The 144,179-nt window shown below is 42.1% G+C and overlaps 5 protein-coding genes and 1 pseudogene across 9 annotated transcripts in view; 4 read left to right on the forward strand and 2 right to left on the reverse strand.

Annotated features, from left to right (window-relative positions):
- Positions 1–478: 478 nt before the first annotated feature.
- Positions 479–1,803, forward strand: LOC106596561 (myosin-7-like). Its single transcript, XM_045687535.1, has 4 exons — positions 479–639; positions 728–823; positions 1,248–1,379; positions 1,686–1,803. The coding sequence occupies exons 1-4, from the start codon at positions 508–510 to the stop codon at positions 1,704–1,706; spliced, it is 381 nt and encodes a 126-aa protein (XP_045543491.1). The 5' UTR covers positions 479–507; the 3' UTR covers positions 1,707–1,803.
- A 21,945-nt stretch (positions 1,804–23,748) lies between these two features.
- LOC106595688 (myosin heavy chain, fast skeletal muscle-like) lies at positions 23,749–42,934 on the reverse strand. 2 transcript variants are annotated; one of them, XR_006756921.1, is made up of 41 exons: positions 42,884–42,934; positions 42,350–42,392; positions 41,996–42,223; positions 41,504–41,650; positions 41,136–41,292; positions 40,786–40,813; positions 40,416–40,524; positions 40,209–40,301; positions 39,974–40,034; positions 39,737–39,835; positions 39,105–39,208; positions 38,493–38,631; positions 36,609–36,727; positions 36,292–36,441; positions 36,024–36,194; positions 35,495–35,798; positions 34,884–34,948; positions 34,703–34,790; positions 34,470–34,587; positions 34,161–34,284; positions 33,637–33,773; positions 32,762–33,017; positions 31,866–32,108; positions 31,354–31,530; positions 31,110–31,255; positions 30,830–30,920; positions 30,073–30,462; positions 29,849–29,975; positions 29,564–29,682; positions 29,222–29,418; positions 28,888–29,071; positions 28,586–28,751; positions 28,124–28,248; positions 27,639–27,947; positions 26,504–26,707; positions 26,234–26,359; positions 25,924–26,094; positions 25,364–25,468; positions 25,181–25,276; positions 24,090–24,305; positions 23,749–23,867 (listed from the first exon to the last, which is right to left on the reverse strand). XR_006756921.1 is itself a non-coding variant. In XM_045687541.1 (41 exons), the coding sequence occupies exons 3-41, from the start codon at positions 42,209–42,211 to the stop codon at positions 23,847–23,849; spliced, it is 5,814 nt and encodes a 1,937-aa protein (XP_045543497.1). In that variant the 5' UTR covers positions 42,212–42,223; positions 42,350–42,392; positions 42,884–42,934; the 3' UTR covers positions 23,749–23,846. The 2 variants fall into 2 exon arrangements, 1 of the variants encoding a protein (XP_045543497.1); XM_045687541.1 differs by having other exon boundaries at positions 24,174–24,305.
- A 20,890-nt stretch (positions 42,935–63,824) lies between these two features.
- On the forward strand, positions 63,825–82,314 carry LOC106560886 (myosin heavy chain, fast skeletal muscle-like; annotated as a pseudogene).
- Positions 82,315–89,309: 6,995 nt separating this feature from the next.
- On the forward strand, positions 89,310–107,609 carry LOC106592262 (cytochrome P450 4F3). 2 transcript variants are annotated; one of them, XM_045687545.1, is made up of 14 exons: positions 89,310–89,463; positions 90,076–90,313; positions 91,289–91,433; positions 93,493–93,546; positions 93,886–94,013; positions 98,218–98,339; positions 102,151–102,297; positions 102,458–102,663; positions 104,281–104,410; positions 105,172–105,284; positions 105,718–105,738; positions 106,809–106,873; positions 106,990–107,072; positions 107,252–107,609. In XM_045687545.1, the coding sequence occupies exons 2-14, from the start codon at positions 90,077–90,079 to the stop codon at positions 107,427–107,429; spliced, it is 1,629 nt and encodes a 542-aa protein (XP_045543501.1). In that variant the 5' UTR covers positions 89,310–89,463; position 90,076; the 3' UTR covers positions 107,430–107,609. The 2 variants fall into 2 exon arrangements, with proteins under 2 accessions (XP_045543501.1, XP_045543500.1); XM_045687544.1 differs by lacking the exon at positions 105,718–105,738 and having other exon boundaries at positions 105,172–105,305.
- Positions 107,610–118,035: 10,426 nt separating this feature from the next.
- LOC106592071 (E3 ubiquitin-protein ligase TRIM39) lies at positions 118,036–122,983 on the forward strand. The gene is made up of 7 exons (XM_045687550.1): positions 118,036–118,575; positions 119,504–119,599; positions 120,179–120,412; positions 120,513–120,535; positions 121,021–121,139; positions 121,333–121,593; positions 121,905–122,983. The coding sequence occupies exons 1-7, from the start codon at positions 118,162–118,164 to the stop codon at positions 122,177–122,179; spliced, it is 1,422 nt and encodes a 473-aa protein (XP_045543506.1). The 5' UTR covers positions 118,036–118,161; the 3' UTR covers positions 122,180–122,983.
- A 6,459-nt stretch (positions 122,984–129,442) lies between these two features.
- Positions 129,443–144,179, reverse strand: part of LOC106592070 (dihydropyrimidinase-related protein 2) — a 53,403-nt gene continuing 38,666 nt past the window's right edge. For 2 of the 3 annotated variants that reach the window (XM_045687561.1, XM_045687560.1), the window contains exons 8-14: positions 140,064–140,184; positions 138,294–138,450; positions 136,522–136,663; positions 135,986–136,156; positions 135,422–135,601; positions 133,061–133,232; positions 129,443–132,458 (exon numbers count right to left, since the gene is read on the reverse strand). In XM_045687561.1, coding sequence (XP_045543517.1) covers positions 132,367–132,458; positions 133,061–133,232; positions 135,422–135,601; positions 135,986–136,156; positions 136,522–136,663; positions 138,294–138,450; positions 140,064–140,184 — 1,035 coding nt within the window. In that variant the 3' untranslated portion in view covers positions 129,443–132,366. Of the gene's footprint in view, positions 132,459–133,054; positions 133,233–135,421; positions 135,602–135,985; positions 136,157–136,521; positions 136,664–138,293; positions 138,451–140,063; positions 140,185–144,179 lie in introns of all 3 variants that reach the window. The other variant, XM_045687556.1, reaches the window with a different exon arrangement.

The raw sequence follows: 144,179 nt of genomic DNA on the forward strand, positions 1-144,179 counted from the left end.
GGTGGGACGCTTGCGTCCCACCTAGCCCATAGATCCAAATCCAGCTTTACGGTTGACATCAGAATGGTGAGAAAACAGCAAACAGTGACTGCATGCCAAATGGAACCCTGCAGAGCACTACTTTAGACCAGAGGCCTGTGGGCTATTGATTTCACTAGTCCTACTAATTACTATCTTAAAAGCCTACCTGCTGTTGAAGCCATTAGGTTCTCTGTGTGAGGGTACTACCATCCCAGTGGTTTAAAAATGCTCTTATCTGCAAGAGGCACTGTCAGTTCTCCCATTTCCATATTGGTTTGGTGGAACATAAAAATACACAGGGGCATTGTGTAATGGATTTTTCTCTTAATAACCCACCTACATCATGAAAAGTTGTTGTTTTCATTATAGACCCCTTTAATTAAAATCGTAAAAGTTCATAGGAGCAGACAACACTTCTTGACCAGTAGAAGAACATTCCTCTGTTTTTCAAAGATTTGTTACGCCTGACTTCACCACCTCACATAAATGCCTACGTTTATTTCTTCCACAAAGGTGCGTGAGCTCGAGACTGAGGTGGAGGCCGAGCAGAGAAGAGGTGTAGACGCGGTCAAGGGAGTCCGCAAGTATGAGCGCAGAGTCAAGGAGCTCACTTACCAGGTAAGAAAAAGTGCATTCTTCACACACTAAAGCACACTGCTTTGTGTGTTAAACTACGGACTGTTGATTCTTCTAACTTCTCCCACAGACTGAGGAGGATAAGAAGAACGTTGGCAGACTTCAGGACCTGGTAGATAAGCTGCAGATGAAAGTGAAGGCCTACAAGAGGCAGGCTGAGGAAGCGGTGAGTCACAGACTTAGTCAAAACCTCTGAAAGCTTACATTACCTAGTAGACATTACAAAACTTATACTCAGTTTACTTAAGTGTTGCTACTGCATGTCAGTCAACATTGACTCAGTTGATAGTGCAAGTAATTTCTGAAGAAATGTATGCACAGTGACTACTCTTTCTATATGTAACAATTTAAAGTAGAGAGTGTTGAATGTTATTTAGCCTTGTGCCGTGGGCTCGTCTGGTGGTAGTGCTGACTCTCCTTGATCACATGGTCCTGGAAGCAGCAGTTTATCCCCTGTTCCACCACTCACTTTCTCTAATGGAGCATCCTTCTCTCTCATAATTCCTTAAAAAAATATATGTTAGATTGCTACCTGAAGCTTCAAACTTTCAATACTGATGTTAGGCTCTCCCTCTCTTTTCCTCACCCAGGAGGAAGCATCCAACCAGCACATGTCTAAGTTCAGGAAGGTTCAGAATGAGCTGGAGGAGGCCGAGGAGCGTGCTGACATCGCTGAGACTCAGGTCAACAAGCTCAGAGCCAAGAGCCGCGACAGCGGAAAGGTACAGAACTGCTGCTAAACCTACACCTGACTCATGTTCAAACATGACCACATCAACACCACCTATGATTCATTCTTCACAGAGGTCAATACTGACCTTTTACAATCACTCAAATGTTGAGGATCTCTGAGAAACACATTTCAGGACAGGTTAAATAATCCAAATGTAGTTGGTACTTCAAAATCGAAAATCAAGCTGAGCACTGAGTCTTAAATACTTGATCCATTCTGTTATTTCCAAGTGTTGATATATTTATCATGTTCATTATTAATACTGATCCATTCTGTTATGTCTTTCTTCTTACAGGGAAAAGAAGCTGCTGAGTAAACAAGACCAAAGTCTTATCAATTTCCTGTGTGTCATAAAATATGATTTTCACTGTGAAATGTTGATCATTGATTAAAAACATGTAGGCCTACATACACTTCCTTTGTGACTGTGGACTTATTACTCAGAAAACAGCTTTTCAAACCATAAAAATACTGTACTTTAATTAAATGAGCAATCTGGGATTCAAGCAACATCAAAGCGGACACCCCAACAAAGCGGTCACTTTTTTTGGTAACCAGCTGAGGGATGATGATAGAGAAATTTAACTATAGAATTCATAGACTAAGCTATTATAGTCATGCATAACATCAACATGATAGTTTTAACCCTTTACACTCAGGGGAAGTGGCCTATATGAACACGCCCAAATTGAAATGTTTCCATAAGAAACAAATAGGAGAAGCAAGATGGTAGCATAACCATGGTTGCAATTGAGAGAGAACATTTTGGTGATTGGGCGTAAATTCTCAGAACAAAGTTCTCAGGATACAACAAACCAGATTTTTTGCATTTGAATTTTGTCCCAGATAATGTGCACAATAATCTAATGTGGGCAGATGATGTAAAAATAAATGGTAATCGATCATATGACCAAATTACACAAGATTTTAGTTCTGGGTTATCTGAGATTATGCGCATATATACATATACAAATGAAATGCAGATATACACTTTCATAATGATTAGCGTTCCCTCGTCCCCTCTAGTGGTGAAATTACGATAATTCACATGACAAACACGATAATAGACATTATAAACACGGTAACAGACATTATAAGCACGGTAATTCACATTATAAACACGGTAATTGACATTATAAACAGGGTCTCAGACATTATAAACACGGTAATTCACATTATAAACACGGTACCAGACATTATAAACACAGTAACAGACATTATAAACACGGTAATTCACATTATAAACACGATACCAGACATTATAAACATGGTAACAGACATTATAAACACAGTACCAGACATTATAAACATGGTAACAGACATTATAAACACGGTAATTGATATTATAAACACAGTACCAGACATTATAAACACGGTAATTGACATTATAAACACAGTACCAGACATTATAAGCACGGTAATTCACATTATAAACACGGTAATTGACATTATAAACAGGGTAATTGATATTATAAACACAGTACCAGACATTATAAGCACGGTAATTCACATTATAAACACGGTAATTGACATTATAAACAGGGTCTCAGACATTATAAACACGGTAATTCACATTATAAACACGGTACCAGACATTATAAACACAGTAACAGACATTATAAACACGGTAATTCACATTATAAACACGGTACCAGACATTATAAACACAGTAACAGACATTATAAACACGGTAATTCACATTATAAACACGATACCAGACATTATAAACATGGTAACAGACATTATAAACACAGTACCAGACATTATAAACATGGTAACAGACATTATAAACACGGTAATTGATATTATAAACAAAGTACCAGACATTATAAACACGGTAATTGACATTATAAACACAGTACCAGACATTATAAACATGGTAATTCACATTATAAACACAGTACCAGACATTATAAAAATATTCCAGTCACCCAAGTAGACTGTTTTCTCTGCTACCACCCAGCAAGCGGTACCGGAGTACCAAGTCTAGGTCTAAAGAGGCTCCTTAACAGCTTCTACCCCCAAGTCATAAGACTGCTGAAAAATCCTATCTTTGTTTTTACACTGCTGCTACTCTCTGTTTATTATCTATGCATAGTCACTTTACAAATGACCTCGACTAACTTTTACCCCCACACATTGACTCGGTACCGGTACCCCCTGTATACAGCCTCATTATTGTTATTTTATTGTGTTACTTTTATTGTTTTTATTTGTAATTAATTAATTTAGTAAGTATTTTCTTAACTATTTCTTGAACTGCATTGTTGGTTAGGAGCTTGTAAGTAAGCATTTCACGGTAAGGTCTAGGACCTGTTGTGTTCGGTGCATGTGACAAATACAATTTGATTTGATTTTGATTACTAACAGGCAACAGTCTTTTGGAAGATTCAGATGAATAAATGTACCTTTCATGAAGAAAATAGAATAGTTGGATTAGTGCTCACAAAATTACGATAACAAAACAATTAGCTGGCTCATTAATCCCAATTTATTAGATTTTTGAAGAACACTGTACAGTCTGAAAGACACTTGATGATAACTGAACTATTCATCGCAAGGACAATAATTTCACCAAAAAGTTTGTTCAATATATGGATTGAATACGTGCTGCATATAGTAGACCTTCTCTCAGCAGCTCTGAGGAGTAGCAGTAAATTGTCTTTAACCTGTTGGGGCTAGGGGGCAGTATTTGCACGGCCGGATAAAAAATGTACCTGATTTAAACTGGTTACTACTCTTGCCCAGAAATGAGAATATGCATATAATTAGTATATTTGGATAGAAAACACTCTAATGTTCCTAAAACTGTTTGAATGGTGTCTGTGAGTATAACAGAACACATATGGCAGGCCAAAACCTGAGAAGATTCCATACAGGAAGTGCCCTGTCTGACAATTTGTTATCCTTCTGTTGCATCTCTATCGAAAATACAGCATCTCTGCTGTAACATGACATTTTGTAAGGCTTCCATTGGCTCTCAGAAGGCGCCAGAAAGTGGAATGAGATGTCTGCAGTCTCTGGGCGAAGTACAGCAGCTCTGTTTGTTACTGGTCAGGCTGGGGACAGTGACACTGGAGATGCGCTGTCACGAGAAGTCGCCATGTTTTTCTTTCAGCCTTTGAATGAATACAACGTCGCCCGATTGGAATATTATTGCTATTTTACGAGAACAATCGCATAAAAATGGATTTTAAACAGCGTTTGACATGCTTCGAAGTACGGTAATGGAATAATTTTAGTTTTTTTGTCACCAAATGCGCTCGCGCGTCACCGTTTGGGTAGTTACCTGAATGCATGAACAAAACGGCGGTATTTGGATATAACTATGGATTATTTGGAACCAAAACAACATTTGTTGTTGAAGTAGAAGTCCTGGGAGTGCATTCTGATGAAGAACAGCAAAGGTAATCCAATTTTTCTTATAGTAAATCTGAGTTTGGTGAGGGCCAAAGTTGGTGAGTGTCAAGTTAGCTAGCCGTGATGGCCGAGCTATGTACTCAGAATATTGCAAAATGTGCTTTCGCCAAAAAGCTATTTTAAAATTTGACACCGCGATTGCATAAAGGAGTTCTGCATCTATAATTCTTAAAATAATTGTTATGTTTTTTGTGAACGTTAATCGTGAGTAATTTAGTAAATTCACCGGAGGTTTGCGGTGGGTATGCTAGTTCTGAACATCACATGCTAATGTAAAAAGCTGGTTTTTGATATAAATATGAACTTGATTGAACAAAACATGCATGTATTGTAGAACATAATGTCCTAGGAGTGTCATCTGATGATGATCATCAAAGGTTAGTGCTGCATTTAGCTGTGGTTTTGGTATTTGTGACATATGTGCTTGCTTTGAAAATGGCTGTGTGATTATTTTTGGCAGGGTACTCTCCTGACATAATCTAATGTTTTGCTTTCGCTGTAAAGCCTTTTTGAAATTGGACAATGTGGTTAGATTAATAGGGTAGGTGGGACAAAATCGTCCCACCTATGCAACAGCCAGTGTAATCCCGTGGCGCGTTATTCAAATACCTTAGAAATGCTATTACTTCAATTTCTCAAACATATGACTATTTTACACCATTTTAAAGACAAGACTCTCGTTAATCTAACCACACTGTCCGATTTCAAAAAGGCTTTACAACGAAAGCAAAACATTAGATTATGTCAGCAGAGTACCTAGCCAGAAATAATCAGACACCCATTTTTCAAGCTAGCATATAATGTCACATAAACCCAAACCACAGCTAAATGCAGCACTAACCTTTGATGATCTTCATCAGATGACAATCCTAGGACATTATGTTATACAATACATGCATGTTTTGTTCAATCAAGTTCATATTTATATCCCATTGAAAATTTACTAAATTACTCACGATAAACGTTCACAAAAACATAACAATTATTTTAAGAATTATAGATACAGAACTCCTGTATGCACTCGCTATGTCCGATTTTAAAATAGCTTTTCAGTGAAAGCACATTTTGCAATATTCTGAGTAGATAGCCCGGCATCACAGGGCTAGCTATTTAGACACCCAACAAGTTTAGCCCTCACCAAAGTCAGATTTACTATAAGAAAAATGTTATTACCTTTGCTGTTCTTTGTCACAATGCACTCGCAGGACTTCTACTTCAATAACAAATGTTGGTTTGGTTCAAAATAATCCATAGTTATGTTCAAATATCCTCTGTTTTGTTCGTGTGTTCAAGACACTATCCGAAGTGCAAAGAAGGGTGACGCGCCCGACACGTTTCGTGACAAAAAATGTCTAAATATTCCATTACCGTACTTCGAAGCATGTCAACCGCTGTTTAAAATCCATTTTTATGCAATTTTTCCGTAAAAAAGCGTTAATATTCCGACCGGGAAACCGTGTTTTGCGTTCAAAGAGAGAGAAAATAAAAACATGGGGTCACCCGTGCACGCGCCTCAGTCTCATTGTCCTCTGATAGACCACTTACCAAAGGCGCTAATGTTTTTCAGCCAGGGGCTGCCTCGACATCATTCAGCTTTTTCCCGGGTTCTGAGAGCCTATGGGAGCCGTAGGAAGTGTCACGTTACAGCAAAGATCCTAAGTTTTCAATAAAAAGAGTCAAGAAGCCCAAGGAATGGTCAGAGAGGGCACTTCCTGTACAGAATCTTCTCAGGTTTTTGCCTGCCATATGAGTTCTGTTATACTCACAGACACCATTCAAACAGTTTTAGAAACTTTAGGGTGTTTTCTATCCAAAGCCAATAATTATATGCATATTCTAGTTTCTGGGCAGTAGTAATAACCAGATTAAATCGGGTACGTTTTTTATCCGGCCGTGCAAATACTGCCCCCTACCCGCAACAGGTTAAGGAGAGTCTTTTCTTTAAAATGGTGTAAAATAGTCACATGTTTGAGAAATTGAAGTTATACCATTTATGAGGTATTTGTATTTCGCGCCACGCGATTCCACTGGCTGTTGACTAGGTGGGACGCAAGCGTCCCGCCTTACCCAGGGAGGTTAAAATGGCTGACAAAATGAAGCCAATCTTTAGCTGTGTAGTGAAGTCAGCCTGTATCCAGGGTTGGGGTAGTTTCTGTCTCTCCTTGACCTCGAAGAAGTTGTATGAGGGGGGTGATGGTGTCGACGCGGGTCCTACTCAAGTCCTCATCAAACTCGAGGTCGATGTAGAAGAGTTCTACCTGCAACTTAGAGGTTATTGAAAGGGTTCTCCTATGGGGGCAGACAAAGAACCCTTTAAGGTTCTAGATAGCACGCTTTTTTTCCTAATGTACAGTTGTGGCCAAAAGTTTTGAGAATGCCACAAATATACATTTTCACAAAGTCTGCTGCCTCAGTTTGTGTGATGGCAATTTGCATATACTCCAGAATGTTATGAAGAGTGATCAGATGAATTGCAATTAATTGCAAAGTCCCTCTTTGCCATGCAAATTAACTGAATCCCCCAAAAACATTTCCACTGCATTTCAGCCCCGCCACAAAAGGACCAGCTGACATCATGTCAGTGATTCTCTCGTTAACACAGGTGTGAGTGTTGACGAGGACAAGGCTGGAGATCACTCTGTAATGCTGATTGAGTTTGAATAACAGATTGGAAGCTTCAAAAGGAGGGTGGTGCTTGGAATCATTGTTCTTCCTCTCTCGACCATGGTTACCTGCAAGGAAACACGTGCCGTCATCATTGCTTTGCACAAAAAGGGCTTCACAGGCAAGGATATTGCTGCCAGTAAGATTGCACCTAAATGAACCATTGATCGGATCATCAAGAACTTCAAGGAGAGCGGTTCAATTGTTGTGAAGAAGGCTTCAGGGCGCCATGAAAGTCCAGCAAGGGCCAGGACCGTCTCCTAAAGTTGATTCAGCTGTGGGATCGGGGCACCACCAGTACAAAGCTTGCTCAGGAATGGCAGCAGGCAGGTGTGAGTGCATCTGCACGCACAGTGAGGCAAAGACTTTTGGAGGATGGCCTGGTGTCAAGAAGGGCAGCAAATAAGCCACATCAGGGACAGACTGATATTCTGCAAAAGGTACAGGGATTGGACTGCTGAGGACTGGGGTAAAGTCAATTTCTCTGATGAATCCCCTTTCCGATTGTTTGGGGCATCCGGAAAAAATCTTGTCCGGAGAAGACAAGGTGAGCGCTACCATCAGTCCTGTGTCATGCCAACAGTAAAGCATCCTGAGACCATTCATGTGTGGGTTTTTTATTTTATTTATTTTTTATTTTATTTATTCTTTTAACTTTTATTTAACCAGGAAAGGCTCATTGAGATTTAAAATCTCTTTTTTCAAGAGCGTCCTGGCCAAGATAGGCAGCACCAAGTCATTACAAAAATTACAGACAAACAACATGAAAAACTACAAATAATCTGGTAAAAACCATAGAATTCACAAGAGTATAACAAAATCAAAACAGCAAATTAAAAACACTGACATGTCAGGGAATCAGTCTCAAGATAATTCATCAGTGATTTAAAAATACCAATCGGGACAAGTTCTTCCAGTTTAAAAGTATTTTGTAAGGCGTTCCAAGACGATGGTGCAGAGTACATAAAAGCCCTTTTACCAAATTCAGTTCGGACATTTGGAACAGTTAGCAGGATAAAGTCCAGCGAACGAAGAGAGTACCCACCACATTTCTGAACAATAAAAATGCCCAAATAAAAGGTAGTAAACCCAAAATGGCTTTGTAAATAAAAGTATACCAGTGACTGAGCCTACGAGTGACTAGAGAAGGCCAGCCAACCCTGGTATACAAAGTGCAGTGGTACGTAAAGGTTTTGCAGTTTAAAATAAATGTCAAAGTGCCAGGGTAAAGGGTGTCAATTGATCTCAAACACTGACCGGAAGCATTCATATATAAAATATCCCCATAGTATAGTAAAGGCATAAATGTAGCTGATACTAGCCTCCTTCTGGCTTCAAAAGAAAAACAGGCCTTATTCCTAAAATAAAATCCCAATTTCAGCTTCAATTTTTTTTGTAAGTTGTTGAATATGCATTTTAAAAGAGAGGCCATCATCAATCAAAATTCCAAGATATTTATATGAGGTTACAACCTCAATCTCCTTGCCCTGACAGGTAGTAATAGGTGAAAGGTTCACAGGTCTATTTCTTGCTTTAGAAAACACCATTCATTTAGTTTGGGTTGCTTCTCAGCCAAGGGAGTGGGCTCACTCACAATTTTGCCTAAGAACACAGATGGTACCAACACATCCTCTGAGAGCAACTTCTCCCAACCATCCAGGAACAGTTTGGTGACGAACTAAGCCTTTTCCAGCATGATGGAGCACCTTTCCATAAGGCAAAAGTCATAACAAAAGTCATAACTAAGTTGCTCGGGGAACAAAACATTGATATTTTGGGTCCATGGCCAGGAAACTCCCCAGACCTTAATCCCATTGAGAACTTGTGGTCAATCCTCAAGTGGCGCGTGGACAAACAAAACCCACAAATTCTGACAAACTCCAAGCATTGATTATGCAAGAATGGGCTGCCATCAGTCAGGATATGGCCCAGAAGTTAATTGACAGCATGTCAGGGCGGATTGCAGAGGTCTTGAAAAAGAAGGGTCAACACTGCAAATATTGACTCTTTGCATCAACTTCATGTAATTGTCAATAAAGGCCTTTGACACTTATGAAATGCTTGTAATTACACTTCAGTATTCCATAGTAACATCTGCCAAAAATATATAAAGATACTGAAGCAGCAAACTGTTGTGGAACTCAACGTTCTTGACCGCAGATCTGCAGTTCCAAAAGCTGCCAGAGACTAGGAATTCCACGTAGGTTGTGCATGATGGGTACAAAAAACGCCATCCATTTACCTTTTATGGTGGCAATAATGCCCTTTATTTAATGTATAATTTGGCACTATAGGAGTGTACATCACTCCTCAGTGTATTATATAGTTTATTTTTTCATTCTTCACCCAAGTGACCCTCTCAGTTTTCTAATGGCAAAGGCAGTGGTTTAACAGAACCTGGTATGGGCCTTCCCAACGGGGCTGCTTCCCGTCTTTCCTCCTCAGGGACTGAATCCACACCCAGTCTCCTGGTTGTACTGAGTGAATCACCTTCTACTGTAATTCACCTGTTGGACACAAAATCTTGAAAATACGGGTTTGGTTAACAAACAGTCTTCTCATGTGACTCTGGCATTCTATTTGTTCAACCCGATTAGCTAAAATGTCATCCATCATTTAAAGAGATAGATCCTAGTAAACCAACTCTAGGGATAATATCTTGACCTCATATTTTAGCTACCATAATCAGGTCCACCAAGTAAGTTGGTAACGCTTCTACCCATTTGCTATACTTATCTATTATTGTTAAACACCCCTTCTTCCCCTCAATTCGGAATAGTTCAATAAGTCAATTTCCAAATGTTGGAATGGATATTCTACAAAAACATGTTTTTTTGTTTAACCTGTTAGGGCTAGGGGGCAGTATTTGCACGGCTGGATAAAAAAATGTACCCGATTTAATCTGGTTACTAATCCTACCCAGTAACTAGAATATGCATATACTTATTATATATGGATAGAAAACACCCTAAAGTTTCTAAAACTGTTTGAATGGTGTCTGTGAGTATAACAGAACTCATTTGGCAGGCAAAACCCTGAGACATTTTCTGACAGGAAGTGGATACCTGATGTGTTGTATTACCTTTAAACCTATGCCATTGAAAAACACAGGGGCTGAGGAATATTTTGGCACTTCCTATTGCTTCCACTAGATGTCACCAGCCTTTACAAAGTGTTTTGAGTCTTCTGGAGGGAGATCTGACCGAACAAGAGCCATGGAACGATGATGGCCCATTAAATCTGGCAAGTTGATTGCGTTCAAGAGATGTAAATCTATAATTCTTTAAATGACAATATAATATTTTACCAATGTTTTCTAATTTTAATTATTTAATTTGTGGTGCTGACTTGACTGCCGGTTATTGGAGGGAAACGATTTCCTCAACATCAATGCCATAGTAAAACGCTGTTTTTGGATATAAATATGAACTTGATAGAACTAAAAATGCATGCATTGTCTAACATAATGTCCTAGGAGTGTCATCTGATGGAGATTGTAAAAGGTTAGTGCATCATTTTAGCTGGTTTTATGGTTTTGGTGACCCTGTCTTTGAATTGACAAAACATTACACACAACTCTTGTAAATGTACTGTCCTAACATACTCTAAATTTATGCTTTCGCCGAAAACCTTTTTGAAATCGTAAAACGTGGTTAGATTAAGGAGATGTTTATCTTTCAAAGGGTGTAAAATAGTTGTATGTTTGAAAAATTAGAATTTTGACATTTATTTGGATTCAAATTTGCCGCTCTTGAAATGCACCTGCTGTTGATGGAGTGCACCACGGGTGGGACGCTTGCGTCCCACCTAGCCCATAGATCCAAATCCAGCTTTACGGTTGACATCAGAATGGTGAGAAAACAGCAAACAGTGACTGCATGCCAAATGGAACCCTGCAGAGCACTACTTTAGACCAGAGGCCTGTGGGCTATTGATTTCACTAGTCCTACTAATTACTATCTTAAAAGCCTACCTGCTGTTGAAGCCATTAGGTTCTCTGTGTGAGGGTACTACCATCCCAGTGGTTTAAAAATGCTCTTATCTGCAAGAGGCACTGTCAGTTCTCCCATTTCCATATTGGTTTGGTGGAACTCCAAGCCTCAAGTCACTGTGACATTTCGGCAGTCATGTCATATTTGAAACAGATTTCTTCATATCATCTCTGTTAAAGAGATTGAACAGGATCTTAAGCATTTCCAAATTCTTCACATATACGAATTGCAGGATTTATTAACCTGTTAGGGCTAGGGGGCAGCATTGACACGGCTGGATAAAAAACATACCCGATTTAATCTGGTTACCACTCCTACTCAGTAACTAGAATATGCATATACTTATTACATATGGATAGAAAACACCCTAAATTTTCTAAAACTGTTTGAATGGTGTCTGTGAGTATAACAGAACTCAAATGGCAGGTCAAAACCTGAGAGATTCCTTTACAGGAAGTGGCCTGTCTGACCATTTCTGGAACTTCTTTGCCATCTCTATCATTTACTAAGGATCTCTGCTCTAACGTGACACTTCCCACGTCGTCCATAGGCTCTCATAGCCCGGGAAAAAAGAGAATGTCGTCATTCCAGCCCCAGGCTGAAACACATTATCGCCTTTCTCAAGTGGCCCATCAAGAGACACTAGCTTATGCGCGTGACCCCGACCGCCCCCGCCTTTGGGATTTTTTTCCTCTGTTTGCCGAAAAGGAGATTCCCTGTCGGAATTTTATCGCTTTTCTACGAGAAAAATGACGTAAAAATTGATTTTAAACAGCGGTTGACATGCTTCGACGTACGGCAATGGAATACTTTGAATTTTATTGTCAGGAATTGCGCCAAGCGCGCGACACTTCTTTACTATTTCGGATAGTGTCTGGAACGCATCGAACAAAACGCCGCTATTCGGATATAACGATGGATTATTTTGGACCAAACCAACATTTGTTATTGAAGTAGACGTCCTGGGTGTGCATTCTGACGAAGACAACAAAAGGTAATGACATTTTTATAATAGTAAATCTGATTATGGTGAGTGCTAAACTTGCCGGGTGTCTAAATAGCGAGCCCGTGATGCCTGGGCTATGTACTTAGAATATTGCAAAATGTGCTTTCACCAAAAAGCTATTTTAAAATCGGACATATCGAGTGCATAGAGGAGGTCTGTATCTATAATTCTTAAAATAATTGTTATGCTTTTTGTGAACGTTTATCGTGAGTAATTTAGTAAAATGTTAGCGAATTCCCCGTAAGTTTGCGGGGGTATGCTAGTTCTGAACGTCACATGCTAATGTAAAAAGCTGGTTTTTGATATAAATATGAACTTGATTGAACAAAACATGCATGTATTGTATAACATAATGTCCTAGGGTTGTCATCTGATGAAGATCATCAAAGGTGAGTGCTGCATTTAGCTGTCTTCTGGGTTTTGGTGACATTATATGCTGGCTTGAAAAATGGGTGTCTGATTATTTCTGGCTTGGTACTCTGCTGACATAATCTAATGTTTTGCTTTCGTTGTAAAGCCTTTTTGAAATCGGACAGTGTGGTTAGATTAACGAGAGTCTTATCTTTAAATGGCTGTAAAATAGTCATATGTTTGAGAATTTGAAGTAATAGGATTTTGAAGATTTTGAAAATCGCGCCACAGGCTGGCAGTGGCTGTTACGTAGGTGGGACGAATTCGTCCCGCCGGTCCCATAGAGGTTAATAGATGTAAAGTCCCGTTTAGGGGACTTGCGTGGCTCTGGTACCGGTTCTGACCGACATTTTAGTGTCTAAATCGGTCTGTGAACATCGTAGATGGAAATGGCTTGCATTGAGCGGTAGCCCTGATTCTCACGGACACAGGAGTATGTCTCCTCTGAAATCTGACACCACTTGATGCTGGGATGTCCCTCAGAGATCGATTTATAGCCAGTAATCTAAAATAATTGGAAACAAAAACACATATGTTGTAAAATGACAATATTAATATGACGCTTGCGTCCCACCTAGCCGATAGAGGTTAAGTAATTATTCTAACCTTTTCCATCATACTTCCCCCCTATTGATACATTGCTTAGCCCATGTATCAATATTGCTGCATATCTAAACAATGTCTTTGGTAAGATTAGTAAATTCTCCGTATGTCAGACCTCCCTTGTCCAATTCTCCCTGGGGCCTTCATCCTTGGCTATCCTGTAACAATTCACTGTCAAGTGTCTTATCGTCTTTAACCTGTTAGGGCTAGGGGGCAGTATTTACACGGCCGGATAAAAAACGTACCCGATTTAATCTGGTTATTACTACTGCCCAGAAACTAGAATATGCATATAATTATTGGCTTTGGATATAAAATACCCTAAAGTTTCTAAAACTGTTTGAATGGTGTCTGTGAGTATAACAGAACTCATATGGCAGGCAAAAACCGGAGAAGATTCTGTACAGGAAGTAACCTCTCTGACCATTCCTTGGGCTTCTTGGCTCTGTTTATTGAACATTTAGGATCTTTGCTGTAACTTGACACTTCCTACGGCTCCCATAGGCTCTCAGAACCCGGGAAAAAGCTGAATGATGTAATTCCAGCCCCTGGCTGAAAAACTTTAGCGCCTTTGGTTAAGTGGTCTATCAGAGGACAATGAGCTGAGGCGCGTGCACGGGGCGACACCATGTTTTTAGTTTCTCTCTCTTTGTACTAAAACACAGATTCCCGGTCGGAATATTATCGCTTTTTTTACGGGAAAAATGTCATAAAAATTGATTTTAAACAGCGGTTGACATGCTTCGAAGTACGGTAATGGAATATTTCAAATTTTTTGTCACGAAACGCGTAGGGCCCTTATTTACCCTTTCGGATAGTGTCTTGAACGCATGAACAAAATGCCGCTATTTGGATATAACTATGGATTATTTGGGACCAAACCAACATTTGTTATTGAAGTAGAAGTCCTGGGAGTGCATTCTGACAAAGAACAGCAAAGGTAATAACATTTTTCTTATAGTAAATCTGACTTTGGTGAGGGCTAAACTTGGTGGGTGTGTAAATAGCTAGCCCTGTGATGTCGGGCTATCTACTTAGAATATTGCAAAATGTGCTTTCACCGAAAAGCTATTTTAAAATTGGACATAGCGAGTGCATAGAGGAGTTCTGTATCTATAATTCTTAAAATAATTGTTATGTTTTATGTGAACGTTTATCGTGAGTAATTTAGTAAATTCACCGGAAGTTTGCTATTTCTGAACGTCACATGCTAATGTAAAAAGCTGGTTTTTTATATAAATATGAACTTGATTGAACAAAACATGCATGTATTGTATAACATAATGTCCTAATATTGTCATCTGATGAAGATCATCAAAGGTTAGTGCTGCATTTAGCTGTGATTTGGGTTTATGTGACATTATATGCTAGCTTGAAAAATGGGTGTCTGATTATTTCTGGCTGGGTACTCTGCTGACATAATCTAATGTTTTGATTTCGTTGTAAAGCCTTTTTGAAATCGGACAGTGTGGTTAGATTAACGAGAGTCTTGTCTTAAAAATGGTATAAAATAGTCATATGTTTGAGAAATTGAAGTAATAGCATTTCTAAGGTATTTGAATAACGCGCCATGGGATTCCACTGGCTGTTACGTAGGTGGGACGAAATCGTCCCACTGGCCCTAGAGAAGTTAAGATTTAACAACTACTTTCAACAAAATTACCAAACATAACTTAAAATCAAAACTAAAATACATGCCATTGGAGCCAATAGTCTCTCCATGAATTAATATCCTAAAGTTAAGCAACCCAAACTAATTTCTGTTACTATCTTCTCCTGCTGTCCCCCCCCCCCCTTTCTTCCTGCTACTTCCCAACCCTCAAGGTTTCAGCAGTGCGGGGGAGGACCTCTCTGTCTGCCCTTCCTCCTATCTGTCTGTCGCTCTTTCTCATAACAGTCAGTATCAAATATGGGTTGTTTCCAAATATTGACTAAATGTCTCACTGTCTCCCTTGTTGCACTCCTGGATTTTAGAAAAATCAACATGTCTATAGTCTTGATATCAACATTATTCCATAGCTACTTAAAATTATCTCGATACCCTCAATGATCCTGGATCACCTACAGATGTCATATATTCCTGTCCTGTTGGCTTAGAATATATCCTAAATACTTGACATAAGTCTACCATTATTAAACTTATTCAACAACAAAATATAATACTATTATTATATCAATTCCACAGCCTTGTTGTGTTAAATCTTTTCCACTGAATACAACAACAGCTGACTACCTAAAGGAAAATAGTTATCTAAATAATGTATAAAAAAATACTACTACTGGTCAAAAGATATTCACATAAAATAATCAGATCAAAATGACTAATCTGAACTACTCCACAAAGAATAATTATTGTACCCTTATCGTCATTCTGTCTTCTCATTGGTTCAAATTATCAATTGTGTCTAAGAACTTTAATTAACCTCTTACATCTAGACGTTCCGCTAGCGGAACACCACTCCAATATCCAATGATTGGGCGTGGCGCGAAATACACACTCCTCGAAAATCCGAAAATTTCAATTTTTCAAACATATGACTATTTTACACCATTTTAAAGACAAGACTCTCCTTTATCTAACCACACTGTCCAATTTCAAAAAGGCTTTACAATGAAAGCAAAATATTAGATTATGTCAGCAGAGTACCCAGCCAGAAATAATCAGACACCCATTTTTCAAGCTAGCATATAATGTCACAAAAACCAAAACCACAGCATTTTTCTCGTAAAATAGCGATAATATTCCGACCGGGAAACCCTGTTTTCGTTCAAAGACTCAAAGTTGAAAATGGAGTCATCTCGTACACGCGCACGCCCATCTCATTGTTCTCAGATCGACCACTTACCAAATGCGCTACTGTTTTTCAGCCAGAGACTGCAAAGTCATCATTCAACGTTCTGGCGCCTTCTAAGAGCCTATGGGAGCCTTAGAAAATGTCACGTTACAGCAGAGATCCTTTGTTTTGGATAGAGATGACAAAGAAGGCCAAGAAATGGTCAGACAGGGTACTTCCTGTACAGAATCTTCTCAGGTTTTGGCCTGCCATTTGAGTTCTGTTATACTCACAGACACCGTTAAAACAGTTTTAGAAACTTTGGAGTGTTTTCTATCCAAAGCTACTAATTATATGCATATTCTAGTTTCTGGGCAGGAGTAATAACCAGATTAAATCGGGTATGTTTTTTATCCGGCCGTGAAAATACTGTCCCCTATCCATAACAAGTTAACTCCATAATAATTATCAGTTCTACAAATTTCCTTAAAATCAATATTACCAATGGCCTTAAATTCACCATCCAAATTGCTTTTCAATGCGGCTGATCAGACCACAAAGGAAAAGTCACCAGAGGGGTCATAAGTCATACCACCCTTTCAGAACCGTGTTTCTTACTACATTAGACAAATGAAAGCTAAGAACTTTATCTACATTTTGTATCCCGGTTCCCAGAACATTCCCTATCAAAAGAATTTCACATGTTTAATTAAAACTCAGAAAACAAAACTTCAACGATTCCCTGTGTGTATAACTTCTAAGATCCCATATGTGTGTATACCCCTTTAAGATATCATGGCTTGTAGGTGTACAGAAGGAACACTATTAGCACTCCAATTTAGCTTCTTGCGATACCTATCGGTTGAGGGACTGTGTTGATCTCCACTAATCATGTCTACCCAGTCTGTGATTTTCCTCCCCTGTGACACCCACTGGCCCATGTCCTCCCACCTTTCTGAGGGCTCCCTGGCGAGAGATACATGGGGGCTCCAGCTTTCTCTGAACAATGTCTGGTCTTGTGGAAGTAGCTTCACTTCCATAGCAACATGAGTGCTGTCATAGTGTAACCACTTTAAGCCTATAGTTCTCTCTGGGGTTCTAAGTAATGCTTCCTCATAGACAGGATCTGGACCTGGGTGTTTGTTATACCAGAGAGTACAGTCTAAGTCATCGGGAGACATTTTAATGAGTCCTGGTACCAGTTGTTCTGAGAGTTCCATCAAGGTTTTAGGAATATTTGTTATCCCCCCCTCAGCAAATCCTGACTGTACCAATAACATGGTTCCCCATCCCCACAGATGACCATATTGTCTCTAACAATGTATGCCTTCATTCCCCTCTCAGTGGGAGTGGCTGCCACATTTAGTTTCGTCATCACATCTCTGCCCAACAAGTTTACTGGGCATAGTTTAGATATTAGAACAGGGACAGTGGCTTCTCCCCTAGATGACTCATGTTTCAGGGTTATAGGAGCAGATAAACGTTCCATGAATTGATGTCCTGATGCTGACTGTACTATTATCTGTTCCCCATTACTTTTTATCGCTTTGGGAGCCTCGTCTACACAGATTGCTGTGCGACACACCCCAGTATCACACAGAACTTGAATTCTCTCTCCCATTACTGTTAGTGTCAAATAGGGTTTCTGTTCCTGTTGTAATGCCAAATCAATCGTAGCTAATTCAAAAACTTCACAATCACTGTTTATAACCAAATCCTGAAAATCCTGTTTCCCCTCACTAGTGTCTGCTCCCCCGCTCTCCATAGTTAGTCATGCCTCCTCTTCCTCCTCCTCCTCTGAGTCTGGCTGTGGGCGCCTGACCTTTTTCTCTCTGTATTTGTCTCGACCCCCTCTCTTGCCTCTCCTGTCTTTGTTATTTTTGCAATCTCGGTGATTATGGCCTACTTTATTGCAGTGTTTACACGGCTCCTGATTCTCTAGCAAAATATCCTGTCTTGCCACAATTGTAACATCTATTTCCCCCTTTCTCTCATGCCTTGCTATTTTTTTCCTCTAGTCTATGCCTATCTGGACTTTGGTTATGGGAAACGAGTCTACTGACGGCTCTGGGTCGTGTAGCACCACGAACACGCTCTCTTCTCCTAGTTCCCATCCTTCTCCCTTCCTCTCTACCTCCCTCGTCTCCCTGAGAACCAGCATATGGGGGAGGGGGTAACGGTACGGACGGCACTTGATGTGGTTGTCTCCGTCTCACTACCACCACCTCGTTATCTGGGTTTTCCCACCACCCCTGGTCTGCCAGGGAGGGGTACAATTTGGGCTTAGGTAGTATCTCTGTGGGAGCCGTGGGAGTCCTCTCTGTCTGCTCCTGGCTACCCAAATCTTCATTCTTAGTAACTCCTTTACTCTTGGCCCCCTCCGCTCTTTTTCTAGCTTCTGCCAGCCAAACACGAGCGGTGTCAAGGCCTTCTGTACGCTGCTTCTCTGTCTTATCCCCACAGACCCTATGTATTTGTTTAACCAATGATTCCAATCTTTCAATATTTAAACAGCCATCAAAACCATACTTCTTCCTCCATTTCGGCCCAAAAGAGATGTTCCTCTTATCTTTTCCCAGCATAAAACATTCATCTCCCGTTAATACTGGGATTCCCTTAGAGGATTTACTACCCATGTTTGTTAAATTACTATCGTAGTTATTCTGCTTCTTCTCACAATCTAGAATTTTAGAAGGAGTATTCATATGAATCCTGAATTATCTTTTATTCTATGTGCTTTTTTAAACCTCTGATTCAATTACAATCTGTGTCTACTTGCTATTGATCTCTATGTGTGTGCTGTATTTTCCTTTGTCCATGTCCTACTGGTAATTTCCTCTAGGATCCCAGAATAATTTCTTTCATGACTTTTGATAGATCCATTAGGTCTCACATGTATATGGCTTTTGACCCTCTTATCTATCTCACACGCAATTATCCTCTTACCCCTGTGGAAATTTCCCAATGTGTCTATGTGTTGTATGAGTGTGTGCTGTATTTTATGTCTCTTATTCTATGTGTCCCAACCCGTCTTTTCTCGCGACTGTTGACTGCACAATATATTCATCTCACAATCTCTATGTGTTGCTATGTGTATCTCTTTCTTGAAACTTTATCTATAGAGGTGACTTTTGATCAGACATTAGGTCGCATACGTATGCAACTATAAGCTATTTTCCAGGGGTCGTAAAGCCCTAGTTAATGGCCTATTTATCTGTTGCTCCTTGTAACTTTTGACAATAATATCTGTATCTCACTCCGCCATATTAGGTTTCTCTTCTTCAATGGATCATCAGACCTAGATTTGCGCCTCCGGAAGATCTGACCATCCCCTCCTAGGCGTATTTAGACAGGTGACCTATATTAATGTAATCATGTCTCTGTCCTCCTCCCTCATAATTATCTTACTATATTTTGCCTTCCAATTTACAAATCTCTCCTTATGTCTTTTTCCGGTCTCACCATAAGCTAGTTTTGTTTTCTGCAGTGGCCACAGTTGCACAGGGTCATTTCGGACCCTGCTTCCTCCTCCTGTTTGGATTTATACCCAATTCCTATCTTCCGTTTGCACAGAACACGTGGTTCCCTTTAAAACATTTTTCTCTACACAAAATCATAAAGACAGGTCACCAGATATAAACCCCCTTCTGGATATTTCCAACGTCTAACACCCAGAGTACATTAAAATCCTCTAATCGCTCCCGCCTTTCACCCTCACATCAATCGCTTTTGACAGGTGCTATCATTCATTCATCATTTAATGTAATCTTACAGGTGCTATCCCCCCAAAAACTGAATAAAGCGCACTGACCTTGTTCTGCAGCTGAGATTTCAATGTTGGTAGAATCTCGTCACCGCCTCTGTCGCATACCAGTTTGCCACCGGCCTGTAAAGAACCCTCAGCAAGGGGCCAGGTCTTTAATCTACGGATATTTCATCCGCCCGTGCACGAATCCAGCCTCTACTAGACCTTTATGAGACTAACGTTCAGTACATTAATTATCCATGCTACATAACTACTAATTAATGATGGATTATTGATTCATTTACCCTTATTAGATAATTCTCTTATCACATCCTTACCTCCAAGCGTACTTTTCTGGACTCTCTGGACTAAAAACCTAATTATGATAAGTGTACAATATTACATATTGGAGCTTTACAAAATACAACTTTCACATTACCCTTGTCACGTCCTGGCCAGTATAAGGTTAATTGTTTTTGTAGTTTGGTCAGGACGTGGCAGAGGGTATTTGTTTTATGTGGTTCGGGGTGGTGTGTTTGTGTAAAGGGTGTTTGATTTAGTATTTCCGGGTTTTTGGTTGATGGTCTATGTGTTTGTATTCTATGGTTAGTCTGGTGTGTGTGTTTCTATGTTTGGTTAATTGGGGTTGGGACTCTCAGTTGAAGGCAGGTGTTGTCTATCTGCCTTTGATTGAGAGTCCCATATATTAGGGTGTGTTTGTGTGTGTGATTTGTGGGTGATTGTTCTGTGTGGAGCTTTGCTTTGCCAGACTGTTTGTTAGTTGTTCGTTTTTCGGTTTTGTTATTTTGTATGTTCATTTTTGAAGATAATTAAAAATCAAGATGAGCATTCACGTACCTGCTGCGTTTTGGTCCTCCATTTCTACCAACAACAACTGTGACAACCCTGCAGTTTACTTATAAAATGGGCTGACGGTGAAGTACAAAATATATAAATGAGACTCTTCACATTGAATTTCAATAGAAAACTTGTAAAATAAACAAGGTCCTGCTACCATGGAGAGGTCAATACTTGTCTATTTATGTTAAATTTGCCCTGATTAACTCCTTAGTCATGTCTCAGTTTACTGACTTACTTATGGAGTTGGCTACTCCTGATGATTCATTTTTCAAATCATATGAGCAAAAAATATTTAGATTTATCTGGGATGCTAAACCAGACAAAATAAAGCGTGCCTATCTATATAATGAATATGAACTGGGTGGGTTGAGATGATTAAATATAAAAGCACTAAACCTCTCTCTAAAAGCTTCACTTATACAAATGGTCTGCCTGCCCAAAACAAAAGATCAACACTGGAGGAATAAAAATAGCATAAATAGGAAAGTATACCAGTTTCATTTGAGGACCAGGATGATTTATAGCTGTGCCATACCGATTGCAAAATAGTTAGGAAGAGATTTTTGATGTACTGATTCCGTGGTACAGGGTGTATGAGTTGATATATAAAACAACGCAAGATTCAAGACTTTGTGCTTTTCAGCTAAACTTATTGTACAGAATTCTTGCTGCCACCAAAATGTTGAATGTTTGTGGCATACAATTATCGCAGCTCTGCAAATTTTGTTGTGAGGATAAAGAATCAATAGACCATTTGTTTTGGTATTGCCCTCAGGTAGCCTGCTTCTGGTCTCAGGTTCAGGAATGGCTAGAAAAGCAGAGCATTAGTATAAAGTTAGAAATAGCGTTGTTGGGAGATCTGGAGAGACCTGGTCAGTCAATTACTAATATGCTAATACTCTTAGTAAAAGTATTTATCTTCAACTCGCAATCTGTGGAATCTATTTGATTAGATTGATTCAAGCTGTATGTTAAACATCACAACATAGTTGAAAGATACATGGTGCGTATAAATCCGAACAAGGTGGCCAGCAGAGATAGGTGGGATGGGCTGAGCGATGCTAAGGGTTGGGATGTGGAATTGGATACAAGTGGGAGTGGAGTTGCTGGGCGGGGGATAGAATGACAGTCAAAGCTAAAAGTAAAAAAAATACAAAATAAAACAAAGCATAAGTAAGTTTGAATGACACTGATGGGCAGAGTTATTACAGATAATGCCTGGTTGCCTGGTTGCCTGAGGCTGATGCCTGAGGGCTGGTGGCCTGGCAGTTGGGAGCTTGGGCCAGTGGCTGATAGGTTGCTGGTTCAGGTACTGTTTTTTTTACCTTGTGGGAGATCTGTTGACGTGTCCTTGAGCAGGCCGTTGACCCTGGTTGCTGCTGTGGGTCGCTCTGAATGGGAGTCTGTTAAAACCTCTTACATCTAGACGTTCCGCTAGCGGAACACCTGCTCCAATATCCAATGATAGGCGTGGCGCGAATTACAAATTCCTCAAAAATACAAAAACTTCAATTTTTCAAACATATGACTATTTCACAGCATTTTAAAGACAAGACTCTCCTTTATCTAACCACACTGTCCGATTTCAAAAAGGCTTTACATCGAAAGCAAAACATTAGATTATGTCAGCAGAGTACCAAGCCAGAAATAATCAGACACCCATTTTTCAAGCTAGCATATAATGTCACAAAAAACAAAACCACAGCTAAATGCAGCACTAACCTTTGATGATCTTCATCAGATGACAACCCTAGGACATTATGTTATACAATGCATGCATGTTTTGTTCAATCAAGTTCATATTTATATCAAAAACCAGCTTTTTACATTAGCATGTGACGTTCAGAACTAGCATACCCCCCGCAAACATCCGGTGAATTTACTAAATTACTCACGATAAACGTTCACAAAAAACATAACAATTATTTTAAGAATTATAGATACAGAACTCCTCTATGCACTCGATATGTCCGATTTTAAAATAGCTTTTCGGTGAAAGCACATTTTGCAATATTCTAAGAACATAGCCCAGCCATCACGGCTAGCCATTTAGACACTGACCAAGTTTAGCCCTGATCAAACTCCGATTTACTATTACAAAAGTTTCATTACCTTTGTTGTCTTCGTCAGAATGCACTCCCAGGACTGCTACTTCAATAACAAATGTTGGTTTGGTCCAAAATAATCCATCGTTATATCCGAATAGCGGCGTTTTGTTCGTGCGTTCCAGACACTATCCGAAATGGTAAAGAAGGGTCGCGCGCATGGCGCAATTCGTGACAAAAAAATTCTAAATATTCCATTACCGTACTTCGAAGCATGTCAACCACTGTTTAAAATCAATTTTTATGCCATTTTTCTCGTAGAAAAGCGATAATATTCCGACCGGGAATCTCCTTTTCGGCAAACAGAGGAAAAAATCACAAAGACGGGGGTGGCCAGGTCACGCGCCTAAGCCCAGAGTCCCTTGATCGGCCACTTGAGAAAGGCGATAATGTGTTTCAGCCTGGGGCTGGGATGACAACATTCAGGTTTTTCCCGGGCTCTGAGCGCCTATGGACGACGTAGGAACTGTCACGTTAGAGCAGAGATCCTTAGTAAAAGATAGAGATGGCAAAGAAGTTCCAGAAATGGTCAGACAGGCCACTTCCTGTAAAGGAATCTCTCAGGTTTTGACCTGCCATTTGAGTTCTGTTATACACAGACACCATTCAAACAGTTTTAATACGTGAAAATACTGCCCCCTAGCCATAAGAGGTTAAATGACTGAATGTGATGTAGATTTTGAGCAGTTTCACTGCAAGTAGATTGTATGTTTCAACATTCAATAAAAAAATGCAAAGTCCTGTTTTCTGAGTAAAAAGTCCACAGTCACAAAGGAATTGTATGTAGGCTTATATATTTTTAATCAATGATCAACATTTCACCATGAAAATCATATTTTATGAAACACAGGAAATCGATAAGACTTTGGTCTTGTTTATTCAGCAGCTTCTTTTCCCTGTAAGAAGAAATAAATAACAGAATGGATCAGTATTAATAATGAACATGATAAATATATCAACACTTGGAAATAACAGAATGGATCAAGCATTTAAGACTCAGTGCTCAGCTTGATTTTTGATTATATCCTTTTATTAAAAACATGTATTTACCCTGTCCTGAGAATTTGATCTCAGAGATCCTAAATACATTTGAGTGATTGTAAAAGGTCAGTATTTACCTCTGTGAAAAATGAATCATAGGTGGTGTTGATGTGGTCCTGTTTGAACATCAGTCAGGTGTAGGTTTAGCAGCAGTTCTGTACCTTTCCGCTGTCGCGGCTCTTGGCTCTGAGCTTGTTGACCTGAGTCTCAGCAATGTCAGCACGCTCCTCAGCCTCCTCCAGCTCATTCTGAACCTTCCGGAACTTAGACATGTGCTGGTTGGATGCCTCCTCCTGGGTGAGGAAAAGAGAGGGAGAGCCTAACATCAGTATTGAAAGTTTGAAGCTTCAGGTAGCAAATTAATATATATTTTTTAAAGGTATTTTAATAACTGGGTTTTTTTTATTGACAGATTTAGAATAGCATTGTACAGTATATATAGGGAGATAGGTGATATAGCAGAGAAAGTGAGTGGTGAAACAGAGGATCATACTGCTGCTTCCAGGGCCATGTGATCCAGGAGAGTCAGCACTACCACCAGACGAGCCCACGGCACAAAGCTAAATAATATTCAACCCCCTCTCCTTTAAATTGATAACACATAGGCATAAACAGGAAATTGGCCAGTGTTGATTTTTCAGTGTAACATTTAAAGTGTTGATTCAGGAGTAAAATTCACTCTGTAAGAGTGAAATTAACACTCAGTGGTATAAACAAACACCCAGTGTTGCTGTTAAAAACCCCAGTTATTGTTTTACACTAAACCACGCCCATTATTATCATATTTCCCATTATGCTCTAGTGAATGTTTTGGGTTGTTTATAATACCTGTGTTTTTGTACATTGACTGATTCATCTTATTTTACACAAAGATGAATAACAGTTCTTTCTAAACCAATTCAATCATTTATAAGATGTATTGGTCTAGGTGGTCATGTTATTAACTTTCCTAACCCTGATAGTCATTCTGAATGCAGTTTAAAAAAATCGAACTTTCCTAACTCTGTCTCGATTCCAATAGGAATTACATATCACTTTACTTGCAATATCAATTGAGTCAATGTTGACTGATTGCAGTAGCAACACTTAAACTGTCTAGACATTAAGTTTTGTAATGTCTACTAGGGAATGTAAGCTTTCAGAGGTTTTGACTAAGTCTGTGACTCACCGCTTCCTCAGCCTGCCTCTTGTAGGCCTTCACTTTCATCTGCAGCTTATCTACCAGGTCCTGAAGTCTGCCAACGTTCTTCTTATCCTCCTCAGTCTGTGGGAGAAGTTAGAAGAATCAATAGTCCATAGTTCAACACACAAACCAGTGTGCTTTAGTGTGTGAAGAATGCAATTCTCTTACCTGGTAAGTGAGCTCCTTGACTCTGCGCTCATACTTGCGGACTCCCTTGACCGCGTCTACACCTCTTCTCTGCTCGGCCTCCACCTCAGTCTCAAGCTCACGCACCTTTGTGAAAAAAATAAACGTAGGCATTTATGTGTGGTGGTGAAGTCAGATGTAACAAATCTTTATAAAACAGAGTAATGTTCTTCTACTGGTCAAGAAGTGTTGTCTGCTCCTACATTTGCATTTTAGTCATTTAGCAGACACTCTTATCCAGAGCGACTTAAAGTAGTGAATGCATACATTTCATACATTTTTTCTCCATACTGGTCCCGCCTTGGGAATCGAAACCACAACCCTGGCGTTGTAAACACCATGCTCTACCAAATGAGCCACATGGGAAGTCCTATGTACTTTTACGATTTTAATTAAAGGGGTCTATAATGAAAACAACTACTTTACATGATGTAGGTGGGTTATTAAGAGAAAAAGCCATTACACAATGACCCTGTGTATTTTTATATGATCAAATACATTTCCAGCAATCTGTTTTTCAATCCACCCTGCTGTTAACTCACCCTGGACTCCAGTTTCTGGAGCTGCTTCTTGCCTCCCTTCATGGCCAGATTCTCAGCCTCATCCAGGCGGTGCTGCAGGTCCTTGACTGTGACCTCCAGGTTCTTCTTCATCCTCTCCAGGTGAGAGCTGGTGTCCTGCTCCTTCTTCAGCTCCTCAGCCATCATGGCCGCCTGGAATGGTAGTTAGGTTAATTTATGCACCAACTGGCACCAATCATAAAGCTCCTTTGAGATCTTTGGTGTGGTTAAACCAGCCCAGCTACCACTGGGCCTTGGGGACAAATATAGTTCACGGAATTCAAGGACTCACGTCAGTGATGGCTTTCTTGGCCTTCTCCTCTGCGTTCCTAGCCTCCTGGACAATGTCGTCCACCTCTCCCTGCACCTGAACCAGGTCAGTCTCCAGCTTCTTCTTGGTGTTTGCAAGGCTGGTGTTCTGAAGGAGGAAACAAGGCGATTAGTTTGACTCTCAAGAGAAGGTTGAAATTATGAAAATCTAAAAGCAAGCACTGTTGAATTCTATATGTGTGTAAACAGTATGCTTGGTTGAGTTTCATTAGAAATGGCTTTTGATCCGTACCTGGGAGTGCAGCAGTCCGACACGCTCGCTGGCGTCCACAAGCTCAGTCTCAGCAACTTTGCGGCCTCTCTCTGTCTGCTCCAGAGCAACTCTCAGCTCCTCGATTTCAGCCATCATCAGACCGTTTCTGCGCTCCACCATGGCTGCCTGCTCCTTCATATCCTCTGCGGCACGGACGGCATCATCAAGGTGCAATTGGGCATCCTGGGGTTCACAATGAATTAGGAATTGTGGAAGTAGAGCGATACGATCGGTGAGATAAATGTTAATGGGTATAAATGTTCCTAATATCCCTACCTTTCTATACTCTTAGAATTAGTGTTGACTCAAGGAACCCTGGAGATCCTCAAGGAACCCCTAGAGTTCCTCAAGGAACCATTGCTAGTCAATGGTTCATATTTTCACATTTGGTTAGTTGAGGGGTTCTTGGATAAACCTTTAATGGTTCAATGTAGCAACGGGTTCATGGAGGATCCCTGGAGTGGAGGCAAGGCTTAGTAGGGGCATGGCTTTAAGATAGATTGTTTTGAGGCCACCTGTTAGAGTAAATTGTATTCATGTTAATCTGTTATTTTGTATTGTCATCACATGTTAAGGTTGAACACTGACAGTTTTGTTGTTTCAATGAGGCCAGTGGAGGTGTACGAATTCCTCAAGAGCAAATCCCAAAGTTGGACTATTTACAACCTTCCTATTGTATGTCATCAGCAATTAAATAATGATTATATTAGAATATTTCAATATGCATAAATATTCAATAAACATTTTAATTTGCAATATACAGGAATTACATTTTTGCTAACGGATGACAAAAAAATAACCCTCCAATAAGCCACGTCTCCAATCTGATAGGCTGCCACCTCTATAATATATTATTAAATATGTTCAAAATGTAACCGCTCCAATCACAAAAAGGTTCCGGTCCCAGAGGGGTTCCTCTAAGAACCTTTTTCAACTGGAAAGGTTCTGCCGATGCAGCAACCCAAAAGGTTCTTCCAGGCACCTTTACTTCTAAGAGTGTACAGTATATTAGTCCACTCTATTACATTCTTCTGTTCTATTCTTTTCTACTGATTCACAAAACAAATCCCTCCCCATGTTCAGGTTTTTGAGCCTGATGTCCAAGTTCCTTTACCTTGAGCTGTCCCTGGACGTTCCTCAGCTGTTTCTGGGCCTCAGCGGCCTGCCTGTTGGCATGGCTCAGCTGGATCTCCATCTCATTCAGGTCTCCCTCCATCTTCTTCTTAACCCTCAGGGCGTCATTCCTGCTCCTGACCTCAGAGTCCAGGGTGCTCTGCATGGAGTCAACCACCCTCTGGCTGTTCCTCTTGATCTGCTCCATCTCCTCGTCTTTCTCAGCCAGCTTCCGGTCCACCTCACCCTTGATCTGGTTCAGCTCCAGCTGCACACGCAGAATCTTGGATTCCTCGTGCTCCAGTGTGCCCTGGACAAAGAGAAGCAGTCAAGCGAATTGTGCTCAATATGTTTGGATGTGTAAATCAAAAGGATTTAAATATTGTGTATATGACGACAATAAACACCAATACAGGAAGCATTGGATTGTAGTTGGTATTGGCAAGTGTAACACTGCTTTTCCTATCAAACAGCTGTAGTTTGTACCTCAGCCTCCTCCAGAGCGGTCTGGATCTCAGACTTCTCTGTCTCCACGGTCTTCTTGGCCTTCTCCAGCTCATGGATGCTCTTGCCAGTCTCTCCGATCTGCTCAGTCAGGTCAGAGATCTCCTCTGCACACACAAACACAGGAGCTGTTTAGTCTTGGGAGATTTTCAGTGGATATCACCAATGCACTAAAGTTTATAATGAATCATAATAACAGTTCATTAATGAACAGCACTTCATACTGTCTTGCAAATCTAATTGTCCCCTCCCCCCCCCACACACATCATTGGTTTGTTCAAAGGAATACCAATTACAAGTTCCAAAACAATATATTTTAAACTTTACATGAACATTCTGAGATTGTGTAATAGTAATTTTGATATAATGTTGATGATTTCAGTTGATTCCATTTTCAAACACTGGTCAAACATCAGGCAAAAATAACTGCTGGCAAATGCTCACGTTGCAGGTTCTTGTTCTCTCTCTTCAGAGTCTCCAGATGATCCAGAGCCTCCTCGTAGGAGTTCTTCATCTTGAATAGTTCAGTGCTCATTGAGCGAGCCTCCTTCTGAGCTCCTTCCAGCTCAGCCTGGCCCTCCTCATACTTCTGCTTCCACTCTGCCAGAACCTGGGGAAATCCATGGGACTTTCATTACAACTCATTGATAGAGAGTTTTGAATCAGAAATATGCTACAATTGTACTACAACTGATCAAATAGCAGACAGGAAATATCACCCTAGAGTGAGGTTCATAAATGTTCACCTTGTCAAAGTTCCTCTGCTTCTTGTCAAGGTTGGCGGCCATGGCGTTGGCTCTCTCAACGTCAATCATGAGGTCCTCCACCTCTCCCTGCAGTCTCTGCTTGGTCTTCTCCAGGGAGGCACACTTTGAGTTGGTCGCCTCAATGGTCTCCTCAGCCTCCTGCAGACGCTGGGCCAGCTTCTTCCTGTTGAAAATCAGAGGGTGGTGTTATGGTGAGTCATTTGTTGTGAAACAAATGTTGCACTACATATTGAAGTAACATTTTCTCAGATCCCACTACCACCCTCACCATCCACACCGTTTATTTGAGTTTTTGCTATTGCGTGCAACTCACTTGGCCTCCTCCAGCTCCTCTGTGCGTTGGATGGCATCAGTTTCATACTTAGTCCTCCACTGAGCCACCTCACTGTTGGCCTTGGACATGCCGCGTTGCAGCTCTGCCTTGGCCTCCTGCTCCTCTTCAAACTGCTCTCTCAGGAGGTCACAGTCATGGCGGGCAGACTGGACACCATGGGCCAGTGCATTTTTAGCCTGTGAGAGAAAAACAAAGACAAAGAGAGATTAGAGAGGGAGAGTAAAACAAATGACAGTAGAAGTCTCTGAGGGTGGCGTAGAAAGTCTATATGTAGAGAAAGCTCTAAACTGTGGCAGGTGGTATCCATTTTGGGTCCCTTACCTTGACCTCCTCCTCAATCTGTCTCTTCAGCTCCTCCACCTGCTGGGTGAAGGCTTGTTTGCCTCTGGTCAGTTGAGACACCAGGGCTTCCTTCTCCTCCAGCTGGCGGCCAAACTCACCTGCAGGAAGAGAGGGACATCTTGTTATGGGGACTCTCCAAGATTGAAATTGTATTTTGAGGTATCATAGGGCAGAAACTATGTAGACTGAATTTACAGCCCTCAACATGTTATTGTGTACTACTGAGGTGAACTATATTGGTTTGTTGTTCATTGTTGATGGTACCATTTTCTGTCAGGAGTCTGGCCCTCTGTCCGCTGATGTCGTTGACCTGGCGAGCATTCTCATCATTCTTAGTCTTGATCTCACTCAGCTGGTCCTCAAGAGTACGGCACATCTTCTCCAGATTGCCCTGTTAGTGAAACATATGGGACTGTCAACTTCAGTTTATTGAATGGTAATGTAGTTGACCCTCCTCAACACTGCTTGACCAAAACTTCACTACTCACCTTAGCCTTGGCGACAGCCTCCATGTTGCTGGAGAGGTCATCAATCTCCATCTTGTATTCACTCTTCTCCTTCTCCAGCTTCTGTTTGACGCGCTGCAGGTTGTCGATCTGCTCCCCGAGCTCAGCCACACTGTCGGCCTGCTTCTTGCGCAGAGCAGCGGCTGTGGCCTCATGCTGCAGGGTGGACTCTTCAAGATCACGACGCAGCTTCTGGAACTCAGCCTCGCGCTTCTTGTTCATCTCAATCTGAGCAGCAGTGGCGCCTCCGGCCTCCTCCAGTCTCTCGCTGATCTCCTCAAGTTCCCTGGAGAGATCGGCCCTCTGCTTCTCAACCTTAGCCCTGGCAGCACGCTCAGCCTCAATTTCCTCCTCCAGCTCCTCAATACGGGCCTAGAACAGGGGGTAGGAGCAGGGGGAATGAACACTACAATACAGTTGAAACATTTGAACCTCACTACATAATAATAGTATGTACTGTATATTTAGTATAAATGTGTTATTACATAGCCAGTTACACTAACATATTTACTATATTCATTTGACAGTGTCCCATTAGACAGTGTCCCATTAGACAGTGTCCCATGCAGGAACCAAACTAACAACGGTAAGAAGCAACATCTTTACATAGAAAGAAGCACCAGCAAGAAGCACCATCTTCCATCTTACTGAGCCATCGGAATCCACCAGAAAGAATATGTGCTACCAGAAGAATGTGTCAGTTATTTTCCTGTACTGGACTTTAGATCCTGTACTGTACCTGCAGTTCCTTGATCTTCTTCTGCAGCTGAGCTCCCAGAGACTGCTCATCCTCTATCTTGCTGAGGAGCTGGGTGGTCTCAAACTCCTTCCTAACAAATACAAACACGTTGATTACAAAGTTTGTTTAGGTTAGACAGTGTAAAGGGAGCCTATATTACCATTCACTTTGCTTGTAAGAATCACATACAGTCTAATTCATAATTACAAGAATGAGCCAAGAAGAACCATTATGTTGATCAAGATGGCAGGGAACACTGTAGTAATTTATTTGTGTTTACTTCTTGATTTTCTCATCAGACTGCTGCTTGTCATTCTCCAGGTCCATTATGGACTCCTGGGCCAGTTTCAGATCTCCTTCCAGCTTTCTCTTGGCTCTCTCAAGGTCCATACGGAGCTTCTTCTCTTGCTCCAGAGAACCCTCAAGCTACAAGATAAAAACACACATATATTGGTCAAATCTAAACAACTGTAGATAATATCATCTTACATTCTATCATGTCCAAAATGTCAAACTCCACTCACGTCGTCCACTTGCTGTTCCAGCTTGGTCTTGGCCTTGGTCAGAGTGTTGACTTTGTCCTCCTCTGCCTGCAGGTCATCCAGTGTCTGCTGGTGGGCCTCTTGGAGGGCTTTCTTCTCCTTGGTCAGCTTGGCAACACTCTCATCCATAGACGCCATCTCCTCTGTCAGGTTTTTAACCTGAAAACGGCCACAACAAATGTAGTCTTTGGTCACTTCAACATAAATGGGAGAATTAGTTAAATGTATAATAGAAATGTGTCAACAAGTTCTGTACTATAGATTCAACACTAGATGGCACTGTACTCCATGCCAGTGTACTGAATGGAAATCATAAACGAGGGGGGAGCAGAACATGAAATGATTGTGGGGAGTACACCACAACTGAAAATCCACTATTTTTTTTCTTTCTTTTTTTCCTGCACCCACAAAAAGCCTTTAATTCCAATTCTGTTGAGCCATGTTTTGAGTTGATTGTTCTTTGGATTATTGTTTGGTTAGACTGTCTACCAGACCTTGTTTTCAGTGGCGTGCTTCTCCTTCTCCACTTTGGCCAAGGTGAGCTCCAGGTCATCAATGTCCTTCTTCAGCTCAGAGCACTCATCCTCCAGCTTCCTCTTCTTGGCAGTCAACTCAGCATTCATCTCCTCCTCATCCTCCAGCCTCTCAGTCGTCTCTTTGAGTTTGGCCTCCAGCTGGATCTTGCTCTTGATGAGCCCCTCACACCTTTCCTCAGCATCGTTCAGATTCTCTGAATCCTGGTTTCAGAACAGGAGAAAGAATCTGTAGCCTCACTTTGTGTATCAAAATATAGACTTCATTTAGTCAAATAAGTCAGAGCAAATCAATTTAAATGCATGACATATCTAAATATATATCACAGGCCAAAAAGATCATCAAGGACTTCAACCGCCTGTTCACCCCGCTATCATCCAGAAGGCGAGGTCAGTACAGGTGTGTCAAATCTGGGACCGAGAGACTGAAAAACAGCTTCTATCTCACGGCCATCAGACTGTTAAATAGTCATCACTAGCCGACTACCACCCGGTTACTCAACCCTGCACCTTAGAGGCTGCTGCCCTATATATACAGAAACTTGGACCAGTGTTTGATTATTAAAGTGGCCACTGATTCCATCCTTGAAGAGGAGTGCATGTTCCCCAAGTCTTGGGGGAACATATAGTTTTACCTACTTCATATGTACAGTATATACTGTATTCTAGTCACCTTAGAGGCTGCTGCCCTATGTACATAGACATGGAACACTGTTTTGCCCACTTCAAATGTATATACTGTATTCTAGTCAAGGCCATCCTATTCAATTATTGTTGATACGTGCAGATGTGTGTGCGATTGTGTCTGTGTACTTGTGTGTCTAAATGTGCTCTGATGAGGGCTCTTGCTCACTCACAGATGCGACTTGAAGCGCCAGGTCATTCTTCTCCTGCACCATGGCCACCATCTTCTCCTCCAACTCCTTCTTCTTGGCCAGAGCCTTGGCCAGGTCCGACGTCATCTTCTCATAGTTCTCCTTCATGTTGGCCAGCTCCTTCTCAGTCTCAGCGCTCTGCAGCAGAGGCTTGATCTTGAAGTACAACTTCATCCATGGCCAGGTTTTCACATTCATGAATGAACGGATGTTGTACTGGATGGAGAAGATGGAATCTCTGGTCCACAGAAAGGATAGAGTGACATGGTGAGTGACATGCTTAAAGATCTTCTCCAGTGTTTTAAAAAAAAACGTATCCAGTGTGAAAGTGATATCCCAAGTATAAATACAGTAAAGTACACACACTAAAGGGTAAAAATATATGTTTTGAGGAAAATAGTGTTTTTAGACACAAACTTCAAGGAGTAGGGCATTCCCAGTATTCCTTAACTGGAAAAGTGTTTTTTTTTAATCACTGGATGACTTCTTTAAAGCTACATTCTGCGATTCGAAGAATAACAAAACGGAGACCCCACCACTTTTTGAATACAGCTGAGGAATGGGGCTAGGGAAATATAATCCCTCTTAAACTTATATACAGCGCTCTAGATGAAAGGACTGACAGGTAATGTTAAGATCATGAGGCATTTCATATTATTCCAGAATGAATGGGTAAATATTACTTATTTAAATAACAATTGAACAGCTTGCTAAATCCCAAACTGCTGCTTTAATAGAATATTATAACATGTACTTTCTCATCCTGAACAACTCACAGCATATTCACTATGTAATCATTATACATTAAATACAGGTGGTTGACAGAATTGTTTCCCAAGATGTCTACTCTTCCTCACCTCCTCTCCATCATCTTGGTGAACTCTCTCCTCATGAGGAATCCACGGCTGAGAGCCTGGACCATGCCGACCAGAGAGGCCAGCTTCTCATCTCTCATCTCCTCCAGGACACCCAGCAGACCGGCTTTGAAGAACACCTGACACAGGTTGACATGGTCAATTATGGAACCAGTCAGGTGGTAACAGATAGAAAGGGTGAATCAAAAGAGAGGAACCAAACCACTAGATTGATTTGAACAACATAAACATTGTAATCCTTACAAACAAACCATGGGATAGGTTGTTTATGAGTTGTAGGTTATTGTATAGTTGTAGATTAATAATGTACACTGACATAGATAACTGCAGACATACCATTCTGACATAAAGCACAAGATAATTAATTGAGTACAATGTTTCTTCACGTTTTTAAGAAATAATAAAAAGATGGATAGATCAACTGGAGAGACGTTGAATGGTTAGAGTTTACATTATCATTGAAGTTGTGTTTTATTGTTAGCTTTTGCTGGGGGTATTTGACTAACCTTGGTGTGTCCAAACTTGTAGTCCTCGTGATTCACATCAATGGACCCAAGCAGCTTCTCAGAAGCCTTCTTGTTGTCCATGAACTGGCCCTCAGGGATGACACTGGCATTCAGTACTTTGTACCTGAATCAGGAGAAATGTCAAGTTGTAATAGGTTGGTTATATTACGTAAAATAAGAAGGCTATTCTGATGTTGGGATAACCCTTAGAGAAGATATTTCTCTGTGTGTGTGTGTGTGTGTGTGTGTGTGTGTGTGTGTGTGTGTGTGTGTGTGTGTGTGTGTGTGTGTGTGTGTGTGTGTTTTTACCTCTGCTTGAAGTCAGCATAGATTATTCTGCTGGGGAAGCCCTTTCTGCAGATCCTGATACCCTCCAGAACACCATTACACCTGAGCTGGTGGATAACCAGGAAGTTCTCCATCAGACCTGGTAACACAAACCAAGTTTCTTTAAATACTCATAAACAGGTTCAAGATTGGTTTGTTAATGTTACTGATACGGTACTGACAAGATGTCATATTTAACTCAACATCTATTGTACCTGGAGTCTTTGACTCGTTGGGGATCAGGCAGCGTACAAAGTGAGGATGAGTGCTCCTCAAGTTGGTCATCAGCTTGCCCAAGTTCTCCTGTAAGAGGGTTACAAACCATGTTCTCAGAAATCATTTCTGATTATCAGTACACCTTTTGAAGGACTGAATATCCACATTTTAAAAGCTCACCCTGAACTGGGAGGACACAGTCTGCATGGAACCACCCTTCTTCTTGCCTCCTTTCTTGGTTGTATCTGTTGTAATGGAGAAAAGTTCAATATAAATGAGAGAATCTCAGGTTAACTTCACACGTATCTTAATGCAAATGCTGCCAATGAGATTGTGTAAAATAACACCTATTGTATGAGTAAATTATCCAGTAAATCACCCAGAGAAATCATGATACATTTAAAGACTCTAAAGCAGCCATCAGCAGTTGAAACAGTAAAAAAGCATTCTCCCTGCCCCTGTTTCAATAAAAACTGGGAGATGGTCTGGAGAAATGTAACCACTCAAATTCATTGACAGAGCTATGAATTAAAGAACTGAACATCTTGTTTCCCTTTACTTTGTTTACAAACATTGGAGTAAAACAAGCTCATATTTTGGGTTCTAATGGGGTACAACGGCTGAACTAAGCTGATGTTCTTCAAGAAAGTTTTTTCCTTCAAGAATGAATGGGTACATATCTTACTAAGTCCACAAATGGATGTAGCAACTGCAGACTGACCCTTTAAATAAAATGGGACTGAGTTGTAACTAGTTCTTCATGAAATCTTTTGATGTGCTGCTAGTCTTACCCTCAGGTGGGGCAGCGACATACAGGGTAGCCATCAGTTTGACTGAGGACTTCCCGTACAGCTGAAGAACTGAGTCGTTCAGAGGATCCTTGTTCTTCTCCAGCCAGCCAGTGATGTTGTAGTCCACAGTGCCGGCGTAGTGAACCAGGGAGAAGTGGGCCTCTGCCTTGCCTTTGGCAGGCTTGGGCTTCTCAAACGCCTTGTTTTTGCCAAGATGCTGGTCATACAGCTTGTTCTTGAAGGAAGTGTCTGAAGCCTTGGGGAACATGCACTCCTCTTCAAGGATGGAGAAGATGCCCAATGGCTTTACGAAAAGAGATGCACATCAAATTAGTGATATTTACATTTAGGATCACATTTATTCTTTTAGCAAACAAGCTATTATCAGAGTATCTTCATTTAGGGGCCCATAATAGGAAACATTTTGAGTTCTCAACAGTCAGATACGTTGTACCATGTGATAATATCTCACACCACTCCATTTGAGCTTTGCTGTTGAGGTCCATTATAATCCTGACAGACACTTTACCTTCTCAATAAGCTCAATGCAGGCAGCCAAGTCCATGCCGAAGTCAATGAAGGCCCAGACAATTCCCTCCTTCTTGTACTCCTCTTGTTCCAGGACGAACATGGTGTGGTTGAAAAACTGTTGCAGTTTCTCATTGGTGAAGTTGATGCACAGCTGCTCCATGCTGTTGTACTGTTGATGGAATTTCAGAAGGGATCATTTTATCATCATACAAGGCTGTAATCCCTCTCAATCACAACTAATTGTCTTGTTCTGGTCTCAGACTCACATCAAAGATCTCAAACCCGGCAATGTCGAGCACACCGATATAGAACTGCCTTGGATTCTTGGTGTCCAACATCTCGTTGATACGGATGACCATCCACAAGAACATCCTCTCATAGATGGACTTGGCCAGAGCCGAGACTGAGTTATTAACCTGCAATGATAATACCTCAAATGAATACATGAGATATTGACCATGTCTAGTGATAAGGTGAAAAGAGCTTGGGGAAAACAACATCACTATTCAAAACAAGCAATGCACTCGCCCCAAAATATTTCTGGTGCTCAGAAAATGGTAGATGCCGTGTTTGGCCATCGTACCTGAGGTACAGTTTGTCCCTTGGTCACATACTCGTTGCCGACCTTCACTCTGGGGTAGCACAGAGCCTTCAGCATCTCAGCTGAGTTCAGGCCCAGCAGGTAGCCGATTTTATCAGCCACTGGAGAGAGAACCAACATCAACAGACTCAGAAACACAAGATCACTTGATTCTGATGTCACACTGACCAAAGGGTTTGGCCAAGTTTTTGTGGGTTAGGTTTTGATTTTAACTCACTTCCATCATTTTAAATCAAGTAGAGATACTGGGGTGCAAAGGAGCAAGAAGATAAATAACAATATGGGGATGAGGTAGTTGGGTGTGCTATTTACAGATTGGCTGTGTACAGGTACAGTGATCGTTAAGCTGCTCTGACAGCTGATGCTTAAAGTTAGAGATGGAGATAAGAGTCTCCAGCTTCAGTGATTTTTGCAATTCGTTCCAGTCATTGGCAGCAGAGAACTGGAATGAAAGGTGGCAAAAGGAGGAATTGGCTTTGGGGGTGACCAGTGAAATATACCTGTTGGAGCGTGTGCTACGGGTGGGTGTTGCTATGGTGACCAGTGAGCTGAGATAAGGCGGGGCTTTACCTAGCAAAGACTTATAGATGACCTGGAGCCAGTGGGTTTGGCGACGAATATGTAGCGAGGGCCAGCCAACGAGAGCATACAGGTCGCGGTGCTGGGTAGTATAAGGGGCTTTGGTGACAAAACGGATAACACTGTGATAGACTACATCCAGTTTGCTGAGTAGAGTGTTGGAGGCTATTTTGTAAATGACATCTCCGAAGTCAAGGATCGGTAGGATAGTCAGTTTTACGAGGGTATGTTTGGCAGCATGAGTGAAGAAGGCTTTGTTGCGAAATAGGAAGCCGATTCTAGATTTAATTTTGGATTGGAGATGCTTAATGTGAGTCTGGAAGGAGAATTTACAGTCTAGCCAGACACCTAGGTTTTTGTAGTTGTCCACACAGAACCGTCCAGAGTAGTGATGCTAGTCGGGCAGGCGGGTGCGGGCAGCAATCGGTTGAAGAGCATGCATTTAGTTTTAGGGCTCGGGGTAGGGGTAGCCAGGTGGAAAGCATGGCCAGCCGTAGAAAAATGCTTATTGAAATGATCGTTTATCGTAGATTTATCGGTGGTGACAGTGGGCAGCTGGGAGGAGGTGCTCTTATTCTCCAAGGCCTTTACAGTGTCCTATAACTTTTTGGAATTAGTGATGCAAATTAGGATGCAAATAATTAGGATGCAAATTTTTGTTTGAAATAGCTAGCCTTAGCTTTCCTAACTGACTGTGTCTATTGGTTCCTGACTTCCCTGAAAAGTTTCATATCGCAGGGGCTATTTGATGCTAATGCAGAACGCCACAGGATGTTTTTGTGCTGGTCAAGGGCAGTCAAGTCTGGGGTGAACCATGGGCTAAATCTGTTCTTAGTTCTACATTTTGTGAATGGGGCATGCTTATTTTAGATGGGGAGGAAAGCACTTTTAAAGAGCAACCAGGCATCCTCTACTGATGGAATGAGGTCAATATCCTTCCAGGATTCCCGGGCCAGGTCTATTAGAAAGGCCTGCTCACTGAAATGATCTCCTGCCGTACTTTGATGAGGCTCTGGCCGTCTAAATTTTGTTTTTCTATGTTTGGGACTGTGAATGGGACTAATGCTTTACATATTCTATATCTATAAGCGGGACTGGGAATGGTTATAATACTCTACATATTGTATATCTATGAGCGGGACTGGGAATGGTTATAATGCTCTACATATTGTATATCTATGAGTGGGACTGGGAATGGTTATAATGCTCTACATATTGTATATCTATGAGCGGGACTGGGAATGGTTATAATGCTCTACATATTGTATATCTATGTTTGGGACTCACCCTCTGTGCCGTCTGGCTCAGCCTGCTCCTCACGCTGCTTCTGCTTGAATTTCAGGTTGCCATGGTGCAGTACAGCTCCTGTCAGCTTGTAGATGCTAACCTTCTCATCATTAGTGAAGCCCAGGATAGTAATGGCATCCTGGCAGTAGACAGGAAGTTCAACGGTGATGAACTGAACGGTAGTTTGCTCACATACATTATACTACAGTTCTGTTCTCTCACCAGAACACATGGGATGGATACATTTGACTGGCTTCTCAGATCCACATGATTACACTTGGCCAACACTAGTTGACGACAGCACAAAATACATTTTACACAGTTCCACAGGGACTTAGTGGCACTCTCTTGTGGATGTCTTACATGCTCAGTATGTGCCTCAAGGTGAAGTGTGAAGGTATGAAGACTTCGCTGAGGCACATGCCTAACTAACACAAGGCATTTAGAATCAAACAAAACAAAATACATGAAAATTCCCTGCTGCCACCAAGTTGGGATTGAACAGTGCATTCAGTGTGTATGGTGGTCATATTACATATATATGCATTCAGTGTGTATGGTGGTCCTACCCATTCCATATATAAAATATGATGAACCCTTTGTTTGACTCACGTCTGTGGCATCCAGCTCTTCCTTGTCGTTGATGCTGGCCACTGTGATCTGACCCTGGCTGCACATGGGGAAGTCGTAGGGGTTGGTGGTGATGAGTGACATTTCTATGGACAACAGAGAATGTCTTGTAAGATAAATCTCTTAGATTTCTTTTGTCCTAACTTTACAGTATCTTTCTCTCCTTTACCCAATAGATAAATGATATTTCATGCTGAAACCCTCATATTAAACACCAATGGTATTCATTAAGTTGATGGTTTATATCTAGGATAATGTTTTACAGCTTCGTCATTCTATTTTCTATTTTAAATTATAGTATTACATTATTTAATATATTTGACATGTGATAATGCCACACAGAGGGTTAAAGATAATTACAGACCCCTGGGATCATCTGAAATACCCCAAAGGGCCACTGGATGTCGTATGATAGATTACATCAAATCCTTGAAAGATACATTCACAACACTTATCACAGTGCATTACTTGATACATCTTTCCCAAAGACCTGACCCATGTCTAGATGCCTTGTTACGTTGGATGTACTCATTGTAATAGTATTAATAGTGTGGACAAAGAATTCCACAGATGGGGGTGGGAATAATTGATCCTGTAACTCTACTTTCCCTTACCAACAATCTCAGGTTTGTGATTGGTCATCATCTGGAAGAAGATGTGGTAGCCTCTCTCATCGGGAAGCTGGAAGGACACTCTGGACTTCTCTAGCAGGTCTGAGAGAGAAAGAGAGAGAGATTGACAGAGAGAGAGAGAGAGAGAGAGAGACAGAAAGAACATGAGATAAATATTATCTCCCCAGAAAATCTGTGTGAATTTAGTAAAGAATTGAGAAACAATGAAAATCAACTCACAGGTCTCAATGTCAGCTTTAGCCAGTTTGCTACCTTGGAAGTGAATCCTGATGAATTTACCCTAAAATAGAGCATGGGGGTTAGAAAGAGGTTCACTAAATACATCTAACATTTGACTTTGATATACCCCTTTAAATGTTAGTTTGTTGTACATCTATTGATACAACAAAAGGGAAATACTGAAGTACATTTGTCCAATATAAGGTCACTTTCCCAGTATGCCCTTCATACTTACAAAGCGAGACGAGTTGTCGTTCCTCACTGTCTTGGCATTACCGTAAGCCTCCAGCAGAGGGTTAGCAGCAATGATCTGATCCTCAAGAGACCCCTGATTGAGACAAATATAAGTTGCTCAGAAACTGGTAAAGTAGTAAAGTTAGTTATTCTCGATTGCTTGATCACAGCCCACCAAACTGAAATGTGTTAGAAAGGTACAGCCTACCTGCATTTTGCCTGGCTCTGCTTCCTTCTTGGCACCAGACACTGCAATGGTGGCAAAGTACTGGATGACACGCTTGGTGTTGACAGTCTTTCCTGCACCGGATTCTCCACTGGTTAATATGACAGAGATACAGGGGTTTTAGTAACATGTTTGAATGTTAGATTGACTTTCACTTAGAAATAACATTGAAAAATACACTGTTGACCTGTTTTCTTTCATAAGTAAATCATTAACAAATATCCCACTCATTGACTCATTCCTATGCATAGCCTAATCCATTCATAATGTGATGTATTTTCATCACTCCCAAGTGACACAACATATTACAGTAGAAACCCTTTCTCAAGTGAGATTTTAGTAAACAACTTACGTAATCAGGACGGACTGGTTCTCCTGGTCTGTAACAAAACAACATATTGATTATCATACTCAAGCAACATTATGGGGACATTATTGAATTCATAGCATCATCATGGATTTAATTTGGAACATTTTCCATTCAAGGCCAGTGAAATCAGATTTTACCAGCAAACTGTTCTAACATAGACTAGAAAACAGTAGATACCTCTCTAAAGCATATTATAACTTCCATCCATCCATCCATCCATCCATCCATCCATCCATCCATCCATCCATCCATCCACCCATCCACCCATCCACCCATCCACCCACCCATCCACCCATCCATCCATCCACCCATCCATCCATTAGAGCTCATACCAATCTGCATGAACTGAAAGGCATTGTCAGAGACGGAGAAGATATGGGGTGGAGCCTCCATCCTCTTCTTCCCTCTGTAGGCGTTAACAACCTCCATGTCGTACACAGGAAGCCACTTGTAGGGGTTCACCGTGGCACAGAACAGCCCAGAGTAGGTCTGGATGAAAGAGAATAAATTCAATTAGGGGATTAGAAAAATCAGATTGACATTTACCTGGATTTATGTGAGGATGTGGGTGTACTATGGTATAGTAATGTAGGTCTACTGTATTGGTATGTTTTGGTTTCTACCATTACTTTATGTGTAGTACTGTATGTGTGTATCTCATGTTCATGTACGTGTGTGTATGTTTATACAATTATCTTACATAGATCATCCATGCTGCATAACGCTCTTTGAGGTTATACAACACAGAGGCTTCATTCAGGTAGGTCATCATGGCCATGTCCTCAATCTTATCGTACTTAGGGGGGTTCATCTGGTAGACGTCTGCTTCTTTGAACTCTTTTCCTTCCTGAAACAGTCAGAAATATAGATTATACACAGATCAAACTGGACAGGACTGAATTCTATTTGCTCATTAAATACAAGTTCAATCTTCAAAAAATAACTGTTTTAACTGCATACCCCCATCTAATCCAAGTACTTTGTTATCAACCACCGACACACATGGTGATTCTTAACTAGTCACTATAGAAAATGCCATGCTATTTTTAAACGGCAGTGATAAAATGTATGTGTTTGAAGGTTATATTCTGCTGTTGTTACTGATTTCATTTTGTCTATTGACATGTTTTGATCATTCTGATGTTCATTTCAAGACATAGAGGAATTTGAATACATTTCAAATCAGGCTTACCTCCTTAGTGCCGTCCGGATGCGTGACTGTCACAGTACACTTTCCTTCAGCCCTGGCAGTGACCAAACCCTTAAGGTAAAGCTCCTTGGTGTCTGCGACATAGCAGGCGTTCTTTGAATCAAAGGGTGCAGTTTGTGCCTCCATCCTCTCCTTCTCAGGCTTACGGAGGTATATGGCAGCCTTGCCGTAGATTTGCATCTCCGCGTCCGTACTCATGGTGACGGATCACTAGGAAAGAGACGAAACAAGAAACATGATTGACTCTGTGGTGCTTCCTCCACAGTCAGAGTTGTGAGGGGTTTCTCTCACAGAACATTTGTCACTTTTCTTATGAAGACTCAAACTATGTCTCACCTTTTTCCCCTCCTACAGATGAATTTGTACTTCTTGGAGGACCCTGGGAAACATTAGGGTGTTGTGAATATGCACAAGTCTAAAGCCATATAATTTAACCCCCGAAGGGGTAGAAAACATTTAGAATGGTATAATTCAACACAATCATTACAGCCTTGAACAATTCAACTACAGGTGCAACTGGTCACTTTCATTTTCCTGGTGACAACTCACTTAACTACACATTCTGTCAAGAATTCAAATAAATACCCCTGAAAACACAGTTACATTATAGACCAACCGCTCAATTTACAAACAACAGGAGCACCACTTTCGCCTGTAAATAAAAGCTACATATTTCAAGTAAAACACATTTAAAGTAAAAACATTTTAAATGAAAGTCAGTTGATTGCATGTTGTAAAATCGGACAATGCAGAAATAATGTAAATAACTAACTGCAGAAGTCAACTGAAACAGCGCAGTTAGCTACTGCCTCACATGCTGAGTGCTAAGATGACACAAATGTAAACATCTGAGGAGGTGGAGAGTCTTACCACAGAGAAGGAAGGTATCTGACTTATGGATGCTGGGGTCTCAGCCTGCTTATATCTGGTTGAAACTGTCAACCAAGCAAAAGTTAATTATGGACCGCTCTGGTAAAGGAAATAGATTGGATGAGAGACCTCTGTATTTCTGTGTCTCACTAGCGCCACCAACTTGCAGGAGAACCACACTCTCATTACATTACTTTTATATGTAATATTTGTCTCTAAATTGAATTGAGTTAACATCAATAAGAGATGTCATTACTAATAATTATGATAGTATCAAAAGTTTGAGTTATCAGATTGACTCCAATGTTTCTACCATTGCCCCTCAAATACTGTAATGTAGTTCCTGTTAACCCATTACCACTAAAAACATTTCAGAATAATCTCACCTTATTTAAATCAATTTTAGTTACATTCATCTTTATCAACAACTTAATGTGTATTTTTACCTATTTTTTATATATTTTGCTTGTAAACAAATCTGAACTGTCTCCTCAATCACCTCATACTTGTGATCTATCATATAAAAACATATTTAAAAGTTGTGGTGGCAGGTAGCCTAGTGGTTAGAACCTTGGACTAGTAACTCAACGGTTGCTAGATTGAATCCCTGAGCTGACAAGGTAAAAATCTGTCATTCTGCCCCTGAACAAGGCAGTTAACCCACTGTTCCTAAGCTGTCATTGGAAATAAGAATTTGTTCTTAACTGACTTGCCTAGTTAAATAAAAATATTTAAAAGCTACAACAGAAACATTTTGGCTTTCAATTACAGCTCATAAAAGTGTTAAATCAACTGTGTAGTTATTATCTCTACAGTTTGATTTATTGAAGATGCTGCAGGAGCTTTTAATCATCTCACATTTCAGTTGTCTAAAACGGTCCAGGAGGATTCTTAAGGTTTACATAACATCAGTACAGTATTTCAATCATCTTATCCACTCATATTTCTGACAGCCATGTAGCAGGCTCAAACTTTTATTACACTCTGAGGTAAACCGTTTAGCAGCTGGCTTCTATAAAACTGCTTTAAAATGAATAGGGGATAGTTACAATGAAGTAACAAATTCCTTTCCATTTCCATTCCATTTGAATTAATCCTTTACAATACAGTTTTCATATCTTTCTAAAAGATAGCTTGAACAAATCAAATCAAATTGCATTGGTCACATACTGTTCACGTGTTTAGCAGATGTTGTTGCTGGTGTAGCGAAATGCTTGTGCTTCTAGTTCCGACAGTGTAGCAAGTAATATCTAACAATTTCACAACATACTGTATACCCATTACAACTTGTGAAGGAGACACCATCAGCAGAGGCATTGCTTTAAATTATTTTTAATACATGTATTTGACCAAGGTCTTCTTTATGGACAGGCATTTCACATTCTTCGATCTCTATCAAATCGTTTGTGTTTCAAAACCTCTGCATTTAATAGTCGTTTAAATGTTCTTTGTGTCTAATATGGTTCCAGCTAAATTAATGTTCAATAGGGTGAATCCGTACATAACGTTCAGACAGAAATGTATTGTGGAGAACATACTTGACTGTCTGTCAGGTAGAATAGAGAATCATGTCAGCTCTATTCAATACATTTCTATCAGCAATGTTCAGAACATTTCACCTGAATACCTCCTGTTTGTTCTGTGAGCAGTGTCCACCCAGCACATCAGTACAAGAAGCCCCATAGGGGGGAGCTGACCATCTGGATTGACCATCAAGGCCTTTAATTCCTTGGACTGTGCTCTCGTCTTCACTTCACTCTGCCAACATTTCCTAAATCTGGCACCGATGCCACTGTTATTAGACAGAATATATTTACTTGGCGTGTTTGTGGGTGGAGAGAACATCAACACCATGCAGACTAAGAGTTTATGACATTCAAGTTATTTTAATGTGCAAAGATGTGGCATGACATATGACCGGTGTTTTTGTATCGAGGGACATAGTGCTGGTGTGGAATAAGAGCCTGCACACCATGTGGATGGGCTTACCAGAACAGGAGTTTCTGGCTTCTGACACACTGTTAACCACCAGATGACATTAAACCGTTGAGTAAACTGTCTTTATAAAACTGTCATTGTACATATTTAACATATTTTGGCAGGACCTTGGGAGTATCGGACAGTAACTCTTGATCCAAGACATTTTAATGGTGCTTTCAACGACTTAGGCTATGCTCGCAAAGTAGTTTAATCACCACAGGCAGGAGCCTGAGACAACAGAGACACCCAAGAGGCTTGGCACTTTTAACATGGTTCAATCCATTAAAATGTCACAGCCAGTCAAAATCTATATCTGGATATGACATGTCACATGCTGTGGCATGGATCCACAAAACAACCAAGCTGGATTCAATTCCTTCAGCTCTTATTCAGATCTCAATTATCTCACTGTCGATCTATTATGGTGGCCAATGTCAGCAATGTGAGGACCTCGTGGTCGACCAATAAGGTGTAAATAATGTGCTGTTCTGTACCGGATCTCTCTGTGGTCCACATTACAGGTTATGAGGCCTTTTCAGCATGCAGTGTGAAGTCAATGGAGGGCTGAATGTAATATTCATCTCAGACATTTACAAGGAAAAACACATGGATCAAATATCTGTTGTGTTTTTCTAGCAAGTTTTACAGACCTGTAGGCAAACATACAACACGTTACAAGAAGTAGTCCAAATGATTACCCCCCTGTCAGTGAACTTCTCCAGCCAATGGCCATGTTCCAAAACTGGGTGTCAGAATTACATGCAGCCTAAAGTCGTTTTGGAATGTGACCCTCTGACATAGAAATGTCAAAGTATCAAACCCCAACTGCTGAGCTGTGGTTGACACTCCAATTTCATCCCATACAGTCGATGGCAGAGTTACAGGAAGTATACCAAAGCAACAGATGAGTTAGGAGCCCAATATGGCCATGTTCAGCGTCAGAAATACATTCAGCTTCCACAGCAATCTCTAAGGTAAATTAACTTTGCTTCATTGCTTTGTTGGCAGATCTGCTGCCATTTGAGCCGTGTTCCAGAGGATACGGCCTGCTTCTTTATGGACCGCTTTATTTTTAGACTCACCAACTTTTTCATGGAATTAGGATCAGGCCACACCGTCCCCACTCTCATCCTCCCAGAGCATGCCAACCTGTACACAGACACAGGGAAAATACTGGGCATTTAATGGTAAAACCCTGTTCTACTCTAACATCTAGCAGCTGGAAATAATCCCAGTAGGTGACACATGTCACACAGAGAACATACATAAAAGTGGGAATCCCACACACATAAGAGTCTGGGGGAGCAGGGGACTCGTCCTAGCCAAGCGTTTAGTCAGGACAAGTCACAGCCCAATCCACTAGATGGCCCGAGGCCAATGATCAACGTTTACAAGTGAAACACTTCACATCCAGTCACACTATTGGAAGACTGATTTAAATAATGGGGGAAATGGAAAGTGTTCCTGTCTGCTTGTGAATGAGTTGAATAGAAGGAATGGAAGGAGTTGAATAGAAGGAGTTGAATGGAAGGTGTTGAATAGAAGGTGTTGAATAGAAGGTGATGAATGGAAGGTGTAGAATAGAAGGAGTTGAATAGAAGGTGTTGAATAGAAGGTGTTGAATAGAAGGAGTTGAATAGAAGGAGTTGAATAGAAGGAGTTGAATAGAAGGTTGTCCAGTTTATCTGCCTGTTGTGGTAATATCCTTGACCTCTATGACCTCTATGGCAGCTGTTATATCTAGGATGACTGATGATAGGAGCCTCTGCTTTATAGTCCTGCAACGTTTCCAACAGAAAGGGACATATTCTGAGGGATTTATGTCAAACTGTCATAATAACAGTCAACTTTAATATCACAATCATCTCAATAATGATCGGAATCAGCGTTCTTGAGTAGGCATATTTTTTTGTAAGATTGTATATATGTATGTACAGTACCAGTCAAAGGTTTGGACACAACTACTCATTCAAGGGTTTTTCTTTATTTGTAATATTTTCTACATTGTAGAATAATAGTGAAGACATCAAAACTATGAAATAACACATATGGAATCATGTAGTAACCAAAAAAGTGTTAAACAAATCAAAATATATTTTAGATTTTAGATTCTTTAAAGTAAACACCCTTTGCCTTGATGACAGCTTTACACACTCTTGGCATTTTCTCAGCAGTCTTGAAGAAGTTCCCACATATGCTGAGCCCTTGTTGGCTGCTTTTCCTTCCTTCTGCAGTCCAACTCATCCCAAACCATCTCAATTGGGTTGAGGTTGGTGATTGTGGAAGTCAGGTCATCTGATGTAGCACTCCATCACTCTCCTTCTTGGTCAAATAGAGCTTACACAGCCTGGATGTGTGTTTGGGGTCATTGTCCTGTTGAAAAACAAATGATAGTCCCAATAAGCACAAACCAGATGGGATGGCGTATCGCTGCAGAATGCTGTGGTAGCCATGCTGGTTAAGTGTGCCTTGAATTCTAAATAAATCACAGACAGTGTCACCAGCAAAACACCCCTACACCATCACACCTCCTCCTCCATGCTTCACAGTGGGAACCACACATGCGGAGATCATTCATTCACCTACTCTGCATCTAACAAAGTCATGGCGGTTGGAATAAAAAATAAAAAATTTGGACCAAAGTCTCTTCTCCTTCTTTTTGGTGTCCTTAAGTTGTGGTTTCTTTGCAGCAATTCGACCATGAAGGCCTGATTCACACAGTATCCTCTGAACAGTCGATGTTGAGATGTGTCTGTTACTTGAACTCTGTGAAGCATTTATTTGGGCTGCAATTTCTGAGGATGGCAACTCTATTGAAGTTATCCTCTGCAGCAGAGGTAACTCTGGGTCTTCCTTTCCTGTGGAGGTCCTCATGAGGGCCAGTTTCATCATAGCACTTGATGGTTTTTGCACCTGCACTTGAAGAAACTTTCAAAGTTCTTGACATTTTCCGGATTGACTGACCTTCATGTCTTAAAGTAATAATGGACTGTCGTTTTTCTTTGCTTATTTGAGCTGTTCTTGCCATAATATGGACTTGGTCATTTACCAAATAGGGCTATCTTCTGTATACCACTCCTACCTTGTCACAACACAACTGATTGCCTCAAATGCATTAAGAAGGAAAGAAATTCCACAAATGAACTTTTAACAAGGCACACCTGTTAATAATTGAAATGCATTCCAGTTGACTACCTCATGAATCTGGTTGAGAGAAATGCCAAGAGTGTGCAAAGCTGTCATCAAGGCAAAGGGTGTCTTTCATAGTTTTGATGTCTTCACTATTATTCTACAATGTTGAAAATAGTAAAAATAAAGAAAAACACCTTGAATGAGTGGGTGTGTCCAAACTTTTGACTGGTACTGTATATCTTAAATGAGCGCATTTTCCTGAATTTGTCGATGTAATCATCAAGCCCATTCATAGGATTAGGGGACAGGACCCGGAAGTATGACTTTGGACGACACAACTTGCACATCGTATTAAGAGCAGCTGCAATGAGGCTTGGGGGTGGCATGACGGTGCTGAAGGGACGACATGAATACGTCTAGCATCACCATCAGCATCTCCAAGAAATAATGTGTTTTTCACGCATGAACTCCATATACTGCAAACACCCCTACGCAACGACCAAGCCCTCAGTTACCCTGCTGCCGCCACTTCCTCACACACTCTCTGATCCTTTTAATACACCGATGGTAATGTCTCAAAAATATCATCTTACCAAATGTAAATATGCACCGCCTTGCAACCATCATCACATGTTCACAGAAGGCGTTGTTTTCATATATTGCTGGTCTACTGGTGTGAAAACCTGACTGCAGGGTGTTAGCAATGACATTCACAAGGTTTCTCCTATTCATCTGTGGCAAATGGTCTAGTCAAGAATCAATATCATGCAAATTAATTTAACACTGATTAATTAATTTAAACACTGAGTAATGTTATGCATTTCATGAAATGTAGAGTTTCTCATGCTGGTACAAATATGCACTGCTCAGGCTATTTAAGATACAAACATTTTGAAATATTTTTAATTGTGTTTCCTTCTACACACACCTGGGTCCACTGTGGAGATCCCCTGCCTGTTTCCTATAGAGCGCGCACACACACACACACACACACACACACACACAAACCATAGTAGTCCAGCCAGCCCATGGAGAAGCCCTTGCTGAGTCCTGCATTGATCCCTGTATCCTAAAACACTAACACACGTTGTCTATAAATAAACTAGCCAACCATCTGTAAGGGGAAGCCTTCCCTACATGTTGACTCACAGAGGTCAGGGTGGAGAGGTTAACTGTGGTTATTTAACTGTTTGTTTTGGACATTCTTCAGGCTCCTCCCATTTCCCTCCAGAATCTCTTTCAGGGATTCTACTAAGCTGACATATGGAATTGTTTTAAGATGGTCATACCATGTATAATTTAGCTATTTGATTTTGAATTTTAGGAACTCTTTAGGTATACAAAATATATTTAAAATTTGGCCTCTACTACAGCACTATAGCCCGTAGATGCAGAAGTGCGACCTAGTCGGATGCGGTGGATTGAGACACGTCCAATACAAAAAAAAACAGATATTTCTAGAATAAATTGACAGATTTTTATGGGTAGTTTTTTATTATGCTAATTATATTGAATTGGGGGGCAGGGACATCGACCTCAGGGTGTAAACAATCTAGTTTGCTAGCACATTTTCTTGGCAAACTGTCAACTGAGTAGCTAGCGCCCAACACATTGAGAGCAAATTGAACAAATTTAACCGTTCATGACCATGAATTTGATTTGTTTCGGATTTCAAACCACCTATGAATGTGATTCAAATCTGATTTGAAAATGGCCTGTGATATCCAGCATCCTTGGGACGTCCCTAATCCCATTGAAGTTTAAATTAAAAATGGTTTAAGTTAAGAGTTAGGGTTAGGGTTAGGTTTAGGGTAAGGATAAGGATAAGGGTAGGGGTTAGGGTTAGAGTTTAGGGTAGGGACATCCCAAGGACCCCAGGTAGCACTGACCAATGAACATGTCAGATTCTATGTGCTTTTGGGCTTTTCAGACTACAAGAAAAAGATCAGATTTGTGTCAGATATGCAAACAAATTGGATTATGGAGTGTGAGGGCACTCCATGAGCAGACACATTGGACCCACATTGATGCCATTTCAATGTTGTGATTTTTTTGATAGTTTCAGATTTAGTGTGGATTATGGATTAGGTGGATTAAGTGGATTATGAAAAGGTTCTGAAAGAGGAAACCACTACCTGAGAAAGGAAGGTTAGCTAGAAAGCCACAGTCTGTATGCCACATTATTGTAGCTATTACAAAGCTATACATACACACACACACACACACACACACACACACACACGCGCATACATACATAAACACACACACACACATACAAACCCCCAGTTTGCAATACACCAGCAGCCTCCCCTTGTGAGGAAAACGACACTAAGCATTTTTCAAAAATATTTTATGAGGTTGAAGAACACATTGGAAGAGATCTTAGACTAGGTATTCCAAAACTGGGGTACGCGCAATGCCGTCGGGGGTATGCCAAATAAAAATGTGATTCACATTTTTTTTACAAAATGGACTGTTTGAAAATTCTTCACATTTTCAAACAATCCATTTATATTTTCCAACGGGGCTATGCATTTGGGTGAGGTTTTTTTCTCGCCTGAGTAGCCTCGTTTCACTGCCAAAAATACAATTACAATCTAGTGTTCAGCGAAATAGCAACACAATGTCAAATACAGGTAGACTAGTCAAATAATTAACATCCAATCACATTAACCGTTACTCTCTCGTAGGAATTCCACTACCGGTCCATATGTAGCCAAACGTAGCTGTTGCTCATTCCGTTATCTTGAAAATTGATTAATGGTTAAAAAAAGTAAGGCCCGCGTCCATAGAGACACATACCAGCTCTACTGGTAGTACTGCTACTACCAGCAGTGCCCTGGTCCTATAAGAGCTCTTTGTCACTTCCCACAACCCAGGTTGTGACAAAAACTCACTCATTCTTATGTTTAATAAATGTATCGTATAGTGTGTTTGTGGCAGGCTTACAATGATGGCAATAAACAGTATTTGAGAGTGCGCTGACCCTGATGATAGAGGGTGTACGCAGCTAAAGGTTGAATGTTTGAAGGGGTACGGGACTATAAAAAGTTTGGGAACCACTGTCTTAGACCATTCCTCCATTCAGAATCTTTCCAGATCCTTGATATCCTTCGTCTGCTCTCATGGACTGCCATCTTCAATTCAAACCACAGGTTTGGCCATTGCAAAATTTTGATTTTGTTGTCAATTGACCATTTATTTGTTGATTTTGAAGCATGGTTGGGATTATTGTCTTGCTGGAAGATCCACTTGCAGCAAAGTGTCAGCCTCCTGGCAGAGGCAACCTGGTTTTTGCTAAAATGTCCTAGTACTTGGCAAAGTTAATGATGCTGTTGGCCTTATCAAGGGCCTCAGGACCAGTGGAAACAAAATAGCCACATAACATCAAAGATCCAGCACCACGTTTTACAGTAGGGATGAGGTATTTTCTACATTGTTCTTTCGAAGGCCCAACCCATCTCTGGTGTGAATATCCAAAGAGCTTTATTTTCATGTTATCTGGCCATAGCAAAGCCTGGAGTTTGGTAAACCGTATTGGCACTTGGATTGTAACCGGTGCTATGGTCATATGACACAAAAATAGAGGTCTTTTGCCACACAACCCAGGTGGTTTTGGCATTCGAAAGAACAATGCATATACAGAAAGTACCTTATCCCTACTGTAAAATATGGTGCTGAGTCTTTGATGTTATCGGGCTATTTTGGTTCCACACAGTGTTTGGAGATATTATTTCATGTTATGGAACCAACTTAATATTTTCATTAACAAGAAATTGATTGAATTTCTTGTAACCTAGTTGAATACATTTGTATAGGTAATTACAAAGTAAAAAATCTACTTAAAAAAATGGGTTGTATATATACACTGAGTATACCAGACATTAGGAACACCTTCCTAATATTGAGTTTCCATCTGGGCATGGACTCTACAAGGTGTTGAAAATGTTCCACAGGGATTACTCCAAAGCTTCCCACAGTTGTGTCAAGTTGGCTGGATGTCCTTTGGGTGGTGGACCATTCTTGATAAACCCAGCAGCCATGCAGTTCTTGACACAAAATGGTGTTCCTGGCACCTACTACCATATCCTGTTCAAAGGCACTTAAATGTTTTGTCTTGCCCATTCACCCTCTGAATGGCACAAATACACAATCCATGTCTCAATTGTCTCAAGGCTTAAAAATCCTTCCTTAACCTTTCTCCTCCCCTTCATCTACACTGATTGAAGTGGATTTAACAAGTGACATCAATAAGGGATCATAGCTTTCACCTTGATTCACCTGGTCAGTCTATGTCATGGAAAGAGCAGGTGTTCTTAATGTTTTTTATACTCATCCTTGTATATATTTAAGTTATTTATTAGGTTTAACCAAAGGGGAAAAGTTATTTATTAGGTTTAACCAAAGGGGAAAAGTTATTTATTAGGTTTAACCAAAGGAGAAAAGTTATTTATTAGGTTTAACCAAAGGAGAAAAGTTATTTACTAGGTTTAACCAAAGGAGAAAAGTTATTTACTAGGTTTAACCAAAGGGGATACGTTATTATAGTTGTTTTTGCACTGCGTTTGTTAGCCTGCAAAACCTTTCTTGTCGTGAGTATCATTTATTGTTTTTTCACTGTGGATGCTTTGCGTGTTTTTTTCATTAACCTCTATGGGCTAGGTGGGACGCTAGCGTGCCACCCGTGGTGCACTCCATCAACAGCAGGTGCATTTCAAGAGCGGCAAATTTGAATCCAAATAAATGTCAAAATTCAAATTTTTCAAACATACAACTATTTTACACCCTTTGAAAGATAAACATCTCCTTAATCTAACCACGTTTTACGATTTCAAAAAGGTTTTACGGCGAAAGCATAAATTTAGAGTATGTTAGGACAGTACATTTACAAGAGTTGTGTGTAATGTTTTGTCAAGTCAAAGACAGGGTCACCAAAACCATAAAACCAGCTAAAATGATGCACTAACCTTTTACAATCTCCATCAGATGACACTCCTAGGACATTATGTTAGACAATGCATGCATTTTTAGTTCTATCAAGTTCATATTTATATCCAAAAACAGCGTTTTACTATGGCATTGATGTTGAGGAAATCGTTTCCCTCCAATAACCGGCAGTCAAGTCAGCGTCACAAATTAAATAATTAAAATTAGAAAACATTGGTAAAATATTATATTGTCATTTAAAGAATTATAGATTTACATCTCTTGAACGCAATCAACTTGCCAGATTTAAAAATAACCTTACTGGGAAATCACACTTTGCAATAACCTGAGCACTGCGCCCAGAAAAATACGCGTTGCGATACAGACTAGACGTCATGTTGGGGAGATCTAAAATCGAAAATACTATGTAAATAATCCATTACCTTTGATTCTCTTCATCAGATGTCACTTCCAGGTATCACAGGTCCATAACGAATGTAGTTTTGTTCAAAAAAGCTCATCATTTATGTCCAAAAATCTCCGTCTCGTTAGCACATGATCTAAGCCAGCCGGACTTCTCGTCATGAACGAGGGGAAAAAATATATTTACGTTCGTTCAAACATGTCAAACGTTGTATAGCATAAATCATTAGGGCCTTTTTTAACCAGAACATGAATAATATTCAACATGAACTCGCGCGCCAGGTGTCTAATGGGACATCATCGTTCCATGGCTCTTGTTCGGTCAGATCTCCCTCCAGAAGACTCAAAACACTTTGTAAAGGCTGGTGACATCTAGTGGAAGCAATAGGAAGTGCCAAAATATTCCTCAGCCCCTGTGTTTTTCAATGGGATAGGTTTAAAGGTAATACAACACATCAGGTATCCACTTCCTGTCAGAAAATGTCTCAGGGTTTTGCCTGCCAAATGAGTTCTGTTATACTCACAGACACCATTCAAACAGTTTTAGAAACTTTAGAGTGTTTTCTATCCATATATAATAAGTATATGCATATTCTAGTTACTGGGTAGGATTAGTAACCAGATTAAATCGGGTACATTTTTTTTATCCAGACGTGCAAATGCTGCCCCCTAGCCCTAACGATGAGTATCCACACTCCCGCTGCGCCTTGGTCTTCTCTCCACTATGACAAATGTGACAAGGAGAAAAGTTATTTATTAGGTTTAACCAAAGGAGAAAAGTTATTTATTAGGTTTAACCAAAGGGGATACGTTATTTATTAGGTTTAACCAAAGGAGAAAAGTTATTTACTAGGTTTAACCAAAGGGGATACGTTATTTATTAGGTTTAACCAAAGGAGAAAAGTTATTTACTAGGTTTAACCAAAGGAGAAAAGTTATTTACTAGGTTTAACCAAAGGGGATACTTTATTTATTAGGTTTAACCAAAGGGGAAACTTGATTTATTAGGTTGAACCAAAGGGGAAACTTGATTTATTAGGTTGAACCAAAGGGGATACTTGATTTATTAGATTGAACCAAAGGGGAAACTTGATTTATTAGGTTGAACCAAAGGGGAAAAGTAAGTTGAGTGTTGAAATAAATAGGTTGCAACTTGAAATATAGCGTAGGTTGGTGTTTTACAGGTACAGCACCCCTGAAGCAAATGAATGCCTTGCTCAAGGTCACTTTGACAGTTTTCAACCTTGTCAGCTAGGGTATTAGAACCAGCGACCTTTCAGTTACTGGCCCAACACCCTAACTGCTAGGCTACCTGCTGCCCCAGATGGCATTGAATCATATATTTGGATTCAACAAACATCGTTTTTTCAACTGAAAAAAAACAAATTAATTTACTTCTAACCAGTTGACAGGTTGATTGAAAGAGTCATTTATTACATATCCTACTATCCTATCATCAGGTCTTCAGTCTTCCCAAATACAACAGCTGCCATAGAGGTCCAGGATATTACCACAACAGCAGATGAACTGGACAACCATCTATTCAACTCCTTCTAGTCAACACCTTCTAGTCAACACCTTCTATTCAACTCCTTCTATTCAACTCCTTCTATTCAACTCCTTCTATTCAACTCCTTCTATTCAACACCTTCTATTCAACACCTTCTATTCAACACCTTCTATTCAACTCCTTCTATTCAACTCCTTCTATTCAACTCCTTCTATTCAACACCTTCTATTCAACACCTTCTATTCAACACCTTCTATTCAACACCTTCTATTCAACTCCTTCTATTCTACACCTTCCATTCATCACCTTCTATTCAACACCTTCTATTCAACACCTTCCATTCAACTCCTTCTATTCAACTCCTTCCATTCCTTCTATTCAACTCATTCACAAGCAGACAGGAACACTTTCCATTTCCCCCATTATTTAAATCAGTCTTCCAATAGTGTGACTGGATGTGAAGTGTTTCACTTGTAAACGTTGATCATTGGCCTCGGGCCATCTAGTGGATTGGGCTGTGACTTGTCCTGACTAAACGCTTGGCTAGGACGAGTCCCCTGCTCCCCCAGACTCTTATGTGTGTGGGATTCCCACTTTTATGTATGTTCTCTGTGTGACATGTGTCACCTACTGGGATTATTTCCAGCTGCTAGATGTTAGAGTAGAACAGGGTTTTACCATTTAATGCCCAGTATTTTCCCTGTGTCTGTGTACAGGTTGGCATGCTCTGGGAGGATGAGAGTGGGGACGGTGTGGCCTGATCCTAATTCCATGAAAAAGTTGGTGAGTCTAAAAATAAAGCGGTCCATAAAGAAGCAGGCCGTATCCCCTGGAACACGGCTCAAATGGCAGCAGATCTGCCAACAAAGCAATGAAGCAAAGTTAATTTACCTTAGAGATTGCTGTGGAAGCTGAATGTATTTCTGACGCTGAACATGGCCGTATTGGGCTCCTAACTCATCTGTTGCTTTGGTATACTTCCTGTAACTCTGCCATCGACTGTATGGGATGAAATTGGAGTGTCAACCACAGCTCAGCAGTTGGGGTTTGATACTTTGACATTTCTATGTCAGAGGGTCACATTCCAAAACGACTTTAGGCTGCATGTAATTCTGACACCCAGTTTTGGAACATGGCCATTGGCTGGAGAAGTTCACTGACAGGGGGGTAATCATTTGGACTACTTCTTGTAACATGTTGTATGTTTGCCTACAGGTCTGTAAAACTTGCTAGAAAAACACAACAGATATTTGATCCATGTGTTTTTCCTTGTAAATGTCTGAGATGAATATTACATTCAGCCCTCCATTGACTTCACACTGCATGCTGAAAAGACCTCATAACCTGTAATGTGGACCACAGAGAGATCCAGTACAGAACAGCACATTATTTACACCTTATTGGTCGACCACGAGGTCCTCACTTTGCTGACATTTGTCACGTTCGTTATAATAATGATCGGACTAAGGCGCAGCGTGAGTAGCGTTCCACATAATTTATTAGAAAATGAAACTTTAGAAAAAATACAAAACAAATAAAGAATAAACGAACCGTGACTACAAAGCAACTACACATACTAAACAATATCCCATAACCCCCCAAGTGAAAAACAAGCTACTTAAGTATGATCCCCAATTAGAGACAACAATTACCAGCTGCCTCTAATTGGGAATCATTCCCAATCACCAACATAGAAAAACAAACCTAGAACCCCACATAGAAATAATAAACTAGACTAAAACCCCCAGTCACGCCCTAACCTACTCTATCATAGAAAATATGAGCTTTCTATGGTCAGCACATGACAGTATCCCCCCGCAAAGGTGCGGACTCAGACCGGAAAAAAAGGGAGGGTTATGGGGGGGGTGTCTAGTGTCGGTGGCGGCTCTGGTGCAGGACGAAGAACCCTCTCATCCTGTGGATCCGCCAGCATTGGAGGCGGCTCTGGTGCAGGACAAAGAACCCTCTCATCCTGCGAATCCGCCACCGTCGCTGGACGCTCTGGACCACCAACCGTCGCTGGAGGCTCTGGACCGCCGAAGGTCGCTGTAGGCTCTGGAACGCCGACCGTCGCTGGACAGAAGACCATTGCTGGACCGCAGACCATCGCTGGAGACTCTGGACCGCAGACCAGAGTGGATCATCCCTGGAGGCCCCGGGCCGTGGACCATCACTGGAGGCTCCGGACCGTGGGCCGTCTCAGGAGGCTCCGGACCGTGGGCCGTCTCAGGAGGCTCCGGACCGTGGGCCGTCTCAGGAGGTTCCGGACCGTGGGCAGTATCAGGAGGTTCCGGACCGTGGGCCGTCTCAGAAGGTTCCGGACTGTGGGCCGTCTCAGGAGGTTCCGGACTGTGGACCGTCATTGGCGGTTCCGGACTGTGAAACGTCGCCAGAAGCTCCGGATTGGAAACTGTCACTGGAAGCTCTGGACTGGAAACTGTCGCCGGAAGCTCTGGACTGGAAACTGTCGCCGGAAGCTCTGGACTGGGAACTGTCGCCAGAAGCTCTGGACTGGGAACTGTCGCCGGAAGCTCTGGACTGGGTACTGTCGCCGGAAGCTCTGGACTGGGTACTGTCGCCGGAAGCTCTGGACTAGGTACTGTCGTCGGAAGCTCTGGACTAGGTACTGTTGCCGGAAGCTCTGGAAAGGGAAGGCGCACTAGAGGCCTGATCCGTGGGGCCGGCACAGGTGGCGCCAGACTGGTAACACGCACCTCTGGGCGAGTGCGGGGAGCAGGCCCAGGATGTACCTGACTGAGGACACGCACTTCAGGAAGAGTGTGAGGAGGAGGCACAGGTCGTACTGGACTGGGAATGCGCACTGGAGACCTAGTGCGTGGAGCCGGCACAGGTGGTGCCAAACTAGTGACACGCACTTCAGGGCGAGTGCGGGGAGCAAGCACTGGACGCACTGGGCTGTGGAGGCACACTGGAGACCTGGTGCGCAGAACCGGTGCAGGATATACTGGACCATGGAGGCGCACTGGAGGTCTGGAGCATAGAGCTGGCACAACCCGTCCTGGCTGGATGCTCACTTTAGCCCGGATGCTCACTTTAGCCCAAGTGCAGGACGCTGGCACAGGATGCACTGGGCTGTGAAGGCGCACTGGCGACACAGTGCGTAGAGCTGGCGCAGGATATCCTGGACTGTGAAGGCGCACTGGAGGCCTGATGTGTGAGGCCGATACAGATAGCACTGGACTGGTGACACGCACTTCAGGGCGAGTGCAAGGAACAGGCACAGGACGCACCGGACTGGGAAGGCGCACTTGAGGGAGAGTGTGAGGAGTAGGCACATGACATACCGGACTGGGGACACGAACTTCAGGGAGAGTACGAGGAGGTGACACAGGACGTACTGGGCTGTGCAGGCGCACTGGAGACCTGGTGCGTATAGCCGGCCTCAATTGTACCGGAACTTTAACACACTTCTCAGGACGCGTACGCGGAGCTGACACAGGTGGCATTGGACGACTAACACGCTCCTCAGGGCGAATGCCGTACATACTACACCAAACCAACAGCTCTCTCTCTTCACTCTCCTCCAATTTATCCAACAATTCCTCGAAAGTCTAAATCTCCCCTCCGTTCGCTCTCCTCCAATTTATCCAATAACTCCTCAATGGACTCTGACTCACCCCAATATTCCTCTTCGCTCCCCGACTCGCCCCTCAGCCTCGCCGACCAACCCATTGTCATGACGTTGGCCTGTGGGTAAGGTTTATGACTCCCCCATAAATACCTTTCTCCCTTCCCCTCTCTTTCTGACCCTACTGAAGGACTGCTGTCCTGAAGGACTGCTGTCCTGTTAAATATAGAGAGTCTGGGAACATCAAACAAATGGGGAAAAGGAACCATATTTTGGTAATAAAACCAAACCATAACCCCCCAAGTGAAAAACAAGCTACTTAAGTATGATCCCCAATTAGAGACAATGATTACCAGCTGCCTCTAATTGGGAATCATACCCAATCACCAACATAGAAAAACAAACCTAGAACCACACATAGAAATAATAAACTAGACTAAAACCCCCAGTCACACCCTGACCTACTCTATCATAGAAAATAAGAGCTTTCTATATCAGGACGTGACAACATTGGCCCTCATAATAGACTTACCATGATATATTAGAGGCACATATCTCCCTGAGATTACACAGACCCACAACGAATTTTAAAACAAATCCAATTTTGACAAACTCCCATATCTATTGGGTGAAATACCACATTGTGCCATCACAGCAGTAATATTTGTGACCTGTTACCACAAGAAAAGGTTAACCAGTGAAGAACAAACACCATTGTAAATTCAACCCATATTTATGTTTATTTCTTTTCCCTTTTGGACTTGAACTATTTGCACATAAATACAACACTGTATATAGACATAATATAACATTTGAAATGTCTTTATTCTTTTGGAACTTTTGTGTGTGTAATGTTCACTGCTAATTTTTTATTGTTTATTTCACTTTTGTTTATTATCTATTTCACTTGCTTTGGCAATGTAAATATATGTTTCCCCATGCCATTAAAGCCCTTTGAATTGAACTGAACTGAATTGAATTGATTTGATATGTGACCTGAAAAATAAGATCTGACTGAAGTCCAGCTTGGTTGTTTTAGGGATACATGCCACGGCATGTGACATGTCATATATTTTGACTGGCTGTGACATTTTAATGGATTGAATCATGTAAAAAGTGCTGCCGTGTGCCAAGGCTCTTGTGTGTCTCAGGCAAACTCCTGTCTGTGGTGATAAAACTACTTTGCGAGAACAACGTAAGTGTTGAAAGCACCATTAAAATGTCTTGGATCAAGAGTTACTGTCCGATACTCCCAAGGTCCTGCCAAAATATGTTAAATATGTACAATGACAGTTTTATAAAGACAGTTTACTCAATGGTTTGATGTCATCTGGTAGTTAACAGTGTGTCAGAAGCCAGAAACTCCTGTTCTGGTAAGCCCATCCGCATGGTGTGCAGGCTCTTATTCCACACCAGCACTATGTCCCTCGATACAAAAACACAGGTCCAATATCATGCCACATCTTTGCACATTAAAATAACTTGAATGTCATAAACTCTTAGTCTGCATGGTGTTGATGTTCTCTCCACCCACAAACACGCCAAGTAAATATATTCTGTCTAATAACAGTGGCATCGGTGCCAGATTTAGGAAATGTTGGCAGAGTGAAGTGAAGACGAGAGCACAGTCCAAGGAATTAAAGGCCTTGATGGTCAATCCAGATGGTCAGCTCCCCCCTATGGGGCTTCTTGAACTGATGTGCTGGGTGGACACTGCTCACAGAACAAACAGGAGGTATTCAGGTGAAATGTTCTGAACATTGCTGATAGAAATGTATTGACTAGAGCTGACATGATTCTCTATTCTACCTGACAGACAGTCATACCTGTTCTTCACAATACATTTCTGTCTGAACGTTAATTTAGCTGCACCATATTAGACACAAAGAACATTTAAACGACTATTAAATGCAGAGGTTTGAAAACAGCAAAGATGAGATAGATATTGAAGAATGTGAAATGCCTGACTTGAAAGAAGAACTTCCTGATTTGATTTATTAGGATCCCTATTGGCCGACGCCAATGGTGACAGCTAGTCTTACTGGAGTCCGACACATAACCAAAAAAGACATTACAGACAAAAGACTTTACAATTTACATACATTAAAATACACTGCTCAAAAAAATAAAGGGAACACTTAAACAACATTTACATTTACATTTACATTAACATAAACAACACAATGTAACTCCAAGTCAATCACACTTCTGTGAAATCAAACTGTCCACTTAGGAAGCAACACTGATTGACAATACATTTCACATGCTGTTGTGCAAATGGAATAGACAACAGGTGGAAATTATAGGCAATTAGCAAGACACCCCCAATAAAGGAGTGGTTCTGCAGGTGGGGACCACAGACCACTTCTCAGTTCCTATGCTTCCTGGCTGATGTTTTGGTCACTTTTGAATGCTGGCGGTGCTTTCACTCTAGTGGTAGCATGAGACGGAGTCTACAACCCACACAAGTGGCTCAGGTAGTGCAGCTCATCCAGGATGGCACATCAATGCGAGCTGTGGCAAGAAGATTTGCTGTGTCTGTCAGCATAGTGTCCAGAGCATGGAGGCGCTACCAGGAGACAGGCCAGTACATCAGGAGACGTGGAGGAGGCCGTAGGAGGGCAACAACCCAGCAGCAGGACCGCTACCTCCGCCTTTGTGCAAGGAGGAGCAGGAGGAGCACTGCCAGAGCCCTGCAAAATGACCTCCAGCAGGCCACAAACGTGCATGTGTCTGCTCAAACGGTCAGAAACAGACTCCATGAGGGTGGTATGAGGGCCCGACGTCCACAGGTGGGGGTTGTGCTTACAGCCCAACACCGTGCAGGACGTTTGACATTTGCCAGAGAACACCAAGATTGGCAAATTCGCCACTGGCGCCCTATGCTCTTCACAGAGGAAAGCAGGTTCACACTGAGCATGTGACAGACGTGACAGAGTCTGGAGACGCCGTGGAGAACGTTCTGCTGCCTGCAACATCCTCCAGCATGACCGGTTTGGCGGTGGGTCAGTCATGGTGTGGGGTGGCATTTCTTTGGGGGGCCGCACAGCCCTCCATGTGCTTGCCAGAGGTAGCCTGACTGCCATTAGGTACCGAAATGAGATCCTCAGACCCCTTGTGAGACCATATGCTGGTGCGGTTGGCCCTGGGTTCCTCCTAATGCAAGACAATGCTAGACCTCATGTGGCTGGAGTGTGTCAGCAGTTCCTGCAAGAGGAAGGCATTGATGCTATGGACTGGCCCGCCCGTTCCCCAGACCTGAATCCAATTGAGCACATCTGGGATATCATGTCTCGCTCCATCCACCAACGCCACATTGCACCACAGACTGTCCAGGAGTTGGCGGATGCTTTAGTCCAGGTCTGGGAGGAGATCCCTCAGGAGACCATCCGCCACCTCATCAGGAGCATGCCCCGGCATTGTAGGGAGGTCATACAGGCACGTGGAGGCCACACACACTACTGAGCCTCATTTTGACTTGTTTTAAGGACATTACAAAGTTGGATCAGCCTGTAGTGTGGTTTTCCACTTTAATTTTGAGTGTGACTCCAAATCCAGACCTCCATGGGTTGATAAATTGGATTTCCATTGATTATTTTTGTGTGATTTTGTTGTCAGCACATTCAACTATGTAAAGAAAAAAGTATTTAATAAGACTATTTCATTCATTCAGATCTAGGATGTGTTATTTTAGTGTTCCCTTTATTTTTTTGAGCAGTATACATTAACATCTAGTGTGTGCATTATATTGCTGAATTACATTTATTAAAAATAGTTTAAAGAAATGTCTCTGCTGATGGTGGTTCCCTCACAAGTTCCTAGAGCTGTCTGTTAGAAATATATTAAAACTGTATTGTAAAGGATTAATTGAAATGTAATGGAAATGGAAAGGAATCTGTTACTTTATTGTAACTATCCCTTATTCATTTTAAAGCAGTTTTATAGAAGCCAGCTGCTAAACGGTTCACCTCAGAGTGTAATAAAAGTTTGAGCCAGCTACATGGCTGTCAGAAATATGAGTGGATAAGATAATTGAAATACTGTACTGATGTTATGTAAACCTTAAGAATCCTCCTGGACCGTTTTAGACAACTGAAATGTGAGTTGATTAAAAGATCCTGCAGCATCTTCAATAGATCATTCTGTATATAAATAACTACACAGTTGATTTAACACTTTTATGAGCTGTAAATGAAAGCCTAAATGTTTCTGTTGAAGCTTTTAAATATGTTTTTAATATGATAGATCACAAGTATGAGGTGACTGAGGAGACAGTTCAGATTTGTTTACAAGGTCAAAATACAAATATTAAGTTGATGGCAAAAATGAAAGTAACTAAAATGTAATTAAATAAGGTCAGATTATTCTGAAATGTTTTTAGTGATAATGGGTTAACATGAACTCAATTACAGTATTTCAGGGTAGAAACATTGGAGTCAATCTAATACCTCAAACTTTTGATACTGTCATAATTATTAATAATGCCATCTTTTATTGATGTTAACTCAATTCAATTTAGAGACAAATATTACATTAAAAAGTCATTTAATGGGAGGGTGGTGCTCCTGCAAGTTGGTGGCATTAGTGAGACACAGAAATACAGAGGTCTCTCATCCAATCCATTTCCTTTACCAGAGCGGTCCATAATTAACTTTTGCTTGGTTGACAGTTTCAACCAGATATAAGCAGGCTGAGACCCCAGCATCCATAAGTCAGATACCTTCCTTCTCTGTGGTAAGACTCTCCACCTCCTCAGATGTTTACATTTGTGTCATCTTAGCACTCAGCATGTGAGGCAGTAGCTAACTGCGCTGTTTCAGTTGACTTCTGCAGTTAGTTATTTACATTATTTCTGCATTGTCCGTTTTTACAATATGCAATCAACTGGCATTCATTTAAAATGTTTTTACTTTAAATATGTTTTACTTGAAACATGTAGCTTTTATTTACAGGCCAAAGTGGTGCTCCTGCTGTTTGTAAATTGAGGGGTTGGTCTATAATGTAACTGTGTTTTCAGGGGTATTTATTTGAATTCTTGACAGAATGTGTAGTTAAGTGAGTTGTCACCAGGAAAATGAAAGTGACCAGTTGCACCTGTAGTTGAATTGTTCAAGGCTGTAATGATTGTGTTGAATTATACCATTCTAAATGTTTTCTACCTCTTCGGGGGTTAAATTATATGGCTTTAGACTTGTGCATATTCACAACACCCTAATGTTTCCCAGGGTCCTCCAAGAAGTACAAATTCATCTGTAGGAGGGGAAAAAGAAGGTGAGACATAGTTTGAGTCTTCATAAGAAAAGTGACAAATGTTCTGTGAGAGAAACCCCTCACAACTCTGTTGACTGTGGAGGAAGCACCACAGAGTCAATCATGTTTCTTGTTTCGTCACTACCATGAGTACGGACGCGGAGATGCAAATCTACGGCAAGGCTGCCATATACCTCCGTAAGCCTGAGAAGGAGAGGATGGAGGCACAAACTGCACCCTTTGATTCAAAGAATGCCTGCTATGTCGCAGACACCAAGGAGCTTTACCTTAAGGGTTTGGTCACTGCCAGGGCTGAAGGAAACTGTACTGTGACAGTCACGCATCCGGACGGCACTAAGGAGGTAAGCATGATTTGAAATGTATTCAAATTACTCTATGTCTTGAAATGAACATCAAAATAATCAAAACATGCCAATAGACAAAATGAAATCAGTAACAACAGCAGAATATAACCTTCAAACAGAGATTTTTTTCGCTGCTGTTTAAAAATAGCAAGGCATTTTTTATATTGACTAGTTAAGATAACAAAGTAGTTGGGTAAGATGGGGGGTATGCAGTTAAAACAGTTATTTTGTTAAAGATTGAACTTGTATTTAATGAGCAAACAGAATTCAGTCCTGTCCAGTTTGATCTGGTTATAATCTATATTTCTGACTGTTTCAGGAAGGAAAAGAGTTCAAAGAAGCAGACGTCTACCAGATGAACCCCCCTAAGTACGATAAGATTGAGGACATGGCCATGATGACCTACCTGAATGAAGCCTCTGTGTTGTATAACCTCAAAGAGCGTTATGCAGCATGGATGATCTATGTAAGATACCTGTATAAACATTCACACACGTACATGAACATGAGATACACACATACAGTACTACACATAAAGTAATGGTAGAAACCAAAACATACCAATACAGTAGACCTACATCACTATACCATAGTACACCCACATCCTCACATAAATCCAGGTAAACGTCAATCAGATTTTTCTAATCCTCTAATTTAATTTATTCTCTTTCATCCAGACCTACTCTGGGCTGTTCTGTGCCACGGTGAACCCCTACAAGTGGCTTCCTGTGTACGACATGGAGGTTGTTAACGCCTACAGAGGGAAGAAGAGGATGGAGGCTCCACCCCATATCTTCTCCGTCTCTGACAATGTCTTTCAGTTCATGCAGATTGGTATGAGCTCTAATGGATGGATGGATGGATGGATGGATGTTAAAATATGCTTTAGAGAGGTATCTACTGTTTTCTAGTCTATGTTAGAACAGTTTGCTGGTAAAACTGATTACACTGGCCTTGAATGGAAAATGTTCCAAATTAAATCCATGATGATGCTATGAATTCAATAATGTCCCCATAATGTTGCTTGAGTATGATAATCAATATGTTGTTTTGTTACAGACCAGGAGAACCAGTCCGTCCTGATTACGTAAGTTGTTTACTAAAATCTCACTTGAGAAAGGGTTTCTACTGTAATATGTTGTGTCACTTGGGAGTGATGAAAATACATGACATTATGAATGGATTAGGCTATGCATAGGAATGAGTCAATGAGTGGGATTTTTGTTAACGATTTACTTATGAAAGAAAACAGGTCAACAGTGTATTTTTCAATGTTATTTCTTAGTGAAAGTCAATCTAACATTCAAACATGTTACTAAAACCCCTGTATCTCTGTCATATTAACCAGTGGAGAATCCGGTGCAGGAAAGACTGTCAACACCAAGCGTGTCATCCAGTACTTTGCCACCATTGCAGTGTCTGGTGCCAAGAAGGAAGCAGAGCCAGGCAAAATGCAGGTAGGCTGTACCTTTCTAACACATTTCAGTTCGGTGGGCTGTGATCAAGCAATCGAGAATAACTAACTTTACTACTTTACCAGTTTCTGAGCAACTTGTGTTTGTCTCAATCAGGGGTCTCTTGAGGATCAGATCATTGCTGCTAACCCTCTGCTGGAGGCTTACGGTAATGCCAAGACAGTGAGGAACGACAACTCGTCTCGCTTTGTAAGTATGAAGGGCACACTGGGAAAGTGACCTTATATTGGACAAATGTACTTCAGTATTTCCCTTTTGTTATATCAATAGATGTCCAACAAACGGTAACATTTAAAGGGGTATATTAAAGTAAAATGTTAGATGTATTTAGTGAACCTCTTTCTAACCCCCATGCTCTATTTTAGGGTAAATTCATCAGGATTCACTTCCAAGGTAGCAAACTGGCTAAAGCTGACATTGAGACCTGTGAGTTGATTTTCATTGTTTCTCAATTCTTTACTAAATTCACACAGATTTTCTGGGGAGATAATATTTATCTCATGTTCTTTCTGTCTCTCTCTCTCTCTGTCAATATCTCTCTCTTTCTCTCTCAGACCTGCTAGAGAAGTCCAGAGTGTCCTTCCAGCTTCCCGATGAGAGAGGCTACCACATCTTCTTCCAGATGATGACCAATCACAAACCTGAGATTGTTGGTAAGGGAAAGTAGAGTTACAGGATCAATTATTCCCACCCCCATCTGTGGAATTCATTGTCCACACTATTAATACTATTACAATGAGTACATCCAACGTAACAAGGCATCTAGACATGGGTCAGGTCTTTGGGAAAGATGTATCAAGTAATGCACTGTGATAAGTGTTGTGAATGTATCTTTCAAGGATTTGATGTAATCTATCATACGACATCCAGTGGCCCTTTGGGGTATTTCAGATGATCCCAGGGGTCTGTACTTATCTCTGACCCTCTGTGTGGCATTATCACATGTCAAATATATTAAATAACGTAATACTATGATTTAAAATAGAAAATAGAATGACGAAGCTCTAAAACATCCTAGATATAGACCATCAACTTAATGAATACCATTGGTGTTTAATATGAGGGTTTAAGCATGAAATATCATTTATTTTATTATTTTACACATTAAGTTTGTTGTCAATGTTTAGGCATCAAACTGGGGGCAGTTTTTAAACAAAAGTAAATATTTTGAAGAATTGTATATATGAATAAATTTTTTTAAAGTCATTAAAATATGAAAAACCGAAGTTACGATATGTTGCCATAGATTTTCTGTTAATTGCCAAAATTACTGAAGATTACGGGAACTTTGGTAAATTACCGCTGATAACCTTGAAACCTGAACAGTGATATAAAATACTTGAATCCATCTATTGAGTAAAGGAGAGAAAGATACTGTAAAGGTAGGACAGAAGAAATCTAAGAGATTTAACTGATAAAGACATTCTCTGTTGTCCATAGAAATGTCACTCATCACCACCAACCCCTACGACTTCCCCATGTGCAGCCAGGGTCAGATCACAGTGGCCAGCATCAACGACAAGGAAGAGCTGGATGCCACAGATGTGAGTCAAACAAAGGGTTAATCATATTTTATATATGGAATGGGTAGGACCACCATACACACTGAATGCACTGTTCAATCCCAACTTGGTGGCAGCAGGGAATTATCATGTATTTTGTTTTGTTTGATTCTCAATGCCTTGAGTTAGTTAGACATGTGCCTCAAGGAACTCTTCATGCCTTCACACTTCACCTTGAGGGACGTACTGTACATGTAAGACATCCACTAAGTCCCTGTGAAACTGTGTAAAATGTATTTTGTGCTGTCGTCAACTAGTGTTGGCCAAGTGTAATCACGTGGATCTGAGAAGCTAGTCAAATATATTCATCCCATGTGTTCTGGTGAGAGAACAGAACTGTAGTATAATGTATGTGAGCAAACTACCGTTCAGTTCATCACCGTTGTACTTCCTGTCTAATGCCAGGATGCCATTACAATCCTGGGCTTCACTAATGATGAGAAGGTTAGCATCTACAAGCTGACACGAGCTGTACTGCACCATGGCAACCTGAAATTCAAGCAGAAGCAGTGTGAGGAACAGGCTGAGCCAGAGCATTATAACCATTCCCAGTCCACTCATAGATATACAATATGCAGAGCATTATAACCATTCCCAGTCCCGCTCATAGATATACAATATGTAGAGAATTAGTCCCATTCCCAGTCCCACACATAGATATACAATATATAGAGCATTATAACCATTCCCAGTCCCACTCATAGATATACAATATGCAGAGCATTATAACCATTCCCAGTCCCACACATAGATATACAATATGTAGAGCATTATAACCATTCCCAGTCCCGCTCATAGATATACAATATGTAGAGAATTAGTCCCATTCCCAGTCCCACACATAGATATACAATATGTAGAGCATTATAACCATTCCCAGTCCCACTCATAGATATACAATATGTAGAGTGTTATAACCATTCCCAGTCCCACTCATAGATATACAATATGTAAACATTAGTCCCATTCCCAGTCCCACTCATAGATATACAATATGTAAACATTAGTCCCATTCCCAGTCCCACTCATAGATATACAATATGAAAACATTAGTCCCATTCCCAGTCCCACTCATAGATATACAATATGTAAACATTAGTCCCATTCCCAGTCCCACTCATAGATATACGACACGTAAGACAGACAGAGCCTCATCAAAGTCCGGCAGGAGATCATTTATGGAGACCAAATTCCAACCTCCAGAAATTATTTAAAATTATGGATGTGGGTTCAAATCAAAACCTAGCCCCCCAAAAACTTGGCCGAACCCTTTTGTCAGTGTGAAATCAGAATCAAGTGATATTGTGTTTCTGAGTCTGTTGTTGTTGGTTCTCTCTCCAGTGGCTGATAAAATCGGCTACCTGCTGGGCCTGAACTCAGCTGAGATGCTGAAGGCTCTGTGCTACCCCAGAGTGAAGGTCGGCAACGAGTATGTGACCAAGGGACAGACTGTGCCTTAGGTAAGGCAGTCAAACACAGCATTTACCTTTTTCTGAGCACCAGAAATCTCTTGGTGATTGACGAGTGCATTGCTTGTTTTGAATAGTGATGTTGTTTTCCCCAAGCTCTTTTCACCTTATCACTAGACATGGTCAATATCTCATGTATTCATTTGAGGTATTATCATTGCAGGTTAATAACTCAGTCTCGGCTCTGGCCAAGTCCATCTATGAGAGGATGTTCTTGTGGATGGTCATCCGTATCAACGAGATGTTGGACACCAAGAATCCAAGGCAGTTCTATATCGGTGTGCTCGACATTGCCGGGTTTGAGATCTTTGATGTGAGTGTGAGACCAGAACAAGACAATTAGTTGTGATTGAGAGGGATTACAGCCTTGTATGATGATAAAATGATCCCTTCTGAAATTCCATCAACAGTACAACAGCATGGAGCAGCTGTGCATCAACTTCACCAATGAGAAACTGCAACAGTTTTTCAACCACACCATGTTCGTCCTGGAACAAGAGGAGTACAAGAAGGAGGGAATTGTCTGGGCCTTCATTGACTTCGGCATGGACTTGGCTGCCTGCATTGAGCTTATTGAGAAGGTAAAGTGTCTGTCAGGATTATAATGGACCTCAACAGCAAAGCTCAAATGGAGTGGTGTGAGATATTATCACATGGTACAACGTATCTGACTGTTGAGAACTCAAAATGTTTCCTATTATGAGCCCCTAAATGAAGATACTCTGATAATAGCTTGTTTGCTAAAAGAATAAATGTGATCCTAAATGTAAATATCACTAATTTGATGTGCATCTCTTTTCGTAAAGCCATTGGGCATCTTCTCCATCCTTGAAGAGGAGTGCATGTTCCCCAAGGCTTCAGACACTTCCTTCAAGAACAAGCTGTATGACCAGCATCTTGGCAAAAACAAGGCGTTTGAGAAGCCCAAGCCTGCCAAAGGCAAGGCAGAGGCCCACTTCTCCCTGGTTCACTACGCCGGCACTGTGGACTACAACATCACTGGCTGGCTGGAGAAGAACAAGGATCCTCTGAACGACTCAGTTCTTCAGCTGTACGGGAAGTCCTCAGTCAAACTGATGGCTACCCTGTATGTCGCTGCCCCACCTGAGGGTAAGACTAGCAGCACATCAAAAGATTTCATGAAGAACTAGTTACAACTAAGTCCCATTTTATTTAAAGGGTCAGTCTGCAGTTGCTACATCCATTTGTAAGATATGTACCCATTCATTCTTGAAGGAAAAAACTTTCTTGAAGAACATCAGCTTAGTTCAGCCGTTGTACCCCATTAGAACCCAAAATATGAGCTTGTTTTACTCCAATGTTTGTAAACAAAGTAAAGGGAAACAAGATGTTCAGTTCTTTAATTCATAGCTCTGTCAATGAATTTGAGTGGTTACATTTCTCCAGACCATCTCCCAGTTTTTATTGAAACAGGGGCAGGGAGAATGCTTTGTTATTGTTTCAACTGCTGATTGCTGCTTTAGAGTCTTTAAATGTATCATGATTTCTCTGGGTGATTTACTGGATAATTTACTCATACAATAGGTGTTATTTTACACAATTGGCAGCATTTGCATTAAGATACGTGTGAAGTTAACCTGAGATTCTCTCATTTATATTGAACTTTTCTCCATTACAACAGATACAACCAAGAAAGGAGGCAAGAAGAAGGGTGGTTCCATGCAGACTGTGTCCTCCCAGTTCAGGGTGAGCTTTTAAAATGTGGATATTCAGTCCTTCAAAAGGTGTACTGATAATCAGAAATTATTTCTGAGAACATGGTTTGTAACCCTCTTACAGGAGAACTTGGGCAAGCTGATGACCAACTTGAGGAGCACTCATCCTCACTTTGTACGCTGCCTGATCCCCAACGAGTCAAAGACTCCAGGTACAATAGATGTTGAGTTAAATATGACATCTTGTCAGTACCGTATCAGTAACATTAACAAACCAATCTTGAACCTGTTTATGAGTATTTAAAGAAACTTGGTTTGTGTTACCAGGTCTGATGGAGAACTTCCTGGTTATCCACCAGCTCAGGTGTAATGGTGTTCTGGAGGGTATCAGGATCTGCAGAAAGGGCTTCCCCAGCAGAATAATCTATGCTGACTTCAAGCAGAGGTACACACACACACACACACACACACACACACACACACACACACACACACACACACACACACACACACACACAGAGAAATATCTTCTCTAAGGGTTATCCCAACATCAGAATAGCCTTTTTATTTTACGTAATATAACCAACCTATTACAACTTGACATTTCTCCTGATTCAGGTACAAAGTACTGAATGCCAGTGTCATCCCTGAGGGCCAGTTCATGGACAACAAGAAGGCTTCTGAGAAGCTGCTTGGGTCCATTGATGTGAATCACGAGGACTACAAGTTTGGACACACCAAGGTTAGTCAAATACCCCCCAGCAAAAGCTAACAATAAAACACAACTTCAATGATAATGTAAACTCTAACCATTCAACGTCTCTCCAGTTGATCTATCCATCTTTTTATTATTTCTTAAAAACGTGAAGAAACATTGTACTCAATTAATTATCTTGTGCTTTATGTCAGAATGGTATGTCTGCAGTTATCTATGTCAGTGTACATTATTAATCTACAACTATACAATAACCTACAACTCATAAACAACCTATCCCATGGTTTGTTTGTAAGGATTACAATGTTTATGTTGTTCAAATCAATCTAGTGGTTTGGTTCCTCTCTTTTGATTCACCCTTTCTATCTGTTACCACCTGACTGGTTCCATAATTGACCATGTCAACCTGTGTCAGGTGTTCTTCAAAGCCGGTCTGCTGGGTGTCCTGGAGGAGATGAGAGATGAGAAGCTGGCCTCTCTGGTCGGCATGGTCCAGGCTCTCAGCCGTGGATTCCTCATGAGGAGAGAGTTCACCAAGATGATGGAGAGGAGGTGAGGAAGAGTAGACATCTTGGGAAACAATTCTGTCAACCACCTGTATTTAATGTATAATGATTACATAGTGAATATGCTGTGAGTTGTTCAGGATGAGAAAGTACATGTTATAATATTCTATTAAAGCAGCAGTTTGGGATTTAGCAAGCTGTTCAATTGTTATTTAAATAAGTAATATTTACCCATTCATTCTGGAATAATATGAAATGCCTCATGATCTTAACATTACCTGTCAGTCCTTTCATCTAGAGCGCTGTATATAAGTTTAAGAGGGATTATATTTCCCTAGCCCCATTCCTCAGCTGTATTCAAAAAGTGGTGGGGTCTCCGTTTTGTTATTCTTCGAATCGCAGAATGTAGCTTTAAAGAAGTCATCCAGTGATTAAAAAAAAACACTTTTCCAGTTAAGGAATACTGGGAATGCCCTACTCCTTGAAGTTTGTGTCTAAAAAACACTATTTTCCTCAAAACATATATTTTTACCCTTTAGTGTGTGTACTTTACTGTATTTATACTTGGGATATCACTTTCACACTGGATACGTTTTTTTTTAAAACACTGGAGAAGATCTTTAAGCATGTCACTCACCATGTCACTCTATCCTTTCTGTGGACCAGAGATTCCATCTTCTCCATCCAGTACAACATCCGTTCATTCATGAATGTGAAAACCTGGCCATGGATGAAGTTGTACTTCAAGATCAAGCCTCTGCTGCAGAGCGCTGAGACTGAGAAGGAGCTGGCCAACATGAAGGAGAACTATGAGAAGATGACGTCGGACCTGGCCAAGGCTCTGGCCAAGAAGAAGGAGTTGGAGGAGAAGATGGTGGCCATGGTGCAGGAGAAGAATGACCTGGCGCTTCAAGTCGCATCTGTGAGTGAGCAAGAGCCCTCATCAGAGCACATTTAGACACACAAGTACACAGACACAATCGCACACACATCTGCACGTATCAACAATAATTGAATAGGATGGCCTTGACTAGAATACAGTATATACATTTGAAGTGGGCAAAACAGTGTTCCATGTCTATGTACATAGGGCAGCAGCCTCTAAGGTGACTAGAATACAGTATATACTGTACATATGAAGTAGGTAAAACTATATGTTCCCCCCAAGACTTGGGGAACATGCACTCCTCTTCAAGGATGGAATCAGTGGCCACTTTAATAATCAAACACTGGTCCAAGTTTCTGTATATATAGGGCAGCAGCCTCTAAGGTGCAGGGTTGAGTAACCGGGTGGTAGTCGGCTAGTGATGACTATTTAACAGTCTGATGGCCGTGAGATAGAAGCTGTTTTTCAGTCTCTCGGTCCCAGATTTGACACACCTGTACTGACCTCGCCTTCTGGATGATAGCGGGGTGAACAGGCGGTTGAAGTCCTTGATGATCTTTTTGGCCTGTGATATATATTTAGATATGTCATGCATTTAAATTGATTTGCTCTGACTTATTTGACTAAATGAAGTCTATATTTTGATACACAAAGTGAGGCTACAGATTCTTTCTCCTGTTCTGAAACCAGGATTCAGAGAATCTGAACGATGCTGAGGAAAGGTGTGAGGGGCTCATCAAGAGCAAGATCCAGCTGGAGGCCAAACTCAAAGAGACGACTGAGAGGCTGGAGGATGAGGAGGAGATGAATGCTGAGTTGACTGCCAAGAAGAGGAAGCTGGAGGATGAGTGCTCTGAGCTGAAGAAGGACATTGATGACCTGGAGCTCACCTTGGCCAAAGTGGAGAAGGAGAAGCACGCCACTGAAAACAAGGTCTGGTAGACAGTCTAACCAAACAATAATCCAAAGAACAATCAACTCAAAACATGGCTCAACAGAAATGTAATTCAAGTCTTTTTGTGGGTGCAGGAAAAAAATTAAGACATAAAATAGTGGAATTTCAGTTGTGGTGTACTCCCCACAATCATTTCATGTTCTGCTACCAACTCGTTTATGATTTCCATTCAGTACACTGGCATGGAGTACAGTGCCATCTAGTGTTGAATCTATAGTACAGAACTTGTTGACACATTTCTATTATAAATTAAACTAATTCTCCCATTTATGGTGAAGTGACCAGAAACAAATTTTGTTGTGGCCGTTTTCAGGTTAAAAACCTGACAGAGGAGATGGCGTCTATGGATGAGAGTGTTGCCAAGCTGACCAAGGAGAAGAAAGCCCTCCAAGAGGCCCACCAGCAGACACTGGATGACCTGCAGGCAGAGGAGGACAAAGTCAACACTCTGACCAAGGCCAAGACCAAGCTAGAACAGCAAGTGGACGACGTGAGTGGAGTTTGACATTTTGGACATGATAGAATGTAAGATGATATTACCTACAGTTGTTTAGATTTGACCAATATATGTGTGTTTTTTTCTTGTAGCTTGAGGGTTCTCTGGAGCAAGAGAAGAAGCTCCGTATGGACCTTGAGAGAGCCAAGAGAAAGCTGGAAGGAGATCTGAAACTGGCCCAGGAGTCCATAATGGACCTGGAGAATGACAAGCAGCAGTCTGATGAGAAAATCAAGAAGTAAACACAAATAAATTACTACAGTATTCCCTGCCATCTTGATCAACATAATGGCTCTTCTTGGCTCATTCTTGTAATTATGAATTAGACTTTGTATGTGATTCTTACAAGCAAAGTGAATGGTAATATAGGCTCCCTTTACACTGTCTAACCAAAACAAACTTTGCAATCAACGTGTTTGTGTTTGTTAGGAAGGAGTTTGAGACCACCCAGCTCCTCAGCAAGATAGAGGATGAGCAGTCTCTGGGAGCTCAGCTGCAGAAGAAGATCAAGGAACTGCAGGTACAGTACAGGATCTAAGCTCCATTACAGGAAAATAACTGACACATCTTTCTGGTAGCACATATTCTTCCTGGTGGATTCCGATGGCTCAGTAAGATGGAAGATGGTGCTTCTTGCTGGTGCTTCTTTCTATGTAAAGATGTTGCTTCTTACCGTTGTTAGTTTGGTTCCTGCATGGGACACTGTCTAATGGGACACTGTCTAATGGGACACTGTCTAATGAATATAGTAAATATGTTAGTGTAACTGGCTATGTATTAACACGTTTATGCTGAACATACAATACATACTATTATTATGTAGTGAGGTTCAAATGTTTCAACTGTATTGTAGTGTTCATTCCCCCTGCTCCTACCCCCTGTTCTAGGCCCGTATTGAGGAGCTGGAGGAGGAAATTGAGGCTGAGCGTGCTGCCAGGGCTAAGGTTGAGAAGCAGAGGGCCGATCTCTCCAGGGAACTTGAGGAGATCAGCGAGAGACTGGGGGAGGCCGGAGCCGCCACTGCTGCTCAGATTGAGATGAACAAGAAGCGCGAGGCTGAGTTCCAGAAGCTGCGTCGCGATCTTGAAGAGTCCACCCTGCAGCATGAGGCCACAGCCGCTGCTCTGCGCAAGAAGCAGGCCGACAGTGTGGCTGAGCTCGGGGAGCAGATCGACAACTTGCAGCGCGTCAAACAGAAGCTGGAGAAGGAGAAGAGTGAATACAAGATGGAGATTGATGACCTCTCCAGCAACATGGAGGCTGTCGCCAAGGCTAAGGTGAGTAGTGAAGTTTTGGTCACTCAGCTGGTACTCTTGAGGACCAGCTGAGTGAGATCAAGACTAAGAATGATGAGAATGCTCGCCAGGTCAACGACATCAGCGGACAGAGGGCCAGACTCCTGACAGAAAATGGTACCATCAACAATGAACAACAAACCAATATAGTTCACCTCAGTAGTACACAATAACATGTTGAGGGCTGTAAATTCAGTCTACATAGTTTCTGCCCTATGATACCTCAAAATACAATTTCAATCTTGGAGAGTCCCCATAACAAGATGTCCCTCTCTTCCTGCAGGTGAGTTTGGCCGCCAGCTGGAGGAGAAGGAAGCCCTGGTGTCTCAACTGACCAGAGGCAAACAAGCCTTCACCCAGCAGGTGGAGGAGCTGAAGAGACAGATTGAGGAGGAGGTCAAGGTAAGGGACCCAAAATGGATACCACCTGCCACAGTTTAGAGCTTTCTCTACATATAGACTTTCTACGCCACCCTCAGAGACTTCTACTGTCATTTGTTTTACTCTCCCTCTCTAATCTCTCTTTGTCTTTGTTTTTCTCTCACAGGCTAAAAATGCACTGGCCCATGGTGTCCAGTCTGCCCGCCATGACTGTGACCTCCTGAGAGAGCAGTTTGAAGAGGAGCAGGAGGCCAAGGCAGAGCTGCAACGCGGCATGTCCAAGGCCAACAGTGAGGTGGCTCAGTGGAGGACTAAGTATGAAACTGATGCCATCCAACGCACAGAGGAGCTGGAGGAGGCCAAGTGAGTTGCACGCAATAGCAAAAACTCAAATAAACGGTGTGGATGGTGAGGGTGGTAGTGGGATCTGAGAAAATGTTACTTCAATATGTAGTGCAACATTTGTTTCACAACAAATGACTCACCATAACACCACCCTCTGATTTTCAACAGGAAGAAGCTGGCCCAGCGTCTGCAGGAGGCTGAGGAGACCATTGAGGCGACCAACTCAAAGTGTGCCTCCCTGGAGAAGACCAAGCAGAGACTGCAGGGAGAGGTGGAGGACCTCATGATTGACGTTGAGAGAGCCAACGCCATGGCCGCCAACCTTGACAAGAAGCAGAGGAACTTTGACAAGGTGAACATTTATGAACCTCACTCTAGGGTGATATTTCCTGTCTGCTATTTGATCAGTTGTAGTACAATTGTAGCATATTTCTGATTCAAAACTCTCTATCAATGAGTTGTAATGAAAGTCCCATGGATTTCCCCAGGTTCTGGCAGAGTGGAAGCAGAAGTATGAGGAGGGCCAGGCTGAGCTGGAAGGAGCTCAGAAGGAGGCTCGCTCAATGAGCACTGATCTATTCAAGATGAAGAACTCCTACGAGGAGGCTCTGGATCATCTGGAGACTCTGAAGAGAGAGAACAAGAACCTGCAACGTGAGCATTTGCCAGCAGTTATTTTTGCCTGATGTTTGACCAGTGTTTGAAAATGGAATCAACTGAAATCATCAACATTATATCAAAATTACTATTACACAATCTCAGAATGTTCATGTAAAGTTTAAAACATATTGTTTTGGAACTTGTAATTGGTATTCCTTTGAACAAACCAATGATGTGTGTGGGGGGGGGGGGGGAGGGGACAATTAGATTTGCAAGACAGTATGAAGTGCTGTTCATTAATGAACTGTTATTACGATTCATTATAAACTTTAGTGCATTGGTGATATCCACTGAAAATCTCCCAAGTCTAAACAGCTCCTGTGTTTGTGTGTGCAGAGGAGATCTCTGACCTGACTGAGGAGATTGGAGAGACTGGCAAGAGCATCCATGAGCTGGAGAAGGCCAAGAAGACCGTGGAGACAGAGAAGTCTGAGATCCAGACCGCTCTGGAGGAGGCTGAGGTACAAACTACAGCTGTTTGATAGGAAAAGCAGTGTTACACTTGCCAATGCCAACTACAATCCAATGCTTCCTGTATTGGTGTATATTGTCGTCATTTACACAGTATATTATTCCTTGTGGAAGACACATCCAAACATATTGAGCACAATTCGCTTGACTGCTTCTCTTTGTCCAGGGCACACTGGAGCACGAGGAATCCAAGATTCTGCATGTGCAGCTGGAGCTGAACCAGATCAAGGGTGAGGTGGACAGGAAGCTGGCTGAGAAAGACGAGGAGATGGAGCAGATCAAGAGGAACAGCCAGAGGGTGGTTGACTCCATGCAGAGCACCCTGGACTCTGAGGTCAGGAGCAGGAATGATGCCCTGAGGGTGAAGAAGAAGATGGAGGGAGACCTGAATGAGATGGAGATCCAGCTGAGCCACGCCAACAGGCAGGCCGCTGAGGCCCAGAAACAGCTGAGGAACGTCCAGGGACAGCTCAAGGTAAAGGGACTTCGACATCAGGGTCAAAAACCTGAACATGGGGAGGGATTTGTTTGTGAATCAGTAGAAAAGAATAGAACAGTGGAATGTAATAGAGTGGACTAATATACTGTACACTCTTAGAGGTAAAGGTGCCTGGAAGAACCTTTCCAGTTGAAAAAGGTTCTAAGAGGAACCCCTCTGAAACGGATCTTTGAGAAACCTCTGTGTAAAGCTTCAAACTGTTATCTTTTTTTGTGATGGGGGGTTAAATGTTGAACCTATTCAATAATATATTGTAGAGGTGTCATTCTATCCGATTGGAGACGTGGCTTATTGGCAGAGGTGGGACCAAGTCATTGTTTTACAAGTCACATGTAAGTCTCAAATCTTAGCACTCAAGTCCCAATTCAAGTCCCAAGTCAAGACAGGCAAGTCTCAAGTCAAGTCTCAAGTCCTAAACTTTGAGTTTCGAGTCCTAAACAAGTTATAATGTGCTCTTCACCAAATGTAATAACATTTCATATTTTTAACAAGAGTTAATAGTTAGTATTTTACATTTACGGAAATCATGAATGCTTTTAAAAATATATATATTTATTACTTTCCAAATAAACTTTATATTTTTATGGAAATACATGGGTAGCCATGAGAACTTTTTCCTCAGCTGGCACAATTTGATTGGCTGCTGTCCGATTCAAACTGTAATCCGTTAAATGAAGAATTGATGCGCTGCACACTTTTTCCTAATAGCATCATTTTTCATATTTGGGCTTGGGGAGGGTATCAAGTCAGGTCGAGTCATAAGGCTGAAGTCCAAGTTAAGTCATGAGTCATTGGTGTTAAAGTCAAAGTCGAGTCTGCTTATTGAGGGATATTTTTTGTCATGCATTAGCATAAATGACATTCCTGTTCATCATGTTAAGTTTGTATACTGCAAATTCAAATATTTCTTCAATATTTATGCATATTAAGTTTTCTAATATAATACTTTTTTAATTGCTGATTACATACAATAAGAACGTATATTCCAACTTTGGGATTTGCTTTTATAGGAATTTATACACCTCCACTGGCCTCATTGACGCAACAGAACTATTAGTGCTCAACCTTAACATGTGATGACAATACAACAGACCAGATGAACAGGAATTAAATTTACTCTAACGTCGGCCCCAAAAAATCTATCTTAAAGCCATGCCCCTACTAAGCCATGCCTCCACTCCAGGGATCCTCCATGAACCCTTGCTACATTTAGCAATTAAAGGTTTTTCCAAGAACCCCTCAACTAACCAAATGTGAAAATATGAACCATTGACTAGCAATGGTTCCTTGAGGAACTCTAGGGGTTCCTTGAGTCACCACTAATTCTAAGAGTGTATAAAGGTAGGGATATTAGGAACATTTTTACCCATTAACATTTCTCTCACCGATCGCATCGCCCTACTTCCACAATTCCTAATTCATTGTGAACCCCAGGATGCCCAATTGCACCTTGATGATGCCGTCCATGCCTCAGAGAATGGCAGCCATGGTGGAGCGCAGAAACGGTCTGATGGTGGCTGAAATCGAGGAGCTGAGAGTTGCTCTGGAGCAGACAGAGAGAGGCCGCAAAGTTGCTGAGACTGAGCTGGTGGACGCCAGCGAGCGCGTCGGACTGCTGCACTCCCAGGTATGGGTCAAAATACATTTCTAATGAAACTCAACCAAGCAAACCGTTTATACACATATAGAATTCAACAGTGCTTGCTTTTAGATTTTCATAATTTTAGCCTTGTGACTTGTAAGTTCTCTTGAGAGTAAAACAAATCGCCTCGTTTCCTCCTTCAGAACACCAGCCTTGTGAACACCAAGAAGAAGCTGGAGACTGACCTGGTTCAGGTGCAGGGAGAGGTGGACGACATTGTCCAGGAGGCCAGGAACGCAGAGGAGAAGGCCAAGAAAGCCATCACTGACGGGAGTCCTTGAATTACATAAACTAGATTTGTCCCCAAGGACCAGTGGAAGCTGGGCTGTTTTAACCACACCAAAGATCTCAACGGAGCTTTATGATTGGTGCCAGTTGGTGCATAAATTAAACTAACTACCATTCCAGGCGGCCATGATGGCCGAGGAGCTGAAGAAGGAGCAGGACACCAGCTCTCACCTGGAGAGGATGAAGAAGAACCTGGAGGTCACAGTCAAGGACCTGCAGCACCGCCTGGATGAGGCTGAGAATCTGGCCATGAAGGGAGGCAAGAAGCAGCTCCAGAAACTGGAGTCCAGGGTGAGTTAACAGTAGGGTGGATTGAAAAACAGATTGCTGGAAATGTATATGATCATATAAAAATAAGGTATGTTGGGGGAAAATACCTCACTTGAGGAAAATTTATATTTTCTCACACAAAAAAGCTACTTTTGGTAAGATTTGAAATTGGCATACTGGGTATTTTGTAGGGAAATACATGTTTAATAAGTGCCCCCTGAAGATTACTGTGTTTAAATACATTTTACAAGTTTTATTATTACATTTTTGAGTAATTAACTTTTAAAAGCTAAAGTCTAGGTATTTCAGCAGAAAGGTATGAGAATGTCAGAGGTTCACCTAGGGGTCATGATAGGGGCTGTCCCAAATGTTTGATGTTTTATAATAATTGATTATGCTTATGTTGTCCTAATAGAAGTGGAGGGGTTATAGGACCCCTCCCTCCTTACATTTATAGGGTCCTAGACTACAGATTAACAATATATATACATTGAGGTTTAAAATTGTTCCACAGTACTTTTCTAGTCTTTGCCTCTTATAAAGAAACTGTCTGAGAAATGTCTGAGTTCAGGGTGTCTGTGAGAAGTGCCTAAAAGATAAAAGAGATGCAGAGACACATAACTCCCCAGGGAGTGTAAGAGATAAGAGACTTGTCAAACATTCCACTATAAATCAAAATGGGGTGTGGACATTTACTGCTAAGCTTTTAGATAACACTGAAACTCTATGTTTGTGTAGCTGTGAATGCATGGGCTTGGTCTCATGAGTAGAAGGTAATGACATAGGCACTGACATCACTAAGGCTGGACTTCGGGTTTTATAAAATAACTTGGACCCTTGACTATTTTGCAGAACTTACTCGGAAACATGCATGCTATGTTCCTGTTGTCAACTTCTGTCTGCAATTGTGTTAATAAAGGTTTTAGAATGATTTAATTAAAGATATTGTCTTAATGCTAATTTCACCAATGAGCCAATGATTGACAAGGAACAAAGAAATGAACCCCAACAAGAACCAGGGGATTATCGTATGATAACTCCTGACTAAGAGATGTTCTTAGGCCCGAGGTGAAGTCAAGGTAGTGGCAGCCAGGGAAAGTGCTGAAAAGCAAAATGGTGACATAAAGTGGTTTCTGTTATTGGCAGAGGCCTTTTTACCCAGGGGGAGTTATATACCCTACACAGGGCTATTGTGTAATGATGAGTTCTCTCAATAACCCACCTACATAATGAAAAGTAGTTGTTTTCATTATAGAACCCTTTAATTAAAATCGTAAAAGTACATAGGAGCAGACAAAACTTCTTGACTAGTAGAATAATATATTTCTGTTTTACAAAGATTTGTTACGTCTGATTTCATCACCACACATAAATGCCTACGTTTATTTCTTCCACAAAGGTGCGTGAGCTTGAGACTGAGGTGGAGGCCGAGCAGAGAAGAGGTGTAGACGCGGTCAAGGGAGTCCGCAAGTATGAGCGCAGAGTCAAGGAGCTCACTTACCAGGTAAGAAAAAGTGCATTCTTTACACACTAAAGCACACTGGTTTGTGTGTTAAACTATGGACTATTGATTCTTCTAACTTCTCCCACAGACTGAGGAGGATAAGAAGAACGTTGGCAGGCTTCAGGACCTGGTAGATAAGCTGCAGATGAAAGTGAAGGCCTACAAGAGGCAGGCTGAGGAAGCGGTGAGTCACAGACTTAGTCAAAACCTCTGAAAGCTTACATTACCTAGTAGACATTACAAAACTTCTAGACAGTTTATTTAAGTGTTGCTACTGCACAACAATCAACATTAACTCAGTTGATAGTGCAAGTAATTTCTGAAGAAACAGTGACTCCTCTTCCTATGTGTAACAATTTAAAGTACAGTAGAGAGTGTTGAATATTATTTAGCTTTGTGCCGGGGGCTCGTCTGGTGGTAGTGCTGACTCTCCTGGATCACAGGGCCCTCGAAGCAGCAGGTCGATCCTCTGTTCCACTACTCAAGTTCTCTGATATATCATCTATCTCCCTATATATACACTGTACAATGCTATCCTAAATCTTTTTAAAATACCTTTATAAAAATAATATGGATTTAAAAAAAAAAATGATATGAAGCTTAAAACTTTGAATACTGATGTTATGCTCTCCTCTCTTTTCCTCACCCAGGAGGAAGCATCCAACCAGCACATGTCTAAGTTCCGGAAGGTTCAGAATGAGCTGGAGGAGGCTGAGGAGCGTGCTGACATCACTGAGACTCAGGTCAACAAGCTCAGAGCCAAGAGCCGTGACTCTGGAAAGGTACAGAACTGCTGCTAAACCTACACCTGAATTCACAGTAGACAATACTGACATTTTACACTCACTCAAATGTATTTAAGATTTCTGAGAAACACATTTCAGGACAGGGTAAATAAAATAAATAACTTATACAAATTTAGTTGGTACAAGCTGAGCACTGAGTCTTAAATGCTTGATCCATTCTGTTATTTCCAAGTGTTGATATATTTATAATGTTCATTATTAATACTGATCCATTCTGTTATGTCTTTCTTCTTACAGGGAAAAGAATCTGCTGAATAAACAAGACCAAAGTCTTATCAATTTCCTGTGTTTCATAAAATATGATTTTCATGGTGAAATGTTGATCATTGATTAAAAACATGTTGGCCAACATACACTTCCTTTGTGACTGTGGGCTTTTTACTCAGAAAACAGCTTTTCTTACCATAAAAATATTGTACTTTAACTAAAGGAGCAATCTGGGATTCAAACCACAACAAAATGGTCAATCTAACAAAGCGGTCACTTGTTTTGGTTAAGAGCTGAGGGTTGAGGCTAGAGAAATGTAACCACTTTCAAATTCCTGAACAGAGCTATGGATGCAAGGACTGATAATAGATTACATCAAAAATGATAGTTATAACCTTTTACACTCGGGGGAATTGACCTATATGGACACACCCAAATTGGAATGTTTTGAAAAGAAACAAATAGGTATATGCGTAACCATGGTAACTATTGAGCAAAAACATTGAGCGGAAATTCTTAGAACAAGTTCTCCAGAGACAACTGCATTCGAATTTTGTCACAGATTATGCATACAATAACCTGGTGTGGACAGACAACGTAAACATATATAAATGGTAATCGAGCATCTGACCCAATTACACAAGATTTGAATTCTGGGTTAATAAAGCACTCGTCCTGCAGGCGGGATCAACATCCAGCGAAAAATCATATCGCCATATTCATAACCGAACCATAACAAAATATATATTTTTTTTTCAAACATAGGACTATTTTATACCGTTTTATAGATACACCTCTCCTGAATCGAACCACGTCGTCCGATTTCAAAAAGGCTTTACAGCAAAAGCAAAACATTAGATTATGTTAGAGGAGTGTATCGTCAAAGTAGCCACATAGCCATTTTCCGACCAACCACATGCGTCACAAATAACCAAAACACAGCTAAATGCAGCACTAACCTTTGACAATCTTCATCAGATGACACTCCTAGGACATCATGTTACACAATACATGCATTCTTTTGTTCGATAAAGTTCATATTTATAAATAAAAACAGCATTTTACATCGGCGCGTGACGTTGAGAAACTATTTTCCCTCAAATGCATCCGGTGAACCAGCGCTACAATTTACTAAATTACTATTCGAAAACATTTTTAAAATGTAATATTGTCATTCAAAGAATTATAGATTAGCATCTCGTGAATGCGCCCGCATTGCCAGATTTAAAAATAACTTTACTGGGAAATCACACTTTGCAATAGATGCTAATGCTCATAAAAATAGGCTAGGCGACAGGTTGGCGCCATCTTGGAACAATCTAATATCAAATCTACTCTTGTATACTATTGTAAATATTCCCTTACCTTTGATTATCTTCATCAGAAGGCACTTCCAGAAATCCCAGGTCCACAACAAATGTAGTTTTGTTCGAAAAAGTTAATAATTTATGTCCCAATAGCTTCTTCTTGTTAGCACGTTCCGAAGGCTACTCATAATGTACGAGGCGCGCTGGACTTGTTGTCACGAATGTGCAAAAAACATGTCAAATGTTGTATAACAAACATGTCAAACGTTGTATAACATAAATCTTTAGGGCCTTTTTCAACCAGAGCTTCAATAATATTCAAGGGGGACGGTTGCATTGTCTTTCTAAACGTTTCAAAAGGGGAGGGTAGCCAGGGGCACCCGCGTCATAATGGTAATGGCCCTCCCCCTGTGACCAAGATCCACAGCCTCTCTTTCGGTCAGTTTGTACTGGAGAAGACTCAAACCACTTTGTAAAGACTGGGGACATCCAGTGGAAGCCTTATGACGTGCTCAATGAATCCTAACTCACGGTTTGTTTTATAGGCAAAGTGCTGAAGGTGAGTCCGCAAATCAGATTTCCACTTCCTGTTAGGATCTGTCTTGGGGTTTTGACTGCCATATAAGTTCTGTTATACTCACAGACACCATTCAAACAGTTTTAGAAACTTTAGGGTGTTTTCTATCCACATCTACTAATTATATGCATATCCTAGCTTCTGAGTTTGAGTAGGAGGCCGTTTAAAATGGGCACGTATTTTTTTCAAAATTCGCTGTAGCGCCCCCTATCCTTGGCGTGCGTTAAGAGGTAAAACCCAGATGCACATAAATGGATAAACACTGACAATTGTGATACTAATTTATCATTAGCAAATTTGAATTCCCGATTTTTGGCAGAAATACAAAAGTTCCATAATGATTAGTGTTTCCTTCCAGCCCTCTAGTGGTGAAATTATGGTAATACACATTATAAACACAGTGATACACATAAATACACAACAGGCTTTTGCAAATTCAGATGGATGAATTGACCTTTCACGAGGAAAATAAAACTGTCTTATTAGTGCCCACGAAGTCATGAAAAACTTAAATATTAGCTAGATTAATATTTATAATCTTAATTGAAGATTAGAATTATTCAAAATGTATTTGATTGACGAACACAATACACTGTAAAAACGAAATAATTAGCTAGATTAATATTTATAAACCTTAATTGAAGATTATAATTATTCAAAATGTATTTGATTGAAGAACACTGTACATTAGCGGCGGTCGTTAACATGAGGAAGAATGATATATTTTTTTAGAGTGGCCTTATTTCTCTTACAGCGTATTGGATGACTGTCATTCATATTCCATTCACCCAGCTCTATGTAACATTTATAGGTTTAGGCTACTACATGATACTCTAATTTTCCCCTGGAGCCATCATGAGGTTGCTACAACCTAGCCTATGAATGAAAGTTTACAAAGTAGGTGCACAGGTCAAGAGGCCTCCATGAGTGGCGCAGCAGTGGTCTAAGGCACTGCATCTCAGTGCAAGAAGCATCACTACAGTCCCTGGTTCGAATCCAGGCTGTATCACATAAGGCTGTGATTGGTTGTCCCATAGGGTGGCGCACAATTGGTCCAGTGTCGTCTGGGTTTGCCGGGGTAGGCTGTCATTGTAAATAAGAATTTGTTATTAACTGACATGAGTAATCAAAGTGACAGTCAGTGACACATTCAATACAGCCTTGCATACTCTTGCGTGCATTTAGCTGATCTAGGGTCACATTAAATTTGATTTGTCACATGCACCGAAAACAACGAGTGTAGACCTTACAGTGAAATGCTTACTTACAAGCCCTTAAGAGGCCTTTTGGACCTAGAGTTGGCACTCCAGTACCGCTTGCCGTGCGGTAGAAGAGAGAACGGTCTATGACTAGGGCGGCTGGAGTCTTTGACAACCCTCTGTAGTGCCTTGCGGTCGGAGGCTGAGCAGTTGCCATACCAGGCAGTGATGCAACCAGTCAGGATGCTCTCAATGGTGCAGCTGTAGAACTTTGAGGATCCACACCAAATCTTTTCAGTCTCCTGGGGGGAATAGGCTTTGTTGTGCCCTCTTCATGGCTGTGTTTAGACCATGATCGTTTGTTGGTGATGTGGACACCAAGGAACACCAAGGAACAGCTCTCAACCTGCTCTACTATAGCCCCGTCGATGTGAATAGTGGCCTGATCGGCCCTGCTTTTCCTGTAGTCCACAATCATCTCCTTTGTCTTGATCACGTTGAGGGAGAGGTTATTGTCCTGGCATCACACGGCCAGGTCTCTGACCTCCTCCCTATAGGCTGTCTCGTCGTTGTTGGTAATCAGACACTGTTGTGTCATCGGCAAATTTAATGATGGTGTTGGAGTCGTGCCTGGCCGTGCAGTCATGAGTGAACAGGGAGTACAGGAGGGGGCTGAGCATGCACCCCTGAGGGGCCCCTGTGTTGAGGATCAGTGTGGCGGATGTGTTGTTACCTACCCTTTCCACCTGGGGCGGCCCGTCAGGAAGTCCAGGATCCAGTTGCAGAGGGATGTGTTTAGTCCCAGGGTCCTTAGCTTAGTGATGAGCTTTGAGGGCACTATGGTGTTGAACACTGAGCTGTAGTCAATGAATAGCATTCTCACATAGGTGTTCCTTTTGTCCAGGTGGGAAAGGGCAGTGTGGAGTGCAATAGAGATTGCATCATCTGTGGATCTGTTGGGGCAGTATGCAAATTGGAGTGGGTCTAGGGTTTCTGGGATGATGGTGTTGATGTGAGCCATGACCAGCCTTTCAAAGCACTTCATGGCTACAGACGTGAGTGCTACGGGTTGGTAGTCATTTAGGCAGGTTACCTTAGTGTTCTTGGGCACAGGCAGTATGGTGGTCTGCTTAAAACATGTTGGTATTACAGACTCGGACAGGGAGAGGTTGAAAATGTCAGTGAAGACACTTGCTAGTTGGTCAGCTCATGCTCGCTGTACACATCCTGGTAATCCGTCTGGCCCTGCGGCCTTGCGAATGTTGACCTGTCTAAAGGTCTTACTCACATTGGCTGCGGACAGCGTGATCACAGTCTGGTGCTCTCATGCATGTTTCAGTGTTATTTGCCTCGAAGCGAGCATAGAAGTAGTTTATCTCATCCGGTAGGCTCGTGTCACTGGGCAGCTCTCAGCTGTGCTTCCCTTTGTAGTCTGTAATGGTTTGCAGGCCCTGCCACATCCGGTGAGCATCACAGCCGGTGTAGTACAACTCGATCTTAGTCCTGTATTGGCGCTTTGTCTGTTTGATGGTTCATCGGAGGGCATAGTGGGATTTCTTATAAGCTTCCGGGTTAGAGTTCCGCTCCATGAAAGCGGCAGCTCTAGCCCTTAGCTCAGTGCGGATGCTGCCTGTAATCCATGGCTTCTGGTATGTACGTATACGGTCACTGTGGGGACGACATCATCGATGCTGTCACGGTTGTTATAAGGAGCGGACCAAGATGCAGCGTTTTCGTAGTTCCACATATTTATTAAAAGTGAAACTGAATGCAATACACTAATAACTTGAAAACAACAAACCGTGACGCAGCGAGGACAACACACTACTCAAAAGACAATAGCCCACAAACAACAATGAGAAAAACCCCTACTTAAATATAATCTCTAATCAGAGGCATTGAGGATCAGTTATTTTCCCTCTGGTTACACATTTAACATGCTGATAGAAATTTGGTAAACCTGACTTAAGTTTCCCTGCATTAAATTCCCCGGCTACTAGGAGCGCCGCCTCCGGGTGAGCGTTTTCTTGTTTGCTTATGGCAGAATACAGCTCATTCAATGCTGTCTTAGTGCCAGCCTCTGACTGTGGTGGTATGTAAACAGCTACAAAGAATATAGATGGCCTTGCCGAAGTCCCCAACCCTAATTTCCTTACATTTTGTCACCAGAGTCCTACTTTCTGTGGCACAGTCAAAATGCTTTCTATAGAATAAACTTCAGTCAGGATAGGCAACCGAAATTCATTGAAGTATGTGTTATATTAAGCAGAGGGAGTAAAATGTAGACAAGCAACAAAACATTTCAGAAGTACTAGTCAAATAAGACATGGGCGAGATGACGAATTTTGGCAAAGAGTTTTATAGACAATTAAACTTAAAACAAATAGCCAAACCGAAAACTGCAGACATTACTTGTGCCTCCCGCGCGATCAAACCGCCACACAAAAAAAAATAGGAAATGCAGCCTAACATGATCATTGACAGCTGCCTTGAAGGACACAAATAAAACATGCTTTCTGCTACTAAGATCAGTGAAATGTGGGCTGACAATGGAGTGAAGAGCAGCAATCTCAACAAGCAAGCAAGTCGCAACAATGAAAAATTGAGTGTGTGCGTGTCCACGTGAAGGGGCGAATTCTGGCGGCGGCGGCGGGAGACTTTCAGCACAACAACGGCGGAGGCGTACCGACGAGCCGGCTGGGCGTAAAAACCTGACGATACGGCTGAGGACTGACGTGGGATGGGCGCCTTCCGAGCCAACCGTGGTAAGAAACCTCTCGAGCCAGCTAGGGCGTGACAGCCAGGCGCGCTGGCTTACATCCCCGGTTCCATCGGTGGCGGGCCCCACGACGTCACCACCAACCGGAAAGCAAGCACTCCCCGATGCTTTGTTTGGTGGCTTCAACATTCTGTAAGGACCGACGCTGGAGATGAGAAGCAGATACGGGGAGTTGAACGTTTAATCGGAACAGACAGGTAACAGGACAGGAACAGCGTCAGCGCACGGGTATACAGTGACATACGAACATGAATGCTGACGCGGGGAACAGACAGACATAGGGGTGAGGTGATTGAGTCCAATAATCGTGATGCGCGTGACGGGTGAAGGCAGGTGTCTGTGATGATGGTGGCTGGAGTGCGTAATGCTGGGGAGCCTGGAGGGAAGAGCGGAAGCAAGCATGACATCCAGAGAAACCGAGATTGAAATAAAGTTTATATTCATGAAATTACTATAGGTGGAATTAAGATGACCCCAAAGGATTTTTTTTTTTAAAGTCCATATTGATACAGAAACATTAAACAATTATTCAATTTTGTTAAGAACAAGTTGATTGACAAAGTCATGAAACATTGGAAGAATTGAATAAAGCACCTTTGGGCTATGATAAAAATGATGCCTGAAGGTAAACCTCCTCTAGAGTGGGAGAGCAGTGGAGAATCACAGAGTTGGCTATATGGGAGATGTAGTTTTATAAATGTATTTATTTTATTTTATTTATTTCACCTTTATTTAACCAGGTAGGTAGGCAAGTTGAGAACAAGTTCTCATTTACAATTGCGACCTGGCCAAGATAAAGCAAAGCAGTTTGACACATACAACAACACAGAGTTACACATGGAGTAAAACAAACATACAGTCAATAATACAGTAGAAAAATAAGTCTATATACAATGTGAGCAAATGAGGTGAGATAAGGGAGGTAAAGGCAAAAAAAGGCCATGGTGGCGAAGTAAATACAATATAGCAAGTAAAACACTGGAATGGTAGATTTGCAGTGGAAGAAAGTGCAAAGTAGAAATAGAAATAATGGGGTGCAAAGGAGCAAAATAAATAAATAAATACAGTAGGGGAAGAGGTAGTTGTTTAGGCTAAATTATAGATGTAAGTAGTAGTAGATAGTTTTATTACGGAGGTCAGTGGGAAGAAAATAGCCTACATGCCTACAGTATGCAATGTAACGGTATAATGTAACACATCCTTTAAAATATCAACACCCACATGGTGACTGTCTCCCAAATGACACCCTATTCCCTTTATAGTGCACTACTTTTGACCAGGGCCCATAGGGTTAGAGCATGTCCTGATGTAGGTTCCTGTTGTGTGTTGAGTCAGTCTGTGGTGGAAGAGATTAAGATAAAGAGATGTTGAAAGGGTGAGACTGTCTCAATGCATGAGAGGAACTAAACCAGGCCAGTCAGATCGTCTAAGAAAGGCAAGTATCTGTGTGTGCAGACTACCAGCTATAATTAGGACTTCTATAGATGTCAGTACTTATGTGTTGAAGAGAGAAAAGCCATCATACCGAGAGTACTAAGTTGGTTTAGGATATATTGTTATTCACCGATTCAAGTGATATATAGAATTGTATTCTCTTTGCACTGTATAGGCCACCTTCACAGTCTATGAGCACATTATTACACCAGTTGAGATACACCGTGTTGAAGAGCTGCTGTTTCTGTCGGCCAAGCGGGACGTCTTTCTATGTGTTCTCAACCTTTGTTGTGTCTCTACTCTCTATCATCCAGGATGGATTAGACTAGAATAGAGTAGAATAGAAAACAGTAGAATAGAGTAGAATAGAGTAGAGTAGAATATAAAACAGTAGAGTAGAACAGAAAACAGTAGAAAACAGTAGAAAACAGTAGAATAGAGTAGAATATAAAACAGTAGAATAGAATAGAAAACAGTAGAATAGAAAACAGTAGAGTAGAATAGAAAACAGTAGAATAGAATAGAAACAGTAGAATAGAGTAGAATAGAAAACAGTAGAGTAGAATAGAATAGCTTTATTTGATTTAAGGTTGATGGTATTGTTTCTATACAGGATGGCTGTTATTGATGCAGTGCTGGATCGTCTGCTAGATGGACTCCTGGCTCTGGGTCGTCTCCTGTCTCCTCTCTGCTCCCTCTTTGTTCTCCTCCAGCTCTCTGCTCTGGTTGTCCTCCTCCTCCTGTCCCTTCGTGTTGTCTGTCTGCTGTGGAGCCATGCTCAGTTCACCAGACGTCTCCGGTGCTTCAGTAAGCCCCCCACACAAAACTGGCTAATGGGACACCTGGGAGAGGTGAGAAAACATACTCTCTGTTTGTGTGTGTGTGTGTGTGTGTGTGTGTGTGTGTGTGTGTGTGTGTGTGTGTGTGTGTGTGTGTGTGTGTGTGTGTGTGTGTGTGTGTGTGTGTGTGTGTGTACAGACTGAATTAATGGAGGGAATTGATAGGACATTAACCCCTACACTACAACCTACATGTTAAGCTGAAATAAATGGACATTGGTTAGTAAATCTGATCCAATATTAATTTAAATGTATGTTGCTCCATGGAAAGGAACTTTTTTTTTGTGAATTCAGTGGATGTTTTAAGTCTCAGTGACCACCATTTTGTATTAGGCTAGTGAAGGCAACAGTGCTTTGTTCACAGGAAAAGGTTATTCCTGTGGTTCAGAAGGGTAAGCTACAGTAAGTGTCCCTTCCACCACAAACACTCAACTAAAGTCTGTCTTTACAACTCCAGTTGTCAACACTGAAAACTAAAGTCTATCTTTACAACTCCAGTTGTCAACACTGAAAACTAAAGTCTGTCTTTACAACTCCAGTTGTCAACACTGAAAACTAAAGTCTGTCTTTACAACTCTAGTCGTCCTGCCCTTTACAGTACAATACATCTCCTTGTAAAGTCTTTATTGGCAACTCATTCCACACCACTATCCCCCAGCCTGTGGTTATAAAGGAGTAGCTTTGTATCAGTCCTGCAGTTGTTTCAACAGTGTTTTTTGTGACACCCGTGACTGGATATTGCACATGGAAGTTTGGTTTCAGAAACAGTACAGCATGAAACATTACCTCCAAATGTCCCAATGCTGGAGGAACATCCCCCCAGCCTCACTAATGTTGCCTTCACTGTAGGCCTTTCTTTGTTTCCCTCATCAAATAGATTTGTTTATCTTAATCTTTCATATATTATAAACAAAATGTCTGTGTGTGTCTGCATGTGCACATGCGTGCGTTTCTCTACCTACGTGTGTGGTGTGTGTGTGTGTGTAGATGCGGAGCACGGAGGAGGGTCTGCAGGCGGTGGATCAGATGGTAAGAACCTACAGCCACTCCTGCTCCTGGTTCCTGGGCCCCTTCTACTCCCTGGTACGACTCTTCCACCCTGACTACATCAAGCCTCTGCTGCTGGCACCAGGTACATCAAGTCTTTCACTCCTGGGTCCTGTTCATTAGGGCACCAAACTGAAGAAAACCAACTGAAACCAGGAGGGACTAACTGGAATTGTCCAATAAGAAGTGCTCATTTTCATTTCCCATTGCTAACTGTTTCAAAACGTTTTTAGTTGTGTGCCCTAATGAACAGTGTGCCCTGTATAGAGAATACCCCTTCATTTAGTCCATGAACCAGAGGGCCACATTTCACATATTTGTCCACTTTGGGGTGGCAAAGTCTAACAACGGATTTTCAGTAAGGTCCATGTCTGTGGGTAATATTTCGATATGAATAACACTGATCAGAGGTAGCTAAATGTAGCTATCACTACATTAAATGTTATGAGCTCTTATGCAGTTAGTTAGGGGTCATAGACCGAGGGAATCTAGTTTTGTATTGTCAGGGAACAATCTTCTCATACTAACTCAGTTGATATATTATTAACTTCATGATACAACACTATTTAAGGTATGAAACAGTTGGGATTGGTAATGACATGTCTATGGGGCCACCTTGGGGCTTCAAATGTCATACACACATTCATTTGGTGGTGCATGGAGACAGAATGGGCAGTGTAGGGGTGTGTTCTGCTACCACGTGACAAAGGTGTAAAGTACTTAAGTAAAAATACTTTCAAGTACTACTTAAGTAGTTTTTTTGTGGTATCTTACAGATCACACCTTTCATGTTAGCATGCTGGGTATTAATATACAACAGAATATTGTGGCAACTATAAAAACAACATGGTACCAGATCTGGATCTCTTCAACTTATTTCCATGACCAACTTCCCTAAAACAAATATGTTGTTCTGCTATTTGAAACACTGTTATTTCAATGGTGAATCAGTCGATGTAAATCATTAGATACAACAGCCAAACATTGACCAATCCCATGGTTTTTAACATAACATCCATCCAATAGGAGTATCCATTGCTGTTTGATACAGTCATTTTCAACGAGCATGTGAACATTCCAACTTCTCTTCAACATTCTTTAATCAGCCTTCAAACATTTTAGACTCATATTCACCAAGATATATAAATGTGTGAAAAACATTTTTTTTTGGAGAGGTTATATATTAATTTGATCAGGGAATTGTGGAGAACAATTGAATACCATCAAAGCTTTGACACCCTAAAGTGGATACATTTTTACACTGGCCCATAGTCTGTCGTAGCCGCGACAAGATGTTTTGAGTAGTGGGGTGCTGATCGCTCCCATACACACACACGTCCTGCTCACCCAAGCTCCCATTAGGTCTTCAGACATGACTGCCTACAAAAACACACTGATGGGATACACAAACAGGACAAGCTACATTCCTTGCCAAATCATGACAGCCTTATCACAAATTCAAAATGTACTGATTTGATTATAGGAGGGAAATATGGGTTCTAATCACGAGTTTTGGAATAACAGATGCATCTCGTCTATTTTAGGCTTTTTTATGAACTGGTAGTGTGTCATTTAGAATAGGTTATAACCCCCCTAACTGCTTGTGTGTCATTTAGAATAGGTTATAACCCCCCTAACTGCTCGTGTGTCATTTAGAATAGGTTATAACCCCCCTAACTGCTCGTGTGTCATTTAGAATAGGTTATAACCCCCCTAACTGCTTGTGTGTCATTTAGAATAGGTTATAACCCCCCTAACTGCTCGTGTGTCATTTAGAATAGGTTATAACCCCCCTAACTGCTCGTGTGTCATTTAGAATAGGTTATAACCCCCCTAACTGCTCGTGTGTCATTTAGAACAGGTTATAACCCCCCTAACTGTTAGTGTGTCATTTAGAATAGGTTATAACCACCCTAATGGCCAATGTGTCATTTAGAAAAGGTTATTACTCCCCTAACTGCTGGTATGTCATTTAGAACAGGTTATAACCCCCCTAACTGCTAGCGTGTCATTTAGAACAGGTCTCACTCACCACCCTCTGCACCCATATTTCCTGTTGCCATGCTCTCTGCTTTTCTCCTTAGCCAGTAGACCTACAGTGACTCTTTTTCTGAATCTCTTTCACCATTTGTCCATCCTTGCAGCTTCCATCACAGTCAAAGATGAGCTGTTCTATGGGTTCCTGAGACCATGGCTGGGTAAGTACAAAACATGAACACCTTTCTTTTACTTTCCACAGGACTATACAATACACTCTGAAATCAAATCCTCTCTCACAGTCACAGTAATATTTCCTATACCATATACAGTACTTTCAGATCCTCTGTCCTAGTGACAGTTACAGTAATATTTCCTATACCATATACAGTACTTTCAGATCCTCTGTCCTAGTGACAGTTACAGTAATATTTCCTATACCATATACAGTATTAAAGGATCCTCTATCCTAATCAAAGTTCCAATAATATTTCCTATACTATATACAGTACTTTCAGATTCTCTATCCTGGTCACAGTTACAGTAATATTCTCATACAGGACAGAGTCTTCTCCTGAGTAACGGAGAGGACTGGTCTCGTCGTAGACGTCTACTCACTCCTGCATTCCACTTCGACATCCTCAAGAACTATGTGAAGATCTTCAACCACTCCTCCAACATCATGCATGTGAGTCTATGGAGCAACAGCAGCCATTACGTGGGTTCAACCACTCCTCCGACATCATGCATGTGAGTCTATGGAGTAACAGCAGCCATTACGTGGGTTCAACCACTCCTCCGACATCATGCATGTGAGTCTATGGAGTAACAGCAGCCATTACGTGGGTTCAACCACTCCTCCGACATCATGCATGTGAGTCTATGGAGCAACAGCAGCCATTACGTGGGTTCAACCACTCCTCCGACATCATGCATGTGAGTCTATGGAGCAACAGCAGCCATTACGTGGGTTAAACCACTCCTCCGACATCATGCATGTGAGTCTATGGAGCAACAGCAGCCATTACGTGGGTTCAACCACTCCTCCGACATCATGCATGTGAGTCTATGGAGCAACAGCAGCCATTACGTGGGTTCAACCACTCCTCCGACATCATGCATGTGAGTCTATGGAGCAACAGCAGCCATTACGTGGGTTAATTTAAGTAGCAATCAAGCAGTCAACTCATTTGGCCCATAACATTAAATATGTTAGAGAAACAAGTAGTATAGTTTACAAGTTCTTTTTTTTGCAGCAGCAGCTTCTCTGTTTTTAAACTGCCCTCTGTAAGTATTGTGATAGTGAAGCATTTTTACTTATTTTGCCTGTATACTTGAAAACTTTGGATCCATATCAGGTGAAGCGTTTAGAAATTACATCAGTTTTTGTACATAGTCCTCCCATTTTAGGGGAGCAAACTAGTAAAAAGTGAAGTATTTGGTCCCGTATTCATAGTACGCAACGACTACATCAAGCTTGTGACTCTAAATATTTGTTGGATGCATTTGCTTTTTGTTTTGGTTGTGTTTCAGATTATTTTGTACCCAATAGACATGAATGGTAAATAATATATTGTGTAATTTTGTGGTCACTTTTGTTGTAAATAAGAATAGAACATGTTTCTAAACACTTCTATATGAATGTGGATGCTCCCATGATGATGGATAATCCTGAATGAATCGTGAATAATGATGAGTGAGAAAGTTCTGTAACTTTCTCACTCAATCATACCCCCCAAGAAATGCTAACCTCCCCTGTTATTGTAATGGTGAGAGGTTAGCATGTCTTGGAGGTATGATATAAAATGCTAACCCCTCCCTGTTATTGTAATGGTGAGAGGTTAGCATTTCTTGGAGGTATGATATAAAATGCTAACCTCCCCTGTTATTGTAATGGTGAGAGGTTAGCATGTCTTGGGGGTATGATATAAAAATCTAACCTCCCCTGTTATTGTAATAGGGAGAGGTTAGCATGTCTTGGAGGTATGATATAAAATGCTAACCTCCCCTGTTATTGTAATGGTGAGAGGTTAGCATGTCTTGGAGGTATGATATAAAATGCTAACCTCCCTTGTTATTGTAATTGAGAGGTTAGCATGTCTTGGGGGTATGATATAAAATGCTAACCTCCCCTGTTATTGTAATGGTGAGAGGTTAGCATGTCTTGGAGGTATGATATAAAATGCTAACCTCCCCTGTTATTGTAATGGTGAGAGGTTAGCATGTCTTGGGGGTATCAAATCACATAGGCCAAATACAACAGGTGTAGACCTTCCTGTGAAATGTTTACTTACAAGCCCTTAACCAACAATGCTGATAAGAAAATAGAGTTAAGAAAATATTTACTAAATAAACTAAAGTTTAAACAAGAAAAAATAAACAAGAAAAAGTTACACAATAAAATAACAATAATGAGGCTATATACAGGGGATACCGGAACAGAGCCAATCTGCGGTGGCACAGGTTGATACAAGTAGGTAGGGGTAAAGTGACTATGCATAGATAATGAAAAGCGAGTAGCTGCAGTGTAAAAACAAAGGGGGGTGGGGTGTCAATGTAAATAGTCCGGGAGGCAATTTGATTAATTGTTCAGGAGTCTTATCGATTGAGGGTAGAAGATGTTAAGGAGCCTTTTGGACCTAGACATGGTGCTCCGGTACCGCTTGCCGTGTGGTAGCAGACAGAACAGTCTATGACTTGGGTGACTGGAGTCTTTGAAAATGTTTAGGGCCTTCCTCTGACACAACGTGGTTTATAGGTCCTGGATGGCAGGAAGCTTGGCCCCAGTGATGTACTGGTCCGTACGCACTACCCTCTGTAGCGCCTTATGGTCCGATCCCGAGCAGTTTCCATACCAGGCGGTGATGCAACCGGTCAGGATGCTCTCAATGGTGCAGCTGTAGAACTTTTTGAGGATCCGGGGACCCATGCCAGATCTTTTCAGTCTCCTGAGGGGGAATAGGTTTTGTTGTGCCCTCTTCACGACTGTCTTGGTGTGTTTGGACCATTCTAGTTTGTTGGTGATGTGGACATCAAGGAACTTGAAACTCTCGACCTGCTCCACTGCAGCCCCATTGATGTGAATGGTGGCGTATTCGGTCCTCCTTTTCCTGTAGTCCACAATCATCTCCTTTGTCTTGATCACGTTGAGGGAGAGGTTGTTGTCCTGGCACCACACTGCCAGGTCTCTGACCTCCTCCCTATAAGCTGCCTCATCATTGTCGGTGATCAGGCCTACCACTGTTGTGTCATCTGCAAATTTAATGATGGTGTTGGAGTCATGCTTGGCCACACAGTCATGGGTGAACAGGGAGTACAGGAGGGGACTAAGCACGCACACCTAAGGGGCCCCTGTGTTGAGGATCAGCGTGGTGGATGTGTCTTACCAACTGCGGTGGCGGCCTGTCAGGAAGTCCAGGATCCAGTTGCAGAGGGAGGTGTTTAGTCCCAGGGTCCTTAGCTTAGTGATGAGCTTTGTGGGCACTATGGTGTTCTGTTTGTCCAGGTGTGAAAGGGCAGTGTGGAGTGCCATTGAGATTGCATCATATGTGGATATGTTGGGGGCGGTATGCGAATTAGAGTGGGTCTAGGGTTTCTGGGATGATGGTGTTGATGTGAGCCATGACCAGCCTTTCAAAGCACTATCATTGCTACCAACGTGAGTGCTACGGGGCGGAAGTCATTTAGGCAGATTACCTTCGCTTTCTTGGGCACAGGGACTATAGCATAGGGACTATGGGTATGATATTTGTACATCTGTAACTTTCTCACTCATCAATATTCATGATTCATTCAGGATAATATGCTGGGTGGTTTGAGCCCTGAATTCTGATTGGCTAAAAGCCATGGTATAATCAGACCGTACACCACAGGTATGTCAAAACATTTAGCATTACTGCTCTAATTACGTTGGTAACCAGTTTATAAGAATATACCATGTTTCTAAACACTTCTACATGAATGTGGATGCTACCATGATGATTATTTATTAAGCAATTAGGCACCTCGGTGGTTTTTGATATATGGCCAATATACCACAGCTAAGGGCTGTGTCCAGGCACTCCGCGTTGCGTTGTAGTTAAGAACAGCCCTTAGCTGTGGTATATTGACCGTATACGACACCTCTTCAGGCCTTATTGCTTAATTATCCATCATTATGGTAGCATCCACATTCATGTAGAAGTGTTTAGAAACATGTTCTATTCTTATTTACAATAAAAGTGACTCCAAAATGACACAATACATTATTTACCATTCATTTCTATTGGACACAAAATGATCTGAAACACAACCAAGTCATAAGCACATTGCGTGTTCTGAATATGGGACCAAATACTAAAATTGTTACTGCTTTAATACCTTTTCTCTCCTTAACATGGAGGAACTATGTACAAAACTGCTGTAATTTATAAATGGTTCATCCAATGCGGTGAAGTAGGCAACAAAAATTTCTCCCATAGAGTTAGTTGGAGGACTCATCATGGACATAACCCGTTTTAGCATGTACATTGCCATTGAGGGATTCCACCATTTTAAAGAAGTGAACTTGGTGGGGATTCCTATAGGTTCTAAGTGATCAGCCAAATATCAGAGCATTGTCGCCTGGTTGCATTGTTTGTAAATGGCTTTAAGCTATATCACTGCCATCTAGTGGCCACAATAAATGAATGACAAAAGATATGATTCAGGACTCCAACACTGCAGGTTGCTGTAAATCACCAATATTAGCTTTATGCTTTTTAAAAACACTAAGAAAAAAGAAAATAGACTACTTCAAAATGGAGATAGCACGTGCAGCGTCACTGAGGCTGTCACTGACACCTTAATGGGACAGATACAGCGATGACTCCTCTAACTAACTCTATGGTCTCTCCCCTGTTGGTTGGCGTCAGTCTAAGTGGCGCCACCTGGTGGCCGAGGGAGAGAGCCGCCAGGACATGTTCAGTCACATCAGCCTGATGACTCTGGACAGTCTGCTCAGATGTACCTTCAGCTACAACAGCAACTGCCAGGAGTGAGTAGTCTATGTTTAATATGACTGATACAGAAGCAGTGAGTAGTCTATGTTTAATATGACTGATACAGAAGCAGTGAGTAGTCTATGTTTAATATGACTGATACAGAAGCAGTGAGTAGTCTATGTTTAATATGACTGATACAGAAGCAGTGAGTAGTCTATGTTTAATATGACTGATACAGAAGCAGTGAGTAGTCTGTTTAATATGACTGATACAGAAGCAGTGAGTAACCTTCTACCTCTGTTACTGACTGAGACAAGAGTCCAGTAACCTTCTACCTCTTTTACTGACTGAGACAAGAGCCCAGTAACCTTCTACCTCTGTTACTGACTGAGACAAGATCCCAGTAACCTTCTACCTCTGTTACTGACTGAGACAAGAGCCCAGTAACCTTCTACCTCTGTTACTGACTGAGACAAGAGCCCAGTAACCTTCTACCTCTGTTACTGACTGAGACAAGAGCCCAGTAACCTTCTACCTCTGTTACTGACTGAGACAAGAGCCCAGTAACCTTCTACCTCTGTTACTGACTGAGACAAGAGTCCAGTAACCTTCTACCTCTGTTACTGACTGAGACAAGATCCCAGTAACCTTCTACCTCTGTTACTGACTGAGACAAGAGCCCAGTAACCTTCTACCTCTGTTACTGACTGAGACAAGAGCCCAGTAACCTTCTACCTCTGTTACTGAGACAAGAGCCCAGTAACCTTCTACCTCTGATACTGACTGAGACAAGATCCCAGTAACCGTCTACCTCTGTTACTGACTGAGACAAGAGCCCAGTAAACTTCTACCTCTGTTACTGACTGAGACAAGAGCCCAGTAACCTTCTACCTCTGATACTGACTGAGACAAGATCCCAGTAACCTTCTACCTCTGTTACTGACTGAGACAAGAGCCCAGTAACCTTCTACCTCTGTTACTGACTGAGACAAGAGCCCAGTAACCTTCTACCTCTGTTACTGACTGAGACAAGAGTCCAGTAACCTTCTACCTCTGTTACTGACTGAGACAAGAGCCCAGTAACCTTCTACCTCTGATACTGACTGAGACAAGATCCCAGTAACCTTCTACCTCTGTTACTGACTGAGACAAGAGCCCAGTAACCTTCTACCTCTGTTACTGACTGAGACAAGAGCCCAGTAACCTTCTACCTCTGATACTGACTGAGACAAGATCCCAGTAACCGTCTACCTCTGTTACTGACTGAGACAAGAGCCCAGTAACCTTCTACCTCTGTTACTAACTGAGACAAGAGCACAGTAACCTTCTACCTCTGTTACTGACTGAGACAAGATCCCAGTAACCTTCTACCTCTGTTACTGACTGAGACAAGAGCCCAGTAACCTTCTACCTCTGTTACTGACTGAGACAACAGCCCAGTAACCTTCTACCTCTGTTACTGACTGAGACAAGATCCCAGTAACCTTCTACCTCTGTTACTGACTGAGACAAGAGTCCAGTAACCTTCTACCTCTGTTACTAACTGAGACAAGAGCCCAGTAACCTTCTACCTCTGTTACTGACTGAGACAAGAGCCCAGTAACCTTCTACCTCTGTTACTGACTGAGACAAGAGCCCAGTAACCTTCTACCTCTGTTACTGACTGAGACAAGAGTCCAGTAACCTTCTACCTCTGTTACTGACTGAGACAAGAGCCCAGTAACCTTCTACCTCTGTTACTGACTGAGACAAGAGCCCAGTAACCTTCTACCTCTGTTACTGACTGAGACAAGAGCCCAGTAACCTTCTACCTCTGTTACTGACTGAGACAAGAGCCCAGTAACCTTCTACCTCTGTTACTGACTGAGACAAGAGCCCAGTAACCTTCTACCTCTGTTACTGACTGAGACAAGAGCCCAGTAACCTTCTACCTCTGTTACTAACTGAGACAAGAGCCCAGTAACCTTCTACCTCTGTTACTGACTGAGACAAGAGCCCAGTAACCTTCTACCTCTGTTACTGACTGAGACAAGAGCCCAGTAACCTTCTACCTCTGTTACTGACTGAGACAAGAGTCCAGTAACCTTCTACCTCTGTTACTGACTGAGACAAGAGCCCAGTAACCTTCTACCTCTGTTACTGACTGAGACAAGAGCCCAGTAACCTTCTACCTCTGTTACTGAGACAAGAGCCCAGTAACCTTCTACCTCTGATACTGACTGAGACAAGAGCCCAGTAACCTTCTACCTCTGTTACTGACTGAGACAAGAGCCCAGTAACCTTCTACCTCTGTTACTGACTGAGACAAGAGCCCATGTCACTCCACTTCTATTCTATAAGATCAGAGTTGCCATACAGGCTGTAATATAAGGCTATCATATACGTGATATTTACTGTACTGTGGAAGGACGACCTCAATTGACCTCAAGGACACATTATTTCAATGTGTTGTGTGTTGTATGTTGCAGCATTTTGGCCAGTCTCTCTTAGCAGGGAACGTTAATGTGTTTCATCTATTGTTTTATACAGCTCATCCTCAAATACAACTGTTTAGTACAGCAGATCACCTCTTTCACTCTCCTCTACCCTCCTCCTCTATCTAACTCTGTCTCCATACTCTCCTCTACCCTCCTCCTCTATCTAACTCTGTCTCCATACTCTCCTCTACCCTCCTCCTCTATCTAACTCTGTCTCCATACTCTCCTCTACCCTCCTCCTCTATCTAACTCTGTCTCCATACTCCCCTCTACCCTCCTCCTCTATCTAACTCTGTCTCCATACTCTCCTCTACCCTCCTCCTCTATCTAACTCTGTCTCCATACTCTCCTCTACCACCCTCCTCTATCTAACTCTGTCTCCATACTCCCCTCTACCCTCCTCCTCTATCTAACTCTGTCTCCATACTCCCCTCTACCCTCCTCCTCTATCTAACTCTGTCTCCATACTCTCCTCTACCCTCCTCCTCTATCTAACTCTGTCTCCATACTCCCCTCTACCCTCCTCCTCTATCTAACTCTGTCTCCATACTCTCCTCTACCCTCCTCCTCTATCTAACTCTGTCTCCATACTCCCCTCTACCCTCCTCCTCTATCTAACTCTGTCTCCATACTCTCCTCTACCCTCCTCCTCTATCTAACTCTGTCTCCATACTCCCCTCTACCCTCCTCCTCTATCTAACTCTGTCTCCATACTCTCCTCTACCCTCCTCCTCTATCTAACTCTGTCTCCATACTCTCCTCTACCCTCCTCCTCTATCTAACTCTGTCTCCATACTCTCCTCTACCCTCCTCCTCTATCTAACTCTGTCTCCATACTCTCCTCTACCCTCCTCCTCTATCTAACTCTGTCTCCATACTCCCCTCTACCCTCCTCCTCTATCTAACTCTGTCTCCATACTCTCCTCTACCCTCCTCCTCTATCTAACTCTGTCTCCATACTCCCCTCTACCCTCCTCCTCTATCTAACTCTGTCTCCATACTCTCCTCTACCCTCCTCCTCTATCTAACTCTGTCTCCATACTCTCCTCTACCCTCCTCCTCTATCTAACTCTGTCTCCATACTCTCCTCTACCCTCCTCCTCTATCTAACTCTGTCTCCATACTCTCCTCTACCCTCCTCCTCTATCTAACTCTGTCTCCATACTCTCCTCTACCCTCCTCCTCTATCTAACTCTGTCTCCATACTCTCCTCTACCCTCCTCCTCTATCTAACTCTGTCTCCATACTCTCCTCTACCCTCCTCCTCTATCTAACTCTGTCTCCATACTCTCCTCTACCCTCCTCCTCTATCTAACTCTGTCTCCATACTCCCCTCTACCCTCCTCCTCTAACTCTAATGTCTGATGGCTCCTTTCCTTTCGTCCAGGAGTTCCAGTGAGTACATAGCAGCCATTTTTGAGCTGAGCACCTTGGTCATAGAGCGGAGAGGACGTATCCTGCACCACTGGGACTGGCTGTACTGGAGGTCCCCAGAGGGACAGCGCTTCAAACAGGCCTGCAATGTAGTACACAGGTAGGAATTGGCTGAAGATTTCCCTGAAATTCCAAGTTTTTCCTGAAATTCCTTTTGGAAGATACCTGGAAGCTGTAAATCCAAGATTCCCCCAAACAGTATTTCTGGAATACTTGGGAATTTTCAGAAAGTAACTCAAATTCTACAACCCTATACACAGGTTCACCAGGACTGTTGTCCAGGAGCGCAGAGCACAGCTTCTCCACCAGGGGGAGCCAGAGAGCCACACTGACACCACAGGAGGGGAGGAGAAGAGGAAAAGAGTAGCAGACTTCATTGATTTGTTACTGCTGTCAAAGGATGAGGAGGGCCATGGTCTCACAGATGAGGAGATAAAAGCAGAGGCAGACACTTTCATGTTTGGAGGTGATCTTCGAGTGTTTAGATCCACCCTATCCTTTACTACATTTACCCTGGCAGTATATCCTATCATAAACTACTGTATATACCCTGGCAGTATATCCTATCATAAACTACTGTATATACCCTGGCAGTATATCCTATCATAAACTACTGTATTTACCCTGGCAGTATATCCTATCATAAACTACTGTATATACCCTGGCAGTATATCCTATCATAAACTACTGTATTTACCCTGGCAGTATATCCTATCATAAACTACTGTATATACCCTGGCAGTATATCCTATCATAAACTACTGTATTTACCCTGGCAGTATATCCTGTCATAAACTACTGTATTTACCCTGGCAGTATATCCTATCATAAACTACTGTATTTACCCTGGCAGTATATCCTATCATAAACTACTGTATTTACCCTGGCAGTATATCCTGTCATAAACTACTGTATTTACCCTGGCAGTATATCCTATCATAAACTACTGTATTTACCCTGGCAGTATATCCTGTCATAAACTACTGTATTTACCCTGGCAGTATATCCTATCATAAACTACTGTATTTCACTGGCAGTATATCCTACCATAAACTACTGTATTTACCCTGGCAGTATATCCTACCATAAACTACTGTATTTACCCTGGCAGTATATCCTGTCATAAACTACTGTATTTACCCTGGCAGTATATCCCATCATAAACTACTGTATTTACCCTGGCAGTATATCCCATCATAAACTACTGTATTTACACTGGCAGTATATCCTACCATAAACTACTGTATTTACCCTGGCAGTATATCCTGTCATAAACTACTGTATTTACCCTGGCAGTATATCCCATAATAAACTACTGTATTTACCCTGGCAGTATATCCTATCATAAACTACTGTATTTACCCTGGCAGTATATCCTATCATAAACTACTGTATTTACCCTGGCAGTATATCCTACCATAAACTACTGTATATACCCTGGCAGTATATCCTATCATAAACTACTGTATATACCCTGGCAGTATATCCCATCATAAACTACTGTATTTACCCTGGCAGTATATCCCATCACAAACTACTGTATTTCCCCTTGCAGTATATCCTATCATAAACTACTGTATTTACCCTGGCAGTATATCCTACCATAAACTACTGTATTTACCCTGGCAGTATATCCTACCATGAACTACTGTATTTACCCTGGCAGTATATCCTATCATAAACTACTGTATTTACCCTGGCAGTATATCCTACCAAAAACTACTGCATATACCCTGGCAGTATATCCTACAATAAACTACTGTATATACCCTGGCAGTATATCCTACCATAAACTGCTGTATATACCCTGGCAGTATATCCCATCATAAACTACTGTATTTACCCTGGCAGTATATCCTACCATAAACTACTGTATATACCCTGGCAGTATATCCTACCATAAACTACTGTATATACCCTGGCAGTATATCCCATCATAAACTCCTGTATTCACACTGGCACTATATCCTACCATAAACTACTGTATTTACCCTGGCAGTATATCCTACCATGAACTACTGTATTTACCCTGGCAGTATATCCTATCATAAACCACTTTGTTTGATACTTTATTCTCTCTCAGGTCATGACACCACGGCCAGCGGGATCAGCTGGGTTCTGTATAACCTGTCTCAGCATCAGGACTACCAGGACCGCTGTAGAGCCGAGGTCAACGACCTGCTACAAGACCGAGAGACAGAGGACTTAGACTGGTCAGCACCTTCGTCCGTCTGTCTGTCTGTCAGTCTGTCTGCTTGCCTGTGTGTCTTTGTTTCTGTCAGGGGGACGGGTCATACCACAGGGTGAGGGGAGGGGGACGGGTCATAGCACAGGGTGAGGGGAGGTGGACGGGTCATAGCACAGGGTGAGGGGAGGTGGACGGGTCATACCACAGGGTGAGGGGAGGTGGACGGGTCATACCACAGGGTGAGGGCAGGGGGACGGGTCATACCACAGGGTGAGGGGAGGGGGACGGGTCATACCACAGGGTGAGGGGAGGGGGACGGGTCATACCACAGGGTGAGGGGAGGGGGACGGGTCATACCACAGGGTGAGGTCAGGGGGACGGGTCATACCACAGGGTGAGGGGAGGGGGACGGGTCATACCACAGGGTGAGGGGAGGGGGACGGGTCATACCACAGGGTGAGGGGAGGGGGACGGGTCATACCACAGGGTGAGGGGAGGGGGACGGGTCATACCACAGGGTGAGGGGAGGGGGACGGGTCATACCACAGGCTTTTCTCAAATAGGTCACATTTGTAATAATGTAAAGTTCCATCCTCTCTTCATCTCAAAAAGGCAGGAATGTGTTCTCATCGGTCTAGTTCTTTCCAGAGATGATACAAGGAGAAGATACCACTTCAATAAGAGGAGTCTGGGATCTCTGTAGGCCAAGACTCCCAAAACAGACCAGTCCTTTCTGTATGTGTGAATGATCCATAAAAGAGTGACTGGTGTGATGTGTTTCTGCAGGGAGGACCTGAGCAGCCTCCCCTTCACCACCATGTGTATCAAAGAGTCTCTGAGACTGCACTCCCCCGTGTCTGCTGTCACCAGACGATACACTAAGGACATCACGGTGCCAGGTGGACGGGTCATACCACAGGGTGAGGGGAGGGGGACGGGTCATACCACAGGGTGAGGGGAGGTGGACGGGTCATACCACAGGGTGAGGGGAGGGGGACGGGTCATACCACAGGGTGAGGGGAAGGGGATGGGTCATACCACAGGGTGAGGGGAGGGGGACGGGCCATACCACAGGGTGAGGGGAGGGGGACGGGTCATACCACAGGGTGAGGGGAGGGGGACGGGTCATACCACAGGGTGAGGGGAGGGGATGGGTCATACCACAGGGTGAGGGGAGGGGGACGGATCATACCACAGGGTGAGGGGAGGGGGACGGGTCATACCACAGGGTGAGGGGAGGTGGACGGGTCATACCACAGGGTGAGGGGAGGGGGACGGGTCATACCACAGGGTGAGGGGAGGGGGACGGTTCATACCACAGGGTGAGGTCAGGGGGACGGGTCATACCACAGGGTGAGGGGAGGGGAACGGGTCATACCACAGGGTGAGGGGAGGGGGACGCGTCATACCACAGGGTGTATTTGGGTATATTTGCATATTTCAATACATTAACATAAAGGGGAGGGACAGGGCTACAACCACCAACAAATTGCTCTGTCTACTCTACCTTCTCTGTCTAGACTGCCTCATGAATTACTGTTGTTGTTACGTTATGTTGCATAATTCAACATATGTGTCAAAAGCAATATACACTCTGATTAGAAATCAACACTCTTGGGTCTAGATTACACCTATCTAAACATGCTTTACTTAAACAATCCGAGTGTTCATTTTCAGAAGTTGCTTTCATTTCAGCGGATCTAATTTGTAAACATTTCAACTATATTAAATTGTAAATTTTTTAAATTCCACCAAAAATCTATTCTCTTTCTTGTGACATACAAATAGGTCACATTTCAAAAGTTTGGACACACCTACTCATTCAAGGGTTTTCTTTATTTTTAAAGTTTTCTACATTGTAGAATAGAGTGAAGACATCAAAACGATGAAATAACAACTTTGGAATCATGTAGTAACCAAAAAATTGTTAAACAAATCAAAATATATTTTATATGAGTTTCTTCAAAGTTGCCACCCTTTGCCTTGATGACAGTTTTGCACACGCTTGGCATTCTCTCAACCAGTTTCATGAGGTAGTCACCTGGAATGCATTTCAATTAACAGGTGTGCCTTGTTAATTTGTGGAATTTGTTTCCTTCTTAATGCGTTTGAGCCAATCAGTTGTGTTGTGACAAGGTAGGGGGGTATATAGAAGATAAGGTAAAAGACCAAGTCCATATTATGGCAAGAACAGCTCAAATAAGCAAAGAGAAAAACCCTGGAATGAGTAGGTGTATCCAAACTTTTGACTGGTACTGTATGTGTGGAGACGGTGCGTTAAATTCCTGATGAAGCTTTAGCGTTCTTATAGACTAAACGGAAAAGCAACGTAAACACAGGAAATAGCTGAAGAAGACAGATCCTCAGGTAGGCGGAGCATGTGCTTTGCTAATACTAATGTCCAATGTCTCTTTCCACCTCAGGTAGCATCTGTCTGGTGAGCATCTATGGGACCCATCACAACCCTGAGATCTGGCCTGACCCAGATGTTAGTACAGTTTACTACATCTACACTCAGGGCTCTGACTAGCTCCTAATATTCTGTCACAGTGACGCTGACAGGCTCACTTTAGTCTGATGGCATTTCACTCTTCTTCTCTCCAGGTCTACAACCCCATGCGCTTTGACCCTGAGAACTCAAAGGACCGTTCATCCCATGCCTTCATACCCTTCTCTTCAGGACCTAGGTATGGATTCTATTTTACATTATCTTTATACACATTATCATCACAGCCCAGGCATAACATAGCCGAATGTTTAGAACCTGTTCCCTGATCCGTTTGTGCTGACATGACAGTACAAACAGATCCGGAGACCAGGCAATGATGATACAGTATTAACCGTCATCGATCATTCTGTGCTATAGGAACTGTATAGGTCAGAAGTTTGCCATGGCGGAGCTGCGTGTGGTGGTGGCGTTGACCTTGAGGAGGTTCCATTTGACCCCTGGGGGGGTGGAGGTGAGGAGGCTACCCCAGCTGGTGCTCAGGGCCGAGGGGGGGCTGTGGCTGACGCTGGAGACCCTGGACACCCCCCAGGACTAACCCCTGACCTCCATGTCTCCTCTATGGATCAGACATAGAGAAACTGTTTAGGATTTTACTGTATAAACATACACTGAGTATACGAAACGTTAAGAACACCTTAAAACTGTAAAATACATAGGCCTAAAGCCGACAAATAAAACAGTGAAATATCCTGATGAAAATGCAGGTTCTCATGAATCTCTCTACTCAGCCTCCCTTTCTATCTGTCTAGACTTGAGCTATGACTCAACGTTATCAGGACAGAGAAACCACATACATGCTCATTGCTCTCTCTCAGATGGACTGTTTCTTGTTGTTTCTCACACGTGTATCAGGTTGTGAACTCTGAAAACAACGTTTCCACTCCGGGAAGGAGAACGGTAAATGACTGTAATACATGCATTAACAGAAATGAATGTAACCAAATTACGGAATGAACGGTACATCTACTATGCCTAATGGTTACATATATAATGGAGAATTGAACAAAACAAACAACCGAAGAGCAAACAATTCACAACAATGAAAGTGCAAGAATTGTCAGGAGACAGCAGGGAGAATATTCTGGAGAGCTGAGAGCATGCATTCTGGAGAGAGACGCCCATATCTTCACCACACACCCCTCGCCTTCTTGTTGCAACGTTTTAAATGAGTCTGGAGACACATTATTTAAACACATTTTAGATGTTTTTCACTGACAGCCACAACTCAATAATCAGCCAGGCGCGCTGCCCAAATTGGAATAGCTATTTAATATTTAAGAACACATTTTTATTTTCAATGACAGCCATCCTAGGAACATTGGGTTAAACTGCCTTGTTCAGGGGCAGAACGACAGATTTTTACCTTGTCAGCTCGGGGATTCGATCTAGCAACTTTTCAGTTACTGGCCAAACGTTCTAACCACTAGGCTACCTGCTGGTTACTGGCCCAACGCTCTAACCACTAGGCTACCTGCTGGTTACTGGCCCAACGCTCTAACCACTAGGCTACCTGCTGGTTACTGGCCCAACGCTCTAACCCCTAGGCTACCTGCTGGTTACTGGCCCAACGCTCTAACCACTAGGCTACCTGGTGGTTACTGGCCCAACACTCTAACCACTAGGCTTCCTGCTGGTTACTGGCCCAACGCTCTAACCACTAGGCTACCTGCTGGTTACTAGTCCAACGCTCTAACCACTAGGCTACCTGCTGGTTACTGGCCCAACACTCTAACCACTAGGCTACCTGCTGGTTACTGGCCCAATGCTCTAACCACTAGGCTACCTGCCGCTGATGATGCTAAGTTAAGCTCTCTGGTAAAGTATTTTGAATTATTTTATTTAGACAGGAGTAATTCTATAATGTTGGCAAAACATAAATTACTTTAGGGGAAGCCAGCATCTGAACAGTGCACTGTGCACCCGCTAACTTTCCTTTCTAATTCGCAAGTGGCTGAAACCAGAGAATAAATATAATGACGAGATGCTGATGTCTCTGTCCTAACAATGTGAGTTGTCCCAAAGGCGGGAATGCAGGCTACAAGCTTAGGTCTACATATCATACCCATAGAAACGCATTGGGTTAATTCAGGATATATTTTGCCGAGAGTGAGCCCTCTCGCTTCGCCTAATCCTCTTCCTGAAACTAGCGAGAGAAACAGCGCCCCTCTGTTTCCTTAGGGGGAGACCATGTATCTGATGCTATCTGTCAGGAAAAAGTACTACATGCCATACTCCTTTTGTCCAGACAGCATCACGTACTGAGAGAGATGGACGCTTTTTCGCTCGCTCGAATGCTTTATCTGAGATTGATGCGTCTTTTTGTCGGCGCGCGTCTTGGTCAAATAAATGTTCAATATTTCTATATTTTATTTGGACGGGCAAGGAGGTAGGTAGAGCGGGCCAGCCCCCTTAGGTCCTGCCCATAATGCCTACCCTGTTCCAGGTGCACCGGTTTGTGTCAAGAACTGCAATGCTGCTGGGGTTCTCATGCTCAACAGTTTCCTGTGTGTATCAAGAATGGTCCACCACCCAAAGGACATCCAGCCAACTTGAGAACAACTGAGGGAAGCATAGGGTGGTACTGTAGGTAGCCTAGTGCTTAAGAGCGTTGGGCCAGTAACTGAAAGGTCACTGGTTTGAATCCCCTAGGAGACTAGGGGAACAAATCTGTCAAGTCGCTCTGGATAAGAGCTTCTGCTAAAGTGTAAAATGGGCCAGCATCCCTGTGGAATGCTTTCGACACTTTGTAGAGTCCATGCCCTGACAATTTGATGCTGTTCTGAGGGCAAAGGGGGGGGAAGGGGTGCAACTCAATATCAGGAAGGTGTTCCTAATGTTTTGTCCTCTCAGTGTACGTCAGCTGAAACATGTATTAGAACATAAATAAATATAGAAACATTTCAATGAACAGTGAATGTAGATTGGCCTACTGAATGTATTAGAACATAAATTAAGTACTTTTCATCTGAATTGTTCATGTGATTTTCTTTTTAAGCAATTTTTTTGCAATGTGAGTGCATTGTTATTTTGAGATTGAATAAACATAGCCTTGATGAGTACTGTGCTAGCATGTGAACCAGAAGCCTCTGCTCTGATCTGTCTTTTTACTCTTTTTTAATAAGAGATTTCCCTCCTTGAATAAGTTGTTGAATATATCAGGTATTTGCCAGTGTTACATGATTCAGTTACAGTGTCATTGGCAGTTTACAAGGGAAAGCTTGGGTAGAGATTTGTTGCAGAGCACATATCTAAACCCAAACACTCTCATCAACACAGTGGTGGATACTGGGGTGGCAGGTAGCCTAGTGGTTAGAGTGTTGGGCCAGTTACCGAAAGGTTGCTGGATTGAATCCCAGAGCTGACAAGGTAAAAATCTGTCGCTCTGCCCCTGAACAAGGCACTTAACCCACTGTTCCCTGCTAGGCCATCATTGTAAAACAATAAGTTGTTCTTAACTGACTTGCCTAGTAAAATAAAGGTTAAATAAAAAATATAATAAATTAAAACCTGCTCAGGATCTCAGACTGGGGTGAAGGTTCACCTTCCAACAAAACAACGGCCCTGAGCACACAGACAAGACAACACAGGAGTGGCTTCGGGACAAGTCTCTGAATGTCCTTGAGTGGCCCAGCCAGAGCCCGGACTTGAATCTGATTGAACATCCCTGGAGAGACCTGAAAATAGCTACACTCCCCATCCAACCTGAGAGAGCTTGAGAGGATCTGCAGAGAATAATGGGAGAAACTCCCCGAAAACAGGTGTGCCAAGCTTGTAGCGTCATACCCAAGGAGACTCGAGGCTGTAATCTCTGCCAAAGGTGCTTCAACAAAGTACTGAGTAAAGGGTCTGAATACTTATGTAAATGTGATATTTCTAAACAAAACCCTGTGTGTGCTTCATCATTATGGAATATTGTGTGTATTTTGATTAGGGGAAAAAAACAATTTAATCATTTTTAAAATAAGGCTGTAATGTAATAAAAGTGTGGGAAAAGTCAAGGGGTCTGAATACTTTCCAAATCCACTGTAAGTGTTTCCAATGGCATCATCAACCAATTGGTAGACAGGTAGGATAGGTAGGCGATTTAGTAGGAAACTGCTTAAAATCCCATCATGCACACTGATGATGTCATTGGAAACACATATTCCTTTATCTTCTTTACTACAAAACATAGAAACACAACGTTTACCCACCTCAGGTAGCATCATTATGTTGAGATGGTGCTGTTGAACATTTCAGAAAGTTTCTTTTATGTCAGAACATTGGAACACTATGGGAGGCAACCTGGATGTCTGGAGAGACTACTCTAAGTTCATATCTTATTTATATGTAACCTTTATTTACCATACCATCGATCACCACATTCTTTTGGAGAGATTGGAAACCCAAATTGGTCTACATGGACAAGTTCTGGCCTGGTTTAGATCTTATCTGTCGGAAAGATATCAGTTTGTCTCTGTGAATGGTTTGTCCTCTGACAAATCAATTGTAAATTTCGGTGTTCCTCAAGGTTCCGTTTTAGGACCACTATTGTTTTCACTATATATTTTACCTCTTGGGGATGTCATTCGAAAACATAATGTTAAATTTCACTGCTATGCGGATGACACACAGCTGTACATTTCAATGAAACATGGTGAAGCCCCAAAATTGCCCTCGCTAGAAGCCTGTGTTTCAGACATAAAGAAGTGGATGGCTGCAAACTTTCTACTTTTAAACTCGGACAAAACAGAGATGCTTGTTCTAGGTCCCAAGAAACAAAGAGATCTTCTGTTGAATCTGACAATTAATCTGGATGGTTGTACAGTCGTCTCAAATAAAACTGTGAAGGACCTTGGCGTTACTCTGGACCCTGATCTCTCTTTTGAAGAACATATCAAGACTGTTTCAAGGACAGCTTTTTTCCATCTACGTAACATTGCAAAAATCAGAAATTTTCTGTCCAAAAATGACGCAGAAAAATTAATCCATGCTTTTGTTACTTCTAGGCTGGACTACTGCAATGCTCTACTTTCCGGCTACCCGGATAAAGCACTAAATAAACTTCAGTTAGTGCTAAATACGGCTGCTAGAATCCTGACTAGAACCAAAAAATTTGATCATATTACTCCAGTGTTAGCCTCCCTACACTGGCTTCCTGTTAAGGCAAGGGCTGATTTCAAGGTTTTACTGCTAACCTACAAAGCATTACATGGGCTTGCTCCTACCTATCTTTCCGATTTGGTCCTGCCGTACAAACCTACACGTACGCTACGGTCACAAGACGCAGGCCTCCTAATTGTCCCTAGAATTTCTAAGCAAACGGCTGGAGGTAGGGCTTTCTCCTATAGAGCTCCATTTTTATGGAATGGTCTGCCTACCAATGTGAGAGACACAGACTCAGTCTCAACCTTTAAGTCTTTACTGAAGACTTATCTCTTCAGTAGGTCCTATGATTAAGTATAGTCTGGCCCAGGAGTGTGAAGGTGAACGGAAAGGCTGGAGCAACGAACCGCCCTTGCTGTCTCTGCCTTGCCGGTTCCCCTCTTTCCACTGGGATTCTCTGCCTCTAACCCTTTTACAGAGGCTGAGTCACTGGCCTACTGGTGTTCTTCCATGCCGTCCATGGGAGGAGTGCGTCACTTGAGTGGGTTGAGTCACTGACGTGGTCTTCCTGTCTGGGTTGGCGCCCCCCCCCTTGGGTTGTGCCATGGCGGAGATCGTTGTGGGCTATACTCGGCCTTGTCTTAGGACGGTAAGTTGGTGGTTGGAGACATCCCTCTAGTGGTGTGGGGGCTGTGCTTTGGCAAAGTGGGTGGGGTTATATCCTGCCTGTTTGGCCCTGTCCGGGGTATCATCGGATGGGGCCACAGTGTCTTCTGATCCCTCCTGTCTCAGCCTCCAGTATTTATGCTGCAGTAGTTTATGTGTCGGGGGGCTAGGGTCAGTCTGTTACATCTGGAGTATTTCTCTTGTCTTATCCGGTGTCCTGTGTGTATTTAAATATGCTCTTTCTAATTCTCTCTTTCTCTCTTTCTGTCTTTCTCTCGGAGGACCTGAGCCCTAGGACCATGCCTCAGGACTACCTGGTATGATGACTCCTTGCTGTCCCCAGTCCACCTGGCCGTGCTGCTGCTCCAGTTTCAACTGTTCTGCCTGCGGCTATGGAACCCTGACCTGTTCACCGGACGTGCTTGTTGCACCCTCGACAACTACTATGATTATTATTATTTGACCATGCTGGTCATTTATGAACATTTTAACATTTTAACATTTTGACCATGTTCTGTTATAATATCCACCCCGCACAGCCAGAAGAGGACTGGCCACCCCTCATAGCCTGGTTCCTCTCTAGGTTTCTTCCTAGGTTTTTGGCCTTTCTAGGGAGTTTTTCCTAGGGAGTTTTTCCTAGCCACCGTGCTTCTTTCACATGCTTTGCTTGCTGTTTGGGGTTTTAGGCTGGGTTTCTGTACAGCACTTTGAGAATATCAGCTGATGTACGAAGGGCTATATAAAAATAAATTTGATTTGATTTGAAATTTGATTTAACTAGGCAAGTCAGTTAAGAAAAAAATATTATTTACAGTGACGTCCTACCAAAAGGCAAAAGGCCTCCTGTGGGGAGTAGGATTAAAAATAAAAATAAATTCAATAGAAATACAGGACAAAACACATCACGACAAGAGAGACAACACAACACTACATAAAGAGAGACCTAAGACGACAACACAGCGTGGCAGCAACACATGACAACACAACATGGTAGCAACTGTCGTGTCTTTGGGCACCATTAACTGAAGACATGTTTATCAAAATAACTCCCTGTAATTATTATCACGCGATTAAACTGATTAATCGTTTAACTGTAATTAACTAGGAGATCGGGGCACCAAGGAAAATATTCAGATTACAAAGTTATAATTTTCCTAATATAACTTTCCTATATTATAACATGATATATTATATTATATTATAGTATAGGCCGATTATCTTCTGGTTTAAATTGTGTATTTTACCTCGCGTCCAGTCTCATTCCAAACGTCGTAAATTGTTGTATCTGCATGAATCCAGCCTTTACTAAAAGTCATCCATACATCAATTGTCTTAAAATCATTTATTTACTAAACTAAGTAATTCACAGAAAGTATACAAACAGTAGTTATCGTCACAAAGAATTGGTAGAGTAATGTGCCCTAGTGGGCTAAACCGGCATGGCTGGTGTCTTGTTAAAACAAAGGGTCATAAAGGGCAGCTGAGAAGACACTACAGGGTTCATAAATATTAACAATTGATATGCTAATCCTTTGCACATGAACGCTCACTCATTCGGGAACAATTGCAATCAATATATATTTACGCTCAGTGTGTCGTCGGGATCCTTGTTGGAGAGTTCTGTTCTGTTGGAGAGTTTTGTCCGCGTTCTCTCTCTCTCTTGGTTAGAATGGATCTTTCAAAGCGACATTCATTAATGTCGTTATAGAATGGATGTTTCGTTGGTCTTCGCGTTCGATGATATCGAGTACTTAGCTGCAGACTAATAATTAATATCAAAGAATTGTTCTTATTCTGTCGGTATCGATAGTCTAAAAGTTAACCACGTGGTTTAGTTAACTTTCAGTAGAGGAATTGGATGGTCAAACCTATTGGCCAACTAGTAATGGAGTGGAGGCCTGGTCTGAAGAAAGTAAATCAGGGTGGGGGTTTTATAATTGAACATAGAACAGGCTTGTCACATGACGCCTGGTCCTGTCTGTGTCCCTGGGGGGCGTGCCGATGACTGATTTAAGCTTTGAACAGAAATACATTCTATCACATTAACATCAGTACATAGCATCTCAACATATTCCAAATAGCTTTATCCTTATTAATACGTTTTATACAACCATTTAGATGCAAGTCCCATACCTGAGGCTATTATATAAACAGTATTATGGTAATATGGCTATATTGTCTCTTCTGAGTATCACAAAATTGTACCAAGCTGACCAGTTCGTAGCTGGATTCTTCACCGATCTTTTATACCTTCTCCAGAACATAAATGTCGTTCGGTTCTCCAATTCTGTGTGTTGGAAGAATTTCCTTTGTCTCTCTATGAAACCCCTCTCTGTCTCAACTGTGGCCTGTTAGGCAGGACATTTCCTTTGGAATTTACGACCCCTTCACACAGGGCCTGGGTGGGGGGAGGTAGGTTGGGGGATGGTGCAAGGGGGAGGGGGTCAACTGTCCTCCCTGTACTCAAAGAGGGCAATGTCATGACATAACCAACATGGCAGCAGCACAGCATGGTAGCAGCACAAAACATGGTACAAACATTATTGGGCACAGACAACAGCACAAAGGGCAAGAAGGTAGAGACAACAATACATCATGCAAAGCAGCCACAACTGTCAGTAAGAGTGTCCATGATTGAGTCTTTGAATGAAGAGACAGATAAAACTCCAGTTTGAGTGTTTGCTGCAGTTTGTTGCAGTTTTCATCAAGGATCTCTCTGTACTTTTCTCCGTTCATCTTTCCCTCGAGCCTGACTAGTCTCCCAGTCCCTGCCGCTGAAAAACATCCCCATAGCATGATGCTGTCAACACCATGCTTCACCGTAGGGATGGTGCCAGGTTTCCTCCAGATGTGAAGCTTGGCATTCAGGCCAAAGAGTTCAATCTTGGTTTCATCAAGCCAGAGAATCTTGTTTCTCATAGTCTGAGAGTCCTTTAGGTGCCTTTTGGCAAACTCCAAGTGGGCTTTCATGTTCCTTTTACTGAAGAGTGGCTTCCGTATGGCCACTCTTCCATAAAGGCCTGATTGGTGTTGTGCTGCAGAGATGGTTGTCCTTCTGGTAGGTTCTCCCATCTCCACAGGGGAAGTCTGGAGCTTTGTCAGAGTGACCATCAGGTTCTTGGTTACCTCCCTGACCAAGGCTCTTCTCCCCTGATTGCTCAGTTTGGCCGGCCAGCCAGCTCTAGGAAGAGTCTTCGTGGTTCTTAACGTCTGCCATTTGAGAATGTTGGAGGCTACTGTGTTCTTGGGGACCTTCAATGCTGCAGAAATGTTTCGGTACCCTTCCCCAGATCTGTGCAACGACACAATCCTGTCTCGGGGCTATATGGACAATTCCTTCAACCTCATGGCTTGGTATTTGCTCTGACATGCACTGTCAACTGTGGGACCTTATATAGACAGGTGTGTACCTTTCAAAATCATGTCCAATCAATTGAATTTACTGCATGTGGACTCCAATCAATGGAAACAGGATGCACCTGAGCTCAACTTCGATTATCATAGCAAAGGGTGTGAATACTTATGTAAATAAGGTATTTATGTTTTTAATACATTTCTAAAAACCTATTTTCACTTTGTCATTATGGGGGTATTGTGTGTAGATTTATGAAGATATTTCGTTATTTAATCCATTTTGGAATAAAACTGTAACGTAACAAAATGTGGAAAAAAGTCTGAAAACTTTCCGAATGCACTGTATCTTCCTCTATCTTGTTTACTAGAAAACATAGAAGCACACCGTTTACCCAGATGTTGATGTTGGGGTGTTGCTGGAAATGATGAGTACGTAGTTGAAACATTTTGAAATTTCCATTTAACCTGTTGGGTCTAGGGGGCAGCATTTGCACGTCTGGATAAAAAAAATGTACCCGATTTAATCTGGTTACTAATCCTACCCAGTAACTAGAATATGCATATACTTATTATATATGGATAGAAAACACTCTAAAGTTTCCAAAACTGTTTGAATGGTGTCTGTGAGTATAACAGAACTCATTTGGCAGGCAAAACCCTGAGACATTTTCTGACAGGAAGTGGATACCTGATGTGTTGTATTGACTTTAAACCTATCCCATTGAAAAACACAGGGGTTTAGGAATATTTTGGCACTTCCTATTGCTTCCACTAGATGTCACCAGCCTTTACAAAGTGTTTTGAGTCTTCTGGAGGGAGATCTGACCGAACAAGAGCCATGGAACGGTGATGTCCCATTAGACACCTGGCGCGCTACTTCATGTTGGGTACCCTCGTTCCAATACGTTATAAAAGACTATGCATTCGTCCACCTTGAATATTATTCATGTTCTGGTTAAAAAGGCCCTAATGATTTATGCTATACAACGTTTGACATGTTTGAACGAACGGAAATATATTTTTTCCCCTCGTTCATGACGAGAAGTCCGGCTGGCTTACATCATGTGCTAACGAGACGGAGATTTTTGGACATAAATGATGAGCTTTTTTGAACAAAACTACATTCGTTATGGACCTGTGATACCTGGAAGTGACATCTGATGAAGAGAATCAAAGGTAATGGATTATTTACATAGTATTTTCGATTTTAGATCTCCCCAACATGACGTCTAGTCTGTATCGCAACGCGTATTTTTCTGGGCACAGTGCTCAGATTATTGCAAAGTGTGATTTCCCAGTAAGGTTATTTTTAAATCTGGCAAGTTGATTGCGTTCAAAAGATGTAAATCTATAATTCTTTAAATGACAATATAATATTTTACCAATGTTTTCTAATTTTAATTATTTAATTTGTGACGCTGACTTGACTGCCGGTTATTGGAGGAAACGATTTCCTCAACATCAATGCCATAGTAAAACGCTGTTTTTGGATATAAATATCAACTTGATAGAACTAAAAATGCATGCATTGTCTAACATAATGTCCTAGGAGTGTCATCTGATGGAGATTGTAAAAGGTTAGTGTATCATTTTAGCTGGTTTTATGGTTTTGGTGACCCTGTCTTTGACTTGACAAAACATTACACACAACTCTTGTAAATGTACTGTCCTAACATACTCTAAATTTATGCTTTCGCCGTAAAACCTTTTTGAAATCGTAAAACGTGGTTAGATTAAGGAGATGTTTATCTTTCAAATGGTGTAACATAGTTGTATTTTTGAAAAATTTGAATTTTGACATTTATTTGGATTCAAATTTGCCGCTCTTGAAATGCACCTGCTGTTGATGGAGTGCACCACGGGTGGCACGCTAGCGTCCCACCTAGCCCCAAGAGGTTTTAAGGGTCGGGTTTCTGAGACTAGCCACTGAGAGCTGTCCGTCCGTTTATCTACAAACAGTAACACCTGACTATAAATAGCCACCAGGGGGGATTCCTGTTGTAACCAAACAGCACCAGAGATTGTGTAATCATTGCTACGCATTAAACATTAAGCAAGCTGCTGCAGAGAGTAGCAGAGCAACAAACCATAATACTGTAGCAAGAGGCACCTATCAACGATCCAGTGATCAAGAGTGATCAAGGAGAGATCAATCTGTTTCCATGGCGTCTGAGCAGCAAACGGGTGATGAGGCCTCTCTCCCCAGGGAAGAGGCTGTGTGCCCGGGCTGTCAGGGATCAGGGCCCCTGGTCCTGCCGTGTGGCCACAGCCTGTGTGAGACCTGCCTGGGGCTGTGTGAGGGTGAGCTGGGCCAGGGGGGCTGTACGGTCTGCTACGGCAGAGACCTGCTGGACTGCGTCCTGAAGAGACTGCTGGATTCCCTGTTCCAAGGGCAGCCGCGGCGGGCCAGGGATGGAGGGGTAGAGGACGGGGGCAGGGAGCTGTGTCCTCTGCATGGGGAGAGGCTGACATTGTATTGTGTGGAGGACAAGGAGATGGTGTGTGTGGAGTGTCAGAGCGAGGAGCACGACGACCACGAGTGTTGTCCCACGGAGCAGGCTGTGCACGACTGCAAGGTGAGAGTGTTGTGACTGACTACCTACACAGATACTCAGAGACGAAAGCGGAATTCAGAGTCCACAAACGCAGAGCTGCAATAGTTCAGTGGCCAATTGTGACATAGCTACAACTGATCCTCGGGGGAAGCACAGCCCAGCCGCACACCATCCCAACACTCCCAAACAACATGGCTCCACGTATATAATCAGAATTCATGTAAATATTACAGTTTTGAAAATATAGCTTGTCCAAAAAAAAGTGGTCTCTTGGCACACTTTATCCCACGTATGAGGTAAGTTTGAGCCCGGGACAGGGTAAGTTAAGCCACCTACACATTTCTGAACTGAGTTAAATATTACCCCTACCTTGTTAAAAACTTGTACATTTTTATTTCCCCAATCACAAGCACTTTAAAAAATATATATTTTTAAGCATATTTGAACTCAGGCTTAACACCTAGCAAACACTTTGAACTTTTGAAAACACTTTAACACGGGCCAGGCCCTGTTGTTACCTCATATACCAGATATAATGCCTTGGATTTTGCCTGGGAAGAAAACACTTCAATTTGTTCAACTTGCCATTGGCTCAACCATTGGCTCAATTTACCACAAGGAAAACATTTTGACTATATTAGCCCACACAGCTCCAAGGATGCACATTCAGGCTAGGTTTAAGACCTCATATTGAAGCTAATAGAGACACCAACTGATGTATAGCACAATCTTATTATTATCTACTTTGGTTTAGATACAAACATCATGAAATCAAGCATTTTTGTATCATTTCCGAGAAACAAGGTTGGCTCAACTTACCCCTCTCTCCCCTACAGTACAACTGATCCGACGTGGTTGTTAGAAACCCTAACCAAGTAGGATGGAGACAAACATATGTGTATGTTGACTTACCCCTGACCTCTCTCTAACAACTGACCTCTGACCCCAGAGGGAGCTGACGTCTGCCCTGAGACCTCTACAGGAGAAGCTGGAGGCTCTGAACACTGTCAAACAGACCTGTGAGGAGTCAGCTGAACACATCAAGGTTAGGAGGGATCAAAAGGCGTCAGATCCATCCTATAGACAGAATGATGGATCATTTCTGGCTTTGAATGGGACTAGCTGTGTGTCACTCCATTGATCAAATATACTTTCATCAGCACTCTGAAATGGTAATAGCACAATAACTGGGATTGATGTTGAAACAGTAGATCCAGTCAAAGTACATTATCATTGATATCAGACAATAGATCCAGTAGAAGTACATTATCATTGATATCAGACAGTAGATCTAGTAGAAGTACATTATCATTAATATCAGACAATAGATCTAGTATAAGTACATTATCATTGATATCAGACAGTAGATCTAGTAGAAGTACATTATCATTAATATCAGACAGTAGATCTAGTAGAAGTACATTATCAGTGATATCAGACAGTAGATCCAGTAGAATACATTATCATTAATATCATTTCCTGAGCTACTCCTAATCCCGCTTGATAAACTGCGAAAGTATTGGTAGAGATGAGGTCACTCGGATTCTGATACTCCCTCCATCTGTATCTCCTTCTTTCATTTCTTCTTTATCCTGTCGTCCCCTATTCCCGTTTACCCCTGCAGAGCCAGGCACAGCAGACTGAGCGCCTGGTGCAGCAGCAGTTTGAGAAGCTGCACCAGTTCCTCCGGGACGAGGAAGCTGCTGTGATCTCTGCTCTGAAGGAAGAGGAGCAGGAGAAGACCCAGAGGATGAGGGACAGGATAGACAGAACAACAGACCAGATCAACTCTCTAGCTGAGGCCATTGAGGTGACGGTGAAGGCCATGGACACAGGTGATGACATATCCTTCCTCAAGGTACGGACTCATCAGAGAACAAGATCACGATATGAAAAGAGGTTGTAATATAAGGATATTATTGTTTGCCTTTCAAGTAAGACGTCATCTTTTCCATTAGAACTTCAAGAGGACCTCTGAGAGGTGGGTGTGTTGCTCTTTCTTTTCCTTCATAGTTGTGCTTCTCAGCACCTCTAATCTAATCTCACCTATAACCCAATCTCACCTATAATCTAATCTCATCTATAACCTAATCTCACCTATAATCTAATCTCACCTATAACCTAATCTCACCTATAACCCTAATCTCACCTATAATCTAATCTCACCTATAACCTAATCTCACCTATAACCCTAATCTGACCGATAATCTAATCTCACCTATAACCTAATCTCACCTATAACCTACTCTCACCTATAATCTAATCTCACCTATAACCTAATCTCACCTATAACCTACTCTCACCTATAATCTAATCTCACCTATAACCTAATCTCACCTACAACCTAATCTCAGCTACAACCAAATCTCACCTATAACCAAATTTCACATGGGCTACCTCTGTCTGTCAGTCACAAGAGATGATACATTTTGTAAACCTGTTGACACATGAACCTTCTTCTGACAGGACTCAGGTGACAGTGCAGGAGCCAGAGGAGGTGGCAGGAGCTCTGCTGGACGTGGCCAAACACCTGGGCTGTCTCAGCTACAGAGTCTGGGAGAAGATGCAGGACGTCATTACATACAGTGAGTAGAGGAAGACCATAACATCACAATACATGTGCAAATAATGTGTTTTGAGTACTGTAGGAATGATTAACTCAATGTACACTGTCTCAATCAATCAATCTCTCTCTCTATTTCTCTCTCTCTTTCCCTCCCTCCCTCCCTCCCTCCCTCCCTCCCTCCCTCCCTCCCTCCCTCCCTCCCTCCCTCCCAGCTCCTGTGACTCTGGACCCCAACACGGCTGATATCTGCCTGTCTCTGTCTGAGGATCTGACCAGCCTGCGGTACACAGAGGAGGAGGAGCGACTCCCTGACAACCCAGAGAGGTTCTGTTACTATGAGTGTGTCCTGGGTTCCGAGGGCTTCAGCTCTGGACGACACACCTGGGACGTGGAGGTGGGGGTGAACAGCGAGTGGGCCGTGGGGGTGGCACGGGAGACGGTCTCGAGGAAGGAGTGGTTCCCCCCGAGCCCAGGTACTGTCTCCTGACATTGTGCCATTGAGCAAGAAACATAACTTCAACAACAACAAAAAAAAGCAGCTCTCCGTCCAGAGGCGCTGCTCTGTGGCTGACCCTGTGCCAATCGTTGTGAATGAGTGTACGTGTGGCGGTTAAATTCTGCAAAAATAAACCTTTTCTCAAATGGACAGTAAAGTATCTATTGGTTTGGCCAGTGTAGGCCGTCGTTGTAAATAAGAATTTGTTCTTAACTGACTTGCCTAGTTAAATAAAGGTTAAATAAATAAAAATATATGTATAATCTATTCTATTCCATTGTATTCTAGAGAGGGGCCTGTGGACCATCTGTTACTATGGAGGTGAATACCGCGCCCGCACGGCCACCGCTACTCCCCTGGTCCTGAAGAGAAGGCCCCAGGAGGTCAGAGTGCAGCTGGACTGGGACAGAGGCAGGGTCATCTTCTCCGACGCCTCAGACAACACCCTCATCTACAAGTTCCAACACAAGTTCACCCAGAGAGTGTTCCCTTACTTCTCCAACACCTGCAAGAGACATCCTCTGAGGATCTCAGCCGGGAAGGTGTCAGTTACAGCGGAGTAGCTTGGTTTATTAATTAAGAGCTGATTTGGTAAACCTATAGTTAGGGACATTAAAAAGCCGTTGCTGCAGAACAGGTAAAAACATTTGCTTTAAAGTGGATGCACCTATGCTGCAGCAAAGGCATTTTGTAAAAGTCACTTTTTTATGCAGCTACGTGACTGCTTTCTGTCTCTCTGGGTTCCAATCTAAATAGATAATTATTGACTCTTTCTCTGGGTTCTAATTTAAATAGATAATTACTGACTCTCTGTGTTCTAATCTCAATAGATAATTACTGACTCTTTCTCTCTCTCTTTGTTCTAATCTCAATAAATAATTACTGACTTGTGCAGCAATGTAAACCTGCACGCTATAAAATACCTTTAGTCTTTAGAGTGTATGAATGCAGGGCTTGAATGACTTCCATAGATTTGCACTAATTTCATTTAACAGTAGCAATGTGGTGCATTATATGGTTTCTTTGATAGGGTACATTATAAAAGGTGTTGGTAACTTTTGATATACACTGTATTGTTTGCATAAAAGGTTTTGCTTGTTTTCCTGTCCCATGCTTTCAGGACAATTTTTGCACAAAAAAATTATTGTAGTTAAGCAGGCCTAAAGTAATGTAACAATGATAAAATGACACATACAACTGTTTTAAAACCTATTTGTTGATTGACAGTGTGATCATTAGGCTGTTCACTTGTCCATAGCTTGCCCATATGAACGAACATAAGACATATAAAGATCTGTTGTGGTTGTGTGACAGTGGTTTTCAGATGTTGTGTCTTTGGCATCATTAAAACTGAAGACATGTTTATCAAATAACTCTCTGTAATTATTATTACGCAATTAAACTGATTCATCGTGTAACTGTAATTAACTAGGAGGTCGGGGCACCAAGGAAAATATTCAGATTACAAAGTTATAATTTTCCTAATATAACTTTCAGATATCATAATATCTGATCTCTGAGTCTTCTGATTTAATGACGTATTCTTTACCTTGGTCAGTCTCATTCCAAACGTCGTAAATTGTTGGTTATCGGCACGAACCCAGTCTTCCCTATGAGTCATCCATACATCAATTGTCTTAAAATCATTTATTTACTAAACTAAATAATTCAATAGAAATGCATAATCAAACAGATAGGGTTACAAAGAAATGATAGGAGAATGTGCCCTAGTCAGATAAACCGGCATGGCGGCTTGTTAGACAAAAGGGGGGTGGGGTCAGCTGAGAAGACACTACAGAGTTGATAAATATTAACAATTGAATTGCTAGGCCTTTCCACATGAACGCTCACTCATTCGGGAACAATTGCAATCAATATATATATTTACGCTCAGTGTGTCGTCGGGATCTTTGTTGGAAAGGTTGTTCTGTTGGAGAGTTCTCTCTCTCTCTCTCTCTCTCTCTCTCTATCTCGGTTAGAATGGATCTTTCAAAGCGACATTCGTTCATGTCGTTATAGGACAGATGTTTCCGGCAGTTGTCGCGTTCAATGGTACCGAATTCCTAGCTGCAGACTAGTAATTAATATCAAAGACTTGTTATTTTTCTGTATCGATAGTCTAATAGTTTAACCACATGGTATGGTTAAAGTTCAGTAGAGGGATGCATGGTCAAACCTATTAGCCAACTCGTAATGGAGTGGAGGCCTGGTCTAGGGAAAGAAACCCTGGGTGGGGGTTTATATACTGAACATAGAAAAGGCTGTCACATGACACCAGGTCCTGTCTGTGTCGCTGGGGCGTGCCGATGACTTAGTTAAGACTCCAAAGGGAATTGGAGTTTCCTTCATTAACAGTCCAAAATCACATTGCACAATATCACAAACAGTTCTATCCTTATTCATTCATTTTATACAACCATTTAGATGTAAGTCTCATAGCTGAGGCTAGTATATAAACATTATTATGGTAATATGGCCGTATTGTCTCTCATGAGTTTCACAAAATTGTACCAAACGGACCAGTTCGTAGCTGGATTCTTCACCGATCGTTTATACCTTCTCCAGAACATAAATGTCGTTCGGTTCTCCAATTCTGTGAGGTGGAAGAATCCTTTGTTTCTCCATGAAAACACTGTCTCTTTATACTGTGGCCATGAGGTGGGACATTTTCTTAGGAATTTACGACCCCTTCTGACCACAGCAGCCTGGGTGTAGGAGACAGAGGGAGATGGTGAAGAAGTGCAGGGGGAGGTGCAGGGGGTCAACTGTGCTCGCTGTACCCAAAGAGGGCAACGTCATGACACAGAGCAGAGTGAGGGAGGGTGTGTAACCTTCCAGAGCAGAGTGATGGAGGGTGTGTAACCTTTCAGAGCAGAGTGAGGGAGGGTGTGTAACCTTCCAGAGCAGAGTGAGGGAGGGTGTGTAACCTTCCAGAGCAGAGTGAGGGAGAGTGTGTAACCTTTCAGAGCAGAGTGAGGGAGGGTGTGTAACCTTTCAGAGCAGAGTGAGGGAGGGTGTGTAACCTTTCAGAGCAGAGTGATGGAGGGTGTGTAACCTTCCATAGCAGAGTGAGGGAGGGTGTGTAACCTTTCAGAGCAGAGTGAGGGAGTGTGTGTAACCTTTCAGAGCAAAGTGAGGGAGGGTGTGTAACCATCCAGAGCAGAGTGAGGGAGGGTGTGTAACCTTCCAGAGCAGAGTGAGGGAGCGTGTGACCTTTCAGAGCAGAGCAGAGTGAGGGAGGGTGTGTAACCTTTCAGAGCAGAGTGAGGGAGGGTGTGTAACCTTTCAGAGCAGAGTGAGGGAGAGTGTGTAACCTTTCAGAGCAGAGTGAGGGAGAATAACCTTTCAGATCAGAGTGAGGGAGCGTAACCTTTCAGAGCAGAGTGAGGGAGCGTAACCTTTCAGAGCAGAGTGAGGGAGCGTGTGTAACCTTTCAGAGCAGAGTGAGGGAGCGTGTGTAACCTTTCAGAGCAGAGTGAGGGAGAGTGTGTAACCTTTTAGAGCAGAGTGAGGGAGGGTGTGTAACCTTTCAGAGCAGAGTGAGGGAGGGTAACCTTTCAGATCAGAGTGAGGGAGCGTGTGTAACCTTTCAGATCAGAGTGAGGGAGCGTGTGTAACCTTTCAGAGCAGAGTGAGGGAGCGTAACCTTTCAGATCACAAGTACCATACCCCAGCTGTTACACAACACATTATAATCCTGGGATGACATGGCACCTGTTTCTGTCTGTCTGTCTGTGTGTGTATGTGTGTGTGTGTGTGTGTGTGTGTGTGTGTGTGTGTGTGTGTGTGTGTGTGTGTGTGTGTGTGTGTGTGTGTGTGTGTGTGTGTGTGTCAGACCAGAGCACCTACGTCACGTGACTCCTTACAGAGGGAAGTGGATCCTCCAGCCATCCAGAGTAGAGGCTCGTTGGCACACAGTCATGTTCGTACCCTTTCACACACACACACACACACACACACACACACACACACACACACACACACACACACACACACACACACACACACACACACACACACACACACACACACAGGCATGCACACAGTAACACACACACAGTCACACACACACACGCACACGCACACACACACACACGCACACACACACACACACACACACACACACACAGGCATGCACACAGTAACACACACACAGTCACACACACACACGCACACGCACACACACAGGCACGCACACACAGGCATGCACACAGTAACACACATGCACATGCGCACGCACACGCACACACAGGCACGCACACACAGGCACGCACACACAGGCACGCACACACAAGCATGCACACACAAGCATGCACACAGTAACACACACACAGTCACACACACACACACATGTACACATACAGTCACACGCACACAGACACACACACAGACACACACACAGACAGACACACACACTCAGATGAGTTAACCTGTTAGGGCTAGGGGGCAGTATTGACACGGCCGGATAAAAAACGTACCCGATTTAATCTGGTTACTACTCCTGCCCAGTAACTAGAATATGCAGTTAGATTAACGAGAGTCTTGTCTTTAAAATGGTGCAAAATAGTAATATGTTTGAAAAATTGAAGTTTTTGCATTTTTGAGGAATTTGAATAACGCGCCACGGGATTACACTGGCTGTTGAGTAGGTGGGACGCAAGCGTCCCACCTAGCCCATAGAGGTTAAATCTATTTGGCTAAAGTGTAGGTAAACTTCAGACTTCAACTGTAGATCCGATATGACTCTGCACAAATCTCGTCGGTCTGTTACATGTCTCTCTGTTGTTTGTAACATCTCCATTGGTACATAGTTAACCTCTCTAGGGTAGGTGGCACCAAATCGTCCCACCTACGTAACAGCCAGTGTAATCCAGTGGCGCGTTATTCAAAAACCTCAAAAATGCAAAAACTTCAATTTTTCAAACATATTACTATTTTACACCATTTTAAAGACAAGACTCTCGTTAATCTAACCACACTGTCCGATTTCAAAAAGGCTTTACAACGAAAGCAAAACATTAGATTATATCAGCAGAGTACCCAGCCAGAAATAATCAGACACCCATTTTTCAAGCTAGCATATAATGTCACATAAACCCAAACCACAGCTAAATGCAGCACTAACCTTTGATGATCTTCATCAGATGACAACCCTAGGACATTATGTTATACAATACATGCATGTTTTGTTCAATCAAGTTCATATTTATATCAAAAACCAGCTTTTTACATTAGCATGTGACTAGCATGTGAATAGCATTCCCACCGAACACTGCCGGTGAATTTACTAAATTACTCACGATAAACGTTCACAAAAAGCATAACAATTATTTTAATAATTATAGATAGAGAACTCCTCTATGCACTCGATATGTCCGATTTTAAAATAGCTTTTCGGTGAAAGCAAATTTTGCAATATTCTCAGTAGATAGCCCGGCATCACAGGGCTAGCTATTTAGACACCCACCAAGTTTAGCCCTGACCAAAGTCAGATTTACTATTAGAAAAGTTTGATTACCTTTGGTGTTCTTCGTCAGAATGCACTCCCAGGACTGCTACTTCAATAACAAATGTTGGTTTGGTTCAAAATAATCCATAGTTATATCCAAACAGCGGCGTTTTGTTTGTGCGTTCAAGACACTATCCGAAAGGGTAAATAAGGGTGACGAGCATTGCGCAATTCGTGACAAAAAAATTCTAAATATTCCATTACCGTACTTCGAAGCATGTCAACCGCTGTTTAAAATCAATTTTTATGCCATTTTTCTCATTAAAAAAAGCGATAATATTCCGACCGGGAATCTGCGTTTAGGTAAACAGACGAAAGAAAATAAAGCATTCGGTCGACTCGGGCACGCGCCTAAGCCCATAGTACTCTTATCGGCCACTTGCCAAAAGCGATAATGTGTTTCAGCCAGAGGCTGCCTCGATATCGTTCAGCTTTTTCCCGGGCTCTGAGAGCCTATGGGAGGCGTAGGAAGTGTCACGTTAGAGCAAAGATCCTCAGTCTTCAATAAAAAGAGCCAAGATGAAACACAACTTCTCAGACAGGCCACTTCCTGCATGGAATCTTCTCAGGTTTTGGCCTGCCATATGAGTTCTGTTATACTCACAGACACCATTCAAACAGTTTTAGAAACTTTAGGGTGTTTTCTATCCAAAGCCAGATTAAATCGGGTACGTTTTTTACCCGGGTGTGTCAATACTGCCCCCTAGCCCTAACAGGTTAAACTCAGTTTTTCACAATTCCTGACATTTAATCCTAGTAAAAATTCCCTGTCTTAGGTCAGTTAGGATCACCACTTTATTTCAAGAATGTGAAATGTCAGAATAATAGTAGAGAGAATGATTTAAGCTTTTATTTCTTTCATCACATTCCCAGTGGGTCAGAAGTTCACATACACTCAATTAGTATTTGGTAGCATTGCCTTTAAATTGTTTAACTTGGGTCAAATGTTTCGGGTAGCCTTCCACAAGCTTCCCACAATAAGTTGGGTGAATTTTGGCCCATTCCTCCTGACAGAGCTGGTGTAACTGAGTCAGGTTTGTAGGCCTCCTTGCTCGCACACGCTTTTTCAGTTCTGCCCACAAATTGTCTAAAGGATGGAGGTCAGGGCTTTGTGACAGCCACTCCAATACCTTGACTTTGTTGTCCTTAAGTCATTTTGCCACAACTTTGGAAGTATGCTTGGGGTCATTGTCCATTTGGAAGACCCATTTGCGACCAAGCTTTAACTTCCTGACTGACGTCTTGAGATGTTGCTTCAATATATTCACGTAATTTTCTCCCTCATGATGCCATCTATCTTGTGAAGTACACCAGTTCCTCCTGCAGCAAAGCACCCCCACAACATGATGCTGTCACCCTCATGCTTCACGGTTGGGATGGTGTTCTTCGGCTTGCAAGCCTCCCCCCTTTTCCTCCAAACATAATGATGGCCATTATGGCCAAACAGTTCTATTTTTGTTTCATCAGAACAGAGGACATTTCTCCAAAAAGTACGATCTTTGTCCCCATGTGCAGTTGCAAACCGTAGTCTGGCTTTTTTATGGTGGTTTTGGAGCAGTGGCTGCTTCCTGGCTGAACTGCCTTTCAGGTTATGTAGATATAGGACTCGTTTTACTGTGGATATAGATACTTTTGAACCTGTTTCCTCCAGCATCTTCACAAGGTCCTTTGCTGTTGTAAGTTCATCTTTAGGAGACAGAACACGTCTCCTTCCTGAGTGGTATGACAGCTGCGTGGTCCCATGGTGTTTATACTTGCGTACTATTGTTTGTACAGATGAACTTGGTACCTTCAGGCGTTTGGAAATTTCTCCAAAGGATGAACCAGACTTGTGGAGGTCTACAATTTTTTTCTGAGGTCTTGGCTGATTTCTTTTGATTTTCCCATGATGTCAAGCAAAGAGGCACTTGGTTTGAAGGTAGGCCTTGAAATACATCCACAGGTACACATCCAATTGACTCAAATGATGTCAATTAGCCTATCAGAAGCTTCTAAAGTCATGACATCATTTTCTGTAATTTTCCAAGCAGTTTAAAGGCACAGTCAACTTAGTGTATGTAAACTTCTGATCCACTGGAATTGTGATACAGTGAATTATAAGTGAAATAATCTGTCTGTAAACAATTGTTGGAAAAATTATTTATGTCATGCACAAAGTAGATGTCCTAACCGACTTGCCAAAACTATAGTTTGTTAACAAGACATTTGTGGAGTGGTTGAAAAACGACTTTTAATGACTCCAACCTGTGTATGTAAACTTCCGACTTCAGCTGTATATAAGACATGTTATGACATTGTCATTACAAATATAAACCAATTACACTTTTCCCCTCAAACTTTATTCAGGACATGCTTACATTAGCTTTCGGGACACAAATCATATTACCATTGGACACAGAAACAGTACAAAAAGACTTAATAGACCACTTCATTTGCCTTTTTTATATGACCACTTAACGAATGCAAACAACCTTTCTAAAGACTGACTGAGTATACCGAGGTACAACACTGTTGAACAAGAGACTTGAACAAGAACAACGTTAATGTTGTTGGTCTATTTGGGCGACAAAAAAAATGACCACTTTCTCAACCGGACCATGTAAAAGTACAAACATGAAGTCTACAAAAGAGAAAGGAAATGGTAGAAAATGAAATAAAATCATTACAAATAAGAGTCAGGTTTTAAAAAGCTAAAGACTTTTAAAACCACTGTTTATTGTTCACAGCTCCACGTATCCCTGTGTAGCTTGGCTACAAAGTGGGTGTTCAATACCCTGGAATCCTGACTGCTATGCTCTGTTTCACCAAGTCAGTGGGGTATTCAGTCTGGCTTAACCAGGCTAGGGTTTCAAAGCACCAGATGTTTTGTCTTTGTGTACAAAAATATAAAAGTCATACGATGACAGCGGAAAATGGCTGTGCTATAAAGACAAAAACACAGATCCAGTATAAAGATGATATGGGCTTCCCTGTAACTCCTATATGGACATGAAGGATTGGTGAAGTTTCTATTCTGACTGACTGACTAGAAGGATTGGTGAAGTTCCTATTCTCACTGACTGACTAGAAGGATTGGTGAAGTTCCTATTCTGACTGACTGACTAGAAGGATTGGTGAAGTTCCTATTCTGACTGACTGAATAGAAGGATTGGTGAAGTTCCTATTCTGACTGACTGACTAGAAGGATTGGTGAAGTTCCTATTCTGACTGACTGACTAGAAGGATTGGTGAAGTTCTTATTCTGACTGACTAGGATTGGTGAAGTTCCTATTCTGACTGACTGAATAGAAGGATTGGTGAAATTCCTATTCTGACTGACTGAATAGAAGGATTGGTGAAGTTCCTATTCTGACTGACTAGAAGGATTGGTGAAGTTCCTATTCTGACTGACTAGAAGGATTGGTGAAGTTCCTATTCTGACTGACTAGAAGGATTGGTGAAGTTCCTATTCTGACTGACTAGAAGGATTGGTGAAGTTCCTATTCTGACTGACTAGAAGGATTGGTGAAGTTCCTATTCTGACTGACTAGAAGGATTGGTGAAGTTCCTATTCTGACTGACTAGAAGGATTGGTGAAGTTCCTATTCTGACTGACTAGAAGGATTGGTGAAGTTCCTATTCTGACTGACTAGAAGGATTGGTGAAGTTCCTATTCTGACTGACTAGAAGGATTGGTGAAGTTCCTATTCTGACTGACTAGAAGGATTGGTGAAGTTCCTATTCTGACTGACTGAATAGAAGGATTGGTGAAGTTCCTATTCTGACTGACTGAATAGAAGGATTGGTGAAGTTCCTATTCTGACTGACTGAATAGAAGGATTGGTGAAGTTCCTATTCTGACTGACTGAATAGAAGGATTGGTGAAGTTCCTATTCTGACTGACTGAATAGAAGGATTGGTGAAGTTCCTATTCTGACTGACTGACTAGAAGGATTGGTGAAGTTCCTATTCTGACTGACTGAATAGAAGGATTGGTGAAGTTCCTATTCTGACTGACTGACTAGAAGGATTGGTGAAGTTCCTATTCTGACTGACTGACTAGAAGGATTGGTGAAGTTCCTATTCTGACTGACTGAATAGAAGGATTGGTGAAGTTCCTATTCTGACTGACTGAATAGAAGGATTGGTGAAGTTCTTAATCTGACTGACTGAATAGAAGGATTGGTGAAGTTCTTATTCTGACTGACTGAATAGAAGGATTGGTGAAGTTCCTATTCTGACTGACTGAATAGAAGGATTGGTGAAGTTCCTATTCTGACTGACTGAATAGAAGGATTGGTGAAGTTCTTATTCTGACTGACTGACTAGAAGGATTGGTGAAGTTCCTATTCTGACTGACTGACTATACCATGGAAGCAAAGTTAGCGCACTTGCACTGGGATAAAACATCATAATAATAGAAAGACAAGTGTGACTAGAGGACTGTCCCTACAGTCTGTTCACAGTAACAGTAATACACACTTCTTTTCCTTGTATTTGTAATGAGTAACGATGAAGAGGAAAAGTCATGCATAACAGTAAGACAGGGTAAGATGAAGCCTAAATAGACTACAGCCATGACTAAATAACAGCAGAGAGAGACAACAAGTTCGCGTTAGTCTGAAATGGAACACTATTCCCTAGATAGTGCACTACTTTTGTCCACTATCTAGGGAATAGAGTTCCATGTTGGACTCACCTACAGAGTTTCTAAGAAGCACTGAAGCGAAAGCAGAAGCAGGGATCACTACGACGAGAGAGAGCTGAGAGGCATTCTGTGGTCTAAAGAGAACTACTTTCATCTAGGACTCATTTATCACCATGTTAGTAAAGCTATAGTGAAGCTGAGGAGATGAGAGAGAGACGGTTATCTGAGGAGACAGAGACTGTTGAAGGTGCATGCTATGGAGATCTGACAGGGACAGTTGACTATTGATGGGTGACGAGATAAATTGATTGAGGAATTGATCACATTATTGATAAAGGATAACAGATTAAAGTACTATGTTGGTGGGTTTTACCAGTTGGTGTGTCTACCATAGAAATAGAATGACTGGTAACTACTAGTGGTAAATGTAGTTCTATGCTGTATACTGTTTTACAGTTGTATCTGAGAAGAAGACTGCATGTTCAGGTTTCACTGTTGAGTTGAGTTCTGGAAGCCAGGTGAGATTGGTTTTGATTGATGTAGTTGGTTGTTGCTACAGTAGTTGATTTATCTTTCTCCCTACAGCAGACGCGAGGAGCAAGGAGCTCCCAGGTTCACGACAGGGAGGTGATATTGGAGCGGCCACCGGGTGGCGCCACGATCCTCTGTGCTGAGCGTCGTGGGATGTGATCGTCAATCTGAGTTCCTGTATCGGAGAACAAGAACAAAGATCCGTTACAAACAATTGAGTACATTTTGGGTTCTGATAGGGGTAAGGCAGTATAACTAGGATTTGAAATAACCATTGTACAGCTTCCCAAATCCCTGACCTTAGATGTAACTACAGCTATACTGTAGCTATGGCTATAATTGGTCCTGTGTGTTTCAACAGAGACAGTAAACAGAGCTAGAAGTTAGACTGTAATAAGACTGACAGGATAGACAGGACTCCCAATTAGAAAGATGATTGGCTGAAACAAGGGAATGGGAGTGAGATGGTCAGTGAGAGGGAAGGAGGGAGGGAGGAAGACGGAGAGCGTGGAAGAGAGGGAGATGGGGGAGAGAGAGTGAGAAGGGAGAGAGAGATTGGGATGCTTATAGACAGACACTGAAAGAAAAGGAAGGACAAAGAAATAATACAACCCTGACATCAAGACAGAAGGAGACGTGCAGTTTCCTGTCTGGTACTTCCAGACAGTGAAAGAGATTTGATCTTAATGAGAATAACCCTGTATAAATAAAGGTTCAATTAAAAAAGTGAGGAGAAACATCCACACCCAGTAAAGAGTAGACGAAGCTTACCCATACCGGATAGGGTGAAACCAGACTGGTGCAGGTTCCTGGTGGGGCCGAGGGGGCCCTTCCCTGGGCACTGGGGCCCCCTGCTGGAGGGAGTGGCCGGCACTGACTTAGTCATGCTGATGACATCATGGACCGGTCCATCATAGTTCCCTCGGGGGACGCCACGGGCATCAGCCATCTGAAGAGGGAGGAGAATATCATGTAAAGGATAATGTAGATCGTCAGCCATCTGGAGAGGGAGGAGAATATCATATAAAGGATAATGTAGATCGGCCATCTGGAGAGAATGTCATGTAAAGGATAATGTAAATCATCAACCATCTGGAGAGGGAGGATAATATCATGTAAAGGATCATTTAAAGCAGCCGCCATCTGGAGAGATTATCATGTAAAGGATAATGTAGAACTGTCACGGTTTTCATCGTGTTGCGGAAAAGACCAACATGCAGCGGGATTGTGGACACTCATGTTTATTACTGATAAAAACATGTAAGGTATCCACTTGAGAAAAAAAACAAAAAAAAAACAATACTCACAACGGCAACAGTGTGGCAGGCTCAAACAAACGCAGTGCACACAACAATCTCCCACAAAAGACACATACAAACACACCCTAATATATGGGACTCTCAATCAAAGGCAAATGGACAACACCTGCCTTCAGTTGAGAGTCCCAACCCCAATTGACCACACATAGACATACAACAGCTAGATCAATCATAGACATACATAACAAGGAACAGTGCCCAAAAACCCCGGAATACACAAATCAAATCCCCTACAACAAACACACCACCCCGAATCACATAAAACGAATACCCTCTGCCACGTCCTGACCAAACTACAATAACAATTAACCCTTATACTGGCCAGGACGTGACAAGAACATCAGCAATCTGGAGAGAATGTCATGTAAAGGATAATGTAAATCACCAGCCATCTGGAGAGGGAGGAGAATATCATGTTAAGGATAATGTAGATCATCAGCCATCTGGAGAGAATGTCATGTAAAGGATAATGTAGATCGTCAGCCATCTGAAGAGAATGTCATGTAAAGGATAATGTAATTAAGAGGATAATGTAGCCTTCATCAGAAAACATTTGGTCACTTGTTAAAAAGTGATTTACTGTACAATATGCAGTAAGTAAAAGGTGGGAAGAGAGTTATGCCACATTTGTCAAAGCACAAGTTACGATGGACTTTTATACTATCACACTCTGTTACTCTGCGTAGCCATTAGCCCTTAGCCCTTAGCCATTAGCCGTTAGCCATTAGCCTTTAGCGTTTAAATTGCTACAAGTGCACTTCAAAAGCACAGTTTCTTTAAAACCTAATGTGGTAGAGTTTCAGGCCTCTGTCTGTAAAGTTTACCTCTTGCTTTAGGTGACTTCTGCAACAGAATAATGACAGGGTCATTTAGGGATGGATTGTTCTTGTTCCTCTTTAGCTCTCAGTTCTTACCCTTCACTGGTTCTCTGATTTTATCTCTTACTCTGCTGCAGGCTTTGAGAAATGATACAACTGAATGGTGGCAAAAGCTGTAAGACAATGAAATGTCCCTCTTGCTTCAAGTGAGATCTGCAACACGATAATGACAAGGACATTTAACACCCCTACTGCTCCTCTATCTGGACAGAACATCTTTCTCCTCATTAGCCCATTCAATTCCCAACCTGTCCACATTACATCATGGCCACCTAATCAATTTTCTCATCAGCTCTTACCCTGCTGTGCTTTTACCCTGCTAGCATTAGCCGCTATCTCCTACCCTGCTGTACTTTTACCCTGCAAGCATTACCTTGCTTACCCTGGTTAGCCTTCACCTCTATTCTCTTACCCTGCTAGCCCTTGCCCCCTAGCTCTTACCCTGGTTTGCCTTCACCTCTCTTCTCTTACCCTATTGGTTGTTAGCCCCTAGCTCTTAACCTGGTTAGCCTTATATCTATTATCTTACCATGCTAGCCCTTAGCCCCTAGCTCTTACCCTGATTAGCCATCACCTCTCTTCTCCTACCCTGCTAGCCCTTAGCCCCTAGCTCTTACCCTGGTTAGCCATAACCTCTCTTCTCTTACCCTGTTGGTTGTTAGCCCCTAGCTCTTAACCTGGTTAGCCTTATATCTATACTCTTACCCTGCTAGCCCTTAGCCCCAAGCTCTTATACTGGAGAGCCTTATTCTCTCTTCTCTTACCCTGCTGGCCCTTACCCGCTAGCTATTACCCCGGTTAGCCTTCATCTCTCTTCTCTTACCCTGCTAGCCCTTAGCCGCTAGCTCTTACCCCGGTTACCCTCCACCTCTATTTTCCTACCCTGCTGGTTGTTAGCCCCTAGCTCTGACCCTGGTTAGCCTTCATCTTTCTTCTCTTACCTTGCTGCGTGCTTTGATCCTCTTGTAGATGTAGTCAGGGTAAGCTTTCCTGGGTACAAAGCGTCCAGAGCCCTCTGTGACGTTCAGCTTGCCCCCCTCCAGGACGATCTTCCCCTGGCTGATCACCACCACCGGGGCTCCCCGCACCTCCATGCCCTCAAAGATGTTTATCTCCACTGTCTGGAAACACACGCAAGGACAGAATAATGAACATCCAGCTCAGACATGATATCATCATCATCACAGACGGACAAAACTCCTTCCTGACAGACAGACAGACAGACAGACAGACAAAACTCTTTCCTGACAGACAGACAGACAGACAGACAGACAGACAGACAGACAGACAGACAGACAGACAGACAGACAGACAGACAGACAGACAGACAGACAGACAGACAGACAGACAGACAGACACATTGGAGGATTGTCTGAATTATGTCTGGAGGTTGACTGTGAAAGAGAGTAGTGTGTGTGTGTGTGTGTGTGTGTGTGTGTGTGTGTGTGTGTGTGTGTGTGTGTGTGTGTGTGTGTGTGTGTGTGTGTGTGTGTGTGTGTGTGTACCAGTGCGTGGGTCGTGGCTGAGATGGTCTTGGTCTCCTTGGGGTTCCAGATCACAATGTCTGCGTCTGACCCCACAGCAATCCTTCCTTTACGAGGATACAGGTTGAACAGCTTGGCAGCGTTGGTGCTCGTCACCGCAACAAACTCATTCTCATCCATCTTGCCTGTCGCCTGGGGAATACAGAACAAAACATCCTCTTCACCATCAGGAAAGAGCTGTCTTTTATACAACAATGCAAAGACGTTACTGTTAAAGACATATCGCATCATTGTGAAAATCAGTGAAGAAGAAGGAGAAGAATAGGAAGAATAAGAAGAAGAAGGAAAAGAAGAAGAAGTAACAACAACAACAACAACAACAGAAACAGGTGTGTCCTACGGTGGTCTAGCTGTCTAAACTGCTGCCTCCTGATCATATATAGAGCTGCAGCATGGCTTTGAATCAGGCCAACTGCAAAAACTCTTTATTTCCCACTGTAAAGCATACAACGCTAAAAAATAAACCTTTAAAAACGAAACAACAAAAGATTACATACCACAGCCTTCTCCCAGACGATGGCTAGCCTCTCCTCGATGCCGTTAGTTCCTTCAGGGATGAGGGTGAAGTTGTCTTTCCCAACAGCCTTCTGGGCCGTCGAGAAGGTGCTGTGGCCACTGGCCGTCACCTGAAGGTCTCCACTGTGGACCAAGAGAACAGGACAGTCAGACCACTGTGGACCAAGACAACAGGACAGTTAGACCACTGTGGACCAAGACAACAGGACAGTCAGACCACTGTGGACCAAGAGAACAGGACAGTTAGACCACTGTGGACCAAGACAACAGGACAGTCAGACCACTGTGGACCAAGAGAACAGGACAGTCGGACCACTGTGGACCAAGAGAACAGGACAGTTAGACCACTGTGGACCAAGAGAACAGGACAGTCAGACCACTGTGGACCAAGAGAACAGTACAGTCAGACCACTGTGGACCAAGAGAACAGGACAGTTAGACCACTGTGGACCAAGAAAACAGGACAGTCAGACCACTGTGGACCAAGAGAACAGGACAGTCAGACCACTGTGGACCAAGAGAACAGGACAGTCAGACCACTGTGGAACAAGAGAACAGGACAGTCAGACCATGGGGACCAAGAGAACAGGACAGTTAGACCACTGTGGACCAAGAAAACAGGACAGTCAGACCACTGTGGACCAAGAGAACAGGACAGTCAGACCACTGTGGACCAAGAGAACAGGACAGTCAGACCACTGTGGACCAAGAGAACAGGACAGTCAGACCACTGTGGACCAAGACAACAGGACAGTCAGACCACTGTGGACCAAGACAACAGGACAGTCAGACCACTGTGGACCAAGACAACAGGACAGTCAGACCACTGTGGACCAAGAAAACAGGACAGTCAGACCACAGCACTGTGAGTCACCATCAGGGATGACTGAGAGAACAACACAGTGAGTCACCATAAGGGATGACTAAGAGAACAACACAGTGAGTCACCATAAGGGATGACTAAGAGAACAACACAGTGAGTCACCATAAGGGATGACTAAGAGAACAACACAGTGAGTCACCATCAGGGATGACTGAGAGAACAACACAGTGCGTCACCATCAGGGATGACTGAGAGAACAACACAGTGCGTCACCATCAGGGATGACTGAGAGAACAACACAGTGAGTCACCATCAGGGAGGACTGAGACCACAGAAGCTGATTCACTAATTAATAATCTGTTTTCTGGTTGTTTTAGGGTGAATCCACTTTTTCTTTGTTGAACAGTGTCCGTGAGAGCTTTCAACAGTTTCCGTGAGAGCTTGGAACAGTGTCCGTGAGAGCTTGGAACAGTGTCCGTGAGAGTTTTCAACGGTGTCCATGAGAGCTTGGAACAGTGTCCGTGAGAGCTTTCAACGGTGTCCGTGAGAGCTTGGAACAGTGTCCGTGAGAGCTTTCAACGGTGTCCGTGAGAGCTTTCAACGGTGTCCGTGAGAGCTTTCAACAGTGTCCGTAAGAGCTTGGAACTGTGTCCGTGAGAGCTTTCAACGGTGTCCGTGAGAGCTTTCAACGGTGTCCTTAAGAGCTTTGAAGTATGTGCTAGATGCAGACAAAGTAATTCAAATATAATTCAGAAATGTTCTGTCTTCATACTAGTGTCTGTGTCTCTATGGCTGCGTTTAGACAGGCAACACAATTCTGATCTTTTGCCACAAAATTGTATTTTTGACCAATCAAATCAGATCTTTTGTCAATAAATGGGAAAGATCAGAATGGGGCTGCCTGTGTAAACACAGCTTATATGTTCTCACCAGGAAAGCAGGGAGTTGAGGTAGTCAGGGGTGCTGGGGTCTGGGCTGAGGGGTGGGGACATGACGAACGCTGCAGCCTTAGCCCAGTTCTTACTCCAATAGTGTGATCCGTCTGTCCCAAGGCTGGCTGTGATTGGCTCGCCATAAACCACCATGCCTGAAAATCATCCAATGAAAAAAGACGAGGCATTTGTACAAGAAATATCTGTTTTTCAGGAAAATTTTTGGCCAGGTCAACAACAAATGTGTTTAGCCATCAAAGTTAACCTGTTAGGGCTAGGGGGCAGTATTTGCACGGCTGGATAAAAAAATTTACCCGATTTAATCTGGTTACTAATCCTACCCAGTAACTAGAATATGCATATACTTATTACATATGGATAGAAAACACCCTAAAGTTTATAAAACTGTTTGAATGGTGTCTGTGAGTATAACAGAACTCATTTGGCAGGCAAAACCCTGAGACATTTTCTGACAGGAAGTGGATACCTGATGTGTTGTATTACCTTTAAACCTATGCCATTGAAAAACACAGGGGCTGAGGAATATTTTGGAACTTCCTATTGCTTCCACTAGATGTCACCAGCCTTTACAAAGTGTTTTGAGTCTTCTGGAGGGAATCTGACCGAACAAGAGCCATGGAACGATGATGGCCCATTAGACACCTGGCGCGCGAGTTCATGTTGGGTACCCTCGTTCCAATACGTTATAAAAGAGAATGCATTCGTCCACCTTGAATATTATTCATGTTCTGGTTAAAAAAGGCCCTAATGATTTATGCTATACAACGTTTGACATGTTTGAACGAACGTAAATATATTTTTTCCCCTCGTTCATGAAGTGAAGTCCGGCGGGCTTAGATCATGTGCTAACAAGACAGAGATTTTTGGACATAAATGATGAGCTTTTTTGAACAAAACTACATTCGTTATGGACCTGTGATACCTGGAAGTGACATCTGATGAAGAGAATCAAAGGTAATGGATTATTTACATAGTATTTTCGATTTTAGATCTCCCCAACATGACGGCTAGTCTGTATCGCAACGCGTATTTTTCTGGGCGCAGTGCTCAGATTATTGCAAAGTGTGATTTCCCAGTAAGGTTATTTTTAAATCTGGCAAGTTGATTGCGTTCAAGAGATGTAAATCTATAATTCTTTAAATGACAATATAATATTTTACCAATGTTTTCTAATTTTAATTATTTAATTTGTGGTGCTGACTTGACTGCCGGTTATTGGAGGGAAACGATTTCCTCAACATCAATGCCATAGTAAAACGCTGTTTTTGGATATAAATATGAACTTGATAGAACTAAAAATGCATTCATTGTCTAACATAATGTCCTAGGAGTGTCATCTGATGGAGATTGTAAAAGGTTAGTGCATCATTTTAGCTGGTTTTATGGTTTTGGTGACCCTGTCTTTGAATTGACAAAACATTACACACAACTCTTGTAAATGTACTGTCCTAACATACTCTAAATTTATGCTTTCGCCGTAAAACCTTTTTGAAATCGTAAAACGTGGTTAGATTAAGGAGATGTTTATCTTTCAAAGGGTGTAAAATAGTTGTATGTTTGAAAAATTTGAATTTTGACATTTATTTGGATTCAAATTTGCCGCTCTTGAAATGCACCTGCTGTTGATGGAGTGCACCACGGGTGGGACGCTTGCGTCCCACCTAGCCCATAGAGGTTAACAAAGAATGTATGACACAGAAATTATTTCCAAATAAAGTTGTTATTGAATCGCTAAACCCAGTCTCACCCTTCTTCCTGGCCTTGGCAATGACATCAGCAGCCGACTTGCTCATCACCTTGGTGATGTAGAGAGGACAGTTGGCCTGCTTGGCGATGGTGATGGCCCGGTACACTGCCTCTGTCTCCACCTAGTGGTCACAAATTAAACACCTTACTGTAACACCTCAACCAACATTTATCTTTATTTAACTAGGCAAGTCAGTTAAGAACAAATTCTTATTTACAATGACGGCCTAGGAACAGTGGGTTAACTGCCTTGTCAGCAGTTAAGTTTTACCTTGTCAGCTCGGGGATTCAATATAGCAACCTTTCTGGCCCAACGCTCTAACCACTAGACTACCTGCAGCCACAAGTCACAGTTTCCACTAGTTACAACAGCCACAAAGTCAAAATTGGCAATATCGTATTTTTTTCAAATGTATTTTAAGTTAGGTTTAGGCATAAGGTTTGCAGTGTGGTTAAGGTTAGGATTCAGGTTACACACCAAAAGGGTCCATAGGAGAACACTTTTTGATTCCAGGTAGAACCCTTTTTTTGTTCCAGGTAGAACTCTTTTGGGTTCCATGTAAAACCCTCTGTAGAAAGGGTTCTACAGCCGTATAACTATTTTTGGTTCCAGGTAGAACTCTTTTGGGTTCCATGTAAAACCCTCTATAGAAAGGGTTCTACAGCCGTATAACTATTTTTGGTTCCAGGTAGAACTCTTTTGGGTTCCATGTAAAACCCTCTATAGAAAGGGTTCTACAGCCGTATAACTATTTTTGGTTCCAGGTAGAACTCTTTTGGGTTCCATGTAAAACCCTCTGTAGAAAGGGTTCTACATGGAACCGAAAATGGTTCTACCTGGAACCAAAAATAGTTATACGGCTGTAGAACCCTTTTAGGTTCTAGATAAAACGTTTTTTTCTAAGAGTGTAGGCTTAGGTTTAAAATCAGATTTTGAGAAGAGAAATTATAAAAATAGGTTTATGACTTTATGGCTGTGGTAACTAGTGACAACCACAAATCACTTGAGTAACACTACCACTCCCGAGTGGAGCAGTGGTTTAAGGCACTGCATCTCAGTGCTAAAGGCGTCACTACAGACACCCTGGTTTGATTCCAGGCTGTATCACAACTGGCCGTGATTGGGTGTCCCATAGGGCGGTACACAATTGGCCCAGTGTCGTCTGGGTTTTGCCGGGGTAGGCTGTTATTGTAGGCTGTCATTGTAGGCTGTCATTGAATTTGTTCTTAACTGACTTGCCTAGTTAAATAAAGGTTTGATTTTTTTTAAATCAACAAATAAAAATGCTCAGACCATGACCTTGGCTCTCCTAAAGTAGGTGGTCTATGGTAAAGTCAACCTCTATCCGAAAGGCTCAGCACACACATACTCAGGCTGACTGGCTATTGTTCAGGCAAATGTGAAATAAGTGCACTCAGGCTATCCGTAAGGGCAAAGTTAGTTACTTTAGGGAGCAGTTCTCTCTCTGTGGGTCTAACCCCAAGAAGTTCTGGACAACGGTTAAAGACCTGGAAAATAAACCCTCCTCCGAACAGCTGCCCATGTCCCTTAAAGTTGATGATGTGGTTGTTACTGACAAGAAACACATGGCTGAGCTCTTTAATCACCACTTCAGGATTCCTATTTGACTCAGCCATGCCTCCTTGTCCCATCTCCCACCCCATCTAATGCAACTATCCCCGATGCTCCTCCCTCTTTTTCCCCTGCCCCACAACAAAGTTTCTCCCTGTAGGCAGTCACTGAGTCCGAGGTGCTAAAGGAGCTCCTGAAACTTGACCCCAAAAAACATCTGTGTCAGATGGTTTAGACCCTTTCTTCTTTAAGGTTGCTGCCCCATCATCACCAAGCCTATCACTCCTTTCAGGGGAGGTTCCCATTGCTTGGAAGGCAGCCACGGTTTGTCCTTTATTTAAAGGGGGAGTTCAAGCTGATCCTAACTGTTATAGGCCTATTTCTATTTTGCCCTGTTTATCAAAAGTGTTGGGGAATTTTTTATATAATGAACTGACTGGCTTTCTTGATGTCTATAGTATTCTCTCTGGTATGCAATCTGCTTTCCGTTCAGGTTATGGATGTGTCACTGCAACCTTAAAGGTCCTCAATGATGTCACCATTGCGCTTGATTCTAAGCAATATTGTGCTACTATTTTTATGGACTTGGCCAAAGCTTTAGATACGATAGACCATTCCATTCTTGTGGGCCGGCAAAGGAGAATTGGTGTCTCTGAGGGGTCTTTGGCCTGGTTGGCTAACTACCCCTCTCAAAGAGTGCAGTGTATAAAGTCAGAAAATCTGCTGTCTCAGCCACTGCCTGTCACCAAGGGAGTACCCCAAGGCTCAATCCTAGGCCCCACACTCTTCTCAATTTACATCAACAACATAGCTCAGGCAGTAGGAAGCTATTTCATCCATTTGTATGATACAGTATTATGCTGTTAAATGCTCTACAACAAAGCTTTCTTAGTGTCCAACAAGCTTTCTCTACCCTTAACCTGTTAGGGCTAGGGGGCAGTATTGACACGGCTGGATAAAAAACATACCCGATTTAATCTGGTTACCACTCCTACCCAGTAACTAGAATATGCATATACTTATTACATATGGATAGAAAACACCCTAAAGTTTCTAAAACTGTTTGAATGGTGTCTGTGAGTATAACAGAACTCAAATGGCAGGTCAAAACCTGAGAGATTCCTTTACAGGAAGTGGCCTGTCTGACCATTTCTTGAACTTCTTTTCCATCTCTATCTTTTACTAAGGATCTCTGCTCTAACGTGACACTTCCCACGTCTTCCATAGGCGCTCAGAGCCCGGGAAAAAACAGAATGTCGTCATCCCAGCCCCAGGCTGAAACACATTATCGCCTTTCTCAAGTGGCCGATCAAGGGACTCTGGGCTTATGCGCGTGACCCGACCGCCCCGCCTTTGTGATTTTTTCCTCTGTTTGCCGAAAAGGAGATTCCCTGTCGGAATATTATCGCTTTTCTACGAGAAAAATGTCGTAAAAATTGATTTTAAACAGCGGTTGACATGCTTCGAAGTACGGTAATGGAATATTTAGAATTTTTTTGTCACGAATTGCGCCATGCGCGCGACCCTTCTTTACCATTTCAGATAGTGTCTGGAACGCATCGAACAAAACGCCGCTATTCGGATATAACGATGGATTATTTTGGACCAAACCAACATTTGTTATTGAAGTAGCAGTCCTGGGAGTGCATTCTGACGAAGACAACAAAAGGTAATCAAACTTTTATAATAGTAAATATGATTATGGTGAGTGCTAAACTTGCCGGGTGTCTAAATAGCTAGCCCGTGATGCCTGGGCTATGTACTTAGAATATTGCAAAATGTGCTTTCACCAAAAAGCTATTTTAAAATCGGACATATCGAGTGCATAGAGGAGGTCTGTATCTATAATTCTTAAAATAATTGTTATGCTTTTTGTGAACGTTTATCGTGAGTAATTTAGTAAAATGTTAGCGAATTCCCCGGAAGTTTGCGGGGGTATGCTAGTTCTGAACGTCACATGCTAATGTAAAAAGCTGGTTTTTGATATAAATATGAACTTGATTGAACAAAACATGCATGTATTGTATAACATAATGTCCTAGGGTTGTCATCTGATGAAGATCAAGGTGAGTGCTGCATTTAGCTGTCTTCTGGGTTTTGGTGACATTATATGCTGGCTTGAAAAATGGGTGTCTGATTATTTCTGGCTTGGTACTCTGCTGACATAATCTAATGTTTTGCTTTCGTTGTAAAGCCTTTTTGAAATCGGACAGTGTGGTTAGATTAACGAGAGTCTTGTCTTTAAATAGCTGTAAAATAGTCATATGTTTGAGAAATTGAAGTAATAGGATTTTTAAGGTTTTGAAAATCGCGCCACAGGCTTAAAGTGGCTGTTACGTAGGTGGGACGAATTCGTCCCGCCTAGCCCAGAGAGGTTAACCTTGTTCTGAACACCTCCAAAACAAAGGTCATGTGATTTGGTAAGAAGAATGCCCCTCTCCCCACAGGTGTGATTACTACTTCTGAGGGTTTAGAGCTTGAGGTAGTCACCTCATACAAGTACTTGGGAGTATGGCTAGACGGTACACTATCCTTCTCTCAGCA

This window comes from Salmo salar, chromosome ssa01, assembly GCF_905237065.1.
Source record: "Salmo salar chromosome ssa01, Ssal_v3.1, whole genome shotgun sequence".
NCBI classification, from domain to species: domain Eukaryota; kingdom Metazoa; phylum Chordata; class Actinopteri; order Salmoniformes; family Salmonidae; genus Salmo; species Salmo salar.

Bases quoted from the DNA above. Each gene is read 5' to 3' on its own strand.
- LOC106596561 (XM_045687535.1), top strand. From the start codon at position 508: ATGCCTACGTTTATTTCTTCCACAAAGGTGCGTGAGCTCGAGACTGAG. The intron at 640-727 runs GTAAGAAAAAGT...CTTCTCCCACAG, and splicing joins TCAAGGAGCTCACTTACCAG to ACTGAGGAGGATAAGAAGAA. The intron at 1,380-1,685 runs GTACAGAACTGC...TTCTTCTTACAG, and splicing joins AGAGCCGCGACAGCGGAAAG to GGAAAAGAAGCTGCTGAGTA.
- LOC106595688 (XM_045687541.1), bottom strand. From the start codon at position 42,211: ATGAGTACGGACGCGGAGATGCAAATCTACGGCAAGGCTGCCATATAC. The intron at 34,791-34,883 runs GTGAGCTTTTAA...ACCCTCTTACAG, and splicing joins CTGTGTCCTCCCAGTTCAGG to GAGAACTTGGGCAAGCTGAT. The intron at 27,948-28,123 runs GTACAAACTACA...CTCTTTGTCCAG, and splicing joins CCGCTCTGGAGGAGGCTGAG to GGCACACTGGAGCACGAGGA.
- LOC106592262 (XM_045687544.1), top strand. From the start codon at position 90,077: ATGGCTGTTATTGATGCAGTGCTGGATCGTCTGCTAGATGGACTCCTG. The intron at 98,340-102,150 runs GTGAGTAGTCTA...CCTTTCGTCCAG, and splicing joins TACAACAGCAACTGCCAGGA to GAGTTCCAGTGAGTACATAG. The intron at 106,874-106,989 runs GTTAGTACAGTT...TCTTCTCTCCAG, and splicing joins AGATCTGGCCTGACCCAGAT to GTCTACAACCCCATGCGCTT.
- LOC106592071 (XM_045687550.1), top strand. From the start codon at position 118,162: ATGGCGTCTGAGCAGCAAACGGGTGATGAGGCCTCTCTCCCCAGGGAA. The intron at 119,600-120,178 runs GTTAGGAGGGAT...TTACCCCTGCAG, and splicing joins AGTCAGCTGAACACATCAAG to AGCCAGGCACAGCAGACTGA. The intron at 121,594-121,904 runs GTACTGTCTCCT...ATTGTATTCTAG, and splicing joins GTGGTTCCCCCCGAGCCCAG to AGAGGGGCCTGTGGACCATC.